General features: G+C 36.9%; 1 protein-coding gene and 1 non-coding gene across 9 annotated transcripts; both read left to right on the top strand.

Annotated features, from left to right (window-relative positions):
* Nucleotides 1–29934: 29934 nt before the first annotated feature.
* Nucleotides 29935–87824, top strand: LOC131161709 (phosphatidate phosphatase PAH2). Of its 8 annotated transcripts, none has more exons than XR_009138602.1 (11): nt 29935–32838; nt 33223–33800; nt 33887–33960; nt 39019–39103; nt 39944–40030; nt 40333–40405; nt 41358–41401; nt 61805–61933; nt 62029–62127; nt 62473–62609; nt 63132–63417. XR_009138602.1 is itself a non-coding variant. In XM_058117663.1 (10 exons), exons 1-10 carry the CDS (start codon nt 30612–30614, stop codon nt 62527–62529), a joined length of 3453 nt encoding a protein of 1150 aa, XP_057973646.1. In that variant the 5' UTR covers nt 29954–30611; the 3' UTR covers nt 62530–63006. The 8 variants fall into 8 exon arrangements, 1 of the variants encoding a protein (XP_057973646.1); XR_009138603.1 differs by lacking the exon at nt 63132–63417 and adding an exon at nt 87808–87824 and having other exon boundaries at nt 29954–32838; XR_009138605.1 differs by having other exon boundaries at nt 29954–32838; nt 33223–33758; nt 63144–63417.
* Nucleotides 50210–50315, top strand: LOC131163162 (small nucleolar RNA R71). The gene has a single exon (XR_009138941.1). It is a non-coding gene; the product is annotated as a small nucleolar RNA R71 (small nucleolar RNA).
* Nucleotides 87825–144179: the final 56355 nt, after the last annotated feature.

Raw genomic sequence — 144179 nt, 5'->3', positions numbered from 1 at the left:
TTGAGATAGGTTACCTTTCTGGGGCATGTGATCTTCAGGGATGGTATATCTGTTGACCCAGGCAAGATAGAGGCAGTGGTAGATTGGGTAAGGTCAAGAAATGTTCAGGAGGTTAGGAGCTTTCTAGGTTTGGCAGGGTATTACCAGCGCTTTGTAGATGATTTTTTACAGACTATCAAGTCCCTTGACACGGATCACGAGAAAGAATGCGAGGTTTGAATGGTATGATGAATGTGAGTAGAGCTTCCATGAGTTAAAGCGGCGGTTGGTCACCACCCCGGTGTTAGCTGTTTCATCAGGAGAGGATGGTTTTGTCATATACAGTGATGCGTCGCAGAGTGGGCTCAGGTGCGTGTAAATGCAGCTTAGGAAAGTCATTGCTTATGTGTCTAGACAACTTAAATAATATGAGAAAAACTACCCTACACACGATCTATAATTAGCAGCAGTGGTGTATGCTCTGAAAATATGGAGGCACTATCTCTGTGGTGGGAAATGTGAGATTTTCATTGATCATAAAAGCTTAAAGTATTTATTCACCCAGAAAGATTTGAATATGCGATAGAGAAGATGATTGGAGCTTATCAAAGATTATGATTGTATTATCAGCTATCATTTAGGGAAAGCAAACGTGGTGACTGATGCACTGAGCAGGAAAATAGAAGGAGCAGCAGTGTCAGTAGTGGAGATTTAGCACCCTATCTAGATGAATTTGGAGAGGTTAGGTGTGGAGCTAATAGAGGGGGATCACCAAGCTTTCATTGCCAACCTGGTGGTACAACCTAGTTTGCAAGAAAGAATTAAAGTCGCTTAGAAGAATGACACAAAGTTAGCAGAGTTGATAGAGAAAGTGCAAGATGGATAGGAGGAGGATTTCGGTATATTAGATGATAGAGCCCTGTGGTTCCGTACCAGACTATGTGTTCCTGAAGATGCCGAGATTAGGAGGACTATTTTTGAAGAGGCACACAGATCCCTATACACCGTGCATCCAGGTAGTACTAAAATGTATTGGGATCTACGGGAATCCTTCTGGTGGAGCGACATGAAGAGGGATATTACTGAATTTCTGAAGTAGTGTTTGCCGTGCCAGCAAGTAAAGGCTGAGCACCAGAGACCTGTGGGGCAGTTGCAGCCACTCTACATCCCTGAGTGGAAATGGGATCACGTCTGTATGGATTTTTTGGCAGGGCTACCGCCAGCACGATAGGGACAAAATGCGATTTAGGTGGTCGTGGATCGACTGATGAAGACCACTCACTTTATCCCTATTAAATTTAGCTATTCTATGGATAGGCTAGAAGAGCAGTACATTTAGGACGTAATTCGCACCCATGGTGTGCCGGTATCTATAGTCTCAGACCAAGATCCTCAATTTACTTCATGGTTTTGGAAGAGCTTTTAGGAGGCTAGGGGAACACTGTTAGAATTTAGCACAACTTTTCATCCTCAGACTGATGGGCAGATGGAGAGAAAGATTCAGATACTTGAGGATGTGTTACAAGCTTGCATGCTGGATTTTGGGGTAAGTTGGACCCAGTATCTGCCGATGGTGGAGTTTACATATAATAATAGCTATCAGGCCAGCATCGGCATGGCACCATACAAGGCGTTATATGGTAAGAGGTGCCGTTCTCCACTGTACTGGGATGAAGTGGGTGAGAGGCGAGTTCTAGGACCAGGATTGGTGCAGCAGACATATGGTAAAGTTTGACTAATTAAAGACAAAATTAGTGCAGCTCAGCATCGGTAGAAAAGTTACGAAGATACTCGCCGCCTGAAGTTAGAGTTTGATATAGGAGATCGAGTATTTTTGAAGGTAGCTCCACTGAGAGGAGTTATGAGATTTGGGAAGAAGGGTAAGCTAAGCCCTAGGTACATTGGCCCATTCGAGATACTTGAGAAAGTGGGGTCAGTTGCCTACAGGCTAGCTCCGCCACCAACTCTGTCTAGAATACATGATGTATTTCATGTTTCCATGCTGAGGAAGTACGTCCCAAATCCTTCTCACATGGTCAGTTATGCAGAGATAGAACTCAGTGATACCTTGGCTTATGAGGAAACCCCAATGCAGATTTTGGACAGGAAGGAACAGGAATTGCGCAGTAAGAAAATATCATTAGTAAAAGTCTTGTGGAGGAATCATGCGGTGGAAAAAGTTTCGTGGGAGCTTGAAGAAGGGATTAGACAGAAATACTCACACATGTTTAGTGGGATATAGTAATAGTTAGTGTTATTCTAATAACAATAATTTTATTTTATTCAGTACAAAGTGATGAATGTATAATTATATTTTAGATTATAGGATAGGTAGTATTTTGGTTTTGGGAGAATTTTCTTCTATGAGTATATTTGTAATCTCCAAGAACCATAATTGTAACCACGGTATTCCTCCGCCATAAGTGAGAGTAAGTAATAAGTAGCCTATTTTCCTCAAAGGATGGTGTTCAATATAGATAGCAAATTTCGAGGACGAAACTTTATAAGGAGAGGAGAATGTAGTAACTCGACAATTTATAGAAATTAAATAATAAAGAAAGAAGGAAGAAAAGGAAAATTTTAAGGGGGACTTAGTAGGGACTCATCGACAAACGCAGAGCGTTCGTCAATGAACAGTCTTCTTGGGCTCGTCGAAATGGACACATTTCTCGTCGATGATAATTTACCGAGGGGCGGATTTTAGGACCTGGATTTCATCAATGAAAGTCATGTGTTCGTCAATGAACCTCCTTCTTTGTCTTATCGGCGAGGGGTCATGGCTCATTGACGAGTCCACGTGGAGAGCACTCTGTATATATAGCCAAATTCAGATTTCAGCGAGAGAAATTCATTTCCCCTTTTTCATTTCTCTCTTTAACTCAGTTCTCTCTCCTTCTCTCTATGATTCTCGCCCAGTTTTTCCCCGTTTCAACGAATAGAAGCCGTCGTGTTGATCTTGGGGAGATTCTATGCAAGTCTGTCGGAATAGATTGTCGATTAGGGCAACTTGGGCACCATCCCAAAATCATGGTAAGTAGATTATTTAGGTATTTTCAGTATTAGTAGGCTTATTTGAGTTCAGATTGTGTATTATATGATAATCTATTAGAGTTTTGTGGAATAAAACTAGGATATTATATTTTCAGGGATAGGGTGTTTTAGGACTCTGCAGCATGGTTTGAGGATCCCAGTAGATATTTTTCGAGGAGCCCAAGTAAATTATAGTTTAGAAAATTACGGGTATGCAGGTTTAGGAAATATGAATGAGATGATCATTTGGGGAGTGGTTTAATGAGGAATTGGTATATATGTATTATTTCATAATTTTGAGGATAGTACGCTGAGGGCGTGAGAGTGGAATTGGAGGCAAGCCTTCTAGTCAGATATGTAAGGGAAATATGCTATGCTAGAAAATTCAAGAATTTTTAGCAGTATCAATTATAATATTTGAATATGAGTACAGGGTGTGATTTTGAATATGTCAGAATATAAATTTATACATATTTTAATGCATGAGTTTTATTTGGTGTGTGGCATGAGTTTGTATTTATTCAGTACAGAATTTATACAGTTCTCAAAATATCATGAAATATATATATATATATATATATATATATATATATATATGTTATATAGAATTATAAATTCCCAGTATACATATAGATAGACAATTTACAAAATATTCAGAAACATGATTTGTAGCATTTTCAGGTTACCATGACTTTAGAACCATGATATTTAGATATTCAGATATATAGATATTTAGACATTCAGTTAGTTATTCAGATATTTAGATTATTCGAATCAGTTTTATAGTATTTTTGAGTGATGCCTTGTGAGGTCACTCAACAACCCTGTGAGGGCCTCAACATAAGTAGCATGAAATTATACTCTTTCCAGTGGGTGTGTTAAACCCTTGAGACGATGAAGCTTCTTTTGAAGTTGATGCCTTATAGTCGGCTCCCCCACTTTTGGGTTTGCCCTTCTTGAAAGAGGTTTTGCTATTTCCCCTTACACCAAACTCTTTGGATGAAGCAATATTATCACCAACGTAGTCAGTCAAGTGTTCTGTGGTAGCTTGTGGGGTAGACAAGTCATGAACTCTTTTCTTATGAAGTTCTGTTCTTGCCTATGCTTTCAACCCCTCAAGAAAGTAGAAAAACTTGTATTTTTCCTAATTGTCTCTGATATCCAACATCAAAGAAAAAAATTGTGTCACGTATTCCCTGATTGACCCAGTATGCTTGAGGTCTCTCAACTTCTTCCTAGCATTGTACTCAACATTCTCAGGAAAGAATTGGGCCTTGAGCTCTCTTTTCAAGTCTACCCAACAATCCACTGCATAACATCCATTTTCAATTTCATTGTTTTTAGTATACCACAAAAGTTTGGCGTCACCAACCAAGTATATAGTCGTAATATCCGCTTTCACCTATTTTGAGTCCATCCTCAAAGCGTGAAAGTACTGCTCCATATCAAACAAGAATTTCTCCAACTCCTTAGCATCACGGGCACCACCATACGTCCTAGGTTCTAGTACCTTCGTCTTTCTAAACCTTGAAGTGTTAGAGTTTCCCATAGCAAGAACCATCACATTCATCTTTGTAGTCAAATTAGTTATCTAAGCTTGTAAGGTTTCCACAACATGGTGAAAGTCCTCTAACATTTCCACCATCGAATTATGTTGATGCTTTTGTGATCCCTCCACTTAATCAACATGTTTCATCAATCGGGCCATCTCTATGGCCACATTATTGGCTGCCATCTCAACTTGTTCTTCTTGCATACTAATTCTCTTAGCATTGGTTGGCATGGTCATTTACCAAAGCTTTACTAATCCATAATGAACGCAACCGAATTCATGTAGCAACTAACCGAGCTTTTATACTAGGTGTCACAGGCCAAATATTTCACACCTTTTTGAATGGACCGTCCAGCGCTAGCTAAAGCACTCTTGTTTAAATTGAAGTAACGTAATTCATTAACAACACCTTCGTTAACATCGTGTGTCTAGCGAGGGAGGCAAGTAGGCTAAATATGTTGACAATAGCTATTGAGTTTTACAAGTTGATGAGCACTCACCCTCCTCTAAAGAGCTTTCTATGTTATTCTTACTCTAGTACTAGGAAACATTAAAGTGACTGAGGAGCCATACTGTTTTTTTTAGCCTAGGGAAAAACTACTTTTAGAAAATTGCCTTACATTAACATTTACATATTGAAAACTCATTCCAAACACACGAGACAAGCAATCATAGGCAAGCATAATGCCTTGAACAAGCTTGGCTCGTGACAACATGTGTCCAAAAAGTAACCTAAGGCATGGAGGGACAGATTTGCCATTAATTTAAGTATTCACAATTCTATTGGGTTGAGCAATGGGCAATTATTAATGAATGTTACGAAAGATTTCAATATAAGTAGATATAAAAATTATACATCAAAGCATCCAAATGATTAATTAATGATGTAATCCATCCTTCTTTTTGTTTGACCAAATAATATCATTAGGCTCTCTTAATATTAATTGAATTCACGTTTAATATACTTATTTTTAAGTCGCATTTGTAAACTCGTCAATTAATTCATAGATTACTTACACATTCCTCCGACAAAGAGATAATTAATAAATAACCTAGGTGATATGAAAACCATAAAAATTAATGGTCATCACCCCTTCATTTTCCACCTCCATAAATTATGTACCTTCATTTTCGACCACCATAAATTATGTGCTATCCTTATTGCCCTATAAAAGGGCCCTCTCTCCCTTTCATTTAGGATAAAAAACTTCACTATCATGAGAGGAATTACAAGATTATTTGAAACCAATCTTGTACAAAATATCTCTCTTCTTTATATCTCTCATTTGCTATATACACACATAAGGCTTAGAGTAGGCTTACGAATAGAAAGGATGATAGCAGATGAGAGATAGAAAGAAGAGAGATATTTTGTATAAGATGGTTTCAAATAATCTTGTAATTCCTTTCGTGATAGTGAAGTTTTTTATCCCATCTGCCCATGAAGTAGGTATAGTCAAACCACGTAAAATTTCTGTCTCATCTTTATTTATTTTTCTTTTTTTTACAAGACGTTATTAACATAAGAGTCTAATTATCTAAGATATTTCTTTAAATCATATTTAATTTATTTCTTATAAGTTTTACTCCACAAGAGTATAATATTCTCTAGAAGAAAATATGTCTCTTTTAAAGTTTAAAGAGTACTAATCTCCGGAAGAGATGGTAAGATAGTCCTCCTGAAGAAGCTATATTTTTTTTAAAGTTTTCTGCCTACATATTTAATCTCCTGAAGAGATAGGCCTCCTGAAAGGTTATGTATCTAGTCTCTAGAAGAGATGGTAAATATTTACCTCCTGAAAAGGGTATATTTTTAACCTTCCGAAGATATTGTTAAAATAAACATCCTAAAGAGGTGAGACGTTTATCCTCCAGATGAGGTAGTACATTTAACCTCCGAAAGAGATGATAAATTATTACCCATTTTCATGTTGTAATTGAAATCATACTCCTGAAGAGTACAAATTGAGGAAAAGTAATGTTCCTGAAGAAACATATTTAAGTACCTCTGGAAGGGTAGAAGTAATATTATATTTATTATTATCTCAGTTTTATTTTAGCTTAATATTTTATTTTTCTAATTGTCTTATTATTGTTAATATTGTTGACCTTATTGGTCACGCCCGGTTTTGATTATGACAAATACTCATTGTATCTAATGAACGTTTGAGGTTTTGTGCAGGAATCAAGAATGATAAGATCAAGATGTGCACAAAGCAAGAAAAGCTTGAAGACCAAATCATATTCTTTGTAATATATTTATATTGGTCTGTAATAGTAATTAGGGCATTCGGTTTGTAATAAGCTCACGCATATCACATGTATGATTTACTACGAAGCTCAAACCGAACCATGAATGAGAAAGGATCGTAGAAAGACCCTAGGGTTCGGTCAACCGACACCGGATTTTTTCGGTGCTTTCAAATTGGACCCCAAGTGACCTTAGGACACACACATATTCACATATATTTGTTAGGCACTTGAATAAGAATTTGGGTCGATACGGGACCGAAATGCACACTTGGTGCACTTTCGGTCGACCGGCCAATTCAGTTCAATTTGGCTCGGTCGACCAAACCACCTAGGAGTCAACAGTTTGACCTCCCGGTCGACCGACCAGATTTGTACTCCAACTACCTGGTCGACCGAGGGGTCTTGGGAGGATTCCCAATGGTCTGGTCAACCGAACCATGCAGTTCAAAAAGGGGCCGGTCGACCGAACCTTGGAGTTTTGGAAAATCGCCCTTGCCCGGTCGATCGACCACTCAGTTCAAAATGCCCCTGGTCGACCGAGCCACTTGAGTCCTGGTCGACCAAACCATTTCTGGTCGATCGGACCTCTCGGGTTGGTCCAATTTTTACCGTGGTTAATATTTTTCTAAACAAGGTTAAAATGCCTTAAACATCATTAAACTTTTCTAATAATACCCTATAGGTCCCCAACGGTCATATTTCCTTCCATAGCTATATATGTGGGTTCATTTGTAAAGATTAAAAGAAAAATTAGCCACTTTGATTAGGGAAAATTCTTTGAAAAACCAAAACCCTATAATACTCATTTGATTACTCAAAACCACTCATACTTGCTTTCTATCATTGCCTACATATTTTGTAAGTTGATTGAGTGTTTTGTTTAATAGATTTGCTCTCCTTATGTTACTTGTTTGACATGATTTTCTTGAGAGCCAAACCTAAGGATTCTTAGGAGGCTTTTGCTAATAAGCATTTCCTTAGAAAACCTTGTTAGATCTTCTAAGCTTGCACCTTCATTGCAAGATCTTGAGAAGAGTGTATTTGTTTTTGTTTGCAAAAAACTTTTCAAACACTTCCAAATATCTATTATACTTTTATATTGCAAAATACTTTGAAAAGATATTTGCTTGTGTGATTGTGATCTCTGTTGCAATATTCTTTCACTCATATATTATTTGCTGAATACAAAGATTACACGTCTTTTGCAAACCAAGCATATACATCGTTTAATACATACATGCTTGAGATATCTTAATGATTGAAATACATAAGACTTGACATCTTTGTGTGAAACTATTTGTTGAATATCTTGTGATACAAAGATTGTTTGTTTGACACTCTCACGTACGCTTTACACCGATAGAAAATACCTTTGAGAGTTGAATCATCTAGACCACATTGAGCTTACATATTGAATCATATTTGTGGTGTATATTATTGCGCGAATTTGGGTACTTATCTGCTTTACTTGAAAGCACAATCACTGTACCATTTCATTGTAATACACTTTGGTTGTATTTCCAGGCACGGGCCTGAAGAGGGAGACTAGCCCTGGAATAGTCCCGGATTGGCTTAGACCCGGTTAGGAAAGCTAGGTGCGTCATCTTGTTAAGGCGTGTAGGTTGAGGTCAGCCCCGCTAATTGACCTGGTGTAGGTTGAGGTCAGCCCTGTGTTAATTTGACCTGGTTGTAAACGGTGCCGCTCCACCCTTAAGTGAGCTATTAGTGGAATCCTCCTGCTTGCGAGCTTGAGGCGGGGACGTAGGCACGGTTGGCCAAACCCCGATAACATATCGTGTGTTCATTTATATTTCCGCACTTTATATTTACCGCACATGTATGTTATGGGTGAATGATGCGTATGACTTAAATTTCACATTATATTTATCTACGCATTTGGAAATTGAATAGACAGACCCTAGGTTGTGTATATACTGTTGTAGGATAGATTAACCTAGGAGAAAAAGTTTTAAATTCCAATTCACCCCACCTCTTGGGAAAACACCAATTCTAACAAATATCATATGTCAAACCTAAGCAAAGTTGAATTTGTCCCCCTTGATATCAAAGGCAACAATTATTTATCATGGATACTCGATGTTGATATCCATCTAAATGCAATGAACTTGGGAAACACTATTTTAAAATAAAAAAATACCGCATCCCTGCAGGATCACGCAAAAACTATAATCTTCCTTTGACATCATTTAAATGAAGAATAAAATACCGAATACCTCACTATCAAAGATCCATTTATCTTATGAAAAAAAAAAATTAAAGGATATATTTGATCATCAAAAGACTGTGATTTTATCAATTGCTCAACATGAATGGTTGCCCATGAGGTTGCAAGATTTTAAAACAGTCAGTTGAATATAACTCAGCTCTACATAAGATTGGCTCGAAACTAAAATTATGCAGTTAAAATATTATTAATGAAGACATGCTTGAAAGTACATTTACTACTTTCCACCCTACTAATGTGCTCCTGCAGCAGCAATATAGGGAGTGGAAATTTACTAATTTTTCTAAACTTGTTAGCCTTGGTGTATTCCCAAGGGAGGGGGGTGAATTAGGTATTTAAAAATTAATCCCCTAGGTTCAACTAATCTAGCAAGCAGTATTTCAGAAACCTAGGGTCTTTCTATGTATTCACAATCCCAATCAAATATTTAAACGATAAACATAAACATACAGGTGCAGAAAGTAAATTGCAGAAAATAATATCAACACTAGATATGTTATTGGGGTTCGGCCAACTATGCCTATGTCCTCGTCTCTAACTCGCAAGCCTGAGAATTCCACTAAAGCTCACTAAATGGGTGGAGCGGCACCGATTATAAATAGGTCAATTAGCATAGGGTTGACCTCAACCTTTACAAATTCTTCTTGCGGGGTGGAGAAAGCCCTAACAATCCTTACGGGCTAGATTATTGCCCCCTCAGGCCACACCTAGAATAAAATAATATTTTTTCCCAAAATAACTGGTATAGTGATTATGATTCTTAAGTAAAGCAGATATGTACCCAAATATGCATAATATACTCAATCAATCACACATCAACCATATAGGAAATGTAAGTTCAGTGATGTGATTTTATGTAAGCAACACTCAATAAGGTATTATCACTAATATGCTTAAGAGTGTTCTAATCAAGCTATTTCTTTGAAACAGTAAATATAAAATCTCAATAGTAAACTAGGGTTTCAAAGATGCTTAATCAAATATTGAAACTAATTCAAAATATCTTCCTTCAATGTAATAAGCTCAAGAGTAGTTTGAAAAATATTATAGCTTGTAGAAAATGTTTTTGCACAATAAAGTCAAAGCTGAGGGAATCTTGCAATGACAATGCAAAGATCCCTAAGCTTGTTAGTTTATCCTAACACAAGATTTATAATATTGAAATCTGTGGGATAAACTTAACTAAACTCCCCCAAAATCAATCAATCAAACAAGAATAATGGGAGTATTAACAATACCTAATATACACTAGCACAACCACTATGATCTCACAATACTAAAATATATCAAGGGAATGGAGATATAAGAGTACTTGAGCAAGGATAGGATTTTAAAATAAAGAGTATTTTTATTAATGATTTTCTGCTAATCTTCCCCTAATCTTCACAAATGAACCCATATTTATAGACAAGGTCAAAAATATAACTGCTTGGGACCTATTAGGTATTATTAGAAAAGTTTCAAAATGCTTAGGAAGTATTAACCCTTATTAACCCGTGTTTAGCTTAGTTAAAATAATTTTAACATGGCAGGGTTTGAGTGGCTGAATTGAGGTTCGATCGCCCAGACAGACACATTTTTACAAAGCCTTAAAAGTGGTTTGGTCGCCAGAGTTTTGGTACGGTAGCTTGAACAAACGTCAGTAGCATTTTGTCCGTAGGTTTGGGTGCCCGGTCCTAGGTTCGGTAGCCCAAACGCACGTGTTCGGTCGTCCGGGGCCTATTTGAACTAAAATGCTCGGCAGCCTGAGTTGGTGAAATGTCTTTTTTAAAGGGTTCGGGTGCCCGAGGGAGATAGCGTCAAAATAGGTTCGGTCACCCGAAGCATGGTCAAACTGTTGACTTCTCAACAGTTCGGGAACTCGAGGAGTTTTGAACTCTTGGGGCTCGATCGCCCAATCTTTCACAAATTTTGCCTGTTTAGTCCATTTTCACTTCAACTAATTCCCCTGATATTATAAGTGATTATGGGGACTATTTTCTTCATTTTTATAGGGACCTAAGGTCTTTCTAGGGTCTATGAGGACACTAAAAAAATTCAGCATCAGTCGACCGAAGGGTGCCCTAATGACATTCGGTACCCTATGGTTAGTCTATGGCTATCTTGAGCTTACAAAACCTACATGCATGACATGCAGAGATTATTACAAACCCTTTTGAAACGAAATTATTACAGACCCAAAATATATTAAAACAATTAATGAATATGCCGAGGTCTTCATGCTTTACTTCATATGCCATCAATTGGTTTGTTAATATAAATCTGTACACAAACTAGATAGACATTGAATACCAACGTATTTATCATAATCAAAATAGGGAATGACCCATAGGGTCAACAATCTTCTCTTTTTTTATGATGAAAAATATACTATTCAAAAAGTGGGTGTAGCCTTGAAAGGCTCCCCCTAGCAATATGCATATTGTTAAAGATTTGTCAATACATTTTTCCAATTTTTTTCAAGTACCCAATTTTTGCCTCTTCTTCCCCTTTTGGTAACAAAAAAAAGGGCTATAAATATACAATACGTAAGTAGAACATTTGAGTATGAATCATTTAAATACATGATAAGATTGGGAAAAATTTTAGAAATTTTGGCAGCATGCCATTTGAAAATAGAGCATTTTCCCTAAAATACCTATATAGAAATGACCTGAATGAGTTTTAAATTTACAATATATCCACAACAATCAACTCAAATAGTTCCGTATTCTCAAAACATAAATATAACTATCAACATACAAAAGATATGATAGTCATGCATTTCATATCACAGAATTTCTTCAGCTTGGGTTGGGTTAAAAGCACAGAATGTATTTGCACAATCACCATCTTTAAATAAAGTATTTTCTATGGTAGCACCATGAATAGCGCATAGCAGAGTAGCACCTAATACACTGGCAACTCCCATCATATGAAATGGATTCAACGTCCAATTATGAAATCCTTGAAAAAAAAGGATGAATAGAAATATAACTGCTACACCAAAACTGGGCGCAAAGAACCAACTAGACTGACCTATTGGATAAATCAGGAATAGATAAACAAAAACAGCAATTAGAGTGAAGAATGCGATTGCATTATAAGGTCGCAATTGAACAGATCGAGCAAGTTCGAATTGACGTAACACGAATTCATGGAGTATAAAGCAATAACAAGTTTAACAATTAAGCACATAAACTATATAATTGGGCATTTAAAGATTCAAATGACATAACAAACATGATTAGACCAGAAATATACACAAACCATTGCAATTGAAACATATCATAAGACCTGTGAAAGATTTGAGTTAAAAAGCACACGACATATGATATCAAATAGTAGGTTTGAGTATAAAAATGATCTAACAGTTCATATGCATTTCATGTATTATCAATGAACCAGCTATGCAACTTTAAAACCATATTGCATATATATATAATATCCCCCTTAGGATGTTGTCAAGAGATACTAGGGGTGATGCTTGCAAAACAAACTTCAAAGCTCATGTAAGCAAGTACAAATTTTCTGGTAGGCATTTAAGCAGAGAATAAAATATGACCAGAAAAATACAACCATGTAAATCCTAAGAATATAGCAAATTCAAAACAAGGATCATATGACAAAATAGATGATTGTGGCAATAATAAACATCATGCTTTAAATTAAGAATTTCAATAATATCATTTCATTTAAGCACATGCCACACTATATTTAAAACATATCTAAGCCTCAAAAGTTTGTGAGCATAATATGATAGGCATTTTAATTTTAGATGCTCCCCCCATCAATTTGAATTATTTCTTAGATACTATAAAGTACTTATACTTTGCAAGGGATTGATTTCATTGAATATGCCAAAGTATAAGTGAGCACACAAACCATTTTTCAACAACTATATTGGATATTTATTAACAATATTTATCTTTAACCAGTATAGTCATCCCTGTAGAGAACAATTGCATCAGAAATAGATATTAATGTATTCTATGCAATTCATGACCCAAGAACATTTCATATCAAATCATAGAACTTTACGTGCAGGATATAATGTTCAGGGATATCAGAAGAGCCCCAATATTTCAATAAATGATAGTGATGCATGCGAGTCCTATAAGTTCTTTCTATAGGAAAGGTGCTCAGCTCTCCTAACTACCTGATGATTATGCAAGGATAAAATCTAATTTTCAATTAGTTTTCACTCATCCTTTCAAAAATATTTTAATGTTAATTTTATCATAATCATCTTTAATACAAGGTTTTATATGGGAAAATCCTAGCAAAATTTCGGCAGTATGCCATTTGTATATAGGACATTTTTCCATAAAACCTATACCTAATAGATTCAAGCAAGCAATATTCAGTTTAATTTGAGCAAGCAAGAACTTATAATCCACTACCAGCATGCAATTCACATCAACTACATCCACCATGCAGGAGGCGTTCTAAACTAAGCATGTAATCAGGTAGCAATCAACAAATGATATATAAGATAAACCATCCATTAGAAAATATAATCATTTAACGCATAACGAATAGTAGGAATTTAGTGCTTTTCTTATGAAGACATTTGAGCATAAAAGATAAAAATTATGAGAGCATTTAATAGATATATATATATATATTCATGAAGAGAAATGCTTCCCCTGAGTTATGCACTTATTCAATTTGCACCTTTTCTTAATTGTCTATGTTAGCTTTACCGTGATTCCAAGAAGGGGGGGGGTGAATTGGTACTTTTAAAATTTAAACCCTAGGTAAATTTCCTAACAACAGTATACTCATAACCCTATGGTCAATCTAATGCAAGTAATGTAATTCAATTGTAATATGTACCAGCAATTAAATAAAGCAGTCTAATTAACAACACAAGCACTAGAAAACAATGAGGGAAGAGTGACATGCAGAAATGTTATCGAGGTTCGGCCAATTGCCTACGTCCCCGCCTTGGCTAACAAGCACAAGGATTACCACTATAATTGATCACTTAAATGGGTGGAGCGGCACCTAAACAAACCAAGTCAATTAGCACAAGGCTGACCTCAACCTTTACAACCAATCCTTACCGGGTTGGATTATCGCCCCCTTAGGCCATGTTTAGAACACTTAGATTTTACAACAATGAATATTGGTACAGTGATTATGCTTTCATGTAAAACAGATATGTACCCAGTTACACGCAATCACATACACAACCAAATGATATAATATGTAAGCTCAATGTGGTTTAATATATGCTCTCAAATATATTTGCAGTTGATGTAATCAGTGCGTGAGAGTGTGAACTAGTATGATCTTTGTATCACAAGATGTATTCAATCTAAATGCTTAAACAAAGATATCAATCAACCCTCATATATTTCAACCAATAGATTTTATCAATCGTATAAAGCTCAAGTAATGTATATGCTTGGTTTGCAAAAGGAGTTTAATCTTTGTATTCAACAAATGATATAAATCAATGAATATTGCAACAAATATTTTTTTTTAGCACATAAACAAATATCTTTTCAAAAGTATGTCAAGATAAGTCACATAAGATATTTGAAAATGTTTTGAAAAGATTTTGCAATCCAAAAACAAATACGAACATCATAAGATATTGCAATGAATATGCAATACTCAGAAGTTCAAAGGAAGTCTTCTTAGGAGAGACCTATTAACAAAGTCCCCTAAGAATACTTAGGTTTGACTCTCAAGAAAAATTGTATCAATCAATCACAAACCAAAGGAGAGAAAACCTTTAGAGTAAACAACACTCAAATCAAACTTACGAAGGATTTTGGCAATAAGAGAATGTAAGTGTGAGTGTATGGAGCTTAAGAATGAGTAGTAGGAATTTTGGAATTTGAGAGAAAATTTGCTAATCTGATTTGCTAATCTTGTTGCTAATTATTCCAAATGAAGGGGTATATATAGACTTCCCTTGGATTATAACCGTTAAGGATTCAAGTGGAATTATTAGAAAAGATTTAATGTTATTTAATTGAATTAACCTAACTTAACAGAGTTAACTGCGGTAAAAAATTCAGACTAACCTGAAAGCACCGGTCGACCAGGACAAGTTCGATTAACTGAAGTTCTTGGGGTTCGGTCGATCGGGCGTGAAATGAACTATGAGTTCGGTCGACCAGACTCGTATGTCCAAAGGTGATTTTCCCTTTTTGCAAGGTTCAGTCGACCAGGACCATTTTGAATTGAGCTGGTCGGTCGACCGAATAGTTGAATTCTCACACATGGGAACTCGGTCGACCAGGTTGGTGATATTCAAAATATGCTTGGTCGACTAGGAAGTCAATAAAGTTGACTCCTGCGGTGTTCGGTCGACTAGGGTCAAGTGAATTACAAGAGTTCGGTCGACCGGGGGCAAATTGTACATGAAATTCTGGTCGATCAAGTGTGCACATTTAGTGCATTTCGGTCTTGTTTCAGCCAACAAACACCCTATTCAAATGACTAACACATACAAGTGAGTGAGTGAGTGTCTTAGGGTCATTTCTAGGTCTTATTTCAGTTATTTTTGGTTTGAACTTACTTATTAGATCATGAATGTGATGTGTGTGTGATTATTACAAACCATAAAACCTAATTACTATTACATACCCTTTACATAAAAAAGAAATATAATACAACAAAAATTGGGTCTTCAACTTCAATCTCTCTTTGTGCATTATGATCTGCCAATTAGAGTTCCTGCATATAATCTCAAACACTTATTAAATATAACAGGTATTTGTCATTATCAAAACTGGGCGTGACCTATAAGGTCAACAGTCTACTTTCTCCAACCAAGGTTATAAGATTTTCAATAATTTTAGCTTGGCTTTGAATGCTTAGGCTTAAAGGACCAAAAAGTCACAAACAATATTTTTTTAAGGTCATAAGCCAACCTTACCTCTTTTCTTATGAATCTCAATACGTGTGAGAGACATAGGATTAAATACTCTTAATGATTAAAATTTATGTTAAGTTCGAAGAGTATTCATTGGGAGTGGACATTTTCAAAAATGTTTTCATGCTAGTTAATATGTTCACACTTTTTTGACAAAGAGCAGCTAGGAGTATATGAGTTTTTGAACATTGCTCTTTGATGAATGGAATGTATCCTTTAGATATGATTATAACTATGAGCAAGGATACGAACCAGGGGATAGGAAGAGTCTTTGGCGAATATGATCGTGAAAGGGAAAAGAATTCCTATGAAGGAGAGAGCTTCTACATAAATCAAAATTAGATAACTTTTACATTTGAAGCTCAAAGGGATTTTATCATTATAATTCGATGAACAACTTGAATCCCTCCCAGGCTACCTCTAATTTGATTAAGAATGATGATTTTTAATAAGCGCACTATAGATATGGAATTTTGGTAAACAATGCTTATACCAAGAGTTATGACTTCGACTTGTTCAAGACTTTTAAGTTCAAGGATGGGTTTAGGATTATGTGATATATAGTGTGAAATTCCCTAAACCACAAGCTTGTGTAATGGAAAATATATGCTTAACTTAAGAATTGTACATTCAAGTATGGATTAAGCATTTGAAATTAATTACCTGGCAAAGATGCCATGTTCATTTGGAAGTGGATTTTATTTCAGCAAACTGCCAATGTTTTCATATTTTCACCAATCATTATGATATATATGCATTAAGTTTAGATTGGAGATATTACATGTATTTCCACACTGACGTGATTCTCTAAAGGTTCTTGGTAAAACAATATTATATAATGAATGCATATACCAAGATTTGATATTTTAAGCAAGGACCACTTCCTAACCTTTTGGTCATCACTACCCCTAAACCTAGAAACTAAAGATGGATTAAATGATTATGTAATATTACTTTAGATCCATTTTTCCAAAGGTCTTATGGGGTTTGCTTTCATGATTATCCACTTCATTTCTTTTTCTAAGCCTCCGGCACCTCCAACTAAACAATTAAACCTGTTGTGCCCTTTTCTTTTATGTTGTAAGCAAGTTTTGAATTTTCATGAAAGACTATTCTTACTAATCTTATGTTTGCTAGATGAGGCATAAAAGTTTGTATGAGATTTATTAAGTGATTTTGAACCCTTTTTGAAAAGATTTTTCTTTTTATGACCTAAGGGTTTATTATCTCCCATTTCTTCCTCCTGACATATTATTTTCAATATTTTCTTCATGCTTTTCTTCTCTAAGGTGGCATGATAATCTTTTAATTCCTCTAATTGTTTAGCCAACCTTTTGTTTTAAATTTTCAGAAATGTTTTATGATAAGACATTCTAACTAGAGACTTATGAATTTTAAATGAATCCTTTTCTAGTTGTCTGTTCAATGACATGCTTTCATAATAAAACTCACAGCATGATTCAATACAAGATTTATCTCTATAACTATCATATGAATCAATGCATACAATATCATTATCAGAAACATTCGATGACTCATTATAAGATATATCACAAAATTTTTCATAAGAATCATCGCATGCATCAACAACAGAACTATCATGAAATTCAAAAGATGATTCATCATTTGATACAACACAACATTCAGCATAAGAATCATCAATTGAGTTTAAGTTAGAATCATATACCTCTTCTTTTGTTAATGCCATTTCCCTATCACTTACCACTCCCTAACCATCGAAGCATGACACCTCTAGAGTGATGGTCTCCTTTTCCTGGGATTCTCCATATTTCTTTTCAAGTCCATCCCAAATTTTCTGTGCACTATGACATGCTACAAACTCAACAAAAATATTAGAATATAATGCAAGATATAACATGTCCATGGCATATGAATTCGCATGCATTAACCTAATATCATTTTCATTCAAGGGCATATGAATCCCATTAACAATCACCCGCCAGGCCATCCAATCCATTGATTTTATAAATACGCTCATTCTAATTTTCCAAGTGGTGTAATCGACGCCACAAAATACAAGAGGCCTAGAAGGTGACTGTCCCTCACCAAATGGGGATACACCAACGTAAGCCATCTTGATCTTTTAGTAAAAACGTTTAAGTCAATGCTACGAGACTTTGATACCAATTGTTAGCCTTGGTGTATTCCCAAGAGGGGGGTGAATTAGGTATTTAAAAATTAATCCCCTAGGTTCAACTAATCTAGCAAGTAGTATTTCACAAACCTAGGGTTTTTCTATGTATTCACAATCCCAATCAAATATTTAAACGATAAACATAAACATACAGGTGCAGAAAGTAAATTGCGGAAAATAAAATCAACATCAGATATGTTATAGCGGTTCGGCCAACTGTGCCTACATCTCTGCCTTTAGCTCGCAAGCCTGATGATTCCACTAAAGTTCACTTAATGGGTAGAGCGGCACAGATTACAACCAGGTCAATTAGCACAGGGTTGACCTCAACCTTTACAAATTATCCTTGCGGGGCGGAGATGACCCTAACAATTCTTACAGGTTGGATAATCGTCCCCTTAGGCCACGCCTGAAATAAAATAGTATTTTTCACAAAATAATCGGTACAGTGATTATGCTTCTCAAGTAAAGCAGATATGTACCGAAATACGCATTGTATACTCAATCAATCACACATCAACCATATAGGAAATGTAAGCTCAACAATGTGATTTTGTGCAAGCAACACTCAACAATGTATTATCACTAATATGCTCAAGAGTGTTCTAATCAAGTTATTTCTTTGAAACAGTAAATATAAAATCTCAATAGTAAACCAGGGTTTCAAAGATGCTTAATCAAATATTCAAACTAACTCAAAATATTTTTCTTCAATGTAATGAGCTCAAAAGTATGAAAAATATTATAGCTTGTAGAAAATGTTTTTACACAACCAAATCAAAGCTAAGGGAATCTTGCAATGACAATGCAAAGATCTCTAAAGTTGTTAGTTTATCCCAACACAAGATTTATAATATTGAAATCTGTGAGATAAACTTAACTTAACTTCCCCAAAATCAATCAATCAAATAAGAACAACGAGAGTATTAGGAATACCTAATATACACTAGCACAACCAATATGCTCTCACAATACTAAAATGTATCAAGGGAATGGAGATATGAGAGTATTTGGGCAAGGATATGACTTTAAAATAGAGAGGATTTTTGTTAATGATTTTCTGCTAATCTTCCCCTAATCTTCACAAATGAACCCATATTTATAGACAAGGTAAAAAATATAACCGTTTGTAACCTATTAGGTATTATTAGAAAAGTTTCAAAATGCTTAGAAAGTATTAACCCTTATTAACCAGTGTTTATCTCAGTTAAAATAATTTTAACCTGGCAGGGTTTGGGTGGCTAAACCGAGGTTCGGTCTACTGGACAAACACATTATTAAAAAGCCTTAAAAGTGGTTCGGTTGCCTGAGTTTTGGTATGGTAGCCCGAACAAAAGTAAATAGAATTTTGTTCATAGGTTCGAGTGCCCGGTCCTAGGTTCGGTAGCCCAAATGCACGTGTTTGATCGCCCGGGGCCTATTTGAACTAAAATGCTTGGCAGCTCGAGTTGGTGAAATGTCTTTTTCAAAGTGTTCGGGCGCCCGAGGGAGGTAGGGTCAAAATACATTCGGCCGCCCGAAGCCTAGTTAAACTGTTGACTTCTCAATAGTTCAGGCGCCTGAGGAGTTTTGAACTCTAGGGGCTCGGTCGCCCAATCTCTCCAAATTTTGTTTGTTTAGTCCATTTTCACTTCAACTAATTCCCGTGATATTATAAGTGATTATGGGGAATATTTTGTGCATTTGTGTAGGGACCTAAGGTCTTTCTAGGGTTTATGAGGACACCAAAAAAATCCGGCATCGGTCAGCCGAAAGGTCCCCTAATGACATTCAATACACTATGGTCAGTCTATGGTCATGTTGAGCTTTCAAAACCAGCATACATGACATGCACAGATTATTACAAACCCATTTGAAACAAAATTATTACAGACCCAAAATATATTAAAATAATTAATGAATATGCCGGGGTCTTCATGCTTTACTTCATGTGTCATCAATTGGTTTGCTAATATAAGTTTGCACACAAGCTAGAAAGACATTAAATACCAAAGTATTTGTCATAATCGAAACAGGGAATGACCCATAGGGTCAACAGAACTTATATCATGTCTTCTTGTTGTTGAGCAAAATAACAAGCTTTTGATGAAAAATTACCAAAATCATCTAACTAATTCAACCTCATTCCCTGCAATGAATATGAATACATCTTGTGGTCTAGGATGAGGCTGTAGGCATGGTCGTGGGCATGGTCATGACCATAGTTGAAATAATCACTAGCATCAATGTGAGGTTACAATACCCCAAAATATGTATGACCCCTAGAAGTGGGATAATGATCAGGATCAACGACCCAGACATCATGAAAATAAATGCTATATATATGGAAGAAAAGGTCATTGGTCGCGTACCTGTCGTATGTCTAGACACTTGATATATCTATATCAATCCTTTATAAAAGAAAAGGAAAAGAGTAAAGAAGTTGGAACAAATTTCGCTGATAATGTTGTTTTAATAGACTTTTATGCTAAACCATCCAACTCTCTTTATCTTAATGTTGTTGATTTCCTTTTAAATCAAGACAAAAATAGTGATGTAATATTTCAAGATATAAAGTAAGCAATATTGTATTTGGATTTCAATAAATAAATTCTAGTATTTAATGTTGCTATGATCAATTATAATAATGGATTTTTAAAATATGTATTGTAGCATGGATTGTATTAAATCTTTAAGCAATTCTAAGATGTCAATGGAAGAAGTTTGTTTAGGTGATAGTGCTACAACACACACAATTATTCAAGATAGGAAATATTTCCATTACTTGAATATATCTTCAACAAATGTTAATACAATATTTGGTTCTACAAATTTGATTGAAGGCTCCAGAAGAGCTAATATGAAGTTACCCAATGGTACTTTACTACAAATTGATGAAACTTTATATTCCAGCAGATCCATAAGAACTTTGTTAAATTTTAAAGATTTAAGACTCAATGGATATCACATTGAAACTAAAAATGAAGGTAGCAAAGAATTCCTTTATAATACTTCTATTGTTTCTGGGAAGAAACAAATTTTAGAAAAACTGTCAACTTTATCTTTTGGATTGTATTATACAAAAATTAAAGTAGTTGAATCATATAATATCTTGCACCAGAAGTGCAATGACCCAAAGTTATTTACACTTTGGCATGATTGTCTTGAACATCCTAGAGATGTAAAGATGCGAAGATGTAAAATAACAACACCAATATTTGCTTTGAAGAAAAAATTGAAGATATAACACAAAGTTTTATTACAACAATCAAATGACAATAATATGTCCAACCATGCACTCACTAAATAAACTTCAATGGTGAAAGGACAACAAATAAAAAAAGTAGAAGAGGACACAACTTGCAGTTAAGATGTGTGCTTTGCTCCGGTGGGGGAGGGGTCTTATTTATAGCCTCTGGTTTGTGGAACAAACACATGGGCAATTCACCTACCATGGTAGGTGGTGGCGGCTCACCTACCATGGTGGTAGGCGGTGGCGGCTCACCTACCATCGTAGGTGGTGATGGCTCACCTACCATGGCCGTCGTTCACATTGATGGTCGTCATTCACCAACCGTGGCTGCTGTTCACATTGGTAGTCGTCGCTCACCTACCATGCCCAACATTCACATTGGATAGGCCATATCATCTCACTGGTCCCCGGACCCTGCCTTCTAGGGGGCGATGCCCTCCATACCCCCCACCGATGGTGCAGCCCCTAAACCCCTGTGTCTTGAAGGGGAGCGTCTTCTGTCTTCATAGTACCATTGCGGTCTACCACTTTAACCTCATTTGAGTCATATGTCAGGTAAGTGTGCCAATCAACTTGTGGGAGGTGGGCATTGCACACATATATACCAATAGAAGAGTCATTGAGAATTTACATGGTCATCCACTAAAGAACGAGAAGATTCTTTCATCAAGTTATTTCATGTGTACTGCTTGCTCTCAAGGGAAATTAATAGTCAAACCATTTATTCCAAAAATAATTCTTGAATCTTGTAGTTTCTTACAAAGAATTCATGGTGATAAATGCATACCAACGCATCCACCATCTGGACCATTTAGATATTTCATGGTCTTAATTGATACATCTACTATACAGTCACATGTTTCTTTACTTTTTAGTCGTAATATTGCATTTTCTAGACTTCTTTCTCAACTGATTAAATTATGAGCTCATTTTCCTGATTATCCAATTAAATCAATTCACTTAGATAATGATGGTGAATTTACATTCCAAACTTTTTATAATTATTGCATGCCACTTGGAATAGATGTTAAACATCTCGTTGCTCATACTCATACACAAAATGTTTTAGTTGAATCTTTTATTTAAAGATTTCAATTCATTGTTGGACTTATAATTATGCGAACCAAATTGCCTTTATCTGTTTAGGGACATGCTATTCTTCATGCTGGATGTTTAGTTCGTATAAGGCCAACTACTTACAATAAACTTTCACCCATGCAATTAGTTTTTGGGCAACAACCTGATATTTCTTATTTAAGAACTTTTGGTTGTGCAGTGTATATTCTTATTGCCCCTCCTTAAAGAACTAAAATGGGTCATCAACGTAAGGTTGGTATCTATGTTGGTTTTGATTCTCCTTTTATTATTAGATATCTTGAACATTTATCATGTGATTTGTTTAAAACATGGTTTCAAAGTTGTCATTTTGATAAAGCAGTATTCCCTACACTAGGGGGATCAAAATTAGTGCCTGAAATACAACATGAAATTATATGGAATGCTATGAGTTTATCTCATTTACATTCTCGCACAAATCAAAGTGAACTTGAAATTGAGAAGATTATACATTTTCTTGGGATTGTAAATTAGTTACCAGATTCTTTTGCAGATACTAAGGTCATATTAAAATTTCCTATACCTGCTGCAAATATTCCAACACATATTGATGTCCTTGAAGGACAATAATCAACTAATAAACCTAAACTGCAAGGTAAGTGTGGAAGGCCTATTGGTGTAAAAGATAAAACTCCTAGAAGGAGAAAACTGAAATTTATATACACTCAAAAGAGGTTACAGAGGTGAATAATCCATTCGACATTTACAAATTCGTTTCTCCTAAAAATGAAATCCCTATTATGGAACCTCATGAAGAGGAATCTCCTAAAGAGAAAACCCCTAAAGTGACATCCCTTGATAAGGGTCAGGTACCTGGAAATAATAATGAGATCTCAATTCATTACATTGGAGAAAAATGTGATAGAAATAGATTTGTTGTCAACAACATATTTCCATATGCAGTAGCTATAGACATTACAAGAAGTAATGAGGATCTTGAACCTAAATCTGTTAATGAATGTCAATATAGAAGTGATTGGCCAAAATGAAAAGAGGCTATCACAATAGAATTACACTCTTTATTAAAAAGAGAAGTTTTTGGACCTGTAGTCCAGACACCAAAAGATGTCCAATGTTAACCCATTGGATACAAATAGGCATTTGTGCACAAGAGAAATGAAAATTATGAAATTACTCGATATAAAGCAAGACTTGGGGCACAGGGTTTCTCATAGAAACTTGAAATTGATTATAAGGAGAAATATTCTCCCGTAATGGATGGAATCACTTTCAAATTCTTAATCGGTCGTTCAACGAGTTAGCATGTGTTTTATGGGCATAGTAACACCATACCCATATGGATTGTTGGATAGTGAAATTTATATGAAAATCCCATAATGATTTAAATTGCCTAAAGCAAAATCCATAAATTTATATTCAATTTATCCATGCGTTTTTATTAAAAAGATCAGAATCTGAATTTACTATAATTGCTGTTTATGTTGATGATTTGAATTTGGTTGGGACTCTTGAAGAGCTCACTAAATCTGCTAATTATTTAATGGTGAGATTTGAGATGAAAGATTTAGAAAAGACAAAATATTGTCTTTGCCTACAAATTGAACATGTAAATGATGAAATTCTTGTTCATTAATCTAAATATACTAAAAAGATATTAAGACAATTATATATAGACAAAGTTCATCGTTTGAGATCTCCAATGATGGTGCGATCACTTGATATTAAGGAGGATCCATTTCGACATCATGATGAGGGAGAAAAATTACTTGGTCCTGAAGTACCATATTTTAGTGCTGTCAGCTCTTTAATGTATCTAACCAATTGTACAAGACCCAACATTACATTTGCTATAAATCTACTAGCAAGATATAACTCTACTCCTATTCGGCGATATTGGAATGGAATTAAGCACATTATATGCTATTTGAGAGGTACATATTATTTGGGTCTATTCTACTCATTTGATTCCAAATCTCAACTAGTAGGATGTGCAGATGTTGGATATCTATCTGATTCTCAAAATGCTAAATCTCAAACTAGATATGCTCCTACTTGGTGACACTATAATGGAATTAAGCACATTCTACCCTATTTGAGAGGTACATTTGATTCTAAGTCTTAATTAGCAGGATATGCAGATGCTGAATATCTATCTGATCCTCACAATGCTAAATCTCAAACTGGATATGTATTTCTTTATGGAAAAACTGTTATTTCTTGGAAATCAATAAAAATATAGAGTTATAGTAACATCCTCCGATCATTTTGAAATACTAGTTATCTATAAAACTAGTGGAGAATGCGTGTGACTCAAATAAATGATTTCTTATATCTAAGAAAATTATAATACAATCTTCAATCAATCAAGGATATTCTAATAGTTTTATATGAAAATAATACTACATGTATAACTCAACTAAGAGGAGAATACATAAAGGACGATAGAACGTGTAAAGACCCGGGAATTTAAAAGGATTAAAATAATTTAAAAAAATAAAATAATAGATAAATAAATAAAAGGAATAGCGTGGAAAAAATTAAATTAAATTAAGATACATTAAATAATTAAATAATTACTAAATAATAATTATTAATTAAACATTATTAAATTGAATTTATTAAATAAATAATTATGATATATATATATATATATACACAAATATAAATAAGGGTTAAAGTTATATATGTATACATATATATATATATATATATAATATTAATATAATAATAAGAAGGAAATGGGTGAGATTGCATTTAATGCAATCTGAAGATCAGATTTCCTCTCTAAATTTCTCGCCATTCTTAGCTTCTTCAGCTTCCTCTCCCAATCTCTGTATCTCCTCCATCTCTTTCCTTTCTCTTCTCAATTTCTTGACGAGTTTGCGGCGGATCGGAAAACGAAAGGTGCCGTTGGATTCCTGGTTCTGCTACTGACATTTCTACTAGAGTAGATTAGTCCTGGGAACAACTTAGGCACTGCTCTTGGGGAAAGGTAATTTTTTTCTATTTTCTCAATTTTACTTTAAATCTGCTGTTAAATCGGTGAACGGGTACCACCACGTGGTCCTAGTCGTCGTCGTCGTCATTTTAACGTAGGTAATTTTTCAATTGGAATTTTTTAGGCCCTACTCCAAAGAGAGAGTGGAATTTAGAAAACTTGGTAAATTAGTTAAATTTGTGGGTATAACTGTAAATTGAAAATTATGACCCTAAAAAATATTTAAATAATATGTTATTTAGAAATAATTTAAATGAAATTAGGGTTTTTGAATCAGGGCTCAGGTAAGCGCCATGGGTGTAATTTTGGGCCCCGCAGGCATAATTTAGAAAATTAAGTGGGAGTATTAAATATTAGTTTAAATGTTAATTTGAGGTGTGTGGAGCCTAGAGAAGGCTAGATGGGTAGTATTTTGGGGAAATGAATTAATTAATTTGGGAAATTTGGTAATTTGGTTATATTGAAGGATATATTTAATTATTTAGAATTTATGGGCCTAGAAATTATTAAAATAATATTTTATTTAGGAATAATTTATTGGAACTAGGAATTTAATTTCAGGATCCGGGTGAACGCCACAGACATCTTTTCAGGGTCCCTGTTGGTGTAGTTCAAGAAACAAGGTAAGGGAGAAATTTATATATTAAATCAGGTTTTTCATGAATTAAAAAAACGAACATGTGTTATTTATGTATATATGTTTTTATGTGGGTTAAAATGCCAGCCATTAAATTTATGTTTTCTGAACTTAGGATTGTCGATATAGTTATGTATGTGTGAAAGTAAACAAACGAAAATGAAAGGAATTTTCTAAGGAATTATGTAAGAAATGAAGTATATTTTGAGCATATAAATGTTAAATGTGGGTTGACTTATTTTATGAGAAATATGTATGAATTTTATTGCTAAATTGTGTGGCATGAGAATCTGTGCAAATTATATGTTAAATGTATGAGATGCAGGCAAAGTAAGTAAAATAATGAAAATAAAATATGATATGGACAATGTTGCCTGTAAATGTTAAATGCAACCATGTAAATGTAAGACAGCTGAAAGAGAGTCATGTTAGCAGATCTAGCACACTTCTGTGTAAACTAACTGATGACAGGTAAAAGGAGCTGTGTTAGCAAATTTAGCACGTTTCTACGTAGACTAACTGATGATGGCTAAAGATCAGCTGTTGTACGAAGTAATGAAATGAAATGTTATGCAATGAAATGATTGATGAAATGACAACGAAATGAAATGACAAAGGCAAATGATGTAAATGGGAAAAAATCACTTAAAGTGAAACAAAATGTAAAGTTAAGTTATGAATAGGAATGAATGTGCATGAATGTATAATGATAGAACAGAATGATGTATTATGATAATAGAAGTATATATGTATATAGAACATGTTATGATTGGGCGAGGCATACTCTTCACCTGAGGGCTTACTAAGTAAGGCGAGTGCACTAGTAGTTTCAGATGTGGTAGTAGCTGCATAACACACTAGGGTAGAGGGAACCTACTTGTATGGGCGAGTAGGATTCCCTATCCTTAGGGCTTTTGCCGGTAAACTATTGTTGAACTGTGTGACTACGAGATTAATCTACCACTTGAGGGCTTACTGAGTAAGGTGAGTGCTCTGATATGTTTTAATTATGACTTTAGGGTTACCTAAGTATCAGAGCAGATGGGTGCTACTTGTATGGGCAGGTAATCATCCCTATCCTTGGGTAATCTCGTGGGTTAAATATTTGCATGCGATTGTTTAGGTTCAGAAAACGATTTTAATATTATATGATGATTTGAAAATGAAATAAAAATGATATCTATCTATCTCATGTTGACCACACGCTATTTTAATATGTATATTTTTTCCCTTACTGAAATGTGTTTCACCCGAATATGATTATTTCTTTTTCAGGACATCCTCGAGGTCGAGCTTAGGGAGCTCGAGGGTATTTAGCATTTTGAGGGACTTAAAAAGAAAGGGTATATTTTCAAAACACTTTGGGGGAATGTAAATATTTATGTTTTAAGTTTTATGTTTTAATCCTGTTGAGAATAGGATGGTTGTGAAAATACTGAAATGCTTTTGGAGATGTATGTATATATGGGAATGCAGGTGTTGGATGGATACTTTGGATTATTGATAGAAATTAGTAAACTCTGGTATTGTGTTATATGGAGATTATGATTATGTTTTCCGCTACGTATGTTAGGTTTAATTATGATTTATTAGGGATATGATCAGGTTTAACGCACCGAGTCCGGGTTTTAAGGGTTCGGGGGGTTACAGAACGAATGATATCTCTCCAAAATTCTTCCATACACATGAACTCTAGAAGAATGATGATATAAATGTTTAGCAGATTCGGTCAAGTGATAATCTAGTAGATTTGTTCACTAAAGATTTGCCTACGACAACATTTAAAAAATTGGTTTATCTTATCGGAATGAGACATTTTAAAGATCTCAGTAGAAGAAGTTAATATATTGGTGACATCTAAGGGAGAGTATTACGAAAATCGTAAAAATTAATGGCTCTCACCCCTTCATTTTCCACCTCCATAAATTATGTCCCTTTGTTTTCCACCATCATAAATTATGTGCTATCCTTATTGTCCTATTAAAGGATAATTTCTCCCTCTCATTTTGATATACACACATAAGACTTGGAGCATACATACGAATAAAAAGGATGAAAGAAGATGAGAGATAGAAAAAAGAGAGATATTTTGTATAAAATCGATTTCAAATCATCTTCTAATTCCTTATGAGATAGTGAAATTTTTTATCCCATCCGCTAGTAGAGTTCGTAGAGTCGAATCACGTAAAATTTCTATTTCATTTTTATTTAATTTTTTGCATATTTTACTGTGGTATATTAAACAAAATTAATTAATTATTTAATTATAAAAAATTAATGCATGCTAATGGCATTAATTAATTAATATTAAGTTTTATTAATGACATCAACCATGAACCGCTAACTGTCTTCCAAACAGACGTCTACTCGTATTTAATTTAGCGCGCAGGACTAGCCGTCCCCAGGGCAGCTGGGTCATGTTTCCACACTAGTATAAAATTAAAGAATTTAAATTTGTACTGATGTGGACGTGGCAGTATGTCGTCCGTCAGATCGATGCACGGTCCTTTTATAGCTGCTTCCCAAGTCTGAGCTTCAGAAAACAACCGGAATTAAAATATATATATATATATATATATATATATATATATATATATATAAAGAGGCACACCACGTGCATGGTAACATTACCCAGGGACAAATCAAAACTCATGCACAGATCTCACCCAGTGCTACGCGCCAAGAGAATTGCCACGTGGCTGCCTAAAGCAAGTTGACATCTTATCTTTTCTTTGTAGAATGACCAGCAATATTCAAAGAATTCAATTAGATAACAAAAAAATGATGGAACAATATTTATACATTTGAATCTTTTGAATATACGAACATATATGAATAGTCCTACTATATATATATAGTAAGTTCACAAATAGATGACGAAAAATGATTCGACAATATTTATATGTTTGAATTCTTTAAATATACGAACATATATGAATAGTCTTAAAACACACACACACACACACACACACATATATATATATATATATTTAAAATAGACAACGGAAAATGACCGAATAATATTTATATGTTTAAAGTCTTCGAATATATGAACATATACAAATAGTTATTTAAAATATACGAAGAAAAATGATCGGACAATAAGAGTCCTAAAAATTAATTTAGTCCAATATGTTTTATATGTTTATTACATGATTTGTTTTGGTCCTTCATGTTTCTTACAACAAATTAATCTCTCTCTCTCTCTCTCTCTCTCTCTCTCTCTCTCTCTCTCTCTCATCATTTGGTATTATTATCAAAAGATGCATCTTGGCCGCACCCTAACTTATAGTATTCGAGTGTTTGGCACTCATATAAAAGAGAACATTACCATTTATAGTGCATGTACAGTTCTAAATGTGGAAAACAAATTTAATAAAAAGTTAAAAATGAAAAAGTGTTATATGACATATGATTTTAGGGATAGTGCGAGGTTACATAAATTTATGTGATATTATCTTATTTGATAAAAATATATATCTTTATAAAATAATTTGTGGTAAAATAAAATTAATCCTACATGTTCATGTTCATTCTTTTATATATATATATATATATATATATATATATATTTATCTAACACACACAAAAAGATAATAAAATATAATTGTCTCAATCTATCAATTATTGTAATATAATAAAATAACATTTTAAAACATAAATTTTAGAGTTTAAAAATTTTGTGAATGTATAAGAAATTAATTATAACTACTTTATAGGCATATTTTTTAAAAATTAATTTTATATAAATTTACACAAATTTAAATTTGAGTTGTTAATTCACGCTCGGAGTAAATATTTTTTGGCCAATTAAATAAATCCATGCACCCAACGCACTTACAAAACGGTGACGTGTCAAAGACCCAAAAATGTCCCTCCCAGGGTCATGATGACGTGTTAGCATGGCCATCATTTATCGTCGTTTCCCAGATGAACACCAAAATCTCTCTCTGTCTCTCTGCGAATAGCCGGTAGCCGCGTATCTCAGACCTGGCTTCCTTCTCTCCGGCTCATATTTTCTTACCGAATTTACTATTTGTGTTCTCTCTTCTTTCCTCTTTATTAGTTCGTGGATGAATTGAAATTTGATAACATTTCGTGTCTTTTAATTTCTAGGAAGTTGTTGAATTATAGGATTCGAATAATTGAAACCGAATATGCTGTTACACCAACCGTTCTCCGCTTTCGTCATAGGTTTTGGTTGTTTTCGAAATCCTCTGACACTCTCGTTGGGCTTTCTTCTTCCTTCTTTTAATCTAGAATTTGTTGTCTGTGTATTTGAATTTGCATTGCGGGGCAATTATAATCAAAGAGAATGACGAGAATTCCCAATTTTAGGATTGATTCTTGGGAGTTTTGAAGTTTATCTAACCTGGGTATTATCGTTTTTAGCTGAAGAAGCCTTCCAATTTCGCGGGGGTGGTTAATCGGGTTCCTGAATGGTGATGGGGTTTTTGAGATTTTGCTGATGTTCGACGAAATTGGGAAATTTTCGTGGGGAAAATCGTTTTTATTTATTCAATGGCGGGGATTTGAGATTTTATGATCTGGGTTATCGGAGGAATTCAAGTATTGGAGGATGTACGCCGTGGAGAGGCTGAGCAGCTACATCTCCCGGGGCGTGTACACCGTCTCTGGTCCATTTCATCCCTTCGGAGGAGCTGTGGACATAATCGTTGTCGAGCAGGAAGACGGGAGCTTCAAGTCATCGCCTTGGTATGTTCGATTTGGGAAATTTCAGGGGGTTTTGAAGACGAAGGAGAAGATTGTGAACATAAGTGTTAATGGGGCGGAAGCTGATTTGCACATGTATTTGGATCATAAAGGGGAAGCTTACTTTCTCAGGGAGGTGGACGGAGAGGAAGGGGATTCTGTGTTATATCCTTTGTCTTCTGGTATTGAGACAGATGAGCAGTCCCAAAACAGGAGGCCGCTGAAGGCCCAAAGTTGCAATTTCGATTCGAATAAGCCGGAACTGGTTAACCAGATTGATGTGAACAATGGGAAGATTGTGGCCAGGACTGGTTCGCGGCGGTCTCGGCTTTTGGGGCTTGTTTTCGGCCGGAGGTCGATGAAGGAGGATCGGTTTCAGGACGGAGAGGGTAGTCCTTCTGGGATGGTGAGGATAACCTCATTGGAGCGTGCTGAAATTGCAGCTGATCTCTTGGAGATGAAGTGGTCTACTGATCTTGCCACGAAGAAGCCTAAGAAGGACAATACTTCAAGGCACTCTGCCACGGATATTTTGGATGGTGAGGGGATTAATGATGGAGAAAGTGAGGAGAGCTCATTTGTGCCAGAGGACATAGAAAATCGTTCAGAACATTCTGTTTCACATGATGGCGCTGGTTCCTTGGACAGCAATGTGGGCAACAGTAGTGAGTTTGGCTTACCGAAATCTGAGTGTTCCAATGGAGATACAACCAAAATATCCTCTTTAGATACCCTGGACCAAGCTGTAGAAATACCCGCTTTGGGTGAAAGTGAATTGGAAGAGGGATGCTGCTTAATTCCTCAAATGTCAAAAGATGACAAATTTTGTGTAGGGAGTTCCGTCCATGGTGAGAAATCAAAAGATGTGATATCTGAGGCCACCAGCACCGATTCACATATTCCAAATTTGCCTGAGCTAGAGACATGTCCTGGCAAGCAGTCTGGTGAAGAACAGATGTTTGACCAAAAGGATGTTGTTTTACCAGGTCAGGATGTTTCTGAGGAGGGTGAAACGCATAGAGTGCGATCCTTTTTATACTGTGAGACATCAGAGAGCTCCACATTGAGGCTGGATGGTTCCAGTGACGAAACCCATGAGACTTTGTTCCTTTCTTGTGCAGGATGTGGGGAAGTCGATGTTCATGCTGAAGCTCTTCATGTGTCAGAGGTAAGCTCTCCACTAGAGTCTGGTGTGTTACTGACAAAAGATCCGTTGAACAATACAGGAGTAATAGGAGATAGGGATGGTTTGAACCTTCTTCATGACAGGAAAAATATTGAAAGCGAGGGAACTTCTATGAGCACAGTTACAAATAGTATTGTGACTGAATCAGTTTCTTCAATTGATGCACACTTGGTAACTTCTAATGCTGTTGAGAGTGAGGCATTAGAAGTTGTTCAGCATGGTTCAGTTACTGAGACACCTGCGGAAAATATTAATTTGAATGGAGAAGAAGTGGAAGTTTCGGAGAATAATTCTGAACATAAAAATCCAGCTGAAAACCATGAGGTTGACCTTGAAGAACCATCCACGGCTCAAGAATCACAAATGGTCAGTAACAGTAATTGTGTGCTGTCAGAGTCAGTAACTATTTCACCATGGCAAGGATCAGATGAACAGAATTTACTTTTTAATGACCTAATTAGTTCTAATCCCAGTGACAACATCCATATTATGGAGTCAGCTTCTCCCCTGTCGCAGTCATCATCAGATGGGCTTGTTCAAGATAATCTTTCAAGTGTTATTATTGAAGAGTTTATTGAGAAGCAGATGACAAGATCGAGCTCCATTACTATTCCTGGAATTCGGAAGGTTGCTGGTGAGGAAGTTGGGCGGCTAGTAAAATCTTTACCCAATATTTTGTCTCACACTGACAATATGGACACACTTCACCTTCGTCGTTCATTAAGTGATTCTCTGGATTCAAGTTCCAAAATCTTGAATTCAGCATTGCTTGGGAACGATGTCTCAAACTGTATAAAATCAGATGCAGATGAAGAAGAACAATTAGCACCTGAGCGGCAAACTAGTACTAGTGAAGGCACTGAGATATCAGTGGAGCTCCAGAATGTTATGGCCAGGCATGGAGTTGGTAAAACAACTTGCTTCTTTGCTTATATACTATTTAAATTTAAGGACTCATTAGTTTACAAGGTATTCAATTAGTAGCTGAATCAAAATGGTATTACATTGGGTTTTGAATTGCATTTAAATCAAGTCAGTTTTCTTTGTTGCAGAATGTAAAGACCATTATTCAGATTTCAAGAAAATACGTTACTTCTATTATCTTGAGATTTATGCTGATGACCCAATTTAGAATAAGTACATTTCTCCTTTATTAATGTCTCTATCAAACAACAGTTGTTTGTTAAACGCCACTTAAAGAAGAATTAGAATAAATTTCATGTTACTTCTGGTTTCCTCATGAATAAAGCATGAATTTTAGGAAGTTCAATGTCTTGAACTCCTTTTGCAGAGATATCTCTTTGCAAACACTTACTATATGAAGGGATGGGGGCTGAAGCTGCTTCTCAGGCTTTTGATTCTGAAAAACTGGATCTGGACAAATTTGCTTCCCTTGGTCCAGATGTTATAAAGAATGATAGACTAATTGTCAGAATTGGCAGTCACTACTTCCCGTGGTATGCAGCCGCGTCTATCATTTTAAGAATGGTTTCTTTCGGAAGTGAGCAACTTCTTGAACCAGAAGGTATAATAGCAGTTGACCAAGTTGAGAAAACTCAAGAAGCAGATCCATCAAAATCTATCGTTGTCCACAATGGAAGCTGGCGAATTTGGCCTTTTTCTTTAAAAAGGTCAAGAAGTATGAAACCTTTGCAGCCAACTTTGAATGGTACTGGAAGTTCTGATGCTCAAAATGCTTCGGAGAGCAGAATTGGGATGGGTGGAGACAAAAGTGTTATTAAAACCATGGTTACTAAGAAGATAAGGACAAAAACACCAACATCTGAACAGCTAGCATTGTTGAACCTGAAGGAAGGGAGAAACACGGTAACCTTCACCTTCTCAACTGCAGTGCTGGGAAATCAGCAGGTCATTATTTGTTGAATTCTATAATTGGAACTCTATCTGCCATGCTTTTTCCTTCATGTTTTTACTTGAAGTGCAATGATCAACAGGTTGATGCCAGAATTTATTTGTGGAAATGGAACACTCGCATAGTAATCTCCGACGTTGATGGGACAATTACTAGGTAAGGATATTCTATCTTCGTCTAATACCGAACAGTTTCTTTCTGAATTCTGATATCTCATAGCCTAAGATGGATGTCTAAAAATCATGTTTTAGTTTCTGACTGTTTTTCATCTTGATTTTAGAATTAGTTTGTTTCTTTGGGCCTTCTGAATGTTTAGTTGTTAGTGTGGAGCATCAAAGTATTGATGCAAAATTTGGTATGATAAAAAGATAGTGCGAACGAATGCAAAAGAGAATAGAGAAGAGAGAGAAGATACACACAGGTTTACGTGGTTTGGCATATGATGTCCATGTCCATAGGCGTGACAAGAAGTAGGGATTCACTAATAAAAAAGTAGGGATTCACTAACAAAAAAGTAGAAGTACGGAGGAGACTGTAGTAGCCTCACAAAACCTCACAGCGCAAGCCCTGATATTCTCAAACACTAACTTTATGTTTGGTTTGTGGAATGTTATTCCTAGGAATAGAATGGTTATAGTTTAGAGATTCGATAGCTTATAAAAGAAAATACTTGTCATAATAAAGCAAATGACAATGCAGGAAGTTTTTTAATCCATGACATGAAGTAGATAAGGAATGATTATTACCTGAATTTCTCCATGGGAATGTCAATTCCTATCATATTCCATGTTGGATGGAATAGCATAGAGAGTTGCACGAGTGATTTTCTTGCAAATGATATCCCTATGTAATTTCTATGCTGTGCCCATCTTATTTCATTTTATGAACTAAACAATACCTAAAAAAACACCTAAAATATTTCTCTTAATCACAAAATCATAATGCAACAGTAGATTGTGTTTATAAGAAGTGCCAGCAACAATGGGGAACTTGGGTGCTTCATAATAGGAAACTTCATTTTGGAGTCCTCGACCAAGTGGTTGCCCAGTCTAGAATGTATTGATCATTTGGTTTAGAGAAGAATCGGTCAACCTAAACAACCAAACTGGTCAACCTAAACAAGCTGTAAGGAGGCACACTCCAACATTAACATATATGCAAGGCCTTAAATTTCAATTTCGACTAAAATTTTGAAGTTCCAAAAGTACGGAAATTTCTATGTAAATTTCAATTTCGATGTCAATTTCGATTTGGATTTGAAAAAATAACAAAAATTAATAGTAAAGCATGGAATTATTTGTGTAACTTTAGAAATGGTTAACAAACATAATAATATAAGTTTTAGGACTAATATATTACAAATTAAATACATCTATGTTTTGTATGAAGTGGAAAAGTTGTAAAATAGTATGTGTATCAAACATATTTGTAAGATAATGTACATTAACCATATACGAATGAAATTCATAAATTATTTAAATATTATTTATTATACAAATAATGATAATTTAGACATAAATGGTTAAATAAAATGTTACTGTAAGTTTATTTTTTCATATAATTTCAAAAGTACTTGTAATAATCTTTTGTTTCGATAAATAAAATAAAATAAATTAAGAAAGAAATTTCACTTCAATCCTAATCTCTCATTTGAATTCCGATGAAATTTCATTGTATAATTAAACTTTAGAAAAATTTTGCTAAAATTTCGAGATTTCGATAAATTTCCTATGATTCGTTGAGATTTCAATGGAAATTATGCATGACGAAAATCAACTACCATTTCAATTTCGAGGGTGATGGAAATTGAAAATTTCGACAATTTTGTGGAAATTTAAGACCATGCATATATGTGGATTGAGGTTTAACTTTAAACGATGCCAAAAGATGTATATTATGTTTTGAAGACGTAGACATGCCTTAACCCCAAAAAACCTAGTCATTACTAATCATGTTTAAAGGAGATATTATGGTTCAGTCCAAGTAGGGGAGGCATTGCTTACACAGTCTCGTGCAAAATCATTACTGAATCATTGTTGGATAGGTGAGGAAGGTGGTGTTGTTTATAAGAGTTTATTTTCAAATTCTCATGATGGGAGGGCATTGCTTCTCAACAAAGTTTGCAAGTCAATACTTTGACTAGTAGCCCACAAAATCTTTCTAAAATAGTGGCATTTATGTTAAAGGAGTTGGTTGGGAGTGTGATGTCAAATAATCTTAGATTTTGCCATGTTTTACAATTTGGTTATATAAATACTTGCTTTATAAAAAGAGAAGATCACTTAATAACCTTCAAGAGTGGGTATAATAAAAGTCAAATAGATTTTTTTCTTAACTAAGAATGGGGATTGTCTATCTTGTAAGGATTGTAAAGTTATTCTAGGTGAAAGTTTGGTTACACAATATAGAATCTTAGTATTAGATATACATGTTAAAAAAAGGAAGAAAAAAAGTGACATAAATCAACACAAAAGGATTAGATGGTGGAGCTTGAAGGGAGATAATATAGTAAAATTCAAAGATAAAATGATTAAAGAGTGTGATTGGACTGTAGGGGATAAGGTAGATGTAAATACTGTTTGGAATAAAATTGCTAATTCTATCGTAAAGATAGCAAAAGAGGTTTTAGGTAAGTCCAAAGGAAGATACTCGGGTAGTTAACAAAGTGATACATTCAAAAAGTCCAAAAATTGTTAGGACAAAAAAGAATTTGGTATAAAATATGGAAAAATTGTAGAAATATAGAAAATCTAAAAAAATATAAAGAGGAGAGAAAAAATACAAAAAAAAAAAAAAGTATTAATAAAGCTAAACATAAAGCTTATGATACTTTATATACCAAATTAGATACAAAAGAAGGAGAAAAAGACATTTATAGACTTGCTAGAGCTAGAGAAAGAGAATGTGAAGATTTAGGTGATGTAAAATGTATAAAGGACGAGAACGATAATGTCTTAACTAGAGAAGAAGACATAAAAGAGAGGTGGTGGAGATACTTTGATAAGTTGTTTAATGAAAACCAAAATGAAATATTGAACTTGGAAGTGACAAATGAAGAGAAGATTAAAAATAGGAGGTTTTTATTCGCAAAACTAGAGTCCTTGAAGCTAAGATGACATTAAAAATGATGAAAAGTGGGAAATCTATAGGACTAGATAAAATACCAATTGAAGTTTGGAAATGTTTAGGGGTTAAAGGAATTATTTGGTTAACTAATCTATTCAATAATATTATAAAAACTGAGAAAATGCTTAAGGAATGGAGGAAAAGTACGTTAGTACCTTTGTATAAAAACAAAGGCGATATTCGAAATTGTAATAACTATCGTGGAATTATGATTATGAGTCATATGATGAAATTATGGGAAAGGGTAATTGAACATAGAATAAGATTAGAAATGAAGATTTCAGCAAATTAATTTGATTTTATGCATGAGAGATCAACAATAGAAGCTATTTATCTTTTAAAAAGTTTAATGGAAAAGTTTAAGGAAAAGAAGGACTTGCAGGTGGCACTGTTGCAGATACGAGATTTTTCTGAATTGGTGGATAAAGCCACCTGTAATGCCCCGACCCTCTACATGGGCCCGGAGTGCTATTAATCAATTCATTTACTTGATAATCTACATTTTAATATCATGTACGCAACGGAAAACATAAATATAATCTCCACAGATATAATACCAGAATTTACTAGTTCTATCTATAATCCAAAATAACTATTCATCACTTGTATTCTCATATATACACATCCAGTATTCACAATCATCCATATCTCAGAAAACTTAAAACATAAAACGAAAAGCATAACTTAATATATATCCCAAAAATATCATCAAAATTATACCCTTTTCTCTTCTATAACCCAAAAAAATGCTGATAGTAGGAACAAAGTGGAATCTAAGTTAGAACTTTGGAGAGCCACATTAGAGTTTAAAGGGTTTAGGATAAGTAGGAATAAGGCAAAATATATGAAATATAATTTCAGCAATATAAGGAGTAACAACAGAGAAGATTAAATTGGATAATCAAGAGATTAATAGCACTGATAGGTTTGGATATCTTGGATCTATTATGTAAGGTGAAGGGGAAATTGAAGAAGATGTAGTACATAGAATTAAGACAGGTTGGGTAAAATGGAGGAGTGCATTAGGTGTGTTGTGTGATGGTAGAATATCCTTAAAATTAAAAGGAAAGTTTTATAGGATTGCTATAAGGCCGGCTACGTTTTATGGTTTAGAATGTCGGGCAACTAAGAAACAACATGTATAAAAAATGAAAGTTGTTGAGATGAGTATGTTAAGGTGGATGAATGGTTTAAGATTAAAGAGAAAGTAAGAAATGAACATATATGCAAAAATTTATGCATAGCACCGCTTGAAAACAAGATAAGGGAGGGACGACTTAAATGGTTTGGGCATTTGAAATGCAGACTTGGTAGAGCACCTGTGAGGAGGAGTGAGTTAGTTATGGTTTCTGGCATGAAAAGTGGTAGGGGTAGACCTACAATAACTTGGAATGAGGTAGTGAGAAAGGATTTAATAACTCTTAGAATAAAGGAAAATGCTCTAGATCGAATGAATTGGCAGAAAAGGATTCATGTAGCCGACCCCACATAGTGGGAGTTAAGGCTTGTTGTTGTTGTTTTTCTAGAAATATATTTTTAATTTGTTTTAATTGCAAGTATTGGTTGCATGTCATGTTAAGAAACGGCTTTTAAGGTGCAGTTTGTTTTTTAGACCTTGAACCTATCTCTCTCACCCCCACTCCCCCCCAAAAAAAAAAGAAGAAAGAAATTGGGTCTTTGAACTTTCCTTTATTGCGGTTGGGTCTCCAAGGGCTGTCCTCTTTAGTTCATTTATTTATATATTTTACAATTTATACACTTTGGGGGTGATTTAGTGTTCTGCTCCCTTTTTGGCCTTTCAATTAAAGTATCATTTATTCTTATTGCATAATTATTCATGTTAAGTTTTCACTTTTGAATTATTATACTTATGTTGCTGATGTATTGGAGTCAACATTGTCTTGCCCTTCTGCTCTTCTTTTTACTAGGTATTGGATCTAACTTTGCGTTACAAACTTAAATTGCTCCTTGAAATAGTTGTCACGTGTGTCCTTTTGATTTATTGCTCATTTGAAACTATCCGCTTTGTTAAATTTTGTGGGTTTTCTTGGACCTAGCAGATTGCTCATGCTCACTTTCTTGTAACAGATCAGATGTTCTAGGACAGTTCATGCCTATGGTTGGAATAGATTGGTCACAGACAGGTGTTGCACATCTGTTTTCAGCCATCAAGGTTAGTGTGAGGAATATTCCAATTATGTTCATCAGTTTTAAGGCTATAATTTCAACTATTCTAATGCATCATACCTTAGTTTATGCAGTATAATTGATAGATATTTCTGCCAGCCAATGTATCTTCTTGGTCACATTTTATCACGCAATACACACATTCTCTCACACGTAGATTAAAGAAGATTCAGTAACATGGAGAAGTGATTTGGACATTCTTTGTGATTGTAGTATATTCTTAAAATTAACAAGAAAAATTATATAGAACAGCTTTGAGAGCAGCCATGTTTTATGGATTTGAATGTTAGGCAACTAAAAAACAACATATTCAAAAAGCAGTGGATGGGGTTGGGGAAATGAAAATTCTAAGAAGAATTATATAGAACGGCTTTGAGAGCAGCCATGTTTTATGGATTTGAATGTTAGGCAACTAAAAAACAACATATTCAAAAATCAATTGATGGGGTTGGGGAAATGAAAATTCTAAGATGAATTGGTATAATTTGAAAATACAAATTAAGGAATAGACACATTCGTGGCAAGCTAGGTGTAATATTTGGAGAATATAAGATATGGGAAGAGTACTTCTGCAGCCAAACCCACCTGTTAAGACTTAAGACTTAGTTGTTTATGTTAATACACACTCTCTCACACTCTTTTACACACATGCATATTTTATTATTTGTGTTGACCTATCATTGTTTTGTTTATTGTAGCTTTTTGTGATTTTGAGTTGTAGAATGAAAAGTGTTTCTATGGAATGCACACATCATGACATATGACTCAACTAGAAAAAACATTGTTGGCATCTTCCATGAACTCATACTGTTCTCACGTGTCACAGGAAAATGGGTATCAATTGCTTTTTCTTAGTGCACGTGCAATTTCTCAAGCCCGTCATACTAGAAGTTTCCTTTTCAATCTTAAGCAGGTGAATTATATAGAGTATTTGTTTACTTCTTGTAGAGGCCGTGCCTTGGTGCGATGGCAAGTGCCTCCACCTCGGTACGGGTGGTCTCGGGTTCGAGACTTGGGAGCAGCCTCTCCAAAAATGGGGGTAAGGCTTGCCGACATCCACCTCTCCCAGATCCCACTCAAAGTGGGAGCCTTGTGCACTGGGTACGGCCTTTATTTGTTTACTTCTTGTATTTAAAGTTATATCAGTAAGGGAAGTACCAAGTGTTAAAACCCTTCTCTATATCCAAACTATTTTTTTTTGGGCTGTATTTGCAGGATGGAAAGGCTTTACCAGATGGGCCAGTTGTTATATCCCCGGATGGACTTTTTCCTTCTCTCTTTCGAGAAGGTAATTGGTGCATATACACTGTTCCTTAAAAATTCTACATTATTTTTTTCATTTGATTTGCATGGAAGATCACATGGTGCTCCAACTCTGATGTAAAATATCAGCTGTGAAATGCCTTATGAATAGCGTGATTGTATATTTTATGTTGCAAGCTGATGGGCTGACGCTGCAAATGTGAAATGCCAATTTCAAAAGTAAGATCTCTCATGCAGTGCAGGATAACCACATACTGCCTCTAACATGAGAGCATATATTTTGCATCTTGTTATCAGTGTTACTTGCAATTTTTTCTTCTAAAAAATTAGTAGGTATGTGAGGATATTACTGAGCAATTACATATCTTACAGAAATTATTGCCATATCTTCTTCTTTATCATTTTGTATGCTACTTGAACTGCAATACATCACATTGTAGATAAAAGGTGGGTGTGGGTGTATGTGTTGCAAGCATGCCTGTTTCAAATGCCTCTTGGGTTCATAGATCTACTTTCTATTTTAACGTGGAGACATCATTTTAGATCGTTGTTGCATTATGTAATTTTTATGTAGTTAGTTTAGAGCTCATATGGATGGAGATTCTTCTTTCATTTTATGATGTTCATTGAGGATTTCAATGGTTAATTTTAATCCATAAATCTATTGTTTGATATGAGGTACTTTGGATTTCTGGAAATAACTGTACACATAATTCATGAATTTCTCAATGTGAAGTAATTGATTTTCTATAGGATTACAGTTTTCCCAGTTCTAAGCATGAACAATCTGAAATTTTCGATTCTGAACACATGCTAATTGGAGCATAAACAGCTTATTTATGTGGTACATGAAACCTTTCAATTTGGACGCCTTCAGAAAGAAATTTGATAGGGTCCATATATTACTGTCTACATTTTTTATTTTTCTATTTAAATTCATGGACTGATTAAATTGCCCTGCCTTATTTTTTCATCAGTAATTAGAAGAGCTCCTCATGAATTCAAGATCGCTTGCCTAGAGGTTAGTCCCTTAGAACTAGACATGTACCCATATGCCTAATATATTTGCACCTTTTTCAATCAGATGCTTGTACTGTTATTCACTTCTCCGCCTTTTCAATGGATGTTTGTGCTGTTATATTAACTCTTTACAGCCTTGAGACCTGTGCTGCTCGTAGATGAATTATGGGAGTGTGGAAATAGATAAGGACATTTTATTTTTCATAAAGATTTGAAATGAACTCACTGTGAAGTGTGAACTTTGAAGTTAAGTTTACAATTGGTGCTGAAAAGGTCTGTCAGTCAGTAATGCCTCATACATGGGTTCACTGTTCTAGTCTCCATGTGGTTAATACTTTCTTCACCTTTTGCATTCTTCTCAATGCTAAACAATACAAAAATTAATAGTATTTTCTCAAACTACCCTATATCAAGTGATAGTAGCCTTGATCAAATTTTGTGGGATATGCAACTGATTTTGTAAGTTTGGGGACTCATGTATATGTTGAATCTATATTACATCAAGCCCATGAAATTTTTTTTTTGATAATTTAAATTCAATTGTAGGTCAAGAATGATCATTATTGTGCCCAGTTTGAATGGGAGCCTTGTAGACTAAGCTGCCATTTTTTAATTTCGTTTTGCCAATTGTCATTGAATATGTGTTGATAATGTCAGTTCATTTGATACTACTAGTTGCAAAAGCAAGTCCATTGCACATGATTAAAATTGTGATATATGAGAAAATTAAACAGTAAGTGGAACATATTAGATGAGCATTAAAAAATCTGAACAAAATGACTATAAAATAAACAGAAACTAGGCCTTTGGCACATTGATTTTCTTTCATACCTTGCTCCATATTAGAGGTGGCAGTTCGGATGTAGTTTGGAAGAATTTTGAATAGTTGCCGAAGGAGGCATTACGAAGGCCTGCATATCTATTGATGCCCAAAATTGTACTCCGATCTTCATGCCTATAAAAAAAACAGCTTGGGAGACCCCCTGTTGGTCTGTGTGGGCCTTCTCCGACACTAAAGTCTGAGTTTAGGGACTGTTAGCTTTAGAGTGCCTTAAGTGCTGTTACCTCCCCCTCATGTGTCTATTATAGGCTCTTCCAAGGGGTTAAAGGTCCCATGGGGGGTTAAATGCCTCAGCAGCGTTTATATGTCCTTGTTGCGGAGGGGGGGGGGGGGGTTATATATATTATACCCCTTTATATTCTTCCTTTAATTTAAAAAAAATTAATGGTTGCCCTTATTAAATGGGCTTCAAGCAGCAAAGGGTGAATTTCACCCACATCAGATGCCCCGCTCTCCTTAGCTTGAAAGAAAATCTTTTGGGTTTAGGAGTAAGGCATTGTTATGAGGCCCTAGAGTCAAGATACTCCAATTTCTCTCTCTCTCTCTCTCTCTTGTTGGGTCTTGGAGCTGAGGTGCTGCTTCGTCTAGAGAGCTGATGTGCCCCCACCTTTTTTTGGTTGTTTTTGGGTCCCTCTAAGCCTTGGAGCCGATTACTTCTTCTTCTTCTCTCTCTCTCTCTCTATATATATATATATACCTAACAACAAAAAAACAGATATATATATATATATATATATATATATATATAGGCTTCCTTGGGGCTTAGATTTGAGCTGCTTCTTAGCTCCCTCTTTTTTTTTGGTCTTGGTCGTCATGTCCCTTAGGACTGAGTCTGCATGGTCCTCTAGGGCTGCTTCTTTGAGCTTGGTCCTCATGGCCCTGACCTGGCCCTATAGGACAGCTCCTTAGAGCTTTTGTCTTCATGGTTCTGTAGGGCAGTCTTGTAGGGACTTTTCTTCAATATGTTTTTAAATCGTGGTAGCAGGTAGTGTAACATAATATATTGAGAATAATTTATTGGGTAAAAACAAAAGTGAGAAGAAAAAGTAAAAAATAAAAAAAATTTATATAATTTCCCTATAACAGATTTGTAGTGGTTACTAACGGCCGTAGCAGCCTTTATGTAACGGTCGCAGTCTGTAATGGTTGCTACGACTGATTTTTCTTCTCACCAATTTGGCGGTGTGTAACAGTATTGTGAACCAAAAAAACCGTTATGTGACGGAGTTACAAAATGGTTGTGGCCATTATTGAAACCATGGTCGCTGTCATTATTTAAGAACATATTAATGACCCTTCAAGGAAGCTCTTTAGAGTTTTGTCTTCATAACTCATTAGGGTGGCTCCTTAGAGCTTGGCCTTCTTGGCCCCGAGGGGCTGCACCTTCTTGGTCCTCATGGCCTCATAGGATGAGTCTGGTCTTAATGGCCCCATAAGGCGGTCCTTAGTCTTCATGACCAGCACCTTTAGAGCTTGGTCTTATGGCCTCTTAGAATGACCTCTTGGATCTTTGTCTTTTTGGTCTTGTAGGACTTTAGTTTTCTCCTTGATATTTTCATTCTCCGTTTTTTGCACTCATAGACCATAAACAATCACTTGTGAAGGATTTTTAAGAACAAGAATAACCATTCTTATTGAATTTCAAGAGACACAATTACAAGATAAATAGTAGGGAAGACCACCTAATCAAGAAGGCCACAAAATTGCAAATCAAATCACCACAAAATCAGCAAATCAAATCAGCAGATCTCTAGGCTAGAAAATAGGAAATTGAAACTACTAGAATCTGAAATAGTAATTTCAGATTTTATTCAAAAAATAGAATTTCCTAATTTATTCCCCAGAAGTCTGACACCCCCACCCCTCAAGTTGGAGCGTAGATATCTATCATGCCCAACTTGCTTACAAAGAACTCAAAACTAGGTCTGAAAAGTCCTTTGGTGAAGATATCGGCTATTTGTTGAGTAGTAGGAGCAAAAGGCATGCAAACAGCTCCACTATCAATTTTCTCTTTTTATAAAGTGTCTGTCAATCTCTACATGCTTCGTGCGATCATGCTGTACTAGATTTTTAGCATGACAATACAACTTCATTGGCATGTTCACCGGCATCTGCAGCTCTTCAAGAATTCTTTTCAGCCAAAGCATCTCACAAACTCCGTTAGCCATAGCCCTATATTCTGCCTCGACACTGCTCCTTGCAACCACATTCTGTTTCTTGCTTCGCTATGTGACCATATTTCCCCAGGCATAAGTGTAGTATGTCAGTATCCTGACGTGGATTTCCTATCAATAACTGAGCTTGCCCAATTTGCATCAGTGTATGCCTCTATGTTCTGCTGTGTGGTCTTCTGGAAGAGCAAACCCTTGCCTGGTGTACTTTTCAAGTATCTGAGAATTCGATAAACTGCTTCAAGATGTTTCTCTTAGGGTGAATGCATAAACTGGCTTACCAAACTAAGAGCAAAAGCAATATTAGGTCGTGTATGTGATAAGTAAATTAACTTTCCCACCAAATTTTGATACCGAGTTGTATTCACTAGATCACCTTCCTTGTCATCTCCAAGTTTCTGATTGGGATCTATTGGAGTGTCTATTGGCCTACAACCGCTTATCCCAGTCTCCTTAAGGAGGTCAAGGACATACTTCCATTGGGAGACAACAATCCCTTTCTTTGACCGAGCAACCTCCATTCCAAGGAAATACCTCAGAGATATTTAGTCCTTGATCTCAAATGTTGATGAGAGGGAAGTCTTCAATCGGTTCATCTCAAGTACGTCATCTCCAGTGAGAATTATATCATCTACATACACAATCAATATCACTATCTTCCCATCCTTTGAATGTCTTATAAACATCGTATGATCACCTTGCCATTGAGTATTGGTAGGCTCGCCAAGGCTTGGGTCCTTAATTACCAAAAATAATATTTATAAAACCTAACTTAATTCCAAGTTTAGTAGAAAGTGGGGAAGTCGGGTGTCGATCCTCAGGGACTTAAAGCGTAGTTATCAAACCACTTCCAAATTAATCTATTATAGCCTTGTGTTAAAGAAAAGTAAAAGATGATATTTTTTTTAGGGTATTTTCTATCAACTACTGGAAAGCATGTATATCTAACTTAACTCTACTCCTACAAAGCATTGCTTAATCATGAATGACACCTGGGATGTTGTTTGCGTAATCTAAGTTTAGTGAGTGCACCGCATTAAACTAACTGGAACTTGGCTAAACAATTCAAGGAGCTGTTCGATGGCATAGAGTAGTAAGGGTGCACCAATCGTCCAGGGCACGGTCGGGAACTGGAGTATATTCTATCACAACGATCACGAGAACCTCTGTGGGAGACTGTAGCCCAGTACGTGTACCTGACTGAAGCTGTAGAAGTGCTTATCCTGTCAACCAGACATTCATCACAACCAAGCGGTAAAGGAAAGCATTTAAATGAAAGCGGTAAAGAGAATGCATGTAAAAGATCATCCCTTTAGTATTCAGAACGTCTGTCACTAAAGCCAGAAGGTACAAGAGAGTGATCGTGTAATATACACGAAGAGCACATGAACACTGCTGGTTGTCACAGGCAGTCAGACACTTCACATAGAAACCAAAATAAGAATTGAAATCTAATCTAACTAATCTACAATGGCTCTCAATGACATCTTAAGTCTGTCACTAATCTAAAAGAGGTCAAAGAGGAACCTTTAAAACATATTCGTAGCTAATATTTATACCCATTAGGGTTTACAAGGTAGTCGCACCCTAGTTTCCCCTGGTCGCGCCTTGGTCAAAGCTGTAGGTCGAGATCTAGACCTGGTCGCCCCTCAAGGTTTTGTTGGTCTACCTGCTGGTCGAGATCTAGACCTAGTCTCCCCTCAAGGTCTTGCTAGTCGAGCACTTGGTTGAGACTCTCAGTATTTCAATCTTCAGTTTAGCTCAGGAACTCGACTTGGTCGCCCTCAAGGTCAACCTGATCGAGCACTTGGTCGAGATTCTCGGTATTTTTGCGCTCAATAAGCTTCAGTATCTAGACTTGGTCGCCCTTGAGGGTCACATGGCCGAACACTTGGTCGAACCTTGCAGCATCTCTTCTTCAGTCTGAACCTTGGAGTCTGCAGCTTTTGCCCTGATTGCCCCTTGTGTTAGCTGGTCGCACCACATGGTTGAACTTTCTCTTTTATGTGTGTTGAGGCACTAAGAGTTTGGCTGGACAACGGATTTGAGCTTTAAGTATCTCAAATACTCCCTTGGCTTCTCGTATTGCTTAACTCCTCGGTTTTAACTTGTTTTTCTTGAATCGCTGGCAAACCTTGCATAACTCCAAGATATGATAACAAAGAGCATATACATGATAAAAAAAAGACAAGACAAAGGTAAATGAGGGCCGAAAATCATGCATTTTAGGGACTTATCACAACTCCCAACTTACACTTTGCTAGTCGTCGAGCAAAGCAAAAGCTAGAAAACTAAGAAAAGTCCTATCTACCTCCTTTTTCGCGGGAAACACAGTTGCATTTATCGTATGCAACAAGGCATTAAATCCCTAGGTTGATCCTAGTGGACAAGTTGTAGTCTTGTGAGGGTTTCCAGGGCGATACCCACAAACACCAACTCAGTGAACATCATATAAGATTGCATGCAATATAGTCATACCATTTTACATACAAGAATATAACCTAGTTACATACATGCCTTTTCATATATGACTGCATTATACACACACTCCGCAGCAATTTACTCATGCAAGTCTCTACAGTACCTAGCCATAAAAAACAATACACTCATAGAGAATCACCCAACAATTGCAATTCAGAGCTAATATTATCATGTAAATTCAAGCATAAATAGGTTACATCACAAGGCATGTGTAAAGTGCATGATCTGCCACACTCAGGATACCCTTAGACACCTACAGAACGGTCATCTTGACTCAGCCTCACTGATATACTCTAAAAAACACTCAAGAAAGATAGGTTCACTCTCATATGTGAGGAAGAATTTCATGATCAAACATCTCACATATTTTGAAGAATTGACGTTAAGCATGGAGTAAACTAGTCTCATCAGAATGGGATCCAGCCTATTATGAGGTGTCGGGTCCTTCACCCTAGCGTCTTCTCATCTACTCTCCACATCCTATCAAGACCACCCTAGATTGACCTATTCATAGACTAGGCGTGAATACAACTCATGCATTGGACAACTGAATAGTCTTGTAGAATCATGTGTTGTGTCCCTAGCTTGACTTTTTCATATGTAGAGCAGGTATTCTACATATTTTTCATTTCTTTTTCTTTTTCTTCTGCTCATTTTCTTTTTATCATTTTTCTTTCATGGTCAGCTAGGACATTTTTCACAACTTTTTATGTTTTCATATCACCAATGAGACTTTAAGCTCGAAAAGGGGTCCATGAACTAAGTCTGTTTCCAGGGGTAGCTCAATTTTCACATCTTGAGTAGGTTAGAAGACCTAGGTTTCTATCTCCCCACTAGACATCACCTCTAGGCTAGCAAATTCAAGAACTAAGACTAGCGGGTAAAGAAAATCTAGAAATAAAGGGAAAGTTGAGTTCCATAAACTTAGAGTTTGACGTCAACAACTCAAGAAATGAATGAATGACTCAACAGTACCTCACAGAGTGTCAGTGTCCACGGTTGTTCTCTCAGTGCTCTCAAGGAACCCTAAGTGTTACAAATCACGTGTAAGTGTGTTTTTAGCCTCGTGACGTACCATGTGAATACAAGAGTTTACATAACCACATTAACACCAATGCATCACTAGTCAACCCACATAGAGTGTTATATATCCGTACATAGGCTATGTTATGTGAAACTACGCACAAATAAATCGCTACTTCATTAGTGAGCATAATAAGGTCATATAACTTATAAGCCTATGCATGTAACATCTAGGAACTATAAGAGTATGTAAAGAGTATAATAGATGTTAACATAACATAAAATACACAGTGTTCACGAAAATATTTTAAAAAGTTGTCATTTTTGTGTTTTGAAATGTGCCATGTAGTGGTTTCGTACCCCCTACCCCCAATTTAAAACTTCAGTGTCCTCACTGAAGTGTGGAAAGAAAGAACCTAGGAATCATGAGAGGAAACATGGCATGGTGCAATAAAAATCAACCAGTGTACCTGCATAAGTAAGAAACATAAAATCCAGACATCCCATGTAATAATACACTGAAGCAAAAAAGACATGGAGATACCAAAAATACCATGTATTTCCATTTATATTCATAGGCAGTACAATGTATATAGATCATCAAGAGAACAGGTACAACCCTTCCAAAAGCATGGTGATGCACAAGACAAAAGAAAATACAAATAAGAGAAAAGAAACGAAATAAAAAGAAAGAAGACAGTATATACATAGAGAGCGCATAAAAAAAAAAAAAATCCCAAGAACTAGCCCTGGCCTAATCTGAGTTAGTGGCACCCCCAACTTACCTATGACCTACTCTAAGGACCCTAAATGCCATCTACTCTACAATGTACAACCTATAGACTATAAGAAGAAAGAAAAATAAAAAACACAATTGGGTTGCCTCCCACAAGCTCTAAGTTTATTGTCTTCAGCCAGACGCAATGAATGCTCATTTTGGATTCAGCTGGGATCAATAATAAGAACCTTCTCCACTAATCCCTCACTAGCCCACTTCACACATGTCCAAGGTCTTCTCTTTAGACTAGAGGCTGAGTCACAAATAGTATAAATGTTCTCATACAGGTCCTCTAGGCCTGAGATGAAAGGGCTATTAAGTTGAAGTTTGATTGCGTCTGTGAGAGGGTGGTCGATCTTAAATTGGTTAAATGTGTCAATCATGGACTCAACATTAGCTTTTTTCTTACACTTGGGGTTCGAGTGAAGAGTTGCACGATATGACACTGCAGGGATAGAGTGGGGCAATACTCCATTATTGGAGAGGGCAGTTGTCTCAGTATCAGCTACCAGACTAGGAGAAGGAGGATTACATGATTCATCGTCTAGTTGTTTCCTCATCTTTTCCCTACCCTTTTCTTGGTTTAATTTCTCCCCGACCCTATTGTTTATCTCTCTACCACTTTGAAGGGGGGTTTCGGTCTGGGCTTGTGCATTTTACGATGAAGTTCCAGCAGCCAGCTCGCATTCTACCCCATACTGGCCTATAGGGTTCACAAGAGATTGGCTTAGTAACTTACCCTCATCTCTTTACTCAAAGAAGTAGCTAGTTGCCCCATAGTGGCTTCTAGCTTGGCAATAGATTTGGAATAAGAGTGGAGTAGTTGTTGGTTTTCATGGCAATCAGCCTCTATGCCCTTGAGGGTTTTCAACACCGTCTTCTGGAAAGAATCATACATAGGTTGAGGAGGAGATAGTTGTTGGAAAGATGATGGTCTCGGGGCAGTAACAGGAGGATTTTGAAAGTTTTGATATGGGCGAGGAGGTGGAGCATTGGGTGATATTTGAGGTCTTTGGGCTTGGAAACCTAGAGCTTGTGGCCTCCAGGAGAAGTTGGGATTTGGCCTCCACCCAGAATTGTACGTATTAGAGTAGGGGTCGTTTGATGGCCTATCGTACCAATTATGGGTAGAGTTAACTTTTTCCTACACAAGCTCAGACTGGAAAGACACATGTGGGCAATTGTAGCATGTATGTGAGGGGTTTGAGCAGATGGCACACACCTTTGTACATGCCACAGGTTGCGGTTGTTGTCCTAAGGACAAGAACCGATCTAACTTTTGAATGATGATGTGCAGGGTGGGTGTTAGGTCGTGGCTTGCCGCCAACTCATAGACTCCTTTAGATTTGGAAACGGATGGTCTACGAGCAGCAACATTATGCTGCTGAGAATTCTCAGCGAGGTTCTCGAAGCCTCATTCTCGTGTTTGGCGAGAAAGGTACCTCCACACGATGCATCTAACATCGATGTTCAGTTAACCCTTCATAGAAGGTCTGAATCAATTGCCACTTAGGGACCTGATGGTGTGGGCATTGACGTAGCAGGTCCCTAAAGCGTTCCCACGTGTCAAAAAATAGTTCCCCACCCATTTGTGAGAAACTAGTGATGGCTCTCCTAAGATGGTTAGTCTTCCCAATTGGGAAGTACTTTTTCTAGAATTCATGCTGCATGGTAGCCTAGTTGGTCACCGAGTTCGGCTCTAAGGATGTCAGCCAATATTTGACCTTATCCTTCATAGAGAACGGGAAAAGCTTAAGGCGGAGAGCATCATCACCAAAATTGTGGATGCGGATGGTAGAACAAATCTTGAGGAACTCATCTAGATGCTTAAAAGGATTTTCATTTGAATTCTCATAAAAATTGGGAAGCATTGAGATGAAAGAAATTTTGATCTTAAATTGAGCCGCTTGGACATTTGGGAACCGGATGCAAGACTGCGAGGTGTATGCATTAAGTACAAAGTAGTCCTTAAGAGGTCTAAGTGGTTGCTCTACCACCACGGGTTGGTGGGGAGCTTGGGGTTTTGGTATTTGAATAGTGGGAACTGGTGGACGTTCGGCCATTACTTTAAGTTCAAACGACTCTGCAAACTCATGATTCGAAGTGGGTGTCCTAAGGGACCTACGGGATATCTCAATCTCAGGGTCGATAGAAACTAACTCAGGATCAAGAGAACGCAAACCCAGCATACATAATTTATAGCACACAGATTCAAAACTTCAAAGTAACAAAACAAAGAAAACAAAAATTAAAAAAGATAAAAGAAAAGGAGAGCAAATATAAAAACAAAGCTATAACACGCTAAAATAGAAGTTGGCTAATAACCGTGACTTAATCCCTGGCAACGGCTCCAAAATTTGGTAGGCTCGCCAAGGTTTGGGTCCTTAACTACCAAAAATAATATATATAAAACCTAACCTAATCCCAAGTTCAGTAGAAAGAGGGGAAGTCGGGTGTCGATCCTCGAGGACTTAAAGCGCAGTTATCAAACCACTTCCAAATTAATCTATTATAGCCTTGTGTTAAAGAAAAGTAAAAGATGATATCCTTTTAGGGTATTTTCTATCAACTATTGGAAAATATGTAAACCATGTAAATCTAACTTAACTCTACTCCTACAAAGCAATGCTTAATCATGAATGACACCTGGGATGTTGTTTGCGTAATCTAAGTTCAGTGAGTTTACCGCATTAAACTAACCGGAACTCGGCTAAACAATCCAAGGAGCCGTTCGACGGCATAGAGTAGCAAGGGTGCACCAATCGTCCGGAGCACGGTCGGGAACCGGAGTATACTCTATCACAATGATCACGAGAACCTTTGTGGGAGACTATAGCCCAATACGTGTACCTGACTGAAGTTGTAGAAGTGCTTATTTTGTCAACCAGACATTCATCACAACCAAGCGGTAAAGGAAAACATTTAAATGAAGGCGGTAAAGAGAAAACATGTAAAAGATCATCCCTTTAGTATTCAGAACATCTGTCACTAAAGTCAGAAGGTACAAGAGAGTGATCGTGTAATATACACAGAGAGCACATGAACGCCGCCGATTGTCACAAGCCATCGGATACTTCACACACAAACAAAAACAAGAATTGAAATCTAATCTAGCTAATCTACAATGGCTTTCAATGACGTCTTAAGTCTGTCACTAACCTAAGAGCAAAGAGGAACTTTTAAAACATATTCCATCCGTAGCTAATATTTATACCCATTAGGGTTTACAAGGTTTGAATTTCGAAATAGGAAAGTTTAGCACAAAATCTCGCGCAGAAGATCGTCGTTGTCGACCAAGTCGCACCCTGTTTTCCCCTGGTCGCGCCCTAGTCAAAGTTGTTGGTTGAGATCTAGACCTGGTCGCCCCTCAAGGTTTTGCTGGTCGAGCTATTGGTCGAGATCTAGACCTGGTCGCCCCTTAAGGTCTTTCTGGTCGAGCACTTGGTTGAGACTCTCAGTATTTCAATCTTCAGTTCAGCTTAGGAACTCGACCTGGTCGCCCCTCAAGGTCAACCTGGTCAAGCACTTGGTTGAGATTTTCGATATTTCTGGTCAAGCACTTGGAGTCTGTAGCTTTTGCCCTGGTCGCTCCTTGTGTTAGCTGGTCGCACCGCATGGTCGAATAGAGTCTTTTTCTCTTTTATGTGTGTTGAGGCACTAGGAGTTTGGCTGAACAGCTGATTTGAGCTCTAAGTATCTTAAATACACCCTTGACTTCTAGTATTGCTTAACTCCTTGGTTTTAACCTGTTTTTCCTGAAACACGAGAAAAGTTTGCATAACTCTGAAATATGATAACAAAGGGCATATACATGATAAAACAAGACAAGACAAAGGTAAATGAGGGCCTAAAATCATGCATTTTAGGGACTCATCAAGTATATCCCTGACTTTTAGAAAACTGAGTGAATTTCTCAAACCAGGCTCTTGGTGACTGTTTTAACCCATATAAGGACTTTTTCAGTTTACACACCTTTGTGCCAAACTTTTCACCAAATCCTGGAGGTACATCGATGTACACGTTTTCCTCCAGGTCTCCATTAAGAAATGCACTTTTTACGTCCAACTGTTACAGAGGCCAATCAGGAGTAGATGCAAGTGACAAAAGAACTCTTATAGAGTTTAGCTTTGTGACTTGGGAGAATGTCTCCAAGTAATCAATGCCATAGGTATGAGTGAATCCCTTGCCGACCAATCGAGCTTTATATTGTTCTAGAGAACCATCAGATTTATACTTGACTGTAAACGCCCATTTGCACCCTACAGTTGTCTTTCCTCTTGGTAGATCAACTAATTCCCACGTGCCATTTTTTTCAAGAGCTTTCATCTCCTCAAAGACAGCCTCCTTCCACTCAGGAACTTTTAGAGCATCTTGCATAGTATTAGGAATCTCCATAAAAGACAATTGTGAGGTAAAAGCACGAAAAACAGGTGAGAGATTTTCATATGACACATAATTGGACAATGGATGTTGGGTGCAAGACCTCACTCTTTCGGACAGCAATGGGAAGTTCAGAATCATTGAACTCAGGATTGGAACCAGAATCGGGTTCATAATTAGAGGACTTAGAACTTGAAGATGAAATGGACTAAACATGAGGTAAAGGCTCGATGAGGACATCACCTGGAGGGTTTATGGATTCTGGACAGTGTGAAGGAATGGAAGTCCCTTTCTTTCGAGTTGTCCTCTGTCGCGAGCATAGTAGTTAAAAGCGCGCCTCAGGCGCAAGGTGCAGTGAAGCGAAGAGGCTTGCGCCTCAAACCAGGTGAGGCGAGGCGACCTGCAAGAGGCGACGTTGGGCGAGACGAGGCGCACTGGGGCGACAGGCGTAGTGAGTCGCGCCTTGTGAATTTTTAGCCATTTAAAGTAGAGAAATAGCCACAGCCAGACCCGTAGCCCTCCTTCGACTCAAACGAACATAGCCCTCGCCCCTGTCGGCCCTTCGAAGCCCTTCGTGAGTTCGTCTTGCACATTCGAATCAGCAGGAGCCTTCGCGATCCTTCGAACCAGCAACGTGAGCTCGTCTGCGAGCCTTCGAACCAGCCGGGAGCCTTCGCTACTTCGTCTTCGAGCTTCAAACCAGGATCGTGAGTTCGTCTTGGACATTTTGAAGAAGCACGACCCTTCGCGACTTCGTTTCCAACCCGCAGGAGCCCTCGCGAGTTCTTCTTCTTCTTCTTCTTCTTCTTCTTCCTGCTCCTTGCTTGTTGCGTGCTACGTGCTGCTGACTGCTGCCTGCTGCCTTCTGCTTCTCTTTTTCTTCTTCTTCTTCTTCTTCCTGCTGCCTGCGTGCTGCGTGCTGCCTGCTGCTTCTCTTTTTCTTTTCTTTATATGTAAGCTTATAAATTAAATATTTTAATTAATATAAGCTTATAAATTATAACTAATACATAATATTTATTTTTTTTACTGAAATTTTCCTACTGTTTTTAAATTTGTAATATTTAGTTTAATTAATGTAAGTTTATAAATTATAACTAATACATAATATTTATTCTTTTTATTGAAATTTGGCTACTCTTGCTCTTCTTCTTCTTTATATGTAATTACTAATTAAATATTTAGTTTAATTAATGCAAGTTTATAAGTTATAACTAATACAGAATATTTATTCTTTTTACTGAAATTTAGCTACTATTTTTTAATTTGTAATATTTAGTGTAATTAATGTGAGTTTACAAATTATAACTAATACATAATATTTATTTATTTTATTGAAATATAGCTACTATTTTTTGATTTGTACTCTTTTCTTTTGATGTTGAACTATGTTGAATTGTTGATGCTTTTGGGCTAAATTTTCAATTTTGTAATTGAGTTTTTTGGCATTTTAAATTCTAATATTACTAGATATTCATATGTTCATATATCAATTACCCCAAATAGACATTTTACCCCATTTTAATAATTGTGCGCCTCACCTTCATGAGGCCCGCACCTTCGCCTCGCGCCTCGGCTTCAAAGACCCTTTGCGCCTCGGCTCGCCTCGCGCCTCTAACTACTATGATCGCGAGTAGACAATGTCAAATGGTACCAACGCTGTGGTTTTTTTATTTTTATTTTTATTTTTATTTTCTTTGTTTCTCCTTTGTTAGTCATTATAGGATCATGAACTTTTCATGAGATGGCACTGTAGGAAGACTTGCCTTTTCAGTATCTAAAAAACTTGACTCACTTTCTCCTGGTATAATAAAGCTTGGGTTTTCAAGTTGAATAATCAAAGTTGGAGAAGGATCATTTTGCGAGTCTTCAATTTGGAAAAAATCATGAAACACAGCCTGAGCTTTGTTTTGGTTCCCTCCCCACCCCGCGCGCACGTGGAAGATGAGGCATCAAATAGGGATTTAATTTAAAGGATGTAACATCCATGGTAACAAACATTTTTTTGGAAATGGGTTCAAAACATTTATACCCCTTTTGAGTGGGAGCATAACCAACAAACACACATTTTGTGGCTCGAGGTTCAAGTTTTCCTCGATTATGACTGAATATGAACAAAAGCGGTACAACCAAATATCTTTAGTGGTAAAGAAGAAGACAATCGATTTGTTGGATAAAACTTATGAAAAACATCAAAAGGTGTTTCAAAGCTTAAAACCTTATTAGACGTTTTATTTATGAGATATGTAGCAGTAAGAACGGCTTCACCCCAAAGATATTTAGGTGTACCTGATTGGTAAAAAGCAATGCCCGACCTACTTCCAATAAGTGTTTGTTTTTTCTTTTCAGCCAAACCATTTTGTTACGGAGTGTCGACACAAGCTTTGATGAAAAAATTCCTTTTTCAAGAAAAAAATTGGCCCAAAATGTTTTTGAAATATTCTCGGCCATTATCACTCCTCAATATTTGAATATTTTTTTGAAATTATGTTTGTACCATGGTGTAAAAATTTTTGAAAATTGTTTCCACTTCAGATTTTTCCTTTATCAAATAACCCCAACTTAATCTTGTGTGATCATCAATAAAGGTCACAAACTATTTTTTGCCAAAATACGTAGATGTTCTACATGGGCCCCAGATATCACTATGAATCATAGTAAATGGTGTAGTTGGTTTGTAGGGTTGGGTGGAAAAGGATGCATGATGATGTTTAGCAAATCGAAAAAATTCACATTGAAAAGAAGATAGACTTTTATTTCGAAATAAATTGGGAAACAAGTATTTTAAATATTGAAAACTAGGATGACCTAACCTATAATGCCATAACATGATATCATTATCTTTGAAAACAAAAACAAAATTTAAGCGAGTAATTTGACATTGTCTACTCGACTTAGGTCCATCGTCAAAATAATAGAGTCCATCTTTTTCCTTAGCACTGCCAATCATCCTCCCTGTGGTCAATCCTTGAAACTCACAATAAGAAGAGTAGAAATTAGCTTGACATCGATGATCAGAGGTAATTTTACTGATGGAATACAAATTGCAAGACAAATTTGGAACGTGGAGCACATCATAGAGAGTTAACAATGAAGAGAGTTTGATAGTTCCTATCCTGGCAATTACCGAGAGAAAACCATATGCAATTTTGACCTTTTTATTGTTTACACACGGACTATAGAATGAGAACAATTTGGAGCAACCAGTCATATGATTAGTTGCGCCAGAATTAATTATCCAAAAATGAATAGAATTAGGAATAACACCTAAAAACGCAGTAGCAAGAGAGTTACCCTTTTGTACCAAAGAACAAGATGGAGTTAAGGATAGTTTTGGAGATTGAAACAATTTGTACAGTTGCTCTAATTGCTCCTTGGTAAAAGGGACTGCATTTGAGTTGACAGAAGGCTCCTGAGTCTCTTCAGCAGTGGCTTGGTAGGCGTGACTGTCACGTTTGGATTTTGGCTTCCAATTTGTTGGTTTACCATGAAGCTTCCTGAAAAGTAAGGTGTGCTCCCAAGAGAAGAGGGGGGGGGGGGGGGTGAATTTTTAAATCTTGAGTTGATTTCAATTACACTTTTACAATCAACAACTCAACTCTTTATCAACCACCTAATTTAATAATTATTGTAATGTAAAGATGATGTTACCAATTCAATTTTCAATACTAACAATTTCAGATTTGATTTTATTTTTAACAATGAATAAGAATAACTTTGATGAATAGTGTCAAATTACCAATCTAAAGTATCTTGTAAAATAGATGAGATAATCAGCTGTATATTCAACAATTTTAGCTTTTAAGATTTCAATTTAATTCAATCATAAACTCCTTGTTTTAAATCAGTGTTCAATAATATTCCAACTTCTAGCAAATATTAAACATCCACGCAGTTAAAATTTAAAGAGATTTAGGAAGAGGAGAGAGACACCGGATTTTTACAAGGTTTGGCCAGTAGCCTACGTCCTTGCCTCAAGCAACCGCTGTGAGGATTTTCCTTTCCAACTTATTTACAGGCCAAGTTACAACCTCTCTGTATCAGGTGGAGATCCCTCTCTAACAAGAATAGACCTTCTCGTTAGCCAATGATTCAACAACCCTGAATCGTCAAAACAAAATAACAAGAAAAGCAAACTTTGTTGCCATACAATGAACACTCTCAGTTAGAGCAGATTTGTACAAGTTAAAAGCACAATATACTTCAGCAAATAAACAATATAAAGAGATGAAGCTCAAAGTAACTTTCACCAGGGTTCTTTAGATAAGAAAAATCTCAGTTAGAAGAGCTAAGAACCGTGAACTTTTATTAGCAAAATCATAGCAGGTACTTTAGCAAAAGTATTAGCAAGATAGCTTTGGAGAGTAGAAAGAATTTAGCTTGATTGCTGCTTGTAGGTGTGATTAATCTTTAGGTTTCACATGTATTTATAGATAGAAAAACTTAATTTTCGTATTCCCCAAGTTACTTGGAGTGTTTCCCAAGTTTTAACAAAATTTGGGGGCCAAGTAATCAATTTTGAAAACTTTTCCTCACTGTTTTAAATTTAAATAACCCGAAGGTCAATCGACTGTGATTTACAGGGTCAGTCACTTGATCCTTTATATTTTAGCAAAATTTCAAACTCAGAATGGGGTCAGTCGCCTGAGCCTATGAGGTCAGTCGCCTGATTCTATTTTGTTTGCTCAATTTATTCAGCATTTAATATGTCAGTCAACTGATCACACACAGTCAGTCGCCTGGAGTTTTAACTTTTTGAAAACTTTGATTTTTCAATACTTTGATCCTTTAATTTTGGAAGAACTTAAATGAAACTTTAATTAAAAAAAAAAAACATTTTCCGGTATTTTCAAAAACTGGTCTCTAAGTCAATAAAGATTCCTAAGAGCTTCAAACACTTATATTGAAAATATGCGAAGTACTTACATGAGACTTTTAAACAACTATGACACTTCTATTCACCAAGTCTTCATGTATAGCTTCTATTCTTCATGTTTAGCTTGACTTTAAGCTTTAATAGTTTTAGCTTCATAAGATCTTGTAACATTAAATTCGAGCTTTTAACGGACTTTGTCAAGCACTTTGATATTGGTCACTTGAGTCATTTGATCTTGATACTTGAGTTACTTGAAACATAATCACTTAACCAAATATGTTAAGTTCCCTTGATTTGTTATCATAAAAATAAGATTCTTAAGCCTTGTTAGACCAACACTTCCAACACGTCTCCTTCGTATGTCACAGTTCTTTGCAAGGAAAATAAAGAGCTTGGGAGAATCCCGATGACCTCCGGGGACCGGCTCTGACGCTCAAGTCATAGTTAGCATGACACATTGTTATTGCAACTATAATTGAGTGTTAGAGAGTTACAGTATCAGAGGGTGTCCTTCACCTTCTCCTTGTATGTGTCTTTTATAGGCTCCCAAAAGGGGTTAGAGGTCTTGTTGAAGAATTGGGTAAATTGGTAGACCGAATCACACTTATAGGTATCTCTCTCTATTTAAATTTTAAAATATGTCCCAAGTACATAACAAAGACCATATCACCTTAGTGACTCACGCTTACACAATAATAATACAGCAGTAACACTATAACTGCAGTAACTAGTAACCATCTCCCTCTTAAGCTGGAGTTTGAGCTTGTTACAAATGGATTTAATCCTAGCACCTCCCAAGGCTTTAGTGAATAAATTGACGAGTTGGAATTCAGATTTCATGAATGCTTGTTGTAATAAGTTTTCGCACAAGGTTCTCTCGAACAAAGTGACAATCAACTTCAATGTTTTTCATCCTCTCATCGAGGACTGGGTTGGAGGCGATATTAATAGCAGCTTGATTTATCATACCTTAACTCCATAGGTCGGGAATGTGGAAAATCAAGTTCCTCTAACATGTTCTTTGCCCAAATAAGCTCACATATAGTGTGGGCCATGGCCCTATACGTTGACTCAGCACTCGACCAAGCCGCCACAATTTTCCAAGATACCAAAAAACCTCAAGAAAGAAAAACAATAGCCAGTTATAGATATCCTTTTGGAAGATGACTAAACCCAATTTGCATTTGTATATCCTTGTTTACAAGTGTGACACCAATCTTGATATAAGAGACCCCTCCTAGGTGTACCTTTGGGGTATCTCAAGATATGAATGATTGCATTTCAAGGACTTGTTCTTGAAGAATCAAGAAATTGGCTTACAACCATGGTGTTAAATTTCACAAAATTGTCTAAATTTCAACTTTCCATCAACCTCAAAATCGAAATGATAGCTGTCAAAACTAGCTGAAATTTATTAACTCAAAATTTTAGCAAACTTGTTGAAATTTTAACTTTAGAAAGAAATTTCCTTAGAATTCAAATGTGAGATTTAGGCGCCAAGTGAAAATTTTCTCCTAATTTATTATTATTATTATTATTATTATTATTAGTTTTTATTGAAACAAAAGATTATTACAAGGGCTTTTGAAATAATATGAAAAATTGAACTTACAACAACATTTCATTTAACCATTCATGTCTAAATTAACTTTATTTGTATAATAAATAATATTAATTGATTTATGAATTTCATTTATATTAACCAAATATGTCTAATACACATATTCTATTATGAATATGTTTATACACATTATATTGTGAATATGCTTAATACTCATTATATTACAACTATTGCACCTCACACACAACACAGATGTCCTAAAGCTTACATTATTATGTCTTTTAATGATTTTTAAAGTTTCATAAAAAGAATTCCATGCTTTACTATTAATCTTCATCATTTTTTCAAATCGAAATTGAAATTTTTGTTGAATTTTCATAATTTTGGGGCTTTGAAATTATAGTAAAAATTGAAATTTATGACCCTCAATGCTTTACTACTATTTTCCATTGTTTTTTCAAATTGAAATTGAAATTTTCTTTGAAATTTCCATAATTTTGGAGCTTCGAAAATTTAGTCGAAATTGAAATTTCAGACCTTGCTTACAACACTCTTTGCTAAAGGTATATCGAGAAGAGTGATTGTGAGATAATTCAACTTTCCAACAAGTCTCTGGTATCTTTGAAGGTCAACCAACATATCATCTACATCTAGCACTAAGTTGCTATTAGGATCCATGGGTGTATCATGGATTGGATCCCAATAGTCCAATTTCATTTGAAAGGTCGAGGACGTACTTCCTCTGTGACAAGATGGTCTCCATATGAGATTTGGATAATTTTATCCTCTAGAAGTATTTCAATGGCCCTAAACCCTTGGTTTGAAATTTAGTTTGTAGAAAATGCTTTTGGTTGGATACCTCAGTTATCATCATCGGTAATCACAATATCATCTGCATACACAATGAGCAAAATTGTACCTAAAGTAATATAATGATAAAATTCAAAGTGATATATTGCGCACCTTTAAAGATCAAACCAAAATAATGCGACATTGAATCAACCAAACCATGCTTTGGGAGATTGTTTCAAATCATATAATTTGACACTAATTGCAACTCCCTCTAAGCAACAAGCATAGGTGGTTGCTAATCACCAAATCGAAAGGCATTCCTCTCATCTAATTGATCCAGAGTCCAAAGTCTTTTGGTGGCTAAGTAGATGAACAAATGAATAGACGCAAGTTTAGCGACTAGGAAGAATGTGTCGCAATAATCCAAACTGTACCCTTGAGTGTATCCTTTAGTAACAAATAGGCTTTCAAATGAGCCACAAAAGACAATGGTACTTACAACATAGTAATATAAGGGTAAAAAAATAGTACCAACTCCCCATCATAAGGGATTATATGTCATTAAGGGGGATTATATGTCATTAAGGGGGTTTATATACATTATACCCCTTTATATTCTTCTTTTACTTTAAAAAAATCAATGGCTTCCCTTATTAAATGGGCTTCAAGAATTTGTTGAGCATAGGGTACTTTCATCCCCTAAGAAACAATCAAACAACTAATAAACAACATATCCAAAAAATAAAAGTTGCCTAAATTCGAATGCGAAGGTGGATGATTGGTATAACAATTAAAGGATAAATTAAGGAATGAACATACTAGCAATAAGTTAGGCATAACACTAGTAGAAGATAAGATAAGAGAGGGGTGGCCAAGTAGTGCGCCTAGGAGGAGTGAGTTAGTCATTGTTACTGGTAGTAGAAGGGGTAGAGGTAAAGAGGTAGACCTAAAATAACTTGGAAAGAGATAGTGAGAAAGAATTTAATAGCTCTTAAACTAGCTGAGGAAAATGCTCTTCATTGGGTGAATTGGTGGAAATGGATTCATGTATCTGACATCACCTAGTAGGACTTACGGCTTCTTGTTATTTGTTGTGGGGTAATTTTCACCCTTATCAATATCCAAAAATAAATCAGCTTATAAAATCCTTTCAGTGGAAATTATTAAATTTGACACTTCAATAAAATAAGAAATTAACTAAAGTATGTGCAGAAAATAACTAGAACACAAAAAGATTAGGTATGTCATTATAAGAATTAGTTTAGAAATAACTAGTTTTATTGTATAACAAGATTGATGTGTGAAATATTGAATTTAGCTAATAAATATTGATTTAGATAACATAAAACTTCAATTATTTTAACTGATATGAAAGCATTGCATTTGAATGATTTTCAGTATAGGAGTCTAATTGTTTGAACATAAGGAATGTGATAAAGAGTTTATTTGGGATTAAATTACTTTTGTGTCTATTTGGAATTAAATTCTAGGTTGGCTGCAGGGTATCAAGGCATTGTTTCCTTCTGATTGCAATCCATTCTATGCGGGTTTTGGTAACAGAGACACTGATGAGATTAGCTACCTTAAGGTGGGAATCCCAAAAGGAAAAATTTTCATAATCAATCCTAAGGTAATCCATGAGGCTTCTTGTGTTTTGTGCTTAAAACAGAAAGGGCTTATGATATAATTTTGACCAACTTCCTTCACCGTGATTGTGTTTTGTAGGGTCATGTTGCTGTGAACCGCTGTGTTGACACAAAATCATATACATCTCTCCATGAACTTGTGAATGGGATGTTTCCACCCATGTCCTCTTCTGAGCAGGTTTGGTTCTGCAGTACTTTTCCGTCTTTGAAAGTAATAAATCTAACGCTGTTTTGCACTAACTGCCCCTCTCTACCCCCAAAAGAAAACCCTACTGTTTATTTTTGCCTCAAAAAATTCTCCTCAGGCAGGGAGATTGAACCATTCTTGTTTTGGATAATCCACAAACCTTTTATGCATGACATTGGCAATGTCTCGCCTGAATTTAGTTGAAGTTTTACCTATATACGTATCTTATCTTCCCGAAAGAGAATTCTTTGTCTCAAACTTTCAGGTGTAATTGGTTCTGAATTGTACTGCCTCTCAAATTTTTTTTCCCTGACACATTCCTTCTCTTGGTCCCAGGAGGATTATAATTCATGGAATTTCTGGAAACTACCTCCTCCTGATCTTGATGTCTAAGATTGTCAAGAATAAATTATTGCTCAACACTCTAGATTCGGAAACGGAGGGCATTCACAGCTTCTTTTGAAAGGACTCAGGTAAATTTTAATTTTGTCTTTGGTTAGTTTGTAAATAACATGGAATGGAAATTTTTGGCAGTGCTCTGAATTCCCCATCAAAATCTCCCACATGCATGAATCCACAGAGTGAATTTTTCTAGTGCATCCAGATGACACCAGCAACATTGGAATGATGATTCTGGTGGTTTCAGTGAACCACTATTTTGTTTATTTAGAAATTTGTCTTTTAACAATGAACAGACTGGGAAGAACCAAAATCATTTCTTCAAGGAATAGGATATGCTTATTCTGCATGTAAGCAGAATGAATGGTTACTTTCTGGACATGAGTGGTCTTAAGGATGTAGTGGAGACCCAATTGCATGCATTCTAGGACAACATTTCTGAAATTTTAAGTGAAAGAGAGCTTTATAGAATCTCCAGAATTTCTGTCCATTCATAATACACATTCACCTTGTCCTGCTTCAAATTCCAGAGTTACGGGTGAATACAAGTAATTGTTTTTCTTTTACCCCCATCTTTTAAAGACTAAGAACTACAGGGTTCAGTGCAGCCAATGCTTTGTCGAAGACGAAAGTCCCCCGTTCCTTCTTGATTGCGTGGAACTCTTTCATTCATTGGCAATGGAACGTAATGTAAAGATGATTTTACGACGAGATGAATCCATCACTCTTGTATTTTGCTTCATAATTAGAAAATTTTATAGTTTTGTAGTTTGTACAGTCTACAACACAGTGTTGTAACCCACTGAACATTCGTATGAACATTGCAATGTTCCATGTAATAAACATTTATCAGAAATTTATAAGGGCATGGATATTTTCCAATCTCCCACGAGCATATATGAATAATTGTATAGTTGTATTCATATGCAGATGCATTTCTCATACTTGTTCGCTGTTTCAATACTTTGCAGCTTTCTAGTGTGCTAGAGCCATAGGATAAATTACAGTACACATCCTTGAAATACTTAGTTGGTGGATAAAAATATTTTTATCTTTTGAAGTAAGGTAAAAAGGAAACAAATTTTATTCTATACATAAAAGTATGGATATTGTAGATCATTGTGAATGAAATATATCGACTAAATGTTCTTGGACCAAGTTGGGCCAATCCATCATAGATGATCAGTTCCCATAATTTCTATCGAGCGATTCCTTTAAATTTTTGCTTTCTTTTTTAGAACAGAACTATTAGGCAGAGGATATATTCAGTGGCAAGTGGGAATCTGATCCTCTTAAAAACTCGTGGAGCAGTGAAGTTAGCTGATACGATCAGATTAGATATTCCTATTCAGTCCAATGGAAGGATATGACTTCGACTCGAATCAGACTATTCAAGCATTCTTCCAGACACTCCATAGAAAGTAACTTGATAAGAGAATTTTGTAAGTGCTTTTAAGTGTGTTTGTTTTCTAGGATAAGGGTGATTAAACTTGATTATAATTTCTTATAGCTGACATTCAGTAGTCAGTTCAATCTTAGCCTTGCCAAGTTTTAGCTTGCAGAACAAACTTACCTTTAGGCCCCAAAACAACCTTCTTTACTAAACCCAACCAAAAGCACTACTTTTTTCTGAATAATTACTTCTGTAATAAAAAAGTAGTGTAATTACTAACAGTAGTGTCAAATGAGAAATTATTAGATACACTAGGTGTATACACTTGATCTAACAAAATTTCATCATGTGTACATATTTTAATTAAATAGGTAATTTTTTGTACACATGGAGAAATCATAATAAATTCATTGTATACACTTGGTGTACCTAATATTTTCTTGGTGTGTATTAGGGGTTATGACTCTTCTGCTTCTTCCAGCTTATTTCTTTTTTTTTTTGGCCATGTATAGTGTTTTGAGAGTGTAGAATTTAAGTTTAAAATATTAATATGCATGGATATGAATATAATTTATATAATTATGTATTATATGTTAGTATCGAAGGTGTTGATGGGTGGACTTGATATATATGGGTGTGCACCACTTGATTCAAAAGTTTAACCCTATTGGGTTTTGAGCAAAATCATGTATATAAACATCCATCTTTCACTCTATTTTTTTTTTCCAATATGGGACAAACTCACAAGTGAAATTCTCAACAATTTCTCTTTCCCTAAGAATAGAAATCGTCTTCATTATGGGAGCAAACCCAATTCTCCTGCAGTTGCTCAAGTGGGCCTTAGCCACTGTGTGTTACGTGCCTCGGATTGCATTTCACGTGCCTACGAATCAATCCTACCTCCACGTCCTGACCCTATTCAAATCCATCTATTAGGCAATGATCCTTATTTGCCTTGGCCATACATTTGGTTCTCCAACTGGTAGCACATTAGGAGAATTAATTTCATACCTTGACTTTACGATATCGCTTACCTATAGTTATGAACCATTGACTTAGATACCACTTGTTGTGAAATTATGCCTTAATATTATGTGTGTACACACAGCAAATAAAAAAATTAGAAAAAATAAAAAAATGAAGAAAAATACAAATTTATGTTGTTCGATAATGTGCCTATGTTGCGGAGTCCTTATGCAATTTTGACTATCAAATGAAAAAATTCCTTAGGGTTTCAACCCTCAGTTATGAAGTGTATATATAACCCCATATAAAAAGTCCCAAGATACCCTTATATGATATACAATTATGCCGCACCTTGACTCAAACATATTGTGCCGTACTGTTTGGGGAGGGGGAGAGGAGGGGTGCTTCGCCCCTTAGCACCCTCCCAACACACCCCACTTAACTAGTCTAAGCAGTCTGGGACGTCTTACGCATAGAGGCGCAAGGCCCCGGAGCCCTCCCATTTGTGCCAACCTTCAAGTGTATATCCTCTAAATGTGAATCACAACTCAACGATCTCCACCTTGGCGAATGTTTGCCCTTTTGGCGCTTTCAAACCTGCACCTCCACCTAAAGTCGCACATCATTTGATTCAACAACTAGTAATATAGAATAAGTTTAAGCAATGCAACAATTTTTCCTTAGTAACAACCTTCTTTAATATATTAATTGCGTTTTCTTGCGTAATCACCTTAATTAATTGAATCTCATCAGGATTAATCAACTTTCGTATCTTATGATATTTGACCACAATGTACTTTATTCTGACATGATAAACTTGGTTCAATGCTAAGTAAATAACACTTTGACTGTCACAATGCAAATGAATAATTTGTTGCTCTATGCTAAGTTTAGTTATTAATTCCTTTAACCACATAGCTTCCTTTGTAGCCTCCGTCACTATCATATGCTCTATCACAGCAGTAGATAATGCAAAAACTCACTGTAACATGGATTTCTAACAAATAGGTCCACATGATATAATGAGTACATAACCTATGGTGGACCTTCTATCATCTAAATCTCATGCATAATCTGCATCAATGAATCCTTATACCAAAACTAAATAGTGTCTTGGGCAAACTCAATTCCAAATTTGCAGTGCCTTTCAAGTACTTGAGGATCCACTTCAAAGCACTCCAACTTTCCTTGCTTGAATTTGTCATAAACTAACCCACCATACTAACTACATGTGCAAAATGTGGGCGAGTACAAACCGTAGCATAAATTAAGCAATCCATTGTATTTGTGTATGTTACTCTTGAAATCTCCTCCACATTCTCTTATAATTGTGGACATTGTGTTGAAGATAACTTGAAATGATTTGCCAATGGGTTGACATTGGCTTAGCATTGCTCATGCTAAATCTCTCCAACATCTTCTTTTTATAAGCCTTTTAAGAGACCCAAAGCTTTTGATATTTCCTCTTTTTTCGTATTTCTATCCCAAGGATCTTATTTGCAACACCAAAATCTTTGATCTCAAATTCCTTACTTAATGAGAACTTTAAACTATTGATATCACGAATATTCTTTGTAGCAATCAACATATCATCAATATATAGTAGTAAAAAGATAAATGAACTATCAGATATACTTCTAAAGTAAACACAACAATCATACTCACAGTGGGTATATCTAATACTTATCATGCATGAATCAAAATGCTTGTACCACTGCCTTGGTGATTGCTTTAGGCCATATAATGATTTCCTCAATCTCCAAACATAATTCTCCATTCTAGGTTCCAAGAAACCTTCCAATTATTCCATATAAATTTAATCTTCTAAATCATCATGAAGAAATGTTGTTTTAACATCTAGCTTCTTTAACTCCAAATCAAACTACGATGCCATGACCAATATAATCTGAATAGAGGTATGCCGGACAATAAGAGAAAATATCAGATCATATTCTATTCCTTCCCTATGAAAGTACCCTTTTGCCCTTAGTCTGGTCATAAATCGTTTACCATCTCTTTTTGAAATATCATCTTTCTTCCTGAACACCCATTTGTATCTCACTGCTTTCCTTCTCGTAGGAAGTTCCACAAGCTCCCAAGTCTGATTTTTATGCAAAGACTCCACCTCTTCCATCATAGATTCCATCCACCTATATCTTTCTAGATCAAAAATTGCATCTTGGAAAGAATATGGATCTCTACTACAACTAACTAGAACAAAGGAGGCTATATCTTTAAAACCATATCTTTGCCGTGCATGGATAATGTGTTTGGATTTGTTTGTAGCTACGTTATGGTTATCTAATTACCGTTGATCATGTTGCTCAATTGAGAGCATTTTTGGTTGCTGGTTCTGAAGTTTACCAAGCTCCACCTGTACCTGTGGCTCCTTCTTATTAGCTTTACTATCTTGTCCATCTTCTTTACATCTTAGCATTGATACCTCATCAAACATCACATCTCTGCTCATAAGACCTTCTTATCATTTGGATTCCACAATTTGAACCCTAACCCCCTTTTCATAACTAATGAAAATGCACCTCTTGGATTTAGGTTCGAGTTTGGATCGAAGCTCACTAGGAATGTGAGTGTATGTTGGATAATTGAAGATCCTCAATATAAAGTAGTCAACTTTTTTATCTATCCAAACTTCCAAGACAACTTTACCATCCAACTTTGCAAAAGGTGACTTGTTAATAATATAAAATGTCATGCTGATTGCATCTGCTTAGAAATTCTTAGGCGATTTTGCATGTAATCTTATGCTCCTAACTTTCTCAAGTAGGGTCCTGTTCATCCTTTTAGCCACCCCATTATGCTGTGGAGTCTAAGGAGCTATAAAATATTTGACAATTCCTTCATGCCTGAAGAAGTTCAAAAACTTATCAAACTTGTGCTCCAACCCATTATCTGACCTGAGACACCACTTATTTTTCTATTTGTTTCTCAACTTCTGCCTTTCACTACTTGAATTTGAAGAATAGCTCTGATTTTTCCTTTATGAAGTAAACCTAAAGCTTTCTAGAGTAATTAGTAATGAAGCTAACAAAATACTGAGCTTTGTTTTTAACTAGTACCCTTGCAAGTCCCCTAACATCAATATGAACATAATTCAAAATACATCTACTCTTTTAGTAAAACACAATACCTGCGAAAATCGACTCTACATTCTTTCAACCCTTTCAACAATTTTCTCTTATGGAGTTCCATTGTACCCCGTTCACTAATATATTCCAAGTGCATATGCTCTAGAGCTTAGTGTCAACTGTGTCAGTATTCGATGAAGTGGCTATTGCACTACCCACAATTGTATTGCCTATTAGCTGATATAAATTGTTATAGACTTTTTACCCTTTATAACAACCATAGAATCCTTTAACACCTTTTGGATTCTACTTTTAGGAGTTGTTGAATGTCAATAAAAAGTCTTTTCTAAGTAACCTAGAGAAAGCAAGTTCTTCAATTCTGAAACATGTCTAATATTTTTAATATTCTAATAATGTCATCAAACATTTTAACTTCCACAGTACCAACTTCAATTACAGGACAAGGATGATCATCCTCAATAATTATCGAATATCACATTCCCTATATATCTTAAACCATTCCTTATATGGATAATACCATAAGGAGCAACCAGAATCCATAGTTCAAGTATCTAGAAAATAATTGTTACCTAAAGCAACTAGCAAGAATTCTTTACCGGCTTAACTATATGCTACAACACTTGTAGGGCTTGAAGTTTAGTCTTTTTTGTCTTTCTCTTTCTTCCAAAGAGGGCAATCTCGCTCATAGTGTCCCTTCTGTTTGTACTTGAAGCACTTAACATTTTTGGCCCTTAATCTAGACTTCGGTTTGTATTTTTGCTTATACTTCTCCGTGGATTTCCCTTTCTTATGCTCCCTTAGCAACCAAGCCCTCTAGTTCATGGTCTTCTTTATTCAATATTCTTTTAGCTTGTTTGATCTAAGAACCCTATAAATATCTTCATAGCTTAGAGTAGATTTCCTATAGAGTAGTGTCATAACAAAGTGTTCAAATGAAGAATGAAAAAAAAGATAACAACTTCAGCGTTTTGTCTTCATTTTCAATCTTCACATCCACTTTAAGAAAATGAGCGAGGATGTAATTGAACTGATTTATATGTTGATCTCCACACTAAAGCATACGAAGAAACAATAATAACTTTTTTAAGAGTAATTTATTAGTATTGCTCTTCGATATATACAGACTCTCCAATTTCATCCACAAACCATTGGCAATTTCTCTTCCATCAAATTGAATACGACATAATCTTCTAAACAAGATCGAATAGTATTAAAGGCGATATGTTCTAGTTGTAAACCTTTTTTTCAATCAATAGATCAGTTAGCATAGGCTGAAGTTTCCTTTACCATTCAACTTTTCAAATTTGATCTTCACCCTGCACATCCTTGCTGCGATCTAGATTTATGTTACCAAAGGCCACGCAAGATTAATTACTTGTGAGCTGAAAATTCAAATTGAAAATTGATATTACATAGAGTCTGGGTTTAAGAGCCTGCCCCTGCCAGGTCCTATGGATTCATGGGAGCTTAAAAACAGAGAAGATGATAGTTTGCTCAAGAACTTGGAACTAAGATTACAAATTCATATCACAGACTTATACACTGCATGCCATACAGTTATCATACAACCAAAGCAGAAAAATTCAACAAAGCACAGAGCAATCCTCTGTTCTTCCTGCTCAATCCGACATTAACCCTTAATTATTTGGACTTCAAGCTTAGTCTAGAACTTCTACTTCAAGTTAAGATGACAGGTAGTCTAGCTCTTGGCTGCTGATAATTAGATTAGATACGGAGGTGACTGTCCACTTTTTTCAGCACAATCCTCACGCCCAAGTTCTTCTCCGCGAATTCCTGGAGGTTTTCGATCTCGCCGGCGTCGATGAACCCGCTGTGGTCGGTATCCGCCTTCTTCAGTCCGGACCAACTCTTCCACCGCGCAAACCATCCTCCGGTGGCCTTGATGGCGGCCTGGAGCTCGCCTCTGCTGATCCGCCCATCCTTGTCGGTGTCGAAGCTCATCAACCACCGCTTGAACTCCTCAATGGTCATCTCGCACTTTCCGGTGCTGGGGACACTGCGGTAGTGTTGGATTGCCATTGTAAACTAAGCGATTGTTGATGGGGATTCAGATTGAGCAGAGGAGGAGGATGGATTGGGTTATTATATCTGTTTCTCTTATTGCAGAATAAGAATCAGACGGCATGGTGGAGGACAAAGATCAAAAAAGGATTTCCCATTTGAGATGGGATGCTGGCAATCCTAATCTTTTGGTGACGACTGCGTACTTATTCTTATGACGTGATGCTAATCATTTTTTATGAAATGCAAATTCGCATGACATGTGAGACTGGCGATAAATATTACATGATAATTAATTATGTGGGCATAAGATGATCTTCGTGTTCTTCTTCTGTCAAGAGCAGACTGCAGAATCTTACAAAGCAATATATGTGATCTTGGTTCATAAATTTTAGAACAAAACGGGTTTGATTTGAATTAATTAATAATGTTTAGAATATTGTGTAATTTGGTCAATTATACATAGCTGTGCAATGAGTCCCATCTCTCTTATAAGGGAGAGGAAAGAGAGGGAAAGAAAAGAGAGGGGTAAGCGAAATTGGAGGAAAAATATTCAATGACTGATCAGAATTGATTCAATACTCACAAGAAGAAATAAGAGAGAGATTCGGGGAGAGAGAAAGAAAAAAGAGATATTGCCTATTCCACATGCATACGCGTATAAGCTTAATTATATTAATTGACGAATGGGAAAATAATTTGAAAAAATAAAATAATTTCATATTAACTAAAAATAACAAAATAAACTCCAAAGAACCATAATTCTTACAAATTATTAATAACATAAAAAAAAAAAACATTTAAATTCTAGTTGCTATATGTTTGGCAAATAGGAATGAAATTAAATTTAGTTGAGTGATTTAATTCTTAATTGGCATGTTTGGTAGATATATATATATATATGAATGAAAATGAATCGAATTACATAATGTAGGCATACCATTTTGTCTGTCCATTACATAGTAAAATCTTAGGTATTCTTAAATTTTATATTTCTTTTTTTTATTATTATTTAATTTTGGTGCAATCTAAGGTCTTTGTTTAGGCGTGATCTCTCTTCAATTCAATCCTTATTGCCCTAATTTGAATATTCATGCATTAGGCAAGTTTTACAATTATCCATTTCCATTTATAAAATACAATCAAAAAAGAATAAATGAAAAAATACAAAAAAGCAAAAAAAAAGAGATATAGAGCAGCCTCGGCCGTCCTCAATCCTCCAATCGGGCCAGCCTATTGAGTTCCCGCGCCTACACACACAAAAGGAAATTACGATTCGTTGTAGTTCAGCAAGAAGCTCAATCTTAGGCTTAGTTTTGTATCTGAGGCTGTTGTTTGTGGCTTTTATATTTTGTTTTTTTGTTTTTAAGCAAAGAAGGAAGAAGGAAAAACATGAAAGGGCAACACAACAGGAAATCGCCGACGAATGCCCTGTGTTCGTCGACAAGAGGACAACAATGACTCGTCAACGAAGGTTTTGAAATCGTCGACGAGAAAATATTGAGAGCAGGAAAATCTTAGAATTCTGGACTCATTGACAAAAGTATGTTATTGTTGATGAGTGGTCTTCTATGGATCATCGACGAAGCCCTGAACTCGTCGACGAAAGGCGCCTGAGCTGCGAGCAATTTTTTATGAATTTTGAATTTTGAACGTTGGGTGGTTGGGTAAACGAAGGGAAACCTCTGAGGAACTTCTATATATGTTATTCTGGGCATATATTGAAGTAAGGAGTGATCATTTTGAGAAGTGTATTTTGTACATTATGATTTTCATAGTGAAATTTGTGTGTCATTGCTTTTGTGGATGTAGGCTTTGCTAAACCACATAATCCTTTGTATTGTTCTGATGTGTGTTATTTACTTCTTCTTGTTTATTCTGCTGTGCATCTTCATTATTTGATCCATATCACAACAAATTGGTATTGGAGCAAGGTTGTTGTTATGGCATTGGGATCATCTTCTGCAAGATTTTACGTTGTCAAATTCGATGGAATAAGAAACTTTGGTTTATGAAAGAGGAGAGTGACGGACATTATTATGCAACAAGGAATGACTAAGGCTTTACTTGATACTCAACCGGAAGGAATGGATGAGGTAATGTGGGTAGATTTGAAAGCAAAGGCAGTGTCTACAATACGTTTGTGTTTGGCCGACGAAGTTCTCTATCGGGTGATGGAGGAGGATTCTCCAACAGCTATTTGGTGAAAGTTAGAAAGTCGGTACATGTCTAAATCCCTCAATAACAAAATTTTTCTTAAGCAACGTTTATATTGACTTAAGATGGTTGAAGGATCAAGTTTGGATCAACACATCAAGGCTTTTAACCAAATCATAAGTGAATTGATGAGGGTTGATGTGAAGTTTGATGAGGATGATAAGGCTTTGATGCTGTTAAATTTTTTGCCCTCGACTCATACTTATGAAAATCTTGTGACTACTTTTACGTGGGAAAAAGAAACTCTTGATCTAGAAGAGGTAACAAGTGCCTTGTTAAATTTTCATCAAAGGTTGAAGATATGTGATGAAGGAGGACTTCTGGTAAAGGGTAGTAATGAGCAAGGCAAAGGAAAATTTAAGAATGAGTATAGTCAGAAATCATCCCAAAATCAATCCAAGAAGAAGAAGGGTGTTATAAATGCGGTAAAAAGGGGTATATGAAATCGGAGTGTCCAAATTGGAATAAGGGAAATGCTCAAAAGCATGAGGGGATTTCAAAATCTGTGAATGTTGTTCAAGAAGAAGATTCAGCAGATGGTGATGTTCTATCAGTTTCAGCAGGGTCAGATAATCTAACGGACTCTTGGATACTTGACTCGGCATGTTCTTATCACATGACTCCGAACAAGGAGTGGTTCAACACTTACATGTTAGTGAATTTTGTATGAGTTCTTATGGGTAATGATGCTTCTTGTAAGATCGTTGGCATAGGAAATGTGAAGATAAAGATGTTTGATGGTGCTGTAAGAACATTATGTAATGTAAGACATATACCTGAGTTGAGAAACAGTTTAATATCTTTTGACACTTTGGATTGTAATGACTTTAATTACAAGTCTAAAGGTGGAGTTTTGATGGTATGGAAAGGTAATATGACTATAATGAAAGGACAGAAACTGGATGAGAATATTTACACGTTGTAGGGAACTAGCATTGTAGGGGGAGTTCATCTCCAGCCGTGGATGCTGAATCAGATGAGACTGTCTTGTGGCATATGCGTCTTGGGCATATGGGAAAACACGACATGAAGGAACTACATAAGAGGAAACTCTTGAAGGGCTTGAAATCATGTGAGCTGAAATTTTGCAAGATATGTGTTTTTGGAATACAAAACATGGTAAAGTTTAGACCATCTATTCAAAAAATAAAAGGTATTCTTGACTATGTACATTCAGACGTTTGGGGCCCAGTTAGAGTTGCAACAAAGGGTGGACATGTGTATTATGTAAGTTTCATTTATGATTACTCACGGAAGGTCTGGGTTTATTTCATGCGTCACAAATCAAGTACGTTTGCTAAATTTAAGATTTGGAAGGTTGAAGTAGAGAACTAGACGAGGAGGAAAATCAAATGTTTAAGGTCGGATAATGGGACCGAATACGTTGATTCTTGGTTTATGGAGTTTTGTGTGGAGTAGGGCATCAAGAGACATTTTACAGTTCGTCAGTCACCTCAACAAATTGGTGTGAAAAAATGGATGAATTAAAATCTTACTGATAGGGCTCGGTGTCTCAGATTGAATACAGGGCTACCAAAGAACTTCTGGACTAAGGCAGTTAGTATGACTTGTTTTCTGGTAAACAGATTACCAAGAGTGTCACTAGAGGGTAAAGTGGCAGAAGAGATATGGACGAGAAATGCAGTAGACTATTCTGATTTGAAAGTAGTCGAGTGTCCAGCCTATGTCCACGTGTCTAGTGATGAGAAGTCTAAGCTTGACCCGAAGTCTTGTTGTTGCATCTTTTTAGGATATCCAATAGGCATAAAGGGGTACAAGCTATGGGATCCAATGGCAAACAAGGTGGTGATCAGTACGGATGTAGTCTTTAATGAGAAGGTTATGATGAAGCGTACTCAAGAATATGATGAATAGAAACATGAGTCAGAAAGCTGGGGTAGTGATGAACATATCGTGCAGGTGGGGGAAGCTCAAGGCAATGGAAATGATCATGGTCCCTAGTTGCAGGGAGCTCTAGTTTGGAAAGCTAGCAAGTTGACGATATTCCGTTAAGAAGATCCAGATGCACTATTTGGCCTCCGCCAAGGTATGAGTTTGAAGAGTTAGTGTCTTATGCTTTTCTTACTAGTTGCAATGATCCAACTACATTTTAAGAGCCAGTGCACAGTTAGGAGAAAGATAGATGGATGGGAGCAATGATTGAGGAAATGAAGTCACTACGTAAAAATCAAACTTGTCAGTTCGTGGAGTTTCCAAATGGGAAAATACCAATAAGTTGCAAATGGGTTTATAGCAAGAAGGAGACAATATCAAAAAAGGAAGGTGAAAAAGTCAAGGCACAGCTGGTGGCAAAAGGATACTCACAGAAGAAGGGGATAGATTATGATGAGATCTTTTCTCTAGTGGTCCGACATACTTCTATCAGAGTTGTGTTGGGGTTAGAAGCTTATTATAATCTTCATTTGGAACAAATGGATGTGAATACGACATTTCTTCATGGTGACTTGGAGGAACAAATCTACATGGTTTAGCTGGAGGGATTCATTGAACCGGGAAAAGAAAATTTTCTTTACAGGTTGAAGAAATCCCTTTTTGGGCTGAAACAGTCTCCAAGGCAATGGTATAAATGATTTGATTCCTATATGATAAAAATTGGCTACAAATGATGTGAGTATGGTTGTTGTGTATATATAAATAAACTTGATGATGACTTAATTATTTTCTTATTATTGTATGTCGATGATATGTTGATAGCTGTAAGAGATTTAACTAAGGTGAATCAGTTAAAGGACCTGTTGTATAAGGAATTTGACATGAAAGATCTTGATTCAGTTAAGAAAATATTTGGGATGGATATTTGTCGAGACAAGATTGCATAGAGATTATGGCTATCTCAAGGCGGTTATGTGCATAAGGTGTTGGAGAGGTTTAGCATGACTGATGCAAGACTTGTGAGTACACCTTAAGTGAATCATTTTAAGTTTTCTACTGCAGATTGCCGAAGTTCAGATGAGGAAATCCGAGACATGTCAAAGGTCCCCTATGCTAGTTCTGTGGGGAGTTTGATGTATGCCATGGTGTGTACGAGGCCAGATTTGGCTCATTCGGTGAGCGTGGTAAGTAAGTTTCTTTCTAATCAAGGAAGACAACATTAGGAAGTCGTTAAATGGATACTTAGATACTTATGGGGTACATCGGGATATGACATCATGTTCGGCAAGCAACAGGGTTGTTCTTCAGTTATGGGGTTTGTAACTGCAGATTATGCTGTATATATGGATGAAAGACGATCTACAATGGGATATGTTTTTACTCTTGTAGGAGGACCGGTAGGTTAGAGATCCATGGTACAGTCTTTGGTAGCATTGTCCACGACTGAGGCGGAATATATGGCAGTTGCCGAAACTGCAAAGGAAGCCTTTTGGCTTACCAGTTTAGCCAGAGAGTTGGGATTACAACAAGATGGAGTGGTGCTGCATTGTGATAGTTAGAGTGCCATTTACTTGGTGAAGAATCGGGTATACCATGCTAGAACCAAGCACATTGATGTGAGGTTCCACAGAGTTTGAGAATTGATTGCTTCAGGTGAACTTGTGTTAAACATATTTTTTGGGATTCTCCTAAGGGGCATATAATCGCCAAGGTGGAGGTTGTTGTTTGTGGCTTTTATACTTTGTTTTTCTTAATCTAAGAAAGAAGAAGGAAAAACATGAAAGGGTAGCACAGCAAGAGATCGTCGACGAATGCCTTGTGTTCGTCGACGAGAGGATAGCAAGCACTTGTCGATGAAGGTTCTAAAATCGTCGGTGAGAAAATACCGAGAGCAGGAAAATCTCAGAGTTCTAGACTTGTCGATGAAAGAATGTTATCGTCGACGAGTGGTCTTCTATGGATCGTCGATGAAGCCCTGAACTCATTAACGAAAGGTGCCTAGGCTGCGAGCAGTTTTTTCTGAATTTTGAATTTTGAACGTTGGGTGGTTGGGTAAATGGAGGGAAACCTTCAAGAAACTTCTATATATGGTATTATGGGCATATATTGAAGTAGGGAGTGATCATTTTGAGAAGTGTATTGTGTACATTGTGATTTCCATGGTGAGATTTGTGTGCCATTATTTCTGTGGATGTAGGATTTGCCAAACCAAATAAATCTTTGTGTTGTTATGGTTGTGTGTTATTTACTTGTTGTTGTTTATTTTGTTGTGCATCTTCATTATTCGATCCATATTACAACAGAGGCCCATAGTGGGCTTGCACTCACTTAAGGCCCAATTTGAGCTTTTTTATTTTTATTTTTTATTTAAGGCCTAATTAGGTCGATTTTGAATTTTAGGGCCACTGTGGGCTTGGGTTTGATTTAAAGCCTAGCTTGGGGGATTTAATTTTAAAGATAAAAAAAAAAAAAGAAAAGAAGAAAGAGAAATGCGTAGCCCAGCCTAGCTAGTCCCCCCCTATGAAATCCCTTGCAGGTAGCCTTTTTTTCCCCCCACATACTCCACTTTACAGCCGCAAAACCCAGTATGCCCCCTAGAGCTTGATTTCGCTTTATTGCCTTTGCTTGCTTCCAAGAAAATTCGGAGCCAATTAGGGTCCTCCCCCTTCCCTTTAGCCTATAAATAGAAGGTGCTTAGTACAGAGAAAGGAGGAGACTTTGAAGACTAAGAATGCTCAAGAGAGTCACTAGAGGAGTAGAAAGTTAGAATAGAGGGAGAGAGTTTAGAAAAGGAAGCAAAAGATTAAAGAAGAGTGGAGTTTGAAAAAAATCAGAGAAGAAAAAGTAGAAGGAAGTAGAGTTCAGAGGGCTGAAAATAAAGGTAGTAGAAAAAGAACAAGGATGGAAAAAGCTTTGAGAGGTAAGAACCCTCAGTTGGTTATGTATACGTGTGATTTTGGCTACTTTGATTAAATTTGCGTTAATTGTGCAAATGATTTAGAACTTTGGAAAGTGCTGAAAGAAAATCGATTTGTAAAGTTTAGAATGTGTTTGATTTGCAAAAGTAGAATTAATTTCTGAAAATGAATTGACTAGCATTAGTAGGAGTATTGACCTAACTCTCCTTCTAACCCTTACATCCTTTAACCAATATCCCAAAACTTGGCCCCAAATTACCCTAAGAAAAACCTAAGTTCAATCCTAAAACTCCATCTAAAACTCTGCAAAATCTCAAATTGACCTAAAAAGACACACTAAAAATTTGGGTCACGTTGACTTGAATACCCCAAAGTGACCCAAATACCCGGGTTAACTTGACCTGAAAACCTGAGTCAACAAAACCCGGATTCGACTCAACCTCACCTGGATCCAGGTCAACAAGATCCGGGCCCAAATCAACTTGACCCAGACCTAACCTATGTCAACTTGACCCGAGTCAACAAAATTCTAACTTGCCCTAGACTTAGCCTAAATCCCGAACCTAAGCCCCAACCTAGATCAACCATGAACCTAAGCCTCAACCCACTCCACCCTAAAACTAAGGCGTAAATGAGCCCAACCTAACCTAAACGCCCAAGACCCCTTCAGCCCTGAACTTAAGCCTCAATACACTCAACCTAAAACTAAGGCCCGATTAGGCCCAACCTAACCTAAAAGACCAAGACCCCTTAGGCCCAAACCACATCAGCCCAAACCTTAAAAATTAAGTCTACCCGTGGCCCAGCCTAACCGAAAACCCTAGGCCTAGCCTGACAAACCCCAATGCACAACCCAAACTTACCTTGCCCAAGATTCCAGAGCCCAAAGTTTAACTTTTTGTCTGTCCATTATATAGTTAAATCTTAGATTTTCTTAAATTTAATTTTGGTGTAATCTAAGGTTTTTGTTTATGTGTGGTCTCTCATTTCAATTCAATCATTATTGCCCTAATTTGAATATTCATGCATGAGGCAAGTTTTACAATTATCCATTTCCATTTATAAAATACAATCAAAAAAGAAAGAATGAAAAAATACAAAAAAGCAAAAAAAAGAGATATAGAGCAGCCTCAACCGTCCTTAATCTTCCAATCGGGCCAGCCTTTTGAGTTCCCACACCTATATACACAAAAGGAAATTACGATTCGTTGCAGTTAAGCAAGAAGCCCAATCTTAGGCTTAGTTTTGTATTTGAGGCCCATAGTGGGCCTACATCTCTCTTAAGGCCCAATTTGGGCTTATTTTACATTTAAGGCCCAATTAGGTTGATTTTGAATTTTAGGGTCATAGTGGGCTTGGGTTTGATTTAAAGTCCAGCTTGGGGGATTTACTTTTAAAGAAAAAAAGAAGAAGAAAGAGAAAGGCGTAGCCTAGCCTAGCTAGTTCCCCTATGAAATCCCCTGCATGTAGCCTTTTTTTTCCCCACATACTCCACCCTACAGCCAAAAAACCCAGTATGCCCCCTAGAGCTTGATTTCCCTTTACTGCCTTTGCTTGCTTTCAAGAAAATTCGAAGCCAATTAGGATCCTCCCCCTTCCCTTTAGCCTATAAATAGAAGGTGTTTAGTACAGGGAAAGGAGGAGACTTTGAAGACTAAGAATACTTGAGAGAGTCACTAGAGGAGTAGAAAGTTAGAATAAAGGGAGAGAGTTTAGAAAGGGAAGCAAAAGATCAAAGAAGTGTGGAGTTTAAAAAAATCAGAGAAGAAAAAGTAGAAGGAAGTAGAGTTCAGAGGGCAGAAAATAGAGGTAGTAGAAAAAGAACAAGGTGAGAAAAAGCTTTAAGAGGTAAGAACCCTCAATTGGTTATGTATACGTGTGATTTTGGATATTTTGATTAAATTTGGGTTAATTGTGCAAATGATTGAGAACTTTGGAAAGTGCTGAGAGAAAATCGATTTGTAAAGTTTAGAATGTGTTTGATTTGCAGAAGTGGAATTGACTTCTGAAAATGAATTGACCGGCATCAGTAGGAGTTATGACCTAACTCTCCTTCTAACCCTTAAATCCCTAAACCAATATCCCAAAATTTGACCTCAAAATACCCTAAGCAAAACCGAAGTTAAATCCTAAAACTCCATCCAAAACTCTATAAAGCCTCAAATAGACCTGAAAAGACCACCTAAAAATTTTGGTCACCTTGACTTGAATACCCTAAAGTGACCCGAATACCTGGGTTAACCTGACCTAAATACCTGGGTCAAACTACCCAAACTTGGGTCAACAAAACCCAGATCCTACTCAACCTGACCTGGATCCAGGTCAACAAGACCCGGGCCCAAATCAACTTGACCCAAACCTAACCTATGTCAACTTGACCCAAGTCAACCAAATTCTAACTTGCCCTAGACTTAGCCCAAATCCTGAACCTAAGCCCTAGCCTATATCAACCATTAACCTAAGCCTCAACCCACTCAACCCTAAAACTAAGGCGTAATTGAGCCCAACCTAACCTAAACGCCCAAGACCCCTTCAGATCGGAACTTAAGCCTCAATACACTATGCTTAGAACTAAGGCCCGATTGTGCCCAACCTAACCTAAAAGCCCAAGAATCCTTATGTAAGAATCCGACCCAGGATAGGTGTATTAAATAAATAAGGAAAGAGAAGGAAAATTAAAAAGGGTAAAATCAGTACGGCTCATCGACGAGGCTTCTCTTCTCGTCGACGAAGTCCCTTGTGCAGCTCGTCAACAAGGATTAGTGGTTCATTGACGAGGAGATGCTGAGAGATTTTGAGAAATCGTGAAATCTCAGGCTCGTCGACGAGTTCACCTTGGCGTCGATGAAGTCTCTTGTACAGTTTGGCGATAAGTCTCAGTGGTTCGTTGACGAGGAGATGCAGAGGGATTTTGAAGAATCCTGAATCAGGCTCATCCACGAGTTCACCATGACGTCAATGAACTTTCTTTTGTGGCCCGTTGACGAGGACGCCATATCGTCAACGAGTTTGGCCGGGTCAACTTACTTATAAATATCTTTTAGCTTTGCTTAATGAAGAAGAAACCAAAAATCTCTCTCTCTCTAGAACTCGAACACACACTCTCTCTCTCTCTCTCTCTCTCTAGGATTTCAGGTTGTCAATTGCTGGAATCAACGATTTGATGTTACTACATTGATCAAGAAGAGAATCTCTACGTTTATAGTGGATTAGAATTTTTTTTCGAGGATTTTCGGGTTTTGACCCAAGAACGAGGTAAGGCTCTGAATCCATTTTTGTTTCGGTAGATCTGTAGAGAATAGTATTGTAAGGAAGTATTGTTCTTCTTTGTTTAGGTTTTGGGAACTTGGTTCATAGTTTTGGAGTCGTAGAGTTTGTATTTTGGTTTTCGGGTTAAGGTAAGGGGATTCTGTTTATATCAGTTATTTTTGAAATCGGATTCGGTGAACATGTAGTTTATGATTGTATGTATGATTTGGCTACTTATTTGGGAAAATCTATCGAGTGAAAATACAGGATTTTCGGGTTATTGTTTTGGGAAAAGTTGGGGGGTTCGAGTATCATCTCCATTTTTACTAGAAAATTGTATGTTATATAAAACTATGATATTGAGATGACTGTACCTGTATTTGTATTAAATTGTATTCTAGAAATGAAAACGATATGATTTGTTGTATACCAAATAAGTGTGGAATGAACTGTTGTATGTAAATGTTCCAGGTTTGTAAAACAGCTGTGATGGCTAATTACCATAAGCTGAGGGGTATAGGAACATGAGTTCCAAAATTATTCTAGGTTTTGTGAAATTTTCCATGTCTCGGCTAATTATCATGGGCAAACGCCATGTCTCGGCTAAATACCGTGGGTGAGAGTGTCCGACTCTATATCCGAGGGTGTGAAATATAGCCTGTTTGTTCCAATTTTTCACTGATTGGTGTGAGTGGACACCGTATTAGCAATGATATCACTTTGGGGCTTCGGTTATTGTAGGGCATCGGGTGCTCGAGTGTGATGACACTGACTGTATGTTTGGTATCGTATGTATTGGAACTAGATTGTGAAAATACTGGAACTGTATCGTGTTATGTTTTATGTCGAAATAACACTTGTATGCCACACACTGATATAACATGTTTTCTTCCTTACTGAGAGGTGTCTCACCCCGATTATACAAATATTTTTTAGGTCATTCGAGTAACCGAAACTAGCGTCCTAGCATTCAGGAGCGTGGTTGTCGATTAGCTACGTACAGTATTTGTGTAAGTACTGATTTTGTAACCGAGTTATCATGGTTGGGTTTTGTAGACACTCGGGGTATGTTCTGTATTTTGGAGCGTAGACTTTAGCTATGTATGACTCTGGTGTGGTGCATTGTATGTTTTAGAAAGAAGATTTTCACTGCGTATGTGATGTGTATGTATGTGTATATGAATGTGTATAGGGTCTACGTGTACCCCACGGGGTCGGACCCTCATTTAGTGTAATATCATGTATGTTTTAGTTCATACAAAGGCAGGTTAGGTTACTAAATTCACATCTGGGGCCCATCTACGAGTTCGGGGCATGACAACTTGGTATCAGAGCTAATCAGGTTGTTAGGTCTTATAAACTTAGTTAGGCGTAGTTAGGTGTACATACCAGAGTATAGGATGTAGGAAATGGGTAGAGTAGGTCGAGGGTTGTTTTGTTGCTAGAAGAGGACTCATTGGCGGTGTTATGTGTTTTTCCTAGAATGCCGATTTCAGTAAAATCATAGCAAACCATTGATGGTTTCATGTTGATGTGGTAGGACAAACCTGGACCCGTAAGAGTTGTAGCTAACGTGATTAGCTTTCAATGATTGTGGTAACTATGTATGTTATAGGAATTCTAACCGATTCCAATCTTACTTTCAGAATGGAGCCCAAGGATAACAACTTGGATAGTGGTTCCGAGGGGATTGCGAGTGATGAGTCTCCTTCTATGCCTCGGGGTTTGACGAGGCAGGTCATGCGGGAGATTGGGCGAAGTGTTAGGAGACGTGAGCATTCTCCTAATGCCACAAGTTGTACCATTGAGAGGTTCACCTGTATGCACCCTCCGACGTTTACGGGAGGACCCGATCTAATAGTAGCAGAGAATTGGGTGTAGAAGACCGAGAAGATATTGGAAGTTCTGCACTGCACTAACAAGTAGAAGGTTCTCTATGCAGGAGAAGCTGAAAGATGGTGGACGACTATGAGTCTGCGTGAGAAGCAGAGAGCTGGTCCATCTGGTATGACTTGGAGCCGCTTAAAGGAGGTATTTTTCGAGAGATACTTCTCGGCTTCCACTCATGATGCGAAGGTTGATGAGTTCTTGAGCATGACTCAGAGAACCCTAACGATGTAGAGATATGCTGCCATATATATTGAACTATCTCGTTTCGCGCCGTGTTTGATCTTGAATGAGTATGAGAAGACTCGGAGGTTCGAGAAGGGTCTGAGGAAGGACATCCGCAGGCTTGTGGGTATGCTGCAGATTCCAGAGTTCTCTGTTATGGTGGATAAAGCCACCATAGTTAAGGTTGACCTCCAGGGGGATGAGGTGGTACGGAAACAGAAGAAGAGACCAATATCTTCTAGTTCTCAGACTGGTCCTCGACAGGGACAGTGGAAGAAGAAGAAGAACTATGATTCGGGTTATCGCCAGAATACTGAACAATAGGGTTCTCAGGGGAATCCATCTTCTGCGTAATGCACCAAGTGTCGTAAATGACATGATGGTGAATGTCAGCCGTTCTGGGGTAATTGCTACAAATGTGGAAAATTGAGTCAAATATCCCAAAGCTATCAGGCATAGAGGAGCAATATGCCTGTACATAACCAAAACCGTAGAAGTAATCAAATGCCTCGGGGAAACTATCAGGCAAACATGGCTCCGACAAGGGTGTACTCAATGCGGAACATGATGGAAACGTGATGACAAGTACCATGTTATTGCTTTCGAATAGAGCTATTGTCTTATTTGATTCGGGAGTAACCCATTCATTTATATCTGCTAGTTTTTTGAAACTGTGTGGGGTTGAAACCCAAGTGATGGATGAGTGGTTGTTCGTGACTACATCGACTGAGAGTGTGATGATCTGTAGTAAGATGTTAGGAAACTGCTCAGTGGTTATTCAGGGAAGTCTGCTACCAAGGAACCTAGTAGTGTATGACATATGTGGATTTGATGTCATACTAGGGATGGACTCGTTATTCTCTAGTTATGCGGTGATTGATTGTCGTAGGAAGGTGATAGTTTTCAGACCTCCTGGGGAGTAGGAGTATGAGTTCGTAGGATCGTGTGTGCGTTCGACGCCATAGATTCTATTAGCTATATAGGTGAGAAGGTTACTTTTAGACAGTTGTCAGGGGTACCTAGCTTGTGTGAAGGAACCACCTCGGGATTATCTAAAGCTCGAAGATATTCAAGTGGTTAACGAATTTCTGGATGTATTCCTGGAAGACTTATCCAATTTACCTCATGATCGGGAAGTGGAGTTCGCTATTGATCTGCTGCCAGGTAAGGCACCGATTTCTAAAGCTCCATACTGAATGGCTCCAACTGAACTTAGAGAGTTGAAGGAGCAGTTGCAGGAACTACTGGACAAGGGCTTTATCTGACCTAGTGTTTCGCCTTGGGAAGCTCCAGTATTGTTCGTGGAGAAGAAGGACAGGTCGATGTGAATGTGCATTGATTACCATGAGATCAACAAGGTAACAATGAAGAACTGATACCCGTTGCCTCATATAAATGATCTGTTTGAGTAGCTGCAGGGAACATAGGTCTTTTTGAAGACCAATCTATAGTTAGGGTATCATCAGGTGAAAGCTAATACTGAGGATGTTGCGAAGACTGCTTTCCGAACTAGATACGGTCACTAAGAGTTTCTGGTCATGCCATTTGGGTTGACTAACGCCCCAGCGGTATTTATGAACCTAATGAACAGGGTTTTCCATGAATACCTGGATCAATTTGTAGTGGTGTTTATCGACGATATTTTGGTATATTCTAAGAGTTCGGAAGAGCACGAGAACCATTTGAGGTTGGTACTTCAGATACTATGGGAAAAGAAGTTATATGCTAAGCTGAAGAAATGCAAGTTCTAACTGAATCAGGTAACGTTTCTGGGCCATGTCGTGTCGAAGGGTGGCATCTCAGTTGATCCTGGTAAGATAGAAGTAGTGGTTGATTGGGTGAAACCGAAGAGTATGCAGGATGTCCAGAGTTTCCGAAGACTAGTTGGGTATTACTGGTGGTTCGTAGAGGGATTCTCTAAGTTATCTAGCCCTCTAACATGGTTGACGAGGAAGGGTGTGAGATTTGATTGGTCTGACGAGTGCGAGTAGAGTTTTCAGGAGTTGAAACATCGACTAATCATTGCTTCGGTTTTAACCATCCCATATGAGGACGGTGGTTTTGTGATTTACAGCGATGCATTGCTGAAGGGGTTGGGATGTGTGCTGATGCAATATGGGAAAGTAATTGCTTATGCTTCTCGGCAACTCAAGGAGTACGAGAAGAATTACCCTACGCATGATCTAGAGTTAGCAGCGGTAGTATATGCGTCGAAGATTTGGAGACACTACTTATACGGTGAATAGTGTGAGATCTTCATAGACCACAAAAGCCTCAAATACTTTTTCACGTAGAAAGAGTTGAACATGAGGCAGAGAAGGTAGCTTGAACTAATTAAGGACTACGATTGCACCATTAGCTATCACACGGGGAAGGCTAACGTGGTAGCTGATGCATTAAGTCGGAAGTTAAAACACGCGTCACTAGATGCAGTAGTAGGTCAGCATCATATCAGACAGGATCTGGAAAGTCCTGGAATGGAGTTGGTGGATGGTAATCACTAGTCTTTCATTGTTAGTTTGGTGATCCAGTCAACCTTATTTGAGAGGATTAAAGCCACGCAGGTTAGTGATGTGGAGTTAGTTGAGACCGTGGAGAAAGCGTAGCAAGGGTTGGCTGTAGATTTTAACATCTCCGAGGGAGAATCTAAGGTTTAGGATCAGGTTGTGCGTTCCAAATGACGAGGGTATAAAGAGGACGAACCTAGAGGAAGCGCATCGTTCTTTGTATACGGTACATTCGGGTAGTACAAAGATGTATTGGGATTTGCGTGAATCCTTCTGGTGGAGTGGCATGAAACGGGAGATTGCTCAATTTGGGAGCAATGTCTGACGTGTTAGCAGGTGAAAGCTGAACATCAGAAGATGGTAGGGCCGTTGTAGCCATTGAGTATTCCAGAGTAGCAATGGGAGCATATTTTCATGGACTTTGTTACCGCACTACCACCAGCACTTCACGGGTAGAATGCAATTCGAGTGATCATGGATAGGTTGAAAAAATTTGTTCACTTTGTACTGATGAAGGTTAGCTACTCTTTGAGTAGGTTAGTAGATTTGTACATACAGGAGATAGTTAGAATGCACGGGGTGCTGGTATCCATTGTTTCAGATCGAGACCCAAGGTTCACTTCTCGATTCTGGAAGAGCTTATAGGAAGCACTAGGGACGAAGCTTACATTTAGTACAGGGTTCCACCCCCAAACTGATGGACAGTTAGAGAGGATGATACAGATCTTGGAGGATATGTTATGGGTTTGTGTGTTAGATTTCAGTGGTAGTTGGATTCAGTTTCTACTGTTAGTGAAATTTGCCTACAACAATAGCTTCTAGGATAGTATCGGGATGGCACTGTTCGAGGTATTGTATGGTCAGAGGTGTCGGTCTCCTCTGTATTGGGATGAGGTCGATGAACGGTAGGTATTGGAGCTCGACCTCATACAGTAGGCTTTTGAGAAGGTCAGATTGATCAGGGATAAGATTAAATCGGCTTAGAGTCGGCAGAAAAGTTATGCGGATGTTCGCCTTCGTAAGTTGGAATTCGAGGTAGGGTGTAAGATATTTCTAAGAATCGCTCCAAAGAGAGGATTGATGAGATTCGAGAAGAAGGGAAACCTGAGCCCAAGGTATATTGGATCATTCGAGGTACTGGAACGAGTGTGTCTGGTGGCCTACATGGTTGCAATACCCCCAGAGCTCTCGAGGATCCACAATGTGTTTCACGTATCCATGTTGAGGAGGTACGTGTCAGATCCGTCGCATGTGATTAGCTACAAATTCTTAGAGATTAGGGATGCTTTGGCGTATGAGGAGATACTCGTTTAGATTCTGGACCGTAAAGTTCAGAAGATGCGTACCAAGGAGATACCGTCAGTGAAGGCACTGTGGCAGAATCACGTGGTTGAGGACGTTTCTTGGGAGTTAGAGACGGAAATACGCCGGAAATATCCATAGTTGTTATGTGTAGTAGCTTTGGTACCAGGATTTGTATGGGTATGTATGTAATATTCTGTTATCGTAGTAATGATGTGTGGTTAGTCCCTATGAGAGTTTTGTAATATGTGAGCTCTTAAGATGGTATGTTTATAACCACGGTATTCCTCTACCATAAGTGAGGGTATGTATGTATTTGGGACGGGACTGCTATGTGGGTGGCCGCCGGCTCTTTCTAGAGTCTAGTATGTGTTTGGGTATGTTGTTGAGTTGGTAAAAGAGAGATTACAAATTTTGAGGATGAAATTTTTGTAAGGAGGGGAGGTTGTAAGAACCTGACTCAGGATAGGTGTATTAAATAAATAAGGAAAGAGAAGGAAAATTAAAAAGGGTAAAATCAGTAGGGCTCATTGACGGGGCTTCTCATCTCGTTGACTAAGTGACTTGTGCATCTTATCGACAAGGATCAGTGGTTCGTCGATGAGGAGATGCCGAGAGATTTTGGAAAATCTTGAAATCTCAGGCTCGTCGACGAGTCCACCTTGGTGTCGACGAAGTCTCTTGTATAGCTTGGCGACGAGTCTCAGTGGTTCATCGACGAGGAGATGCCGAGGGATTTTGGGGAATCTTGAAATCTTAGGCTCGTTGACAAGTTCACCATGACGTCAACGAACTTATTTTTGCGGCCCGTCTCGTCGACGAGTCAGGTCGGGTCAACTTGCTTATAAATATCTTTTAGCTTTGCTTAATGAAGAAGAAACCAAAAACCTCTCTCTCTCTCTCTCTCTCTCTCTTTAGGATTTCGGGCTGTCGATTTTCGGAATCAATGCTTCGACGTTGCTACGTGGATCAGGAGGAGAATCTCTACGTTTATAGCATATCAGAATTTTGTTTCAAGGATTTTCGGGTTTTGACCCAAAACCGAGGTAAGGCTCTGAATCCGTTTTTGTTTCAATAGATCTGTAGAGAATAATATTATTAGGAAGTATTGTTCTTTGTTGTTTAGGTTTTGGGAACTCGGTTCGTAGTTTTGGAGTCGTAGAGTTCGTATTTTGGATTTTGGGTTAAGGTAAGGGGATCCTATTTATATAAGTTATTTTTGAAATTGGATTTGGTAAATATGTAGTTTATGATTGTATGTATGATTTGGCTACTTATTTGGGAAAATCTATCAGGTGAAAATACGGGATTTTCGGGTTACTGTTTTGGGAAAAGTTGGGGGTTCAGGTATCATCTCTATTTTTGTTAGAAAATCGTATGTTGTATAAAACTGTGATATTAAGATGACCGTACATGTATGTGTATTAAACTATATTCTTGAAATGAAAACGATATGATTTGTTGTATATCAAATAAGTGTGGAATAAACTGTTGTATATAAATGTTCCAGGTTTTGTAAAATAGCTGTGATGACTAATTACCGTAAGTTGAGGGGTATATGAACATGAGTTCCAAAATTGTTCCAGGTTTTGTGAGATTTGCCACGTCTCGGCTAATTACCGTGGGCAAACGCCATGTCTCGGCTAAATACCATGGGTAAGAGTGTCCGATTCTATATCCGAGCATGTGAAATATCGCCTGTTTGTTCCGGTTGGTCACCGATGGGCGTGAGTGGACACCATATTAGCAACAATATCACTATGGGGCTTCGGTTATTGCAAGGTATCAGGTGCTCAAGTGTGACGACTTTAACCGTATGTTTGGTATCGTATGTATTGGAACTGGATTGTGAAAATAGTAGAACTGTATCGTGTTATGTTTTATGTCGAAATAACACTTGTATGCCACACACTGATATAAGCTATTTTCTTCCTTACTGAGAGGTGTCTAACCCGAATTATACAAATGTTTTTCAGGTCCTTCGAGTAGTCGAAACTAGTGTCCTAACGTTCGGGAGCGTGGTTGTCAGTTAGCTGCGTACAGTCCTTATGTAAGTACTGATTTTGTAACCAAGTTGTCATGTTTGGTTTTGTAAACACTTGGGGTATGTTTTGTATTTTGGAGCGTAGACTCTAGCTATGTATAGACTATGGTATGGTACATTGGATGTATTAGAAAGAATATTTCCGCTGCGTATGTGATGTGCATGTATGTGTATATGAATGTGTATAGGGTATACATGTGCCCAATGAGGTCGGACCCTTATTCAGTGTAGTATCATGTATGTTTTAATTAATGCAGAGGCAGATTAGGTTACTAAATTCACACCTGACACCCATATGCGGGTTTGGGGTGTTACACCTTAGGCCCAAACCCCATCGGCCCAAACCTTAAAACTTAAGTCTAACCCATGGCCTAGCCTAACCAAAAGCCCTAGGCCTAGCCTGACAAACCCCAACGCACGACCCAACCTAACGTAGCCCAAGATCCCAGTGCCCAATGCCTAACTTTATAGCCCAAGAACAGTCCCAGTCCTAGTCCCAACCTAACACAATTAGCCTAACTCGAGCCCAACCCAATCTCACTTAGCCCAACCTAACCTAACCAAGCCTAGCCCTAGCCTGAGTCAAGTCTAAACCCAAAAACCCAAACCTATCTCGAGTCCGTAACCATAACCTAACCCAATTCAAACCCTAATATAACCGGAATCCCTAGATTAATCTAACTTAAGTCAACGCCTAAGTCAACCAACCTAATCCCCTTTTGTTTGGTTTGCTAGAAAACCTAAGAAAACAAAAAATAAAAAGAGAAAAAAGGAAAGAAAATGAAGGAAAAGAGAAATTGAGCTAGGGAACAGAGAGAAAGGGCAAGAGCATACTTAAGGTTGGGATTTGACATTGATGAAGGAGGTAGAGAGCTCGAGGCTCTTTGCCTTCGAGTGTTCTGATTTAATTAACCTACAAAAAAAAGGAGAGTTAGGGTTAAAAATGAGAGAGGAGAGAGTGAGATTGAGAGAACAGAAAAGAGAAAGAAGAGATCGAGAGGTGAAGAAGGGCTTACAAAGGATAAAGTGAGGTTGAGAGAACAAAGAATAGAGAAGGAGATCAGAGAGGTTAGAGAAAGAGAAAGGGTTAAGGGGTTTACTTGGAGGAAACACCACAGCATGGCGGTGGTCATGGCTAGCCTGGTGGTTGTAGGTGTTGTTGGTGAGATTGCAAAGAGGGGGGGGGGGGTGAGAGAGGAGAGATCCAGAGAGACAGAGAGTAGAAAGGAGAGAGAGGAAAGATCAAGAGAGGTAGAGAGCAAAGAGGAGAGAACTTGAGAGAGAGAGAGTAGGAAGCTTTAAGAGAGAAAGAAAAGAAAAAAAGAAAAGAAAAAAGAACTATGTTTATTTTGTTAAAAAAATTCACCCATAGTGGGTCACGTGTCACTCATCAGTGGTGTCACATGGCTCATTGAAGACCGAGCATCCTGGGTGACGTCACCTAGTGACGTGGCGCAATCCTAACCATCCGCATTGTGTTTTATGCGGATGGTTGGATTGTCACCGCGTTAGTGATGTGTGTTTTGATCCCATCCATTGGTGCGGCATCACATGGCGATGATGTGGCGAATGACATCATCATAACATCACCTTGCCATATGTCACCTTAATGATTTTTTTCCCAAAAAAAAAAAAAAAATGGCTATTCACTCTGCACCATGTGTCAACCTTGGATGGATGACATGTGGCAGACCCAGATGGTTTCCCGCCTCTTCTCTCTTTTGAACAAAATTAACCCAATTTGACTCGGGTCCTCCTTGTTGACCTGGTGAAACTAGTTGACTTGGTTCAGCTCTTTAGACCACCCTCCTTTTTAACATTAAAAATAATTTTTTAAATGCATTTTTACTTCATAAAATCAAAAAAATTGAGAAAAATTTTAGAAAATCACAAAAAAAGAAAAAGAAAAATAAAAATTCTATGATTCTTTTTTGACTTAGGAATTAAAAAATAAAAAAATAAAAATTGAGAAAAGTCCTTAAACATCTTTGAAAATTATATAAAAATTCTAAAAAAATTCCTAAAAATTCTAGAAATTTTTCTAAAAATTAGGGGAGTATTTTGGGAGCATTTTTTCTTAAATTTGATGTACTATCATGATCAGTTTGCATGTGTTAATATTTTTATATTTCATATTTGTGTGTGTGTGTGTGTGACCTAATAATAAAATAAAGGGTAAAGAGGTATTTTAGACCTTACCTCTATTAATTATGAGGGGAGGTTTATCTAGTAAGACTTCTTCTTTTGGAGGTCTTATTAAACATTCCTAAATCGCACCGCATTTTGTATTTTTTTTTAATTTTTTTTATTTGTTTCGATAATTTGAGAGTTAATTAAAGGTCATTTGAATCAATTTATGGTAATTCATAGTTAATTAGGTATCATTCATAGAACATGTGCACTAGGGAAGCTAATACCTTCCCTTAGCATAAATGTACTCCTAAACCTAGTTCTGGTAAAGGCAGACCGAGAGTACTGGTTGCTTGGCCTTAAGATTGGTCTATAAACCAATGAACAAGCAGTAAATAGGTGAACTAATCACATTTAGGTAAATAACATGTTTGTGGCGACTCCACTGAACCTTTAATAAGACAGGTCTCTCACCCCTTGCCATCTCGAGTCCGTTGTGCTTGACAAATAAAATTAAAATTAACATTTGATTTCTTAATGTTTTTGTAACACCCTGACCCCGAAGGGTCTAGGATATTAAATTTTTACCATTGATTTACAGTGGAAGCAAATAAACTTAATTATTATTAAACCAGAGCGCTAATTATCCATATTACAATCATTTATTTCAAAAGAAGAAAAATTACATAAGCATAAATATCTAACATCATACTAATATTTCTAATCAATCTTTATTTTTCTATCCCCACCCGCATGCTTGTTAAGCCTGATTTTCGACATGCCTTTCATAGTTATCTGAAATAAAAATATGATGGGAGTGAGAAGACGCTCAGTAAGTAAATAAGATTATTATTAGTGTGTGGCCAAAATGAGCTTTTAAAAATTTCGCAAAACAATATTTAATACTATAACTTCAAAAGTGCTTCTAGAATAAATATAAATTTAAAAATTTCTACATAAAACTTTTACCATCAACTATAACAGTAAAATTTTATAATCATATACTATAACTGTTAAATTAAACTTTTAACTTTAAAACTGTAAAAATATTTAATGATAAACATACATATATTTTTCCTTATACGTTTTCTTTAGATCGTCATTTAAGCACAAGAATGATCCTTTTCATGTAAACTCACACTTTTCCTTTAAATCATCAATAACTTTGTACACGTAATTAAATATGTATAAATATATATTGTAAAAACCACCCTTAGGCCTGTTTGTCGTAAGTCATGTTTACCCCCATAACTGAGTTGTGCGGTCCGAAGACTGGACTTAGCTGGCTGGCCAACCAAACTAAATCAACGTACGTAAACTTTAAGTGAGATTTTCCTTATTAAGTCCTGGTCCGGAATCAAGTGTGCACTCAGCAGAATTCCACTAACATAAATAACTACTCTATAAACAGTGTGGGTGCACTCTGATCCATTTAAACTTTAAGCTGCGGTATCGAGCATCTGTAACTTTGTACTTTCGTTGCTATAAGGGGTTTTTAAATCATCTTATTATAATTTATGTAATTTAAAATAATATCGTGAATATCTCATTTTTACTCATATTTTCATAAAAAAATGCAACGTAAAAATAAACTCATGCCACACAATCTTTGTGTTAAAAATATATATAATTTTATTTTTGAATAGAAAGAAATGCTGAAAATTTACCCAAGGGGATTATAACATTTCTTAACTCAAAAATAGATGCAAGTATATTAAAGATAGAACTGGTATAATTAAATATGCGTAAAAATAAACTCATGAAAATTTTGTGGAACTAATTAACATAATTGAAATTTATTTATAAAATAAACTCGGGTATGAATTTTAAATAAAAAAAAAAACTAACATAATCAAAATTTACTTACCTTGTTCCTTACGAACATTGTAACTATCTCTAAGAAATGAGATCGGAAAGAGTGGGTGAGTGAGAATTTACACAAAAATTCTCTCTCCACCACAAATTCTTTTACTCACTAATCATTCTCTTCCTTGGAAAATTGTTGTGAAAAATGAAAGTTTAGAGCTTCCTATTTATAGGAAAATTTTGGGGAATAAAATGAATTTATAAAAGTGTGGGGAGATGAGTGAAATTATAATTTTTTTTAAAATTAAAGAATGGGTAAGGGATGAGCAAGGTATGAGTTGAGTATGAGATGGGGATGGAGGCCATGTGGGAGTGCTTGCCACCATTCCCAATTAATAAATTTTTAATTCATTACTTACCTAATTAATTAATCAATTAGTTAATTAATTATTTTATTATTTTTCTTAATTATTATTATCATTATTATTCTTATTGTTATTACTTTTAAACTATTTTTAGTATTCATTTATTTTATTATTTATTTTTGAATAAGAATTAAATTTGGATTTTGAAAACTCATGTGGGTCCCACATGGTCTTGTGGGCCCCACACAACTTCGAGACCCAAATGGATCCTACGTAACTCGAATAATCCTCATACGATTTTATGCGTCCTACATAGCTTTGAGACTCGTGTAAACCTCTACATGGCTTCGGAACTTATGTGGGCCCCGCATAGGATACTTAAATTATTATTATTTTATCATATATTTCTACAGATTATGTCAGTCAAAACATTATTTTATGTACTTATTTACGTATATAAATAGTGTCTACCTTGTTTTATCCTATGAAATTTCATTTTGACCAGGCCGACCTCTAGGGAGCGACTGAGCCGCAATGGTCTCTGAGCACTTGCTTAGATAAGGTCTTTCTTAGGCATCAAACATGGAATCAAGGATCCTAATAGAGAAACACTTTCATATTGATATTAACTTAATGACCATTTTTATTATTTTATTATTATTGTGCTTTAATCGTATATATATTTTTGGGTCATCACAATTTTTCATTCAAATTTTTGTTCCTTTTTATTTCATTCCATTATGACCTTGTTCCATTCTCTTAAGCAAATGCAACATAAAACTGTTGGATCAAAATTCAATTATGGACATATATATGAAACAATTATGTGTTGTGAACTGTCTAATAAGGAAAGACCCTATTTAAAAGTGATCGGTTATTTTGGATTATAATGGGCTTTAATGTATCTGAAACGGATGTCGACCTTTAATATGTAGATACTTTAATGGTTATATTCATTCATTATGATGGACAAAAACAGAAATACACATATATGGCCAACAGTTATATATATAGTGGTTATGGTCCCCGGATCACACGGACGGTTCTATAATTTCTCTTTTGTCATCCCGTCGCCAAAAGAGAATACAGAGAACGTAAAAGGAATTCTCTAAACATTACGTGTTGATCTGGAAGGCCATCCACATGGCTCGACACATCTTGGAATGCTATAGATTCAGGTACGCTTCCGCATTCTGTTTAATGTTCTTAATGATTTGACATGACTGATTCTGGCATGATGATGGTTCTCATCAATTAAAGAAATACTCTTTAAATTCTTACAAGTGGTATCAGAGCGGCTTCATTTTGAATCATTGAGAAATAGTTTCTCAATTTTGGGTTGATTTGAATAAGTCTTTGTTTTTTTTTTTTTTTAATCTAGAAATTTGGATCCAATAATAATAATAATAATAATAATAATAATAACTTTTTTGGAAATTTTTTTATTTTTGGGGATTGTGAGATATTTAGTTGCAGTTTAAATTTAGTTATTATATTTTTGAGATAAAGATTTGGTTTGAATTTTTATTTTATCTTTTAGTAAATTCGAATCAAATTAAAATTATTGCCCAACTGTTTTTAAAGGGAGGATGGTCAAAGGATGGTAGTTATAAAATAAATTTAAATATGGGTATTTTTAGGGACATATATATATATGTGTGTGTGTGTGTGTGTGTGTGTGTGTGTGTATATGTTTTGAAATAAAGTTGATTAAAATAGCAAGTCGCCAAAGTGACCACTCTTGTGACAATCAGTTTTGTTTTAAAATATAAACAACTTGTGTGCTTGTAACGCATGCAAAAATTGATTGGCCTAAAGGAAGATAAATTTTTGACCTTTAATGTGTAGATACTTTAATGGTTATTTTCGTTTTTATGATGGGCGAAAATGAAAATACACATATATGGCCAACGGTTAAATATATAGTGGTTATGGTCCTTGGATCACATAGACGGTTCTATAATTTCTCTTTTGTCATCCCATCGCCAAAAGAGAATACAGAGAACATAGAAGGAATTATCTGGACATTACGTGTTGATCTGGAAGGCCATCCACACAGCTCGACACATCTTGAAACGCTATATATTCAGGTATGCTTCCGCATTCAGTTTAACATTCTTGTTGATTTGACATGACTGATTATGGTATGATGATGGTTCTCATCAATTAAAGAAATACTCTTTAAGCTCTTACAAAAACTACTTTAGTCTCTAACTCTTGTACTCATTCGACTCAATTTTATTCCCCATTATTCTTTACTGGGTTGAAAATAACTTTTGTATCTAGAGCAAAGGTAATGTTATACTCAATGAAAATGAGAAGAAGCATTTGAAAGATGTTCCTTAAAAGCACGATAGAAATTTGATATCATGGATCGTTAGTTGTAGGAATAACATCCAACAATACATCAAGAAACCATTGGTTTGAAGTTGGTTCCTCCCTTGCTTTGCTACTTCTTGGTCTTTGTCCTCAATAGCTGGTATCAAAAGGGATGCCTCTTAGGTTGGCGTCATTAATAAGACCCTTTCCTCCCCCTTTTGTAATTGGTGGCATAACAAGTCTCGCAATGCAAGGTGTTGGTAACCAATGGGTTCCAAACTCATTTTTAAATGTGTTTTGTGTGGATTTATTGGTCATGGAGTTGGTGACCCTGAATAAAAATGAGATTAGTATGCTAGTCTTGTTAGAGATGTTGGGATAAATGCCCTATTGCACAAGGGGTACCCTTATGGCTAAATAGGAAGTTAGGATAAAATAATTGTAAAAGTCATTGAAATTTGTAGAAGAAGGGAGAGAGAAGGGAGGTGACAGACTTAGTTTAGAAAAGATAAGACAAAATTAGAAGGAAAGTATAGCAAATTAAGTTAAAGGACAAATTACAAGATACAAATTACATGTACTCAATGCCCCTTCCAAGTCAAACTTGGAGTTACAATTGATCCCTAGATTGTGCCCATAATATAGTTAATCATAATTTACCTAACACTTAACAAACATACTTAGCATACAAATAATCTTCTTTAATATACGTTGGATTTTATTAAAGTTGACTTTTGTTCCCCCTTCCTCTCCGAAATTCAATTTTATTTGGTATGTGTTCAATTAAAGTTAGGTCAATTTTGATCATGGGTGAGGTATATCCCTGTGCATTTGGGAAATTAATGTATCTTTTGGCATACCTTTATCTTACTTGATCGAACTCTTTATTGTGCGAACACAAGTTAGACTTGTTCATTGATTTATTTATTGTCTTAATATTGGTTGTCCTTGCCTTGTCAAACCTTTAATTTTAGATTTTTGTCAACTAGCCAAGGGTGAGTGTCTTTTGCTTGAGTCGGTGTTTTGGCTTTTTGGCGCAGTATTTGACTTGCTCTATCTAGTCATCCAAGGATCGAGTTAGCTGGTTGGGGAAAGTATAGAAGATAACTATCCCTCCATGTTATTCATGTGCCTGTTAATTTCCTAGATACTAAACTTGTGGAAATGGGTCTTTTTATATGTTTGATATTAATGGATGTAAAATCCATTTGTCACATGTTTAGCATCTATAAAATAGACACAGGGATACGTTGAGGAACAAACATCTTATATAATATTTCTTGACTAGTTGTTAGGCTAGTAGAAGGATACTTGCCTAGGGGAACTCAGATTGTCTCTATTTTGCTTGCTCCATTTGGGATGTTGTATGGCAAATCATATTTTGGGAAAGTGCACAAAGATTGTATAAATAATATATTACAAACATTTTCTTTTGCTAAGACCATAATTAATAGATGTGTACTTAAATAAGGTCTTACATTATTCTTTTATCTTTTTTTGAGTCTAAATTTACTACTATAATAACAGTTATCCACTCTATATATTGGGCTATCATAATAGTGAGATAATGATTTTTTTTAAATTAAAAATTTTAAATAACATATCTCTTAATTAAGTTATTATTTCTGCATATGCTCCCTAAAGTTACCGAGATAGCAATTTAACTTATATTAATTACAATCAGGGTTGACTCTTCACAATATGGGGCCCTAGGCGAATGTTTTAATTAGAACCTCTTTATATTTAGTTTAATTTTTATTTTTATTTAAAATTAAAATTTCTAACTTTTGAGATGCAAAATCACAGAAAATCAGAGAATTGAAAACTTTGAACTGCAAAGAAAATATCACAGAGAGTGAGAGAGACAAAGAGAAAGAGATGAGAGTAATAAAGAGTTAGAGACGAGAATGGCTGAGAGAGAGCATTTGAGACTGTGAGAATGACTGAGAGAGAGCGTTTGAGACTGTGTGAGGGAGGAGTAGTATAATAGTCAATAGAATATTTAAAAACATAATAGATGTAGTCAATTTCAACTTTTAAGAGTTGTGCCAAACGGTCATGAGACATTGGGACTTGAAAAAGAAAGAATTAAATAGCATTTATTTTACTTTTCAAAATACAATTTCATTTACTTTTGAGATAGTGGGAAAGTTAATGGTCAGTGAGAGAAAAGAGTATGGGAAGAGATGATATCATAAATAATGTTAACATTAAATAAAATTAAGGGGGCCCTAAGCAAAATGCTCAATGGCCTTGTGGTCAGACTGACCCTAATTACAATCTAAGTGGAATTTATTGTATAAAAGAGAGTGCGAGCCTTTATATATTCCACATGAAAAGGTTTTGAAACTTATAAAAGCTTTTCCAAAATAAAACTCACTACAATGCAATTTTTAATTAAAAATTGGTGATAGAGTATGTAGAGCATTTATCCCGTATCACTTAATTGGCACCTTTAAACACTTGGAGCATTGAAAAATAAAAGAGGAAATTCTTAGCACTAAAGATGTGCTCCAAAGTTATATCATGCCTCCTATAAAGGCAACAACAAGAAGCAAAACTACTAATAATGGCTTTTTGTATAAATGCAAAAAAAAATAATGATAAATAGTTTTTATCTCATTTGAAAAATGAAGTGTCGATTCTAAGAATAATATCAGGTCTTCAATTATATATATATATATATATATATATATATATATATATATATATTTGTTGTATGTAGTTAATTTCATAGTATGTGTGTTTTGTCCTTCGAATAATTTTTGGGTTTATTGTTTGCCACTGCGTCTGAGTAAGGAGATATTTGGGTGGTAAAAGTCAAAAAAAAAAAAAAGACAGGAAACTTTATTCGGAAAAATTATATAGAAGACTTATCCTTTCACATATCTGTGCGCTCGTATTTTTTGGACATAGTTATTAAAGAATTAAGTAAGAACTAAATTAAATTATTATTATGAATTTCCATGAATTTAAATCACAAATATATTATTTTCTAATATATATAATAATTATGTACACTGCAATAATATAATAAGTCACAGACTTAACTACACACTTAGTATATGCATTGGTGCATGTATAGTATAACGGTTTAGATTGGCCTCATGACTTCCATAAAAAAATATCTTTGGTCTAATTTTGATAAAGTATCATTTACTTTGACCCATTAAAATTTATGATTTTTTTTACTTTACGTAATTAAGTAGATTGATAATCTATTATTGTCAAGTACAACATAATTAAGAAAATTAATCTTGGAGAAGCTAATTATTAAGGTGAGCACATAGATGATGAATCTTGGGTAATGTCTTTGTAGGAAGTGCTTAACCAATTTGAAAGAAGTAAAGTGTGGACCCTAGATCCTAGACCCGATGATCTTACTATTATTGGAACTAAATGGGTCTATAGAAATAAAAAGAATGAAAATGGGGTAGTCACTAGAAATAAAGTTAGGCTAGTTGCTCGGGGATATAATCAAGAAGAAGGGATAGATTTTGAGGAAACCTATGCTCTTATAGCTAGAATGGAAGCCATTCCTTGCTTATGCCACTTTTAAGAACTTTAAATTGTATCAAATGGATGTTAAAAGCGCATTTCTAAATGAGTATATTAATGAAGAAGTGTATGTAGAACAACCTCCTGGTTTTGAAAATCATAAATATCCTGATCATGTATGCCAGTTGTCCAAAGCTTTGTACAGATTGAAACAAGTTCCTAGAGCTTGGTATGAGAGGTTTAGTGATTTTCTCTTAGATAATGAGTTTACCTGAGGCAAAATTGACACCACACTTTTCCATCAAATCTATAAATGATCATATGCTTCTTGTTCAAATATATGTTGATGATATTATTTTTGGAGTAACTAATGATGATTTGTGTAATGAGTTTGCCAAATACATGCAAAGTGAATTCAAAATGAGCATGATGGGTGAACTGAGTTTCTTCTTAGGACTTCAAATTAAACAAACTAAACATGGAACCTTTATATGCCAATCTAAATATTTTAGGGACTTGCTAAAGAAATTTAATATGAAAGATAGTAAAATTCTAACTACTCCAATGAGTTCTTCCACCAAACTCGATAAAGATGAGTAAGGAATCCTTGTTGAAGTGAAATTATATCGTGACATGATTGGTAGCCTCCTATACCTTATAGCTAGTCGACTGGGTATCATATTTAGCGTGTGCATGTGTGCTAGGTTTCAGGCCGTTCCTAAGGAGTCTCATCTATTGGCTGTGAAAAGAATACTTAGGTATCTAGTTAGGACTGTCGAATTAGGTTTTTGGTACCCTAAGCATACGCCATTTGAGATTGTTAGTTATACTGATGTTGACTTTTCCGGTAGTAAGGTAGATAGGAAGAGTACTAGCGGCACTTGTCATTATTTAGGACAATCTCTAGTTTCTCGGTTCTCCAAAAAACAGAACTCAGTTGTCTTATCCACAGCTGAAGCTGAATATATTGCGATTGGAAGTTGTTGTGCTCAAACGCTCTATATAAAACAACAACTTATGGATTTTGGATTGCACTATGACACGGTTCCAATTAAATGTGATAATACTAGTGCAATCAATATCTTTAAAAATCCTATCTCACATTCACGAACCAAACATATTGAGATTAGACACCATTTCATTTGTGATCATGTGCAGAAAGGGGATGTGGCACTTGAATTTGTGTGTACTAGTGAGCAGTGGGCTAATATTTTCACCAAACCTCTTTAGGAAGACAATTTTATACAAATTAGATGTGAGTTAGGTTTGATGCATAGTAGAGAAGCCATATAGATTTCTGATAACGTGCATAAACCTAGGGGGAGTCTCATAGCATAGAAAACATATGGATTTGAAAATTTTAAATATTTCATTGCAATATACTTCATGAATTTGGTTGTGTTTTGCAATGCATGGTTATAATATCTCTTGCATGATTGATAACTGTATTTATGCTTTATGTCTTGATCATACTGAACTGTTTGAGTTGGTAGTTGTGGATAATTTGTTATTTTAAAACTCAATTAGGTCATTTCTATAAAGGTATTTTTGAGAAAATGCTCTATTTTCAAACGGTATGCTGCCGAAATTTCTAAAAAATTTTCCAATCTTATCGTGTATTTAAATGATTCATACTTAAATGCCTTGCTTACATGCTTTATATTCATAGCTCTTTTTTCTGTTGCCAAAATGGGGAGAATAGGCAAAATCAGGTACTTTTTTTGAAAATGTTTGAACTTTAAAATCTTTAAAGTTCTCATTATGCATAGTGTCAGGGGGAGCCTTTCAAGGTTGTACCCACTTTTGCATGATATATTTGTCATTATCAAAAAAGGGAGAGAATGTTGACCTAATAAGTCATACCCTGTTTTGATTATGACAAATATTCAGGTATTTAATGATTAATGAGTTTGTGTGCATGATCAATTGGAGGTTTCAATATGATGCACATGGTCTTGAAGAAGCTAAAGACCAAGTCCATTTATTTGTTGTAATTTAATTAAGGTTTATTCGGGTCTGTAATAATTAAAGATCAATGGTCTATAATAATTTAATGCATTGCATGCTTGATAGAATAGATAAGTTCAAAGGCCTTAGATTGACTATAGGACCTACAATTATGCATGAAAAAGTACCCCATAATCTTAAAATTAATTATCATGTGAATAGGTGTTGACCTAATTGGTCACACCCAGTTTTGATTATAACAAATATTCTTGGTACTGATAGTTGTACTAAGGCTTGCATGCAGGTTCACTGTGCATGCGTATTCGGACTAAAATACATACCATGATGACGTGCGGTGTTTGTGCCAAAGAATGAAGTTTTCTGTGTTGTATTTGCATTTATTTTTCATTTTCTTCATTCTGGGATGTAATATTTATTATGAATTGTACACCCTATGACCTATAATATTTTGCATCATGCATGATAGGTAGGTATGCTCATATTGACCTTAGTTGGACCTTAGGTACCTACACTTAGTGCACAAAGTCCCCAACATCACTTTTCATAACAGGGGAATCAAATCAAGGCTAAAATGAACTTTAAATTGAAATGATGAGGGGGTTCGGGTGACCGAACCCAAGGCATGTAAAACATCTCGGGCGACTGAACAAGTCAATATGTTGACTTTGTGTTCGGACACCTAAACCTAATTTGAGCATATCTTCCTCGAGCCCCCAAACCTGTGTCAGGTTCCTTTTCAACTACCCAGGCGCCCAAACGATCACATTCAAAAAGGGTTCGGGTGACCGAATTGCTTGGTTCGATTAACTAAATGTATCCTCAAGCACCTGAACCTTGAAAATTTGGCTATTGACTTTGGTTTAGCCAACCGGTCCTCAATTCGGGCACCCGAATCTCAGACTAGGCACCCGAATCTCGCGGGTCAAATTATTTTTTTACTGGGCTTAAATTTAATTAAACAGGGTTCATTTTTCCTAAACCATTTTAAAATAATTTTAAGAATACCCTACATGTCCCCAACGGTCAAAAATCCTCCTTGCCTATAAATAGCTGTTCATTTGTCATAATTAGCTAGGGATTAGTAAAATTATTAAGGCTAAATTCTCTCAAAATTTCAATATCTTATTTTAACCTATACTACTCTCATACACTCAAAAGCTTCATTTTTACCCAAGAGTTGTGAGTGTATTTAGATTGCTTGTGCTTCATTCTCTATTTGCTTAAATACTCTCATTTGCTTGATTGTTGATTAATTTTAACACTGAGAGTAAAGTTTAAGTTCTCCCACTGATTTTATTTAATAGATCTTGTGTGGGAAAACTTAGAGGCTTGTGGTTATTGCATTGTCATTGCAAGTTACCTTAGCCTTTATTTTTTTGTGCAAAAATTATTTTTCAAAGCTTGCATTCAAACACTCCTTGTGCTTTGTATATTGAGAACATCTTTCTGAGTTTGTTTGAATCAACTGTCTAGCATATTTGAAACATTGATATGATATTGTGATATTCAAATATAGTGTTTCAAATCTTGCTTAGATACACACTTTATATTTTTATTGATTATTATACTTGATTGAATGTTTAGCACGCAGTAGAGCACTGAGCATATTTACATATCATTCGTTCTTGCAATATTGCTTGAGCCATACTGGTGTACATATCTGCTTGTGAGGAAGCATATTTTCTTGTATAAAAATTTCATATAATTTGTTGTATTCTAGGCATGGGCCTGAAGAGGGAGACTAGTCATGTGGAATAGTCCCATATTGGCTTAGATTCGGTTAGAAAAGTTAGGTGCGCCATCTTGGTAAGACGTGTTGGTTGAGGTCAGCCTCTTGAATTGACCTGATTGTAAACGGTGCCGTTTCACCCATTAAGTGAGCAGTAGTGGAATCCTTGTGCCGGTGTGGCCAAGGCGGGAACGTAGGTAGTATTGGCCGAACTCCGATAACATATCGCATGTATTGTTTACTTTTCCGCACTTTACTTTTATTGCACATGTATGTTTGTTTATTGATCGCATATATTGACCCTAGGTTGTATAATACTGTTGTTAAACCGATTGACCTAGGTGATAAATTTTAAATACCTAATTCACCCCCCTCTTGGGGTTGCACCAAAGCTAACAATAGGGACAACTTCATAAGAAGAATAGAACCGAAATGCACAATGTTGGCATGTTCAGTCAACTGAACCCCAACACTCTGTGAACTTTGATCGACTGAACCTCCTAAGGGTCAATGGTTTGACCCTTCAGTCGACCGACCTCAAAATAAGCAGCAATGCCCTGGTTGACCGAACTGACATGTGAGAAATCCCAACATCCTGGTCGACTGAACTCTTAGTAGAAAATTGACTTGGTCGACCGAATACCCAAGTTTGGTCAACCGAACTCAATCTGGTCGACCGAACCTTGAAGGTTCTTAAATTGCCTCAAGATTGGTCGATTGAACCTACAGTTGAAAATGCCTCTGTTGACCGAACCTGGCAATTGGGTCGACCGAACCTCAAGTACGGTCGACCGACCCTCTCAAGTTGCTTAGATTTTACCGAAGTTAAAACGCTGTTAATTTTTATTAACCCTATTTAAAATTTTCCAAAAATGCCAGATAGGTCCCAAACGGTTATAATTTCAAGGGTGTCTATATATACCCCCTTATTTGCATGGATTAGGGTAAGATTAGAAAACACAATTATAAAATTTTCTCTAAAATTCAAAAACCCCATTTCTCATATTCAAACATCCTACTCCCATTCTTACTCATCCTCATAGCAAATCTTGTTAGGTAAGAGAGTTCTTGTGATTTTCTCATTAAGCTTACATTCTCATTTGTTCTAGTTGATTGAGATATATTTTATTTGAGAGTAAGCTAAGAGTCTTTCATGGAGACTTTATTAATAAGTCTTCCTTGGGAAAACCCCTTAAAGCTCGTGTGTTTAGCATCATCATTGTAATACTCAAAAGCTCATATTGTTTTTTGTTTGTGAAATAATTTTTACAAACCATTTTCAAACATCTCTTGTGCCTATTTTTTTGAGAAAAATATTGTTGAGATATTTGCTTGTGTTGTGAAGAACTTTGTTGCTGCATTGAGATTGATATTATTATCTTGACATAAAGATCCTAACACATACACTTTCACGCACTGATTGCTATATTTGTATTAATTTTTGAGAGTAAACATTAAAATAGCACTGAGCTTATCATATCTTATCATACAGTAGTGCGTTGATTATTATTGGTGCAAATCTACTTTATTGAGAAACATATTGCTTTTACGTATCTTGTATTGAAATTTGATTGTATTTCAGGCGTGGCCTGAGGGGCGGTATTCCAGCCTGGAAGGATTGGTTGTAAAGGTTGAGATCAGCCCTGTGCTAATTGACCTAGATGTAATTAGGTGCCACTCCATGCATTAAGTGAGCCTTAGTATAATCCTTATGCTTGTGAGCCAAGGCGGGGACGTAGGCACTGTTGCCGAACCTCGATAACTTATCTGGTATTATCTCTCTTTTACTGCTTTGTTGTGCATGCTTAATTAGTTTATTTGTGAAGTTTAACTTCCGCTAAATAGATATTGATTTATTTTATCCTCACTAGATTGACATTAGGTTTGTGTAATACTACTGCTAGTTAATTGACTTAACAGATTAATTTTTAAAATACCAATTCACTCCCCCTCTTGGGGTTACAGTAAAGCTAACAGGGTCTCACTCTTTATATGTTTGATATTAATGGATGTAAAATCTTTTTGTCACATGTTTAGCATCTATAAAATAGACACAGGGATACGTTGAGGAACAAACATCTTATATAAGATTTCTTGACTAGTTGTTAGGCTAGTAGGGGGATACTTCAGATTGTCTCTATTTTGCTTGCTCCATTTGGGATGTTGTATGGCAAATCATATTTTGGGAAAGTGCACAAAGATTGCATAAATAATATATTACAAACATTTTCTCTTGCTAAGACGGTAATTAATAGATGTGTACTTAAATAAGGTCTTACATTATTTTGTTTTTTTTTTAGTCTAAATTTGCCACTATAATAACAGTTATCCACTCTATATATTGGGCTATGAGATAATGATTTTTTTTTAAATTAAAAATTTTAAATAACTTATCTCTTAATTAAGTTATTATTTCTGCATATGTTCCCCAAAGCTATGAGATAGCAATTTAACTTATATTAATTACAATCTAAGTGGAATTTATTGTATAAAAGAGAGTGCCAACGTAGAGCCTTTATATATTCCACATGAAAAAGTTTTGGAACTTATAAAAGCTTTTCTAAAATAAAACTCACTACAATGCAATTTTTAATTAGAAATTGGTGATAAAGTATGTAGAGCATTTATCCCATATCACTTAATTGGCACCTTTAAACACTTGGAGCATTGAAAAATAAAAGAGGAAATTCTTAGCACTAAAGATGTGCTCCAAAGTTATATCATGCCTCCTGTAAAGACAACAACAACAATCAAAACTACTAATAATGGCTTTTTGTATAAATGCAAAAAATAATAATAATGATAAATAGTTTTTATCTCATTCAAAAAATGAAGTGTCAATTCTAAGAATAATATCATGTCTTCAATTATATATATCTATATATAGTTAATTTCGCAGTATGTGTGTTTTGTCCCTCAGATAATTTTTGGGTTTATCGATTGCCACTGCGTCTGAGTGAGGAGGCGCTTGGGTGGCAAAAGTCAAAAAAAAAAAAAAAAGACAGAAAACTTTATTCAGAGAAATTATATAGAAGACTTATCCTTTCACGTATCTGTGCCCTCGTATTTTTGGGCATAGTTATTAAAGAATTAAGTAAGAACTAAATTAAATTACTATTATGAATTTCCATGAATTTAAATCACAAAGATGTTATTTTCTAATATATATAATAAATATGTACACTGCAATAGTATAATAAATCACAGACTTGACTATGCACTTAGTATATGCATCGGTGCATGGATAGTACAACGGTCTAGATTGGCCTCATGACTTCCATAAAATAGTATCTTTGGTCCGATTTTGATGAAGTATCATTTACTTTGACCCATTAAAATTTATGATTTTTTTTACTTCACGTAATTAAGTAGATTGATAATCTATTATCGTCAAGTACAGCATAATTAAGAAAATTAGTCTTGGAGAAGCTAATTATTAAGATGAGCGCATCCATGCATGTACCCAGCAGCTAGCTGCCAGAGCTACTTAACGGTATACCCAAACTTCAACGCATAGTTGACCAGATCCTCCATCTCCTTGTAGTCGACGCGGCCGTTGCCGTCGGCGTCGGAGTGTGCGAGCGCCCGTCTAGCTCTCCAGGGGGGGATGAGAGCTCCGAGATCCTTGAAAGCTTTCCGGAGCTCTGCCTTGTCGAGCTGGCCGTCGCCGTTGGTGTCGTGCTGTTCGAAGAAGGTCCTCAGCTGCTGCTTCGTCAGGAAAACGCCGGGACCACCACACTTGGATACTACAACGGGGGCGTGCCTCCCCATGTCGGCCGCAAACTATGGCGATGCAGAAAAAGAAGAAGATGTACAGAACGATCGATCTATGAATACGTATATATATATGTATATACACACACAGTTGTATCTGTATATATTGAGAGAGAGGGCGTGGGGGGGGTGCATATATCAGTGCATGGAGGAATAGGCTTATATAGAGATTGATCCATCGCCCATGCATATCTCTGTGGAATTCTTATCCACAAAGTGAATTGATTCTGGTTGCAAGGTCCCTTAATTAATTATTATTTATCTAGTCAAAAAGAAGGGATACTACAGAATAAGGATAGGAGGCATTATTATATACATCCAAATTGATTAATTAATAAATTAATTAATTAAAGTGGTATTAAGATTTTGTCCTCCGTATTATGATTTTTTGCCATATCCCTTTTAATGATTTCTTCTTAGTTGGTGTTTTTGGAGAATTAAAGTGAGTAAACTTCATCTATAGATTGAGATTGGTTATCTTCTTTCTCTCATCTTTTGTCTTTTTAAAAATTTTTGATCTTCCTTTATTATAATACACTCGGTATGTGTCGTTAAATAAAATTATATTTACCTTAAAAAAATGCGCTTGCATATTATATTATATGTAATAGACATTAAACCCACCATCGTGAAAAGAGATTCTTTGCCTTTCTTCTTGTGAGAGTTTTTTATTTTATTTGTAGGCCTCAAGTGGATGAAAAAGCTGGTAAATTGGAAAAAAAATATTTGATGCCAAGTATGATGTCATCTTATGATTGTATCATTTAATCAATTGATGAGAATGCAAAATGTCATTTTTTTTCCTCCTTTAATATTTAGTCTTTTATACTTATTTGGTCCTAAATGTACTCATTATTCTTATATTTTGATTTAAGATACAAATGGAAGTGTTAAGTGCAAAACGAAGCTAATTGGATGATTTTGGATAGTTTTGACATCATTTCGTAATATGGGCATAACTCTCTCATCCGAACTCCGATTGAGATGATTCAAGATGTTATGGAACGCAAAGAAAAAGTTCTACAACTTTCGCGTTTTGAGTTTTGAGAGATATTTGTTGAATTAAGGTTTAAATCAAGTTTAAAGTTACTGCACCTGCACTACTAACGTTCTAGAACGTTCCTTAGCCTACAATTCTAATACATGGATTTGATGCAATTTATTTTCGAAAGATTCTAGATTTGGTGCATGAAAAATTCCAGCTGGAAACACCACTTTCCTAGTTATATTAGGACTTTATTTTATTTTAAATATTTTCCTTAATTAGTTAGATTTGGATATTGTTATTTTAGGATAGTATTTAGAATATTTTTAGAAAATTTTTTAGGCTTCTAATAAGGGGAATGAACATTTAAAAGGGGGGGAAATCATCAGATTTGATACCTCCCCTTCTCACATGTCTCTCTCTCCCCTCTTCTCTAACTTCTCCTTCGAGTTTTCATCATGGCCCTGCATGGCTAAACTTTTATAGTTGGTCGAAGGAAATGGAAGCCTCAAAATCAATAAAATTGTGAGATCTAATTTGTTTTTATTGTTCAATTTATGCTTTGAGTATCGACTGTTCTTCTGTGCCTATTTTCATGATTGTCTCGTTTAATTATTAGAAGACCCATTAGTTTATTATTCGTTGCAATATACTGCTAGGTTAGATATCAAATTCGTAATTGTTTGATCCTTCTAATTTGTGAAGCAATTAAGATTTAATGATTTATTGCGTCAGAAATTATTACTTCTTAGGAAGAACGCTCGACTAAATTAAATGCAACCACTTATGCTTGTGTTGTTTAGCTTTATCGATCTCTTTAATTCTTAAGGCTGCTACTAGATAAAACCTTTAGCTCTTGTCTTGGGTTGTTTAGTAGTTAAGGTTAATTAGATTGCTTGTTTCCTAATTAATTGCAACTAAGGAAAGATAGGAAAATAGTTCCAACGGTAAATATTCAAAGTGTGAATTGATTTATACTTGCATCGATGATCAGTTGTAAAATTCCAATGGTGGATGTTGACTTAGACCAAGGTTTGTTCTTTTGATTGATTTCGATACTTTAATTTGCTTTGTTCCTTAGTTATTTCTCTTAAAATTGTTTTCGTTATACTCAAACCCTCCCCCATCCTTGTTCATGTAGCATAAAACTGCGCTACCTACTCTCTGTGGGAACGATCCTTACTTGCACCACTACATGTATTTTTAGGAGTATAAGTTTTATATTTGGTTGCCTGCGACAACATACCACCAATAGTAGTAATATAAGTTGGTTGAGCGGTGTAGACACCCCATTTTGTCTGAGGCTTATATAATAAAAATTAGGTAAATATTATTAATTCCATAAAATGAAAAAAAGACAGGAAAATAAAAATATAGGGAAAATTGAGTTCTTACATTGAAAAAAAATGGAAAAAAGGGTCATGTAGACACCCCAATTTTAACCAGGCCCTTCTGAGGAGACCTCATGTCAAAACCTTCCCACACGGTTGTGGACCTCACACATCTTTGTAGGTCCCACACTGGTTATGGACCCCACATATTCTTGTAGGTCCCATGGTGTTCGTGGACCCCGCACATCATTGTAGGTCCCACACTGCTTGTGGACCCCACACATCCTTGTAGGTCCCACACTGCTTGTGGACCCCACACATCTTTGTGGGTCCCACATGGCTTGTGGGCCCCACATATCTCCATTGGGCCCCACATGTGTTGTGGGCCCTACATCTCTTGGTACGCTAGCTCAGATTCCTACATCCAATGCACGTTACCCCCTAGTACGCTAGCTCGGATTCCTACATCTGATGCACGTTACCCCATCTGGTACGCTAGTTCGGATTCCTACATCCGATGCACATTACCCCCTGGTACGCTAGCTCGAATTCCTACATCCAATGCACGTTACCTCATCTGGTACGTTAGCTCGAATTCCTACATTCGATGCACATTACCCGTTCTGGTACGCTAACTCGGATTCCTACATCCGATGCACGTTACTTCCTTTGGCATGCTTGTGCCTGCTAGCTCGGGTTCCTATAACCCTTAAATGGCTCGTGGACCCCACATTGCTTGTGGGCCCCACATATCTCAATTGGGCCCCATATGGTTTGTGGGCCCCACTTCTCCGGGTATGCTAGCTTGGATTACTACATTCGGTGTACGTTACCCCCCTTTGGTACGCTAGCTCGGGTTCCTACATCCGGTGCACATTACCCGCTCTAGTACGCTAGCTCGAATCCCTACGTCCGATGCACGTTACCTCTTTTGGCATGCTTACACCTGCTAGCTCGGGTTCCTATAACCCTCAAATGGCTCATGGACCGCACATGGCTTGTGGGCCCCCCACATATCTTTATTGGACCCCACATGTTTTGTGGGCCCCACCTCTCTTGGTACGCAGCTCGGATTCCTACATCCGATGCACGTTACCCCCTTTGGTACGCTAGCTCGGATCCACATATCCGGTGCCTTGCTAGCTTGAGTTCCTGTAACCCTCAAACGGCTTGTGGACCCTACATGGCGCGTGGCCCCATACATCTCCAATGGGCTCCGCACAGCTTCTAGAACCCTCATATTATTATTATTATTATTATTATTATTATTATTATTATTATTATTATTATTTATTTTAATTTGTCAAATGCAAACATACTTTGTCCCCCCATCATCACTCACCACATGTCATGTTTCCTCCCTTTATCATTCTTCCCATACTATATTCCCTTCATCATTCTTCATCCCATACTTTGTCCCCCTATCATCACTCACCACATGTCATGTTTCCTCCCTTTATTATTCTTCCCATACTATATTCCCTTAATCATTCTTCATCCCATACTTTGTCCCCCCATCATCACTCACCACATATCATGTTTCCCTCCTTTATCATTCTTCCCATACTATATTCCCTTCATCATTCTTCATCCCATACTTTGTCCCCCCATCATCACTTACCACATGTCATGTTTCCTCCCTTTATCATTCTTCCCATCCTATATTCCCTTCATCATTCTTCATCCCATACTTCGTCCCCCCATCATCACTTACCATATGTTATGTTTCCTCCCTTTATCATTCTTCCCATACTATATTCTCCTCATCATTCTTCATCCCATACTTTGTTCCCCCCATCATCACTCACCACATGTCATGTTATCTCCTTTTACCATTCTTCCCATGCTAATTTCCCTTCATCATTCTTCCCCCCATACTTGGTTCCCCACATCATCACTCCCTTATGTCTTCTTTCCTATACTTGCCCCAAGCTAAATCTATAAATAACCCTTTCATTCCAAGCAAAAAGAAGAGAGTTCTTGGTGGTGGTAAGGAGAAGATTTCAAATATTGAAGTTTTCTATTATAAGTTTGTGAAGCTAGTTTTTTTTTAGTGAAGATCAAGAGGTCGACTGATCCTGTTTCTTATCGGTGCTGAGTCACCCCATTTGAAGAAGGCACTCCGTAGTGCCTCGAGTCAGAACTCAAGAACAACTCTCGGGAAGACGATGTAGAGTAGTCCTAGTAGACTCACCAACAGGAAAAGAAGACCGGAGCAGATGAAAACGAAAGAAGATCAAGCGGTCGACTGATCCCGTTTCTTGCTGGTGCCGGGTCACTCTATTTGAAGAAAGTACTCCCTAGTGCCTCGAGTCAAAGCTCAAGAACAACCCTCGGGAAGGCATTGTAGACTAACCCCTGTAGATTCACAGACAGAAGAGGAAGACCGGAGGAGAAAAAGACGATAGGTAAAACCAATGAACTTTCTCTTCCTATGTTACATCTCCGCCCCCCTTTCCCTAATCGGTCTCTGTTGATTTATTTGATTTTATTTCACTTTTTTTTACTTTAAATAGCTTCCTTTTAACCCATAAAAACAAAAAAAAAAAAATTCATAAAAGACACAAAAGTTCAGAAAAATTTTCAAAGAAAATTCAAAAATTTTTAAGGCTTTGAAACTTATTTACATTTGAAAATTTTGAAGAAAATCCAATAAAGTTTCCAACATGTTTGGCAAAGGTTGGATCTATTTCCCTACATTCAAGATTTTCAAAAATACATTCTAAAGTCATATCTTTAAAACTATGACTTTCATGATTGTTGTCTAAAATCCTGTTGTATTCGGAAGAACATTGGAAAACCCCGAAAAATCAATGATCTCGACCACGACCTTAAACTGGTTTTCCCTCAAACCGGTCAACGTTTGACCGGTTCACCATTCCCGGACCGGTTCACCCCGGTTTTCTCCATTTCGCTTGTATACTATTATTATATCTGGACAAAAATCATAAAATTTTCAAAACTCCGAAAAAAACTTTCACATTTTGATTTCAACTGATTTTATTTGTGTTATTTTGAAAGTTCGGGAAAAATCACAGAAATCACAAAAATCATTTTCACACTTAGGAAAAATCACAAAAATATCTTTTTAGGCACAAAAAAATCATTCTAATTCCCGAACAAATTTAAAAAACCTCCTAGAATAGTATATTTCCTACTTAGAAAAACCTATAGATTTCAAAACTCCCGGGAGCGTATTTCGTATCCTATTTTCGATTTTACTTTCCGATGATTGCAAACAAGAACATTGACTCTTCGGAGTACCAGATTGCCCCGGTTATGAGGGAATACCTATATAGTATTTTCATTCTTTTGATTTTTGAAAGGGAGTAATCTTTAAAGACTTATTACATTTATTTTGGGATAATTCTTTATTAATCTGGTACCGTTCGTAAGAATGGGCGTGTAGGGGGTGCTAATACCTTCCCCTCGCGTAACCATACTCCCAAGCCCGACTCTGGTAACGTAGGCCTATTCTACCCCTAATGGGGTAGCAATCAAGTGTTCTAACCGCACTTCCAAAGGTTAGTGGCGACTCCACCACACATCGTTTTCCACGAAAATTCACATTTTCAAAATACACATTCATTTTTTTTCCTAGTTCGCAAGCCGAACCGATTTTTAAACCAGAGATTGGTTCTTTAGGCCGGGTCCGGGACGTCGCGACAGGTCAGATTCTCCATGTTTGCACCTGCACACACAAAATAAAATTTCAGTTAGGAAATCAGAATTTAAAATTGATTAGTTACTTAAGATTGATTGAACAATTTAAATTGATTAATCATCTTAATTAATAAATTATTTTTAAGTTTGATTGATTAATTTAAATTTTATTTGTTAATCAAATTTAAGTCAGAATTTAGAAACAAACCTATAAATAGAGGGCTTTTGAGGGAGAGAAGACACACTACAAGAAAACTGGTTTTTAGTAATGGGAGTATTAGCGATGAATTGAATTTCGTTACTAAAAGTGCACTATTAGTGACGGTTCTAAAAACCGCCACTAATAGTTAAAGTATGACGGTTTTGACAACAGTCATTAATAGTGTAATTTTACTGACGAAAATCAATTCGTCACTAATACTTCCGTCACTAAAACCCAATTTCCCTGTGCAAACTATAGTGGGAAACCACTTTTTGCACGTAAACTATCCCGGAAAAATATTAGCAAGGATTCACGAGGTATTAGTGACGATTTCAATGCGTCACTAAAAGTCTCTTATTAGTGACGATTTATAAACCGTCACTAATAGTTTTGTACAGTAGAAATAACTAGTATTAGTGACGGTTTAAAAACTGTCACTAATAATTTTATTTATTTAAAAAATATAAAAATAATTTATTTAACTATATTAGTCACGGTTCCAAAAATTCGTCTCTATTAGTCTATTATTAGTGACGGTTCAAGGAATTGACACTAAAAGTGTTTTTATTTAAAAAAATATAAAAATAATTTAATTTAGAATATTAGAGATGATTTGTAAAATTTGTCACTAATAATAAGGTATTAGTGATGTTTTAAGGATTCCTCACTAAAAGTGTTTTTATATAAAAAAAATATAAAGAATAATTTAGTTAAGAATATTAGTGATGGTTTGACAAATTTTTCACTAATAATAGGGTATTAGTGATAGTTCAAGCATTCGTTACTAAAAGTGTTTTCATTTAAAAAATATATAAATAATTTAGTTAAGAATATTAGTGACGGTTTCGCAAATTCGTCACTAATAATTGGGTATTAGTGACGATTAAGGATTCGTCACTAAAAGTGTTTTTATTTAAAAAATATAAAAATAATTTAGTTAAGAATATTAGTGACAATTTGACAAATTTGTCACTAATAATAGGGTATTAGTGACGGTTCAAGGATTCGTCACTAAAAGTGTTTTCATTTAAAAAATATAAAAATAATTTAATTAAGAATATTAGTGACGGTTTGACAAATTTGTCACTAATAATAGGGTATTAGAGATGGTTCAAGGATTCGTCACTAAAAATGTTTTTATTTAAAAAAATATAAAAATAATTTAGTTAAAAATATTAGTGACGGTTTGGCAAATTCATCACTAATAATAAGGTATTAGTGACGGCTCAAGGATTCGTCACTAAAAGTGTTTTTATTTAAAATATATAAAAATAATTTAGTTAAAAATGTTAGTGACGGTTTGGCAAATTCGTCACTAATAATAGGGTATTAGTGACGGTTCAAGGATTCATCACTAAAAGTGTTTTCATTTAAAAAATATATAAATAATTTAGTTAAAAATATTAGTGATGGTTTGGCAAATTCGTCACTAATAATAACGTATTAGTGATGGTTCAAGGATTTGTCACTAAAAGTGTTTTTATTTAAAAAATAAAAAAAATAATTTAGTTAAGAATATTAGTGACGGTTTGACAAATTCGTCACTAATAATAGGATATTAGTAACGGTTCAAGGATTCGTCACTAATAGTCTAGTATTAGTGAGGGTTTTAAAAACTTCACCGATACTCTAACATAAGCAAAAAGACCTCTCTGCACGCACGATTTCCCCAATCTGCTCCCTTCTTTCCCAGTCTTCGTTTTCCCCTCCTTTCCCTTCTCCCTCATTTCTTCTTTCGGGCGTTGACGATGTACTCCCTGGGATTGGCGCTTTTCATATCCCCTGCTCTACTCTCTCCTCTGCTCTGCTCTGCTCTACAGCACACACGCCCTCTCCCTTCCTTCACCCTCTCTCATCTTATCACTCTTCTGGTTCATCTCTCTTGTGTATGAATATAAAGAGGAAAAGCAGAGACTCAGCAGTCTGCAGTCACCCACCATCTTCCGTATGGTTCGAGTGAGACTGTCGGGCAGTCAGTACAAGATGGGCTTTGTGCGGAACAATTTCCCACCTACCCATCTTTCACTTCTTCACTTTTTCTCTTTGTGTTATTGAAGAAACTTGAAAGAAGGAAAAAAGTGCTTCATAAACCAAAATTTGAGCGGTAAAGTGGAAAATATGGGGTTGTTTGGCATTTATTAGTTTATTTGTTTGTTGTGGAGGTGGGTAACTTGATTTTGAGCTTCATTTATATGATTTTAATGCCTATGCAAGTGTTTTTTTTTTCTTGAAAAATTTCTCCTTTTCCTTAATTTTTATGGGGTTCTGGTCGGCTATTATTTGTGCCATTTATTAGCATTTTGTTTTCCTTTTTCACTAAAGTTTTTGATTCCTGCTAATTGGCTTTGCCCACTTTTATGAAATTCAAACAATTTGCTTGTTTGACTAGAAAATTTGGTCCCTTGTTTTGCATATGCTTTTGCCTGAGTTTTTTTTTTTTTTTTTCCATATACACTTTTCATGGTTGTTGTGCTTTTGAAGGTTCATGTTGCACCTTTCATTGGATTTTTTTTTTCCTGTTCCTAAGCAGTTTTGTTATGTTCATGACAAATACACAGTATGGGCAACGAGTCTCTATGCAGGTGAAGGGGATTGGATTCTTGAATTTTCCTTTTTTTTTAGTGACGATTGACCTCACTGATGCTAGACATGGTTGGGATTTTTTATCCTTCTTTCGTTTAACTTGACTACATACAACTTATCTATGTTGAATTTAGTTATGGAAGTTCACTTTTATGTGTGTGTGTGTGTGCTATATCACAGTTTCAAATATGCACAGATGAATTGACTATTTAGAGTGACATTGATATTTATTAACTGAATCGCAGAGCACATGAAAGATGTCATTGGGTTGGTATTTAAATACATTTACCTCTTACAACAATCTGGTGTTTGCAAATGGATATTCGATTAGGTACGATGTATGCATATATATGTGTGTTGGGGCCTGTGTGGTGCTCTGAACATGCACTCTAATCATGTGGTGATATGCATTTATTGGTGTTATACACTTGCCAAATGTCACTCATTGAGGACTTGTGTTCAAGTATTAAGTTTTTTGGAATGATCAATGACAACTGTTTTACACTCTCTAGTTTAGTTTTTTGAAATAAAAAAAATATCAGGGGAGTGTCTCAACCGAAACTTACCTAATCAGCTCCCTCTCCCTAACATATCCTAAACCCCTAACATTCTAACTAATAATCCTCATATTTGATTTCATTTGTGCCCCTACCTTTTCCTTTACTCCTGCGCCTCCCCCCTTCACCTCTTCTAAGAGTGTAGATCTCTATCACCTCCCTCATTCCCCGTTTGGTGTACCAACGGACTACTAGCATCGACTCCTCCCTTTGGAATAAGTTATTATCAATAAATTTAAACAAGTCTGGAGTGGGAAGAACACATTGTTGGGACAAGGATCTTTTCTCAGTCAAGTCTCTTGGAAGTCACTGGTCTTCAAATGGTGAACACCAAACTTTGCTTCTTCAAAGAGCTTCTTAGGATTACCCTCCTCCCCACCCCCTTCCCGTCGTCTGAACCAAGAGCATTCTCCCAACTCTACTTGACTGAATCATTTGAGGGTTTGCACGCGTATTATTCTCTCCTTCAAACCCATTTTCTGCCAATAACTGATCTAATAATAATAATATTTCAGATTTGCGTATACTCTCCATTTTATCTTTTGATTTAAAAAAATATGAGCTTTCACATGTCTTAGTGTCTTTGCTATTTTATATCTCCTCTAGTATAAATTATAATTTTATTATTTTTTGCTTTTAAATTAACATGGGCTGATTGATGTGTGTGCTCCATCAATAGTTGTTTATAAATATATGAATCTTATATGTTGCTCAACTTTTGTTATTAGCAACATTTGTCAAACTAATTTGATGTCATATGGACATTTTTGCACAGTGCATAAGATGTATTCTATTTTTTTTTTTGTTTTTTTTTTTGTAGACACTAGCATTTTGCCTTGTTTATTTAATTGTTCAAAACTTCAAGTTATTTGGATGCCGATGCTTCAACCTTCTTTTTTGTAATCTTGCGTACATAGAGTACCAATGGTTGTTTTTCTGTTAATTTTCATTGACTGATATGTTTTTATTTGTTAATGAAGCTTTTAGCAATTTGCGAGATTATGTTCCATTATCAAGACAAGATCCCCTCTATAAAATATAGGCGTAATATTGCACGAAATATGTAGGTAATTTAGTCAACAAAAATCTTTGAAGTTTTTCTTGCTAGCAATCAGTATTTTCATCAATTTATTCATTCATCTCTCAATGCAATTCCTATTTTTCTTCTTCCTAAGAAAAGTTGTATTTTATATTAGTATAACATTGTACAAGAAGTGTACTATAAGCACTAGAAATTAGTTAGGTCAAAGAGAGGGCATCTATGATCAATCGATTCCCAGAAGGAAAATCATATCCAGAAGTAAGACATCCAACATTGATGAAGATTGGAAATGTCATATTCTTAAAGTATTCATGTATAAATAACAAAGAAGGCTTTTTTAGTCCTTTTCTAGTGACATTTTATTTGAAAGTGAAGATGCAGATTCATTAGAAAAAACTAACTTATCCATAAAATATGAATGTTTCTCACACTTATTTGGTACTATATGAATCCATAAATTGTATGCATTAAATTCGGAGACCTAGTGAAAGCTGGAAGAAATTTGTTCATTTCGAAGTCTTGCCTAATTGAACTTTGCACAATTATTTTTTTTTTCTATTTTTATCATATTTTTTTTAAAGTTTCTTAAGCTTATGGGGACGTATTTTTGAAAATTATGCTCTTTTATTTTCTTTAGAGTTCAGACTATGGTTGTTTATGAGTCTTTCTTCTGTGCTAGATAGGTACTCTGACATTGTTGTGATATTTTTCCTCTTTTATGTGTGGTCATTATAAGCAATAATTAGAGAATGAACTCATGCACTTATCTTTTTATAAATAATAATTGTAACGCCCTGACCTTATACGACCCCAAAGTGCTACTATACATATATATCCTATACAAATCCTGATAACATACATAACTACTCGCCTTAAACAGGGACATACATGTATTTCATAATGATCTATACTCACATAATTTGTGGAAAACATAAACATTCTTATGGATTCTAATAGACATACCAGAGTATCTAAATGTTCCTTATATATATTCAACCGAACGTAAAACATAACTATATTACATTCCCCAAAACCAAAGAGGCTAACAACCCAAGACTCATACAGAAACTTATGCTAACTAAGAGGACCCTACACTCCACAACCCCTCTAGACGACTAGGACCGATTTTTTGTAACTCTTGAAAATAAGTTTGTAAGATTGGGGTGAGACACTTCTCAATAAGGAGGAAGATATTACATCAGTGTGTGACTGTACAATTACATTCTTGTTCGAAAACAGTTACATAAATTGCACATTCTCTATACTGTAATATATATATATAGTACATATATAAATTCCTAATAATGTATAACCCAACATCATTACAAGTGAGAGTTCCCAAGGTTAGGGTAGGGTACAGACCCATACACTGTACAATCCCTCCACTCGGTACTCAAACTTGTGACCTTACCTAGTAAAACTTTTAAATCATGTATATGCATATTTAGAACACTGTCCAGTTCAAAACTATCATAACTATATATACTAGTAACTCCTTGTGGCAAGGGTTGTGTGATAAGAAAGCACTGATCGAGTCATGTTCGTGCAGGCATTGTCAGACGTCATAACATACTGCAGTCCAACTTGGCCATCACCACCCTGATCCCTTTTGACTAGTGGCCCTTCTTACCAAGCCTACTACTAGGTACTCACACTGAAAAATAACTACGTGTGGTTACACTGTACCTCTGTTTTGGAAACGGTACCAAGCCTACATAACATAAGCTTTTTAAGGCTTCATATACTATTGAAACAAGCTACGGTCCCAATACCATACATATAATTTACATTAAAACATAATAACCTATGCAATTCCAGTATTTTCGCAATCTCATTCATGCATACTTTCATTCAAACTGTGGTAAAAACCGACTCATAACCTCTCAATTTTACCTTTTTCTCATACTTGGCACGGTATCCAACCGACACCTGTTTTCTGCATTTTCTGATAATCACTTGGAACCTCAGTCCCCATAGTTCATATACATACATCTTGTTGACCCTATGGGTCATACCCTGTTTTGATTATGACAAATACTCTAATATTTAATGGTTTGATAAGTTTGTGTAAGTTTGTGTGCAGGACCAATCGAACGTATCCTATGGTGCGCGCACACGACACATGAAGTGAAGACCTGAAGACCCTATTTATGTTGTATTGTAATTTAATCATTTATTTGGGTCTATAATAGTAATTAGGAGAACATGGTCTGTAATAATTAATGCCTTACCTGTATGGAAGGATCGATAAGCTCAAGACCATAGATGGACTTTAGGGAACACTCTTCGGTCGACCGACACCAAATTTTTTTGGTGTCTTGAAAAAGGCCTAGAATTGACCCTAGGACACTCACTCATGCATACATATGTTTGAATATTTGACTTAAGTAATTGCATGCTTGAAAAAGGACAAAAATATACAAGTTTTGTACTTTCGGTCGACCGACCCACACAGGTCATTTCCTCCTGGTCGACCGAAACCGGTCCAGGTCAACATGTTGACCATGGTCCGGTCGACCGAGCCCTTACAGTTCATTTGACCCCGGTCGACCGAACCACCTAGGAGTCAACATTTTGACCTCCCGGTCGACCGACCACTTTTGTACTCCAACTACCTGGTCAACCGGAAGGTCCTCGGGAGAATTTCCAGCAGCCTGGTCGACCGAACCATACAGTTCAAAAAGGCCCGGTCGACCGAATCTCGGAAATTTGGAAAATTGCCTTGCCTCGGTTGATTGACCACTCAGTTCAAAATACCCCTGGTCGACCGAACCATGTGAGTCCTGGTCGACCGAACCATTTTTGGTCAACCGGACCTCTCGGGTTGCCCCATATTTTTTACCGCAGATAGCTTTTTAAAACAGGGTTAATTAGGGTTAAATTGGTTTAAAACTATATTAATAATATCCTACATGTCCTAACGGTTATAATTTTTCCTATCTCTATATATAGGGCTTCATTTGCAAAAATTACACAAGTGATTAGAAAAATTAATTAGCAAAAATCCTCTGATTCTCAAAAGCTCCATTTCTCACATCCAAGCCTCATTTCTTAATTCTTATTCATCTTCATTGCATATCTTGCTAAGTAAGAGTGCTATGTGAGTATCCAGTAAAGCTTACACTCTCGCTAGTTTTAGATTCGTTGATTTGTATATTTTTATTCGAGAGTAAGCTTGAAGTTTTTCTAGGAGACTTTATTAATAAGTCTTCCGTAGGAAAACTTCGTAGAGCTTGTGAGTTTCGCACAATCATTGCAATACTCAAGAGTTTGTATTGCTTCTTGTTTGTGAAATAAATTTTTATGAACCACTCTCAAATATCCTATGTGCTTACTTTTAAGAAAAATACTTTTGGGATATTTTGCTTGTGAAGATCTTTATTAATTGTACCTTTTGATTGATAATATTATCTTGACACAAAGATCAAATATTTTACAAACAAATTTCAAATATCTCTTGTGACTTATCTTGAGAAAAATATTTTGAGATATTTGTTAGCATATTGAAGATCTTTGTTGCTATATCTTTTTATCTTGATACAAAGATCAAATAAATTTTTACAAACCATTCTGGAATATCTCTTGTAGTTTATATTGAGAAATATTATTTGTTGAGATATTTGAAGTGTGCTTGTGATCTTTGTTTGTGCATTGTGACTGAAATATTATTTTGATACAAAGATCATACCATTTACACTCTCACGCACTGATTGTTATATTTGCATAAATATTTGAGAGTAAACACTTAGACTACATCGAGCTTATCAAATCCTATCTTTTGGTAGTGTATTGATTATACTGTACGTAACTGGGTACATATCTTCTTCACACAAAAGCACAATCACTGTACCATTTGATTATATTTCAAATATTGTTGTATTTCCAGAAACGGGCCTGAAGAGGGAGACTAGCCCTAGAATAGTCCCGGATTGGCTTAGACCCGGTTAGGAAAGTTAGGTGCGTCGTCCTGTTAAGGCGTCTAGGTTGAGGTCAGCCCCGCTAATTGACCTGGTTAAGGTTGAGGTCAGCCTGTGTTAATTTGACATGGTTGTAAACGGTGCCGCTCCACCCTTAAGTGAGCTATTAGTGGAATCCTCTGACTTGCGAGTTAGAAGCGGGGACGTAGGCACTGTTGGCCGAACCTCGATAACATATCGTGCTTGTTCATTTACATTTTCGCAATTTACTTACTGCACGTGTATGTTATATTATGAATGATTAGGTTTACATTTGCATAAACAAACCTTAAGTTAAGTAATACTGTTTATCTGGTTTAACCTAGGCAATAAACTTTAAATATCCAATTCACCCCCCCCTTCTTGGGATTGCACCAAAGTTAACACATCTCAAATCAGTATATATTCAATTCATATCATACGTCACACTTATTTGGTCAAATATACATCTCATATGAACTCGTTCATAAAATATCATTTCTGCTGCTATTTAAGAGTTTCAAGTATCTCCTACTTTAGTTTTAGTGCAAATAAGTAGTTTAAGAAATTTGGAGATCATATGCCAAAAACCTTTTTTTTGCCAAAACCATAAAATTGCCGAACCGGCATATCTACCCGGTAAAACTTTACAATTAAGTAGTCATATCATTCATATAAACATAAGCTTCATATCTAGAGGTTTCATTTTCTAAAAATACTGATGTAAACAAATTCCCTTACCTTTTGACGTAAAAACCAAAACACGAACGAATCGATCTAAAACAATGACACGAAATCCTCAAAACCTAAAAACCGAAGATCAATACTTCAACATCATTCAATCTACTACAGATCTATCAAAACGAAAAAAATTCACATCTTACCTCGATTTTAGGGAAAACCCCAAAAATCTTCAAAACGACGATTTGATTTGTTATAACTGTAGAGTTTCCTCCCCTGATCCACACAGAAACCTTTGATTGTTGAAACGAACGATGAACGATGAAGGATCATGGAGAGAGAGAGAGAGAGAGAGAGAGAGAGAGAGAGAGAGAGAGAGAGAGCTTTTGGGTTTTCTTACCCCTTAAGCAACCAAAAATGATATTTATAGAACTTTGACCGAGTCAAATTCGTCAACGAAGCGGCGTCTTCGTCGACGAGCTAGCCACTTAGTTCATGGATGGAACTCTACCTTTATTGACGAACCCCATTCAGATATTTTCTTTGGTTTCACTCGGTATCTCTTCGTCGACGACTCTTTGAATTTCGATGACAAAGAGCTGAAGGGACTTTGTCGACAAACATACTGCCTTCGTCAACGAACCCTGCTGTAATTCCATTTTTACCCTTTTCTTATTTATTTTTCCTTATTTACGGGTAATAATAATAATAATAATAATAATAATAATAATAATAATAATAAAATGCCAATTAAAGTGCCTGTTGGAATTAAGCAAAATGTAGGTAGGGTATTAGTTGAATAGACTTAAGTAGTGAACAGTGACCTAATTCAGTGGGAAATAATCATTTAAGGAAACATTAGTTAAATTCATTCAAGTCTCATTTAAAGCTCCTTCATGCATTTGAACACGATACTTCAGACATGAATTCTCTATTCTAGTTATTAGAGCAACAAATCCACTTCAGACATCTTAAAGTGGGTGGTACCACACATGGCCTACAAAATTAAATGAACATGAGAGATCCAAGACTTGTAGACCCATATTCCAAACTGAAAAGGAAAATAAGATTGAAGTAATTAAGCTTGGTATTTATTTGTCACGATATTTATTTGTTACGCAAACTTTGATTTTATGAAAGTGGGATAATTCTGATAGTGAATATCATGATTTCAAGTCCAACTGTGAGTATTGTTCATTTCAGTCCATTGACATAATGATCGTCTTATAAAAGAAACAATTCACATTAAATCATCTTTATAAGCTTAAGATTTTTTTAATAGTTGTTTTATACGAAATTGAAGCTATCTACCACTCTTCATATATTTAATATCCAGTGGAATCTCAATTTTTTTCTTTAAAAAGAAAAAAGAAAAAAAACAGAGAGAACATGTATTGAGGCAACCCACTTGACAACCGACATCTTATATTGAAAAGGTAATCCAAATCAGAGGGGCCAATGGATGATATCTATGGTTATAAATGAAAGGTGTGTGTATGTTGTTGAGAATTGAGATTCAGTTTGTTATTGCAAGCCAATGGATGATATACCTATGGTTATAAATGAAAGGTGTACGTATGTTGTTGAGAATTGAGATTCAGTTTCTTTATTACAAGTGCAAGGTGGTGAACTAATTTTTTGGTTTGGTTTGGTTTGGTTTGGTTTGATTCGGTTTTATGGTTTAGATCAATATTTTTTTTTCTTCTCCACCTTTAAATGGTAGAAAAGAATGATCGGATGGTGTATTTTGGAATCATCAACGGGTAAGGAAATTCCTTTAGCTTAGGTAAAAGAATTATTTTGAATTATTTCATTCAACGTGTAATAAGAAAAGAATATACATCTCCGTGATGAAATTTGAGAATAACTATTTCTTGTCTATTCCTTATTATGTGCTCAAAGTATGTGAATGGAGATAGCATTACTATTCTAGTGCCTGCACTTTCTTTTTATTAATGGCTTTTCATTCAAATTTTTGACCTTCACTTACCTAACCCTGAATTGCTTTAAGTATTAGCCTAGTGTTGATTCAAGAATTTAGGCTAGTTAGATTAAACCATAATAATCTCTTTTCAGGGTAGTAAAGTATTTTTTTTTAATGGAGATTAATTATGGATAAGCTGTTTATCGCCCATGAAATGCTTTATTTCTCAAACAGTAAGAGAAAGGTGAAAATATTGCAATCTAACTTGACATATGCCTTTATGTGAACAACATTGCAAGTTACTATCCATAATGTACCGAATGACTAAATCTTTTTGATTGATGGTATTATGTTATATGAATTGTAGATTGAACTACTGGAATACATGCTTGAGTTGAATGCCAATTGCATGACTGATGCAGTATATTGTGAATTGCATGCTGGTAGTAGGTTTAGGTTGTTGTATGCTTGAAATGATTTATTTGCTGAAAACAACCAGGTTTCAGGTACAAGTTTTATGGGAAAATGCCCAATTTACAAATGTCATATTGTCTAAATTTTGTTAAAATTTTCCTAAAATAAAATCATGTACAAAAATAATTATGATAAAATGAACGTTAAAAAATATTTTTGAAAGAATGAATGAAAGTTAAACGAATATTAAACTTCATCCTTTATGTGAACAACATTGCAGATTACTATCCATAATGCACCGAATGACTTAATTTTTTTGATGGATGGTATTATGTTATATAAATTATAGATTGAATTACTGGAATACATGCTTGTGTTGAACGCTAACTGTATGACTGATGTAGTATATTGTGAATTGCATATTGGTAGTGGATTTAGGTTGTTGCATGCTTGAAATAATTTATTTGCTGAAAACAATCGAGTTTTAGCTACAAATTTTATGAGAAAATGTCAAATTTATGCCAAAATTTCATTAAAATTTTTCTAAAATAAAATCATGTACAAAGATAATTATGATAAAAGAAATGTTAAAATATTTTTGAAAGGATGAGTGAAAGTTAAACGAATATTAAACTTCATCTTTTATGTGAACAACATTGCAAATTACTATCCATAATGCACCGAATGACTAAATCATTTTTTAAACTCATTAGTAATTCCTCCGATGTACGTTTCCCATAACCGCACTTAATTTGTTATGCTTCTCTCGAGTTTTTTTTTTTTTTTTTTCTAGTTTTTTCTTTCGCATTAGTGTCTGAATGTTCGATTATTTTGCTATCAAATAATTGATATTCATGGTACGTATACATATATGTTCAAAAATCGTATACTAATTTTTTTTTATAATTCTTAATTTATAGGATTTGCAGTTGTCACAATATTAGCACGATGTCATGCACTACAGTCAGATGCAACTCTTAATTATTTTTTTTTTGTTATTCGAACAAATGAAATTTCTGTATTTTAATTTGAATTTGTATAATGTATTTGTATTTGAATTTTTAAATTTTTTTGTATTTTTTGTATTTTTTTTTTGGTTATTTGGACAGATGAAATTTATATATTTTAATTGAATTTGTATAATGTATTTGTATTTGAATTTGAATTTTGAATAATTTATGAATTTTTTTAGTAATTATGGTTTAATGTTATGTATGCGAAAATGTAATTATAGAATTTTACAGGAATTAATGATTAAAAAATTATTAATTTTAAATTATTAGTTACAATTTTAAATTCGTCACTAATAATTGTCCATTTTTTAAGTATTAGTGAAGGTGTCAAAACTGTCACTAGAAGTAGAGTAACAATTTTAAATTCGTCACTAATACTCTACTATTAGTGACGGTTTTGAAATTCGTCTCTAATACTCCACTATTAGTGATAGTTTTAAAATTCATCACTAATACTCTATTATTAGTGACGATTTTGTAATTCGTCATGAATACTCTACTATTAGTGACAATTTTGAGTCAAGTCAATGTATAATTTATAGTGACGGTATTAGGATTTTAGTAACGGTTATAATTTGTCACTAACACTTTGTTATTAGTGATACTTTTAGGATTCGTCACTAATAAGTATTAGTAACCGCATTTATAGTGACTAATTCAAAACCGTCACTAACAATCATAAAATCGTCACTAATAGTATTAGTGACAATTTTGATCCTCCACTAATAACCTTATTTTTTATAGTATAAGAGCATGCTCTATACATGAAGATGGAGATAGACGGAAGCATGCTGATTGCTTGCCTGTATTTGATGATCTGATTTTTACCGGCAACAATCCAGAGATGTTTATAATTTTTCAAGAAGTGCATTGTCAAAGATTTCGAAATGCTCGGAATGATAAAGTCAAGAGAGTCAAGTTTAAGGGGGGGTGTTGAATATTAAACTTGATGAGGTTGTGTGCTACTAGCAGTGTAGCATATTCCATTCTCTGGGAGAGTTTGGTGAAATGAAGAAGAAGTCAAAGAAGTAGGTGGACAACCCTAGCCAATTTTGATGAATTGTTGAGCTGGAGTAGGCAGCCACCTTTGTTGATTTTAATCTTCACATGCCGTCCCATCCACTACTATATATATGGAGTTATATGCATGTGTGTATAAGATGTGTGGTGTAGAAGAGGGAGAGTAACCAGTGAGAAGAATAAGTTCTGTATATTGAGTGTTCTGTGTATTTTTTCAAGATTATTATTGAAATCAAAGGGTGTTTTGTGTGGTGTAGAAGAGGGAGAGTAACCAATAAGAGAAATTTTGTATATTGAGTTCTCTGTATTTTTCAGATTATTATTGAAATCAAAGGGTGTTTTGTGTGCAATTGAGTGTTTTCTCACTAAATTCAGTCACAACCAGTGATTGAGTGAGTCCCTCCATCCATTAGTGAAAACAAATTGGGTTTTATATATGACAAAAAAACTATGTGCTTCAGCTTGCAGCAATGGCCACCACAAACAAGCTTAACTATTTCCTTTGGAATTTCAATTTACATTAATTTTGTAGAATTCCCCATCGTTTTTTTTTTTGGAAAGGATGGTGTCTAAAGCCCTTTGAATACTCGACTAATTTACTGGGATAATGGGCCCAATTCTCTACCCTTCTCTACTTAAATACTAAGATATAATCTCAAATGAAAAGCCATAATCCATAATAAATAACTAAAAGAGTAATTCTCACTTATAAACATATATACATGTCAAAAATAAGAAATGGCTCAACACCTCCACTTATATGGGGTTATCATGATTAAGAATTTAGGACCATTTAAAAACAACATGATTTGGGACTGAAATTAGGATATTAGCCCATTTGATTGGTGCCCAAAAAGTTGATGTATGTTAAAACATGAAGATGTGTGATTTTATAGATCTCGAAAGTTGATTGAATAAAAAATAAGTAAATAAATTGACACTATTTGCTTGTAGAAATAATTTGTTTTTTTAATTTTTCAAAAAAAAAATCACATTATTCTCTAAATTTCTAAATCTATATAGGAAAGTCAGAAAATACATTTTTCATATTTTTTAAATTTTAATTTTTTCCATGTACCAGGGGGATAAAATTTGGTATTGAATTTGAGTTTGTGTCGATTTTGACATAATATAGTATAAAGTTATATTAAAAATCTTCTGAATCGACATAAGTTTAAATTCAAATTGTAAAATTTATTTTTCTAAATATTACTAAGGTTTTGGGTTTAATTTTTCACTTGTGATTTGCATAATGAATTACTAGGGATGTAACAACGTAAAGTTTTATACCCGATTTGGTACCACAATGTAAATTTTTATACCCCGATTCGGTAGCGCTTGAGTGGATAGGAGGCCAACAAAAAGCTGGCCTACTACATATTATTAATTCTCACACATTGAAAAAACAAAATTTCAACCCAGCAGGGTATCTATTCACCAACGAGTTATATGTATATATATATATATATATATGTATTTCTGTATTAGAAGGTAAAAGCTGAGATATATTCATATAGACTGAAAATTACAGAGTCAAGCCTCTGGCTTGAGAAACATTAAAAGACGAATAGCCTGAAACCAAGAAAAAAAGCTGCTCGATATTATCGTACCGCGAAACATGTACATATACAAAATCGAAGTACGTATGCATGGATCAATTATTTAAGGAATTAATTAATTAAACATAAACTTCCGACGACGTACATATATATATATATATATATATATATATATATATATAAAACATATACAAACACAATACAACCATGCATTATTTATTAATATATTTGACGGTACGTACATTGGTAGTTTTAATAACGTAAGGAACAGCCGAATTTAAGAGTATACTTATTTTCTATTATAGTATAATTTACGAGTATAGTCGACGAGCTTCGGCATCTCCCTCTCGTCGATGAAGCCGTCGCAGTTGGCATCGGCGGCACGAAGGGCACAGATAGCTCTAAAAGTGGGGACTAAAGATCCCAGATTCTTGAAGGCTTGCCGGAGCTCCTCCCTGGAGAGGAGGCCATCGTAGTTGGAATCGTGCTGTTTGAAGAATGCGCTTAACTCCTCCTCCGTCATCACAACGCTCTCCGAACGTTGTCTCCGCCCGCCCACGTGTATATTGTTCATGCGCACCATCCCGATCGATCGTCGATCTCACCACGGATCAATCCAGTCTATTCTCTCTCAGCCAAAGTTTCTGAATAATTACACACGCCCAGAGATATATACTTACAGAGAGAGAGAGAGAGAGAGAGAGAGAGAGAGAGAGAGAGAGAGAGAGTCCTTTTATTTGAAGAATTCTTTATTCCCTGACAAGCTGGCCGCCCCTATCTTTAATTTCTATGGAATTTCTTTCGTGTGGAAGATGCCCACTACTCGATAAAATTGCCCACCTAAAATTATTCTGTTTTCAAGGTCACTTTTTTAAATATAAGAGTAGATTTCATATTCATATATATATATATATATATATATATATATATATATATATATATATATTCCTTGAATGTGGAACTTCCTTTCTAAAAAATAACAATAAAATTTTATAATTTATTTTTTTCTTTGAAAGTAATTTTTATATATTTTTCACTGAGAAATGAGAATAATTTTCTATCCATTCAAAAAATAAAGGCATCATATTCCAATAAAATGTTCTTAATTGTGAATGATAGATCTCTACCCTCCCAAATGGGAAAAGAGATTCTTTTGTCATTCTTTTCTTTATCTTCTTTTACAAGATTTTTCTCGCCAGCTGAGATGCCTTCCTTGCAGGCCTCACTTGATGAAAATATATATATATATATATATATATATATATATATATATATATATGTTGGACTGAGATGCTTCAATTCCTTTGTGCATGTTGCGGGGTAAAAATATGGTTGGGATGCTCCTTCGACTCTCGTTGACCTGAAAGAAGAAAATAAAGGCTTGGAGGACCCGGGGTGTACTCCGGGGGGTCACTCCGATGCCTAAGTAAGGGAATACTTTAGAAAGGCTGAATGCAACAGTATAATTGTGTTGAATGATTACTTGATTGCAGCCCCTGTCCCTCCTTATAGGGCTTGAGTTGACCATGGTGGCTCAGATGATGGCGTGGGGGCTGAATCGCCTCAGACCAAAAGTGCGTGCGCCTGTTACTCGGTTTTCAAGGGCGCCGGTGCGGCGTGAATCTCTCCTTCTCTTTATTCGGGCGGGAGCTAATCACTCGTCACAAGTCAGACTGGAGAAGTATGAGACAGGCGTTTTGACCGCCCTGTGAGCGTGATTTATTATGGGCAATCAGTTGTCCCCCCCTTAGTTTCAAAATTTTGGATAGAATTTTGAATCATTATTTGTTCTGTTTGCGGTCTTTTTTCGGTTTTTAAGACTTAGCGTGAGTCCATCCCTCTCGCTCCTTTTTTTTTGGGTAGGATACTTGAGGAGCTCATGGCGAACGTTGCGACGAGCTTGTTTTTGTGTGGAGTTGTTTATGCCCAAGCCTGGCTTGTTTGGGGACGAGCTCTTTTCACCGAGCTATGATTCTCAGCGGATCATTCTTTATTCTCTCCCGATCCTCCCTCCCCCCGAACCCTTCGAGCAGGACCGTTGTGCCGAGCTCTTTTGTCCGAGCCGTCGGGACGAGCTCCTAGAGGAAGCACTCGTGTCGAGCTCTTTTGTACGAGCTCTGTTGAAGCAGGACGCGTGCGAGCTGTTTTCTGCCGAGCTGTTCATACCGAGCTCTCGAGGAAGAATTCGTGCGAGCTGTTGTCTGCAGAGCTATTCGTACCGAGCCTCTTCGAGGAAAGCATTTGTGCCGAGCTTTTTGTCCGAGCTGTTCGGGCCGTCCTCGAGGAAGCATTTGTGCCGAGCTGTTTTCTGCCGAGCTATTCGTTACCGAGCTATTCGAGGAAGCATTTGTGCCGAAGCTTGTTTTCTGCCGAGCTATTTCAGTACCGGCTCTTCGGGAAGCATTTGTGCCGAGCTCTTTGTCCCCCCCCACCGAGCTGTTCGGGCCGGGGGCTCCGCGAGCAAGCATTTGTGCGAGCTTCTCGCGACAGATCCGAGTGTTCGGCCGAGCTCTTCGAGGGAAGCATTTGTGCGAACTCTTTTGTCCCGAGCTGGTCGTTACCGAGCTCCTCGAGGGAAGCATTTGTTGCCGAGCCTTTGTTGAGGTTTTTTGCCGAGCTTCTTGGACAATCAGCCGAGCTTGCCAACCTATTCAGGCTTGTGCATGCGACGTTACACATAATGCCGTTGCTTGGGCTTTCGCGTAATGGTCTGTAGGCTTGTTGGGTTGTTCTGACCTCACGAGTCGTGCTCGTCAGTTTTGGGGGTTCCGTTGTAATGAGTCGTGTCATTTTGGTTGGGTTGATTCTTTTTTTGTTTATGGCCTCACGAGTATGTGTTGTCAGTTTGGCTTTCCGTGTAATGAGTCTTCTCATTTTGTTGGGTTGTTCTGGCTCAGAGTCGTGCTCGTCAGTTTGGGCCGTCCTCGTATGAGTCGTTGTGCTCATCCGTGGTTGGTTACCTCACGAGTCGTGCTCGTCATTTGGGTCACTGCGCCAATGAGTCGTGCTCTTTATTGGGTCGTCTTTCGGTTGCTTTCCCGAGGGCACCTGACATACTTTGTCCGCGAGGAGAGAGATTAAAAGCAGGTAGTAAAGGCGTCCTACCTGGGAAGTGGGTTGGAGGGACAGCGTTATTGATGGCCATCCGTCTGTTGCTGTGTACGAGGGCAACTTGTTGTTTCCGAGGTGGAGTTTGTCCTCGGGGAAGCCTTAGTAGCATGTCAGAAGATTTTCTGTTTCCTATGCTCCCTCAGACGAAATCCTCTCGTTAAATGAAATTTTTGAGATTCCCGGCCCCAGGGATTCGTCGTCTCCATCTCTATATAAAAGGCGGTGACTCAGTTTTTCCGCCAATCGTCTTATTCAAGGGATGCTTCCTGCTTACTCCTCTCCTTCCACGACGTCCCTTATCGGTGCTAGGTATGCTTTCCTTTCTATAGTATTTTTGTCTTGTTGTTCTTCTTGTTCTTCATTGTTCTTGCGCTAGCTTTGTATGTTTGATCTTTTCTTGTAAGATTGCCTTGTTGTTTGTGTGAAATTACTGTCTTGATCTGTGTTGGCTTCCCTTCTTCTTGATCTTTGCTGTTTGCTTGCTCCGCTTGACCCTTAGTGTTTCCTTCAAGATTGTTTTTTCCTATGGAGACCTCCTCACAGCCCTTTAGGGTACCTACAACAGTTCGGAGCGCTCGTTGTGAGCTCTCCTCGTCTGACCTGCAGAATGCCCGTTATTTCTTTGCTGTACCATCGAATATCACTGTTAGGTTACCTTCTGCTACTGAGTCAGCTCTTGACCAAAAATCCGAGGAGCTCTGCCTCTATACCGATTATCTAGACTTGGGTCTCAGGCTCCCTTTTTCCCCTTTTGTTTCTAGCGTACTACGTTTTTACCGCATAGCACCATCACAACTCGTTCCGAACTCTTATCTTTCGCTCACTTGTTTTGCTGTACTCCTGCTCCGCTTGGGCCATCAGCCTACCGTCCCCCTTTTTAGAAGTTGCTTCCAAATGCGGTCTCATTCCGCAGAGAAGGAGCTATACTATTTCAACTCTCTACCAGGCTATAAACTCTTCTCACCAGGCAGTTCTTCCATCCATAATTGGAAGACCCGTTACTTCTTTGTCTTGGGAGAGTTGAACTACAACGGATCCTTTGTCTGGTCTTCTCCTCTTGATGGTAACGTTGCTATCTTTCCCCAGCCTCTTTTGCAGGGCTTACAAGTAGGTTATCCGTCTAACCCATTTTTCTCTTTTCACCCTTCTTTCCTTTGTAGTTCGGGTGCGCCATCTCCTTCCCAGACTTTCCCCCGAAGAGCAGGCCACCCTGAAAGAACTTCGCACACTTGGTGAACGGGGTATTATCCCTCATGAGGAGCTGCTCCAGGAGTGTGTCCTTGTGCAGTGGGGAATCAGCCCCGTTTCCTCAAGTCATTCTCTCCCCTGATTTTGTGTATGTGTACGTTCAGGTGTTGCCTTTACTGTGGGTGTTCTTACTCTATTTCTCTTTTATATTCGCAGATATGGACTTCACCAGGTATGAATCGCTCATGGGAGAAGCTAGAAAGCAAAGGGTGAGTCGGAGTAGGAAGAAGAGAAGAGAGGTCGAGGGAGAATCCTCTCAAAGGGAAGTCCCGGCAGTAGGTGACTCCGGCGCCCTTACTGACGAGGTCCCTGCAGCTCCTCCTACGCACTCGCAGGCTCAGGTGGAAGCCATTTTTCACGAGCCGACCTGTTCTACGTCTGCTCTCCGCCGGGCTGTTCACGCCGAGGACTTTGTGCAGGCCCAGTGTACCCTTCCTGACGCTCTCTCGGCGAAAATCCAGCCATACTTCGTACCAGGTGTCTACTTTACTTGCTTTATAATTTTTTTTTTTTTACTTATGCCTGCTCTCTCTAACTGTTCCATGCCTTGCATTTTTTCCCAGCTGGCGACGATGGCTCTGGCCCAGGAGGAGAAAGTCGCGGAAATGTATCGCCAGACACTGGACGCAAGGGAAAAATATGTCCTCGCTCAGAACCAACTGCACGAGACTGAGCTCCGCGAGCAAGCTCTGAAGGCAGAGATCGATCGCCTTCGTAGGGAGGAAATTCCTGCCCGAGAAGCTACTGCTGCTGCTTCTGCTTCCCGAACTGCAGTGAAGAAATACAAGGACTCCAATCAATTTGTTATCGACACCTCTAAAGCTTACCGAGTTGGATTCAGGAGGTGTCGTGATCAAGTGAGGACTAAACATCCCGAGATCCCTCTTGATGGTGTAAGCTCTCATGGCTATGGCGAGGAGAGCCCCGAGTCTGCGGAGGATCTGGAAGAGGATGAAGAAGGGGAGGAGGAGGAGGAGGCTGGAGAAGGGAGCAAAGCAAATTAGTCTGTAGGAACAGAATATGTATTTTGAATTTTTCATCCTTTATTGATGTAGTGCAACTTTTGTAAGCGGCACTTTTATTACAGCGCTGCAAGAAACGTTTTTTTTTTTTTTAATAATAGTATTTCTTTAACATTTCAGAATTCCACGTGTTCTTAATTTCTTTCCCCCCTACATCTTCCAACTTGTATGTCCCGGGTTTTATTTCTTCTGTGACTCTGTATGGGCCCTCCCAATTAGGCTTTAACTTGTGCGATCCCTGCTCGGACAGGTTGTTTCGCCTCTTCCTCAGGACTAAGTCTCCTGAATGGAAATTCCTTATTTTGACGCGATTGTTGTAGTACTTGGCTACCCTCTGCTGGTACGCTGCAACTTTTAAACTCGCCTGATCCTGTCTCTCTTCCAGTAGGTCTATTTCTGATCTGAGCTCCTCGCTGTTGGTCTGCTCGTTAAAGTATTTCCTACGCCAAGAGGGTATGCCCACCTCTGCCGGGATGACTGCTTCTGCGCCGAAGACAAGCATGAACAGGGTTTCCCCTGTTGCTGCTCTCTTAGTGGTGTGGTACGCCCATATAACGGAAGGGAGTTCCTCTGCCCATCTACCTTGCATGGATTCGAGTCGGGTCCTCAGTCCGTGCAGAATCGTCCGATTCATGTTCTCTACTTGTCCATTGCTCTGTGGGTGTGCCACTGACGCGAAGAGAAGCTTAATAGACAGGTCCGAACAGAACTTTTTGAAGCGCTCGTTGTCGAACTGCTTCCCGTGGTCTGTAACTATCGCTAAGGGAATACCATAGCGGCAAACTAATGAGGTCCACACGAAGCGTGTAATATTCCGCTCTGTTATGGTGGCTAGGGGTTCGGCCTCTACCCACTTAGTGAAATAATCTATTGCTACCAACAAGAATTTTTTCTGGCCAATCGTCTGTGGAAGAGGTCCAAGGATATCTATCCCCCACTGAGCAAAAGGGCAGGGACTGGTTAGAGGAGAGAGTAGACTTGAGGGGGCGCGTGGCACAATTGCGCACCTTTGACATCTGTCACATTTTTTTACGAGCTCGACCGCGTCCTTCTTCATTGTGGGCCAGTAAAATCCCTGTCTCATAGCTTTGTGAGCTAGAGCCCTGCTGGCAAGATGGTTTCCGCATACTCCTTCGTGGATTTCTCGTAGTATGTATTCCCCTTCGTCTTTGCCTAGACATCGGAGGTAGGGCAGTGTCAGGGATCTCCTGTAGAGCTCCCGGCCCATCAACGTATATCTTGCCGCTTTCCTCCTCACCTTTTGAGCCTCCTTATTATCTCTTGGTAAGGATCCGTCCTGGAGGTACAGGAATAAGGATGCTCTCCAATCGTCCTTGCTGATTTCGGACGCCACTGAGTTAATTCTGTCCTCCTCGTATGAGGGTTTTCCTATGCGTTCAAGATAGATAGTGTCTTTCCATTCCGAACCGGTTGCTGAGGCTAATTTCGCTAGTGCGTCCGCCTTTTTATTCTCTACTCTCGGTACGTGTTCTATGTCGAACTGGACGAATGCCTCTATGTATTCTCTTGCCTTGGAGAGATACTTCTTCATTCTTGGATCCCTAGCTTCGAATTCTCCTTTGAGTTGCTCTACCACCAGCTGGGAATCACTCAATACTTTGATCTGTGCCACCCCTAATGCCTCCGCCAATCGTAGGCCGGCTAACAGGGCTTCGTACTCCGCTTCGTTGTTGGTTGCTTTGAATTCCAATTTTAGGGCAAAGAGAGTTTCGTTGCCCTCCAGGTCAGAAAGGATGAAACCAGCTCCCCCCCCAGCAGCATTAGAGGACCCATCAACGTGCAGTGTCCACTCCTTCGACTTGGTGGATGACTCGGGGAGCCTTTCTGCTGTAAAATCCGCGAGTACCTGAGCCTTGACCGCGGGCCTCGTTTGATACTGTATGTCGAATTCACTTAATTCTACCGACCACCTCGTCATTCTCCCCGAACTCTCCGGTCGCTGTAGAATTTGTCTCATGGGCAGGTTTGTTAACACGACAACCCTATGGGCTTGAAAATAGGTTCTTAACTTGCGCGCCGCACAGATGATGGAGAAGGCGGCTTTTTCCACCATACAATAGTTCTTTTCAGCGCCACTTAACACCTTACTTGTGTAGTATATAGGCTGGTGCTTTCTACCCTCTTGCCGGACCAAGACCGAGCTGACGGCATTCTCTGTGGAAGCTATATACAGATAGAGGTCTTCTCCATTCTTTGCTTTTGTCAGGAGAGGAGGGGATCCGAGGTATTGCTTGAGCTGCTCGAAGGCTACCTCCTGATCTTCCCCCCATTCGAATCCTCCCTTCTTCCGCAGTGCTCTAAAGAAAGGTAAGCCTTTATCTCCTGAGCAGGAGATAAATCTACTGAGAGAGGCTATCCTTCCGGTCAGAACTTGTATCTCCTTTTTAGTCCTTGGAGCTTCCATCTCCAGCAGCGCCTGTATTTTATCTGGATTTGCTTCTATACCTCTGTGAGTTACCATAAAGCCCAGGAATTTACCTGCAGAAACGCCGAACACGCACTTCGAGGGATTCAACCTTATGTGGTACCGACGGAGGAGCTCGAACGTTTCCCTCAGGTCTTTACAATGTTGCCCTGCTTCCATGCTCTTCACCAACATATCGTCCACATAAGCTTCCATTGTTTTTCCGAGCTGTTCTTTAAAAATCTTGTTCACTAGCCTCTAGTATGTGGCCCCCGCATTTTTTAGGCCGAAGGGCATCACCCGGTAACAATATAAACCCCTTTCGGTGACGAAAGAAGTTTTTTCCTCATCGGCGGGACTCATAGGGATTTGGTTGTACCCTGAGTAAGCATCCATGAAGCTGAGGAGCTCGTGACCCGAGGTCGAATCTACTAGCTGATCAATTCGAGGGAGAGGAAAACTGTCCTTTGGGCACGCTTTATTCAAGTCCGTGAAGTCTATGCAGGTGCGCCATTTTCCATTGGGCTTTCTGACCAGGACCACATTGCTCAGCCACTCGGGGTAGTCCACTTCTCGAACGAAGTTGGCCTGCAACAGTTTCGTCACCTCTTCGTCAATTATTTTGATCCGTTCCATCGCGAAGCTCCTTTTTTTGTGTTTTACAGGTCGGTGGTTGGGGTTGACCTGCAACCTGTGCTCTATCACAGCAGGGTCGATGCCGGGTATATCTGCTGCCGACCATACGAACAAATCAGAGAATTCGTTTAAGAGTTCAGTCAACTCTGCTTTCAAAGTATCGGGCAAGTGATTCCCTATCTGTACACTTCTTTCGTGGTGGCCTTGCAGTGGTATTTGTTTGATATCTTCGTGTAATGTACTGATCTGGGGATACTCTCCTCTGACCTCCAGGTCTTCCACCGTAAGAGCTTCTTTGGCCTCCATCTTCCCTTTTAAGGCCATTACGTAGCAACTCCGAGCAGCGGCCTGATCTCCTTTGGCATATCCTATTCCTTGTGGTGTAGGGAACTTAACTTTGAGGTGGTATGTTGATGTTACCGCTCGAACTGTGTTAAGGAATGGACGACCCAAGATGACATTGTATACCGAAGGTCGGTCAACCACCAGGAACTCTGTCAACGTTGTTACCTGCTGCGGGGTCGTTCCTATCGTCACTGGTAAAGTGATGGTTCCCAAGGGGTGAACAGTGTCTCCCCCAAATCCTACCAAAGGGGTCGAGACGGGCTTCAATCGCTCCTTGCCAATCTTCATCCCTACCAAGACCGACCAGAACATGATGTTGGCCGAGCTCCCGTTGTCTACCAGTATACGTCTCACCAGGTAATTGGCTACGAGTAGGGAGAGCACTAGTGCGTCATTATGCGGTTGCTGTACTCCGTCTTCATCTTCGCTGTCAAAGGTTATGGCGTCACCTTTTTTGTTTCGTTTGCTACTTGTTTCCCCCTTTTCTATAGTCAGCACCTGTTTAGCATATCTTTTGCGTGCACTTCCACTATCTCCTCCACTGGCGGATCCTCCGAAGATCACCGCAATTTCCCCAATAGCTTGCTCTTCCTTCTCTTTTGCGCCGTGCCTTCTCTGCTCGATTGGTTCTCTTTGTGAATTTTCTTTCTTGACAAATCTTGATAGATGTCCCCTTCTTATTAGGACTTCGATTTATTTCTTCAGCTGAATGCATTCTTCTGTGTCGTGGCCGTGATCCCTATGGAATGCGCAGAACTTGGACATGTTCCGCTTATGTAGAGGCGTTCGCATAGGTTCAGGCCATGAGACGTAGTCCTTCTTTTTGATCTGCATCAGCAACTCTGAGCGCGGTACATTTAGAGGTGTGTAGGTGGAGAACTTGTTATGCTGTCCTCTACTCTTTAGACCTATTTGCAGCGCACTAGTTTCATGCCTTTTTGCAGGTCTATACGCGTCTCCGAATTCTCTGCCGTTGTTTCTCCTTTTCCGCTCCAGACGATTTCCTCTCGTATCCATCATCTCCTCCAGGTTAATGTATTTCTCTGCTCGAATCATTAGCTCCCCTATGTCCACGGGAGGTTTTTTCCCAAGGGAGTATAAGAAACTTTCGGGTTGAAGAGCAGTTGTCAGGGCGGCCACGGCTACCCCCATGTCCAAGTTGCGGATTTCTAAGGTCGCTGTGTTGAAACGGTGCATGAAGTTCTTTAAAGTCTCCCGGTCCCCTTGCACCATACTCATTAGATGGCCTGTTGTTTTGGCAACTCTCCGGCTACTAAGGAAGTGGCCAATGAACATTTGCTCCATCCCTTGGAAGGAACCAACAGATCCTGGTCGAAGAGTTCGATACCAGTCTCTGGCGGTACCCTTAAGGGTGGTAGCAAACGCTCGGCACATGATGGCGTCCGGAGCCCCTTGCAGCTGCATTAACATTTTGAAATTTTCCAGGTGATCAATGGGGTCAGACAAACCTTCGTATCTTTCAAAGGTGGGCATCTTGAATCTGCTGGGCAATGGAGCTTCCATGATCTCTTTGCTGAACGGAGATTCCGCGCATTTTAGGGATGTTTCCCCATGGTAGGGCCTGGTTCTGCCCTCTTTCATCATCTTCTCTATGTAATCTATCTTCTTTATTCTTTCCTCGAGCTCGGTGGATCTTTGTTGGTTGACGTCCATGCTGTTTGCATCTTCTACCTTCTTGCTGGGTTGAGTTTTCTCTTCTTTCTCCCTTAGTTCGTCAGCTTGTTGATCTGCGCTGGGTTTCTTTTGCGGTTGGGGAAGGACGTGCCCTTCTTGACTCTTCTGTTGTAAGAGTTGGTTGAGCATGTCCTTCATTTCCTTCTGGAAGGCAAGGAACTCCTCCCTACTGACACCCGATGAATCGGAGGTCCATTGGATGGATTCGGATGGTTCTTTGTTATCAGGGAAGGAGGTGGAATTGCGTGAGGTCGGCATTGCTTGAATGTTTGAAAGTCAAGAGCAAGATAATATTGCTTCCTAAAAGTTACTTCCCACAGACGGCGCCAACTGTTGCGGGGTAAAAATATGGTTGGGATGCTCCTTCGACTCTCGTTAACCTGAAAGAAGAAAATAAAGGCTTGGAGGACCCGGGGTGTACTCCGGGGGGTCACTCCGATGCCTAAGTAAGGGAAATACTTTTAGAAAGGCTGAATACAACAGTATAATTGTGTTGAATGACTTACCTTTGCTTGCATCCCCAGTCCCTACTTATAGGGGCTTGAGTTGACCATTGGTTGGCTCAGATTTATTGCGTGGGGGCGTGAATCGCTCTTCAGCCATAAGTGCGTGCGCCTGTTACTCTGTTTTCAAGGGCGTCGGCGTGAATCTCTCCTTCTCTTTATTAGGTCGGAGCTAATCACTCGTCAGCAAGTCAGACTTGGAGAAAGTATGAGACAGGCGTTGACCTGCCCTTATTAGCGTGATTTATTATGGGCATATCAGTGCAGAAGGAAGTCGACCATGATGGTCTTCTTTTAAAAAACTAAGCAAAGAAAAAAAAATAAAATAAAATATAGCGATCTTTTTATCCACCTTTGGAACTTGAAAATTTTAGGGAAAGAAAAGAAAAAAAAAAAAATACGAAAGAATTCACTTTTTCATGTTTGGTTATTTAAGGAAAGTTAAAAAGAAAACAAAAAAATATTTCAATCAATCAATAAAAATACAATTTTAAACACTATTTACATTTGATTTTTCTTAAATTTTTAACCACATTTATTTTTTTATTTTTATTTTTAGTAGTATTTGGTGTAGAAAAAAAATATATAGTAGACACTAATTTTCCTTCTTATTTCCTTTCTTTTCCTTTTTTCAACAAAAATCCTTGATCCAAACTGATCCTTAGTTTCTAGATAAATTCATGTAAAAAAATATTTACCTTGAGTTTGAGTGAGACTTTGAATTTGAATTTGTATAGATTTGAAACTGTAATACAAAATTATATTGAATTTTTTTTCTAAGTTATTTAAATATAAATTTAAAACTGAAAATTTATGTTCCTAAACACAACTACTATAATGTTATTTGGGGTAAAGACTTCTAAATGCAAAATTATATACAAATTTATCCAAATTTACATAAATCCCAATAAAACCCACCTTTACCTGTCGAAAGTCCAAATTAAAACTTCATCCTCTATTTTGATTTTGGCTCCTTCCCATCTTAAATGTTTATGGAAATATAGTCATCAACAAAACAAACAATCTGATAGCCAAAAAAGAAAATAATGAACCACAATCCAATGCGACATGGTAGTAGACAACTAGAAGACATTATTAAACACAAAATTAAACATGCATGTATGCTCGCCGATGCCATTATACATACATATATACATTACACACACACACACACACACACACACATACATACACACACACACACACACACACACACACACACACACACACATATATATATATATATACACATGATACACCCAAAATGGGTACAGTCAAAATTGATAGGTCTGCCCATAGGGGCGGATAGTTTTAAGACCAATATTTGACAACATTTGATGTCTCGCATAACCACATTCAGGTTATCCATAACCCATGATGCGGTTACAATAGCTACTGTTGATGTCCTGCATAACTATCTTGAGTCACCCATAACCCCCATAAGCATAATGGCAAATCACCCAAAACCCCCCTAAGAATAATAACGAGTTACCCATAACCCCTTTAAGAATAATGACACACTCATAAATGCCAAGCTGAAGGGGAGTCTACCTTCACTACTATAAAAAAGGGGATCTTGGGAGGAGGTAATTAAGCATCTCATTCTCACTCACCTTTCACTTATTGCTGACATTTGAACCTCCCATTCCCTAACTTAAGCATTGGTGTAATCCCTTGGAGTACACCTCAGGTCCTCCAAGTCATTGTTGTTTGATTCCTTTCAAGTGGTTGTGGTCAAAAGACGATTTAACAAAAGTCATACGATTCTTCGCAACAACAGTTGATGCCATTTGTGGGAACCCTTGAGAGGTTTTCTGTCCTCAACCATGACCAAATTGCATAACTCCAAGTCAGAACCCTCTGGGGGAAACCAATTAGTACCCTAGTCAATTCATTCCACTCCAATATATAACCCAAGTGTGCCACTAAGTGACATTCTAGCCTTTTAGAAAAGGGTAGGAGACATGTTCACTGTGATCTTGCATGAAAAAAAGGATCACGGGGAGCATGGCCAGGAGACTAACCGGATAGAAGCAATGTCTGACGGGAAGGAAGCTGCCCTACAAGAAGTTGCTGTAAAGGCCCTTGATCCAGTAAAGAAGGTAGAAGATGCAAATGGTGTGTGCATCTATGAACAATGGTCTCGCAAGCTGGAGGAAAAAGTTGATCAATTGGAAAAATGGTGAAGGAAGTACGCAACTACCCCTCCGTAGGGGAATCATCAACTAAATCTTTGGACCCTCCTTTTACCAAAAGGGGGAAAAGGAGACACTTAAGGAGTTCATGCAATGCTTTGTCAATGCCAATTTAGAGATTCAAAACCTGGATCATGGGGTAGCGATAGCAGCTCGATCTTATAATAGCTCTTCAATCAGCAGACTTCTTAAACTCTCTAGGGAAAAAACGCCCAACCAATATGGGGGAACTAGTCACACGATCTCAGAAATACATCAATCTAGAAGAAGTCATGACCACAAAAAGGAGTGATCAGAAAAGTAAGAGTTTGAGGGACTTGGAAGAAGTAGCTAAGTAGGGGAAGGAAGTAACTTATAACTCACGGCACGTGAACCACAAGGCATAAACTCCAATGGTGTGAATCTTGATGATATGAATCCCAACGACGCGAATCTGAATAGTGTGGATAAACAAGCTTAGGCCTATATATAATGGCCCATCTGATGAGCACAGATCATAAGGCCCCGAAGACCTGCCCAATTGATGAGTACAACTCATGAGGTAAGGAAGGAGTGAGGATGGATCACCCCCAATGGCCCATTTGATGAGCACCGCTCATGAGACCCAAAAAATATGGCCAACTAATGAGTACAACTCATGAGGTAAAGAAGGAGTGAGTACGGCTCGCCCGCAATGACCCATCTGATGAGCATCGCTTATGAGGTCCCAAAAATATGCCCAATTTATGAGCACAACTTATGAGACAAGGAAGGACTGAGTACAACTCACCCATAATGGTCCATTTGATGAGCACAACTTGTGAGACACAAAGGAGTGGGAATGACTCACCCATAATGGCCCATCTGATGAACACAGTTCATGAGGCCCCGAAAACTTCCCCCACTTAATGAGCACGGCTCATGAGGCATAGAGTAGTGAGCACGACTTACTTGTATTGGCCCATCTGATGAGCAGAGATCGTGAGGCTCTGTAGACCTACCCACGTGATAAGCACGGATCATAAGGCATAGAGGAGTGAGCACAAATAACTTGAATGACTCGTTTTATGTGCACAACTACTCATGAGGCCATGGAGACTTGCCTCTTTGATGATCCCAACTAATAAGTCAACAAAGTGGCTGGGGGGGGGGATCAACTACATGTTATTCAGCTCGGGTTGAGTCAAGTGAGGTCGAATCCAATTCAGCCAAATAGTGAACATATTGACTCGGATTAAGCTGATAACTATAGCTAATAGAGGCTCGAAAGGAGCCGACCACTATAAATATTGACTCGGATGGAGTTGGTTATTCGAATCAATAACCATAGGCATTAGCTTGGGTTGAGCCGATTATTGTAAATTTTGGCTTCTAATTAATTTGATTATCGTGGACTCTGGCTTGGATCGAGCCAGGTGGTGAGCATACCGACTTGGATTGAGCCGATCGTTGGGATTAAGCCAAGCAAAGAGATCAACTCAAATTGAGTTGATTACCATATAGTCTAGCTCGGATCGAGCTGATTACCATATTGTCCAATTCGGATTAAGCCAATTGCTATAAAATCAAGCTCAAATTGAGTCAAATGGTGAACAAATCGGCTCAGATTAAGTCGGTTAAGGTAGATTCTTGCTCCACGTAAGCCAAATAATGGCATGTCATCTCGGATCGGGTTGAAGAATGAAGAAGTTGGCTTAGGTTGAGATGAACGATGTGAACGTTGGCTTAGATTGGGTTGGATGGCATAGCATCTGAATCAATTGGAGTTTAATAAGTTAGACCGTCGGGTAGTTCCAAACCAACATGGCTTAGGCAAGAACCTCTATAGCTGGCTCTCTAAGTCACTTGGGGACTGGTTCAAATTACTACTTTAGAATAAGAGAAATTTATTTCAAATATTCAAGAGTATTTTTCTTTTTGGGTGGGGGGGGGGGGGTGGTGTAGGGGGCAACCAATACACCCAAAATCAGTACACCCAAAATTGATAGGCATGCTCATAGGGGCGAATATTTGTAAGGCCAACATTAAACAACATTTGATGTCTCGCATAACCACCTTCAGGTTATCCATAACCCTCGATGCGGTTACAATAGCTACTATTGATGTCTTGTATAACCGCCTTAAGTCACCCATAACCCCCATAAGGATAATAGCAAGTCACCCATAACCCCCATAAGCGTAATGACAAGTTGCCCAAAATACCTTTAAGCATAATGGCACACTTATAAATGTCAAGCTGAAGGGGAGTTTGCCTTCACCACTATAAAAATGGGATCTCATAAGGAGGTCAGCATCTCATTCTCACTCACTTTTCACTTATTGTTGTAATATGAACCTCCCATTCCCTAACTTAAGCATCGGAGTGATCCCCCAGAGTACACCCCAGGTCCTCTAAGCCATTGTTGTTTGATTCATTTCAGGTGGTCGTGGTCAAAAGACGATTTAACAAAAGTGATACGATTCTTGGCAGCAACAATACACATACACACACACACAAATATATATATATATATATATATATATATACACATATCATAAGATCTTACAATGATTAATGTTAAGCAAGAAGTGAAAAATGCACGTAACGTGCATCTCTATCATAGGTAAATGATGAAAATACCAACCTTCCTTTGTTCATACTATTCTCGATCGACCCATCCCAAAAGCATTTACTTTTCTCCTTTCCTTTTTGCTTTGATAGTGGAGGAACTTTACAGATGATCATTAGAGCCTTGGATAGAGATATGATAAGGGGAGTTAACATTCACAACCCGCCTGATTCCATCATTTTATCGCGTTCTTTTTTTTTTTTTTGTATTATCTCTTATTTAGAATTCAGAAATTTTCAGGGCATCCTACTTTTTTGAGGCGGTTATGGGACTGAAAGTCAATCTTTCCAAGAGTTTTATCTTCCTGATTGGAGTCTCGGAGGGTGCAGATGAAATTGCTAAAATTCTTTGCTGCAAATTGGGCTCTTTCTCCACTTCATGCTTGGGTTTACCTTTGGGAGTCAAATCAAATTATTGGAATTTTTGGGATCGAGTTATGGAAAGAATGGAGCGGAAGCTAGCAACATGGAAATAAAAATTCCTATCATTAGGATGTCGATTGACTCTCATAAACTTTGTTCTCTCCCGTCAGCCTATATATTATTGGTCTATATTTCCCATGTCTAATAGGCATAGGTTTTAGAGAAGTTGCAGAAAAATTTCCTTTGGGAAGGATTAGAGGGGAAGTTCAAATGCCCCCTAAAAAATGGAATTTAGTGTCACAACCTAAAAACTAGGTCGGGCTAGGCATCAAATAGTTGGAGATTATGTACAAAGCTCTGATGGGTAAATGGTTATGGCGATTTAGAAGGGAAGACTAGGGCTTATGGAAATCTGTGATTAGCATCAAATATGGGTACAACATAAGTGGTTGGTCTCCATCAATGCCTTCAGGCTGCCTAGGGTGGAGTTTATGGAAGATTTTTGTTAAACTAAAGGCAACTATTTGGAAACATATGAAGATCAAAGGTGGACACGAGAGGAAAACTAAATTTTGGTTGGACAAATGAGCTGCAAATGCTACACTTCAGGAACTCTACCGAAAACCTTTTATGTTGGCAAGATGGAAGGATGTTAGAGTGGCTAAAGTATTGTGCATCTCCAACAACATTTAGTTTTGGGATTTATCCTTTGCTAGGCAAGTAAGAGGTAAGAAAATCAAATAATCGAGTTGTTCAAATTAGTATATGAGATACAAATTAGCAGAGGGGTACAAACATCTTTCCTGTAACACTGCACATAATAAATTAAAGGCGATTTTGAGATTGTTATGGAACACAATTCATCCCCTCAAAGGTAAGTGTCTTCTCTTAACTGGTGATTAGAAATAGAATTTTGACGGTTGATAACCAGTGAAGAATAGGGTGGAGATCAGCCTCAATGTGCTCTCTCTTTAAGAAGGAAAATGAAGGGGTTGATCATTTATTCCTTCATTGTTCCTTCAGTAGGGACATTTGGGTATCTTTGTGCCAAAATTGTATACTCATTGGGTTATGCCGAATAAGTTGCCTTCAATGTTCTGAGCGTGAAACTTCTCTAAGCTCAAGGGGTTTCTTAGAAGCTTGAAAGCAACAATTTTGACATCTATTTGTTGGGAAATTTGGAAGGAGTGGAATGGGAGAATTTTTAGGGAGAAACAATCTAGTGTCTCACTCATGTCTTAAAAATGCCTATCAAATTCGTTCCATTGGAGATGGACAAATAGGAA

Source organism: Malania oleifera, chromosome 8, assembly GCF_029873635.1.
Source record: "Malania oleifera isolate guangnan ecotype guangnan chromosome 8, ASM2987363v1, whole genome shotgun sequence".
NCBI lineage: Eukaryota > Viridiplantae > Streptophyta > Magnoliopsida > Santalales > Ximeniaceae > Malania > Malania oleifera.
This window is presented reverse-complemented; position numbering and strand designations above follow the sequence as displayed.

Coding starts and splice junctions, on each gene's coding strand:
- LOC131161709 (XM_058117663.1), top strand. CDS start 30,612: ATGTACGCCGTGGAGAGGCTGAGCAGCTACATCTCCCGGGGCGTGTAC. Junction 33,801..33,886: donor CAGTGCTGGGAAATCAGCAG/GTCATTATTTGT, acceptor AATGATCAACAG/GTTGATGCCAGAATTTATTT. Junction 41,402..61,804: donor TCAAGATCGCTTGCCTAGAG/GTTAGTCCCTTA, acceptor GGTTGGCTGCAG/GGTATCAAGGCATTGTTTCC.